Source organism: Leopardus geoffroyi, chromosome D2 (assembly GCF_018350155.1).
Source record: "Leopardus geoffroyi isolate Oge1 chromosome D2, O.geoffroyi_Oge1_pat1.0, whole genome shotgun sequence".
Classification (NCBI taxonomy): domain Eukaryota; kingdom Metazoa; phylum Chordata; class Mammalia; order Carnivora; family Felidae; genus Leopardus; species Leopardus geoffroyi.
In genome coordinates, this window is record NC_059334.1 from 14010989 (window position 1) to 14153616 (window position 142628).

Sequence of the window (142628 nt, forward strand, 5' to 3'; positions counted from 1 at the left end):
ATGATTTCAGGGTCGTGAAATAGAGCCCCATGTCAGGCTCTGTGCTGACTGTGGGATTTTCTCTCTCCCTCTCTCCCTCCCCTCACTCTCGCATAAACTTAAAAAAAAAATTTAAAGAGGGTTTATTACCGAGAAACCTAAAGGCAATTACTTGAAAGAGGTTTAGTGAGAACTTGTGGAAACTGACAAATCCTTGATGAATTTCTCTGACTCTACCTCCATGGGGCCTTCTGGACTCCTCTCTCTGCTTCCAGGAGCCTCCTTTACGTCCTCTGAAGATTGGCTTTTCTGCTCTCCCCTGATCATCCCCAAAGACAGTTTCTTCCATGTCACCATGACCTTCCAGCTTGGATCCTCCAGCTGGGCAGGGATCTCCTTGACCCAGCTTGGATAGGATGCCCATCGCTGGCCCATGACCCTGGTAAGGAGTGAGGTATCCCTCAAGGACCTGAAAAAGGCTGATTTCCTAAGAGTGAGGTAGAGTTGGGAGAACACTAGTGGCCTCACTGGTGCCCCCAGGAAGGCTCACGCAGGTCAGAGCCTGTCTGACCCCAGACCAACATTCAGTGGATGACCAGACGGGTTGGGTGAACTCAGACACAACTGCCAATGAATGTAAGGGGTGTTCCAAAGGTGAGTGCGATCACAAGCAAGGAAGGGGGTGATAGCCTTGTTCGATCCCTCCCTGGCCGGGTGCCATCCAAAGGGGTACAGTTGACAGATTTTAAGAATAATCCAGGGACGCCTGGGTGGCTCAGTCGGTTAAGCATCCAACTTCGGCTCAGGTCATGATCTCATGGTTCCTGAGTTCAAGCCCCACATCGGGGTCTGAGCTGACAGCTCAGAGCCTGGAGCCTGCTTCGGATTCTGTGTCTCCCTCTCTCTCTGCCCCTCCCTTCTTGCGCTCTCTCTCTGTCTCTCTCTCTCTCTGTCCCCTCCCTCTCTTAAAAATAAATAAACATTAAAAAATAAAAAAGAATAATCCTGAGTCAACTCAGAGCACAGCCAGGAAATGTGACGGTGTTGGTAAATGGCTCTAAAATTCTGTCACAGAAGAAATGACCGGAGGGACTTGGTACGTGTAGCCTGGGAGAAGGAAGATTTAAGAGAGATGCATTTCTTTTGTCCAAATATTTGAAGGGCTGGCTTCAGATTTGAAAGTATTCTGTCTGTGTATGTTTGCAGAGGTCCAGAACTAGTACCGATGGGTAAAAATTAAAAGGAGGTGGACTTTGGCTTAAAATGAGGGTCAACATTCTTCCCAATAGAGTTTTCTAGAAATAGGCTGTCCTGTCATGCTCTAGAAGAGATGGGATGATCACCTGTAAGAAAAACTGTAGAAGAGCTCCTAATGGGAATTAAGAGACGTGTAAAATTTACTCCAGTTCTGGAATTCTTTGACCCTGCTGCAGCCACATCCAGTTGGCTGGAATCATCGCTGTCACAGGAGCGAAGGCCACCATGTGTGGTCAATTGGATGGGAGGTATCAGCCAATGCCAAGTGGCCGCAACCCTGGGGAACGGCAGGTTGCCCTGCTCTCCCTTTGGATCCTTTCTATTCTGGGCCTTCTCAGATCTGTTTGCGACAAGCCTCCTCCCGCTGAGATGCTCTGAGGCATTCATGCCTCCCGACCACCCGCGGGGTCACCATCTGCAGGAGTGGCCAGGGGGGGATGGGGGGTGTGCCGTTTGCCCATGGAGTGCCCAAGATACGAAATCGACATCGAGGGGAGTGCTTCCGACGTGGCTCGTTTGCTTGTAGAGATCGGAAGCCCGTTCGGAGCAGCAGGTTTTAGAAAGAATAAGGGAAAAGTGTAAAGGGATGCATTTCAAGGATACAAATCAGTATGGCAGCCAACCAAGAAAAGCCGAGCACCAGGACTCAGGGAAGGCAGAGCTTCAAGACAGTGGGACCACCACAGCAAGAGGTGCCCCCGTCTACACTAGCACACGGCCGATGGTCCGACCGTGCCACAGCTCTGCTCCTAGGGGCTTGAGGAAATGGACCCAGTCATCCAACACAGAGATAACCGGGGCCCCGAGCAACCCAGCACACTGTGCACTCAACCCGTCCCTCCTAAGGTGGAGTTCATACTTCTTTGGTTTAATCTCTCTCCTCTTCCTATGTGGTGCCTTTCTCTGCATATCTACGAAGTAATATTACTCCCCGTGGATTCCACCATCCCCAAATACTAGGTCAATGTGCCTGCTAGGCCAGGTGCCCTTCCGTATACAATCCCAGAGAGTTGGGGCAAGGAGATTGACTATCTGGCCTCGATCACTCCTTCTAATTAACTCATTCGTTAGTACATTTAACAAATAATTATCAAGGGCTTAATTATCAGAATAGCTCTCTGCGAGAAGCAAACAGGTATCATCTATGGTTTATATCCTCAGGCGGCTTGTACTCTATCTGGGAAAGCAAGACATCCGCCCTTAAGCAAATAAATACAATTTCAGGTAATTCCTATGATCCAGAACTGGGTGGGTCGAACCAGCCTTGTGCTAAAAGAAATGGTGTCCAACTAATTCAGCACGGCATGCCAGCTAAGTGAAACCCTGTGTCTTCATTCAGCACCGACAGAATCACCGTCTTTCTGCAGCACTTACCTGTAGAAACTCTGAAGTCTTCTGCAACTTATTGCACTGAGTCCGAATCATCAACTTGCAGAATAAAGATCGAGCTCCAGAAGAGAGAGTGTGCAATCTGGGTAACAGCAAGGACAGCCTCTTCTCAAGTTCTCCATGCTGCCTGCTGTTTCTAGGGAACGATCTTACCATCCTCGTCTAGAACAGGACTCAATGTGAGATTGTCGAAGATCGCCATCGGCCACAGGACACGGAAGCTTCAAGACTGAACTTCGCCTAGACCCTCAGAACTATAGAAAAAGGAAGCTCCTAGGTGGAATATTTTTTTTAAGTTTATTTATTTATTGAGAGAGAGAGAGTGAACGCACATGTATGAGTCAGGGAGAGGCAGAGAGAATCTCAAGTACTGTCAGCAAAGGGCCCGAGGAGGGGCTCGAACTCACAAACTATGAGATCGTGTAGGTGGAATATTTTTAAATAAAAAAGTTACAGGTACATTTTTGTTGTTTCCATTGTTTTTTTTTTTTTATTTGTGTTTTTAGAAATGGGATTGCAAAAGACACTTGTCTTGGCCCCTTGGAACAGAACTCTTGTGTCCGCACTCTTGCTTCCCATCCCCTTTTCCCCTGGTCTTGCTTGGCTGGCCAGCCAGCTCAACCACCATGCCTGGCCTCTGCCTTCTGCAAAGTGGCCACTTGCTAAGTGGCATCCTCCCCCCCCTACCCTCAGCTCATAGTCAGCAAGCACTGGTTGAGGCTTGCTCTGAGCAGGGCTGAGGCTGAATGTCGTGGGGTATCCAAAAATAATAGCAACTCTACCCTCCAGGAGCTTGAGGGGGAGAAATATGACATACAGAACAGCTTTAACACAAGGCAAACTCATGCTGGAATTTGGATTGAAATTACACGAAACGTATTGACTTGAGAATTGATATCTTTCAAAGGAGAAAAAAGTAGGAGATCTAGATAAAAATGTGGCTGTTAGATATGAAGATACAATTCATACTAAAGGAAACCCAAATCCAAGGTAACAGTCACACGAGAAATAAAAGAAATAGCAATGAAGACAATAACGAGATCCCACATTTCATCCATCAGATTGGGAGAAAATACGAAATTGAATAATGCCAATTATTGTTGAAAGTTGAATAAATAGGAACTTTCTCTCTCTCTCTTTTTTTAAGATTTTATTTATTTTTTTTTTAATTTTTTTTTCAACGTTTATTTATTTTTGGGACAGAGAGAGACAGAGCATGAACGGGGGAGGGGCAGAGAGAGAGGGAGACACAGAATCGGAAACAGGCTCCAGGCTCTGAGCCATCAGCCCAGAGCCCGACGCGGGGCTCGAACCCACGGACCGCGAGATCGTGACCTGGCTGAAGTCGGACGCTTAACCGACTGCGCCACCCAGGCGCCCCTTTTAAGATTTTATTTTTAAGCAATCTCTACACCCAACGTGGGGCTCGAACTCACAGCCCTGAGATCAAGCGTTGCATGCTTCACTGAATTAGCCAGCCAGACGTCTCGAGATATAGAAACTTTCATGAAATGGGTGCAGACAATCCCGGGAAGAGTCCGGCAGCATTTATTGAGTCCCGTAACTGGGCAAATAACCCAGATAAATTCTGATTATAATAGAATGTGTTCAAGGATATTTGTCCCAGTGTTATTTGTGGTAGTGATGAGTGGAGGCTATACAAGTTTCTAGCACAAGGAGGGTTGATATGGGCATTTGATGTGGCAATCAGAATAATAAAATGGGTGCACACTCAGCCTCGTTGGAGCTTAATAAGGTAGTACTGATTAACGACAGTAAGAAGCAAATTGGGATATATAGTGTAGTGTCATTTACATACATTCAAAACATGTTTACAAAATGACCACATCCCCAGCAGCCACAGAAGTGCCCAATACAAGGTAGGTTTTCCATAAGTTATTATTGTGTTGTCATTATTAAATATATCTACTAGGTAGCACTATACATTTTTCAATGGTACAAACAAAATGAGATCTATAATGACATTTATGTAAATTAAGGATACGTGAGCATAAACACAAAAAATCGCGTATTTTTAAGGGCATACACAAATCTAAAAACATATTTCAGGGCATGATTCTTGTGGATGTAGTCATTCAATATTAGAATGAAAGTCCCTGGAGTGAAACAAAATTAATTCATAAATCTCTGTTGTACCCAAGGTCAAATACCCTCAACAACACCCACTATGTTCTAGTTTTATATTCACCAAGCAGCATTCTGAAGTCTGAGAGTTTCTCAGATACCTGGTTGACAGAAAAGGCAGAAGGAGGGCTTTCCCAAAAGCAACTATGTGAATATTCCATTTATTAGAAAGCATCTGAGCAGCTCTGAGCAACATAAATTCATATATTGGCATCAGTCTCTTGTGATCCGAGTTATGCAGATCAGTATCCCAAAGCTTAGATGTTTCCTGGTTCCTCTGTCTCCCTAAAGCAATGGTTAAATATAGATTTCGGTTTGATTTTGTGTGTTTATTTGGAAAGAATACTTCATAGGTAGTTCTGGGTACTTCTCAGTGCTCCACATCGGGGGCACATCATATCGGCTGGAGGCATGGGGAGTGAAATGACACGATGTTTGGGATTCGGGGTAAAATATTTCAGCAAAGGAAATATAAATGTAGTGCTACAGAATCTTGATTGAATCTGTTGAGGCTTGTTGGTAGGTATGCGGGGGACTCATAGTATCCTATGTGTGTATGTGAAATTTTTAGAGACAGAAAGAGAGAGAGAGAGAGAGAGAGAGAGGAGTCCTCTTGCCTAATAAAATTGGCAATCTCCCACCTTCTGACTCCTCTTTTCCTATCCAGGCAGTTGCAATATTAGCTCACGCTTACCATTTTGGTGTTCACATTCCCTTCAATTCTTAACCCCAGAGATGGCTCTTACTTTCTTGGAAGTCAGATGATGACTAAAAGGATGTTCTAGGTTTTCAGCACTGCTAGGTATTTTGTAGCAGGAGACAGTTCAGATAATGTAATCTGCACCCCCCCCCACCTCTTTTTTTGAAATGGAAGTTTTTATTTGTGCTTTCAAAATAGCTTTAGTGGTTTTTCTAATATACAGCGAGACAGTCTATACAGTGGCTATCTTCTTATCAAATATCTTACAGATACATACTATAAATGAATGATAGTAACCCCTGTCCTAGAAAAAAAAAAAATCCAAGTACATGTCCTCCCTTAATAATCTTTATATAAACAGGCTAACACAGTGATTTTTTTTTTTTGGCATTACCTAGTATTTTGTTTTAATTTTACCTCAAGAGCAGTGAGTGTAAAGCACTTAGCTGAGTAAGGTCCTAAGACTGCATCATCTTCACCTGCATTGAGTCTAAAAGGTTACAAAGTATGATATCATTTTATCCTCAGCACAGCCATACAGCACAGCAGGTATTGCCATCATATATTTACAGATGGAAAGACCGAAGCCCACAGAGACAAGGGAAAGCAGCAAGACTCACCCACTAAATGCCAGGGCCAGGATTGGGGTCCTCAGTCTTCTACCACCCCACAGCATTTGTCCTCCAAAAAGCCAAGCTGTCTTCTCACAGTGATTATTAGTGTATTTATTTGTAGAGTCTAAAGCGGCTAAAAGAAAAAAAATAAAAGGATACCAATAACTTCAAAACCCAAAAAGTAGAGTGGACCCTCCTGTTGTAGACCAAAATAATGAAAATAAAAGTCAGAGTGGTTGGTGAGAAGAATAAATCTGAAGGGAAAACATCATCTTCTCCAGGTTTAGGGTGACTGTGAGCTATCTATAGCCTCTCCTATGTGTTTAGGAAAATATGCTATAAATAACACACATCTTCTTCAGACAAGGGTGCTCCTGTGCAGCTGACTGGCTGGTCTTTGCCTGCTCTGTCATTTTCATCCAAACACATAAATCTGGGGTTGGGTAGATATTCATGGCTGGGTCAAAAAGACAGTTTTGGTATGAACTATTTATACTTAATTGGCCTCTGTGCTTGTCTGTGTAGTTTTGCCAAGCATTTTAATAGTTTCATTGAGTAATCTTTATTCTTTTCTGGGAAAAAAGCAATACAGGGTGGTGATGGGAGGAGCACAGGGCATGAAATGCCTCTGTCTTCCCTAAGACTTTGGACCCCCTTCCCATACTAGATGCAGAAAGAAGCCTTGACCTCTGACTTGCAAATAGTTGGGGCTATTTTCCTGGTAGTTCACCACTGTTATCCTTCACCTTTGGACTGTGATTTAAATTCCAGTTTGGTCCCTGCTTGGTGGATAATGAAAGCATTAGATTGGAGGGAAATTGTTAATTCCTGGTAGACAACAGGGTGAACATGGAGGCAACGTAGCTTCATTTGCAAACTGAGTTTTAAGTAGCTCATTTATTTGAATAATTCTTAGCCAGTACCTTCAAAGATCTTTATGTTTATCATTAGGAAGTAAAATATAAGCTGTTCTCAAAGAAGTGAGTACAGGGGCACCCGGGTGGCTCAGTCGGATAAGCAGCTGACTCTTGATTTGGGCTCAGGTCATGATCTCACAGTTGGTGACTTTGAGGCCCGCGTCGGGCTCTGTGCTGTCGGCCTTGGGATTCTCTCTCTCTCCCTCCCTCTCTGCCCCTCCCACATCTCTCTCTCTCTCTCTCAAAATAAATAAGCAAATAAAACTTAAAGAAAAGAAAGTACAGGAAAATATGAAGAAAAAAATTAAAAGCCACCCACATGTCTACTGTTATTAAATATATTCCCTTGCTGCTTTTTCTATGGGTTTTTATTTCTCCTCAAAACTTGGGTTTTATTATATATAAATATAATAAAATTTATATGAAAATAAGTTTTACAGTTATAAAATAAATATAAAATTATATGTAATTTTTAGTACTTGCTTTTTGTGTTATACAGCAGGCATGTCCCCATTATTGCCATTCTCAGGGAACAGAAATCTTAAAAATCTTCACGCTATTCCAAAGTAAAGATGTGTCATAATTTACTGGACAAGACCCTTACTGTTCAACTTCTCATTTATTTTTGTATGTTAATAAAGTCACCATGTACATTTTACACTTGTGTCTTTGTCGACGGGTTGGATTACATCTTTACTACAATTTCCTAGAAGAGAAGTCTAGAGCAGGAGAGGCACAATTTTGAGGTTCTCGGTACGTATTTGATTTTTTTTTTTTTTTCCAGAAACAGGTTACTGAGTTCCACTTCCACAGGTGGTGGACCAGAGGGCTTGGTTCGCTGGACCCTCCCATTCACTGGTTCAATCCTCGCCTCTGCAGGAGGAGAAGAGGGGCCCCGAGCTCCATAGGCTCCAGGTCACGAGCCCACCCACTCATAGCAGGGTAGAGGTGGGTCAGCGCTCTGCCTGTTTCCACAGGAGCATTGGGGGTGGGGGGGGATGGGGGGGCGCCTGGAGAACTCTAAGTGTTCTGGAAAGATCCTCCCCAGTCCCTTCCTCACCAACCAGCCCTGCTGACCACAGGACCAACCACTCTCTTTTTTTTTAAGTTTATTCATTTTTGAGAGTGTGCATGCGAGCAGGGGCAGGGCAGAGAGGGAGAGAAAGAGAATCCCAAGCAGGCTCCATGCTGCCAGCGCAGATCCTGACTCAGGGCTCGAACTCACAAACCGTGAGATCATGACCTGAGCTGAAGTCGGACACTCAACCTACGGAGCTCCCCAGGCGCCCCCCAGGACCACTCTCATCCTGAACTCAGTTTCAGGAGGTGAAAGAGGGTATGTTCTTCTTATTTCATCCAGCTCTCCCTCTCCTTCTAGGTGGAAATTCCTCTCCATTTCTGCCTGATCGTTTTGTGTGTCAAGATGAAGACAGCTACCAAAGCCCCCCAGATGAGTCCCCCTCCAGCAAAGCTTGGAAAGAGCAGAGGAAGGACAAGGAATTGCTGTCCCGGCGTCCCTCTTGCTTCTGTCCAGCATGTTTATCCACCCCCTTCACCAGGCTCTGGAAACTTCTCCAGGTAAGAGGTCCGGGTAAGAGGCCTCTCATTCTGCTGAGGAGGAGGAGGCTGAAAGAGAGAAAACGAAACAAAACAAAACAAAACCCCACAAAGCTTCATCTCCTTCCACGACAGGAAGTTCAAGGTGAAGAAGGGAGAACAGACAGGGAGAGAACATGTAACGACATAATGAACGTGGGACAGAGTCGCCCTTACACATAACTCTTCCAAGGCTGCCGTCCAAACGGCAGGAAGTCAAGGGCAGCACTTCTGATCCCTAGATCTTTCTCTGGCACTCTCGTTCACAGCAAGTCGGTGTGTTATTCAAGGGCCTCGCTCCATACCAACCGCTTTAGGAATCAGATTTCTGGGATCCTTTAATTAAAGTATCGAGACACGGGGTTAAGATGCACGACTTAGCAGAAATGTGGACTGCGCCCAGCACAGCCGGTGGTCTGTTTGGAACTAGTGAAGGCACAGGAGGGTCCTGTCCTGGCTTGCGGGCGTGGGGCTCCGGCTCTAACGTCCGGTTGGGGGCTTGGGGGACGGTGTCCGCTGAGCTGGAGAGCCTGAGTGGGAGCTCTGGGCCGAGCTCCTGGAGACTGAGCCCCACTGCCCTTGAGAAGTGTCTGTATGTGGATGCCTATGGAAATACCCCAGGCGCCCAGGGAGCAAGAGGGGGGCTGCCCGGCCTCAGTCACGCAGTCCACCTGCCAGTTACTCGGCTTGTGTGTTCTCAGCCTCTGGATGGATGAGCTTTCCCAGGGCCCTCGCGGCTCCCAGGATTTACCCTGCACACTTTTATTTCTCTGAATCTGCTAGGCCATCCTCAGGGCTCCTATGGCTTGGATCGTATCGGTGACCCGGGAACTAAAAGCCCTAAGGTATCTTTTTAAAAGAGAACTATAGATTTGTATTTATATATTTTTATAACACGCTGATATCTAAGCATGAATGTGAACCTACCTCCTATTGAAAGGCTGCCTGGCGGTGGAGAACCCACCGCACCCATATTCGGGGACCATCCCGCTCCCATGCATATCAAGTCCAGGCTCCCGTGATCTGTGGATAGTAACGAGTCGCCTAAATAGCAATGATCCAGATTTCACAGGCTCTGACCACCAACCACCCCCGCCCCCCCACAGACACACACACACCAACACACAGAAGACAGGATTTTCATCCCCTGTGCCACCCTCCAAGAATATCTGTGGGTCCCGAGAGGTGTCTCACGGGTGCTCGCCACAGCCCTGCCATTGTTCTGCTGACGCCCCACCAACTCCACTGATGGTCCGGGTCTGTGCCCCCCACCCCCAAGAGAACATCCAAGTCGTCCCTGAGTGCCCTGACCCCCACATTAGTGGAGGAAACAGCCCTCTCCTGCTGTGTGATTCCTCCTCCCTCAAAGCAGAACCCCTTCCCCCACCCCCCCGGACCCCATGCATCAACTCCTACAGCCCAGCCTGAAGACCTTCTCGCCTGGAGACTGAACGCAGATTTTCAATGCGGAGCTACGGACAGTTCCGGAGACAAATACCGCTGTGGCTTTCCCTTTCAGCTTCTCCCCCAGCTACCTGCCTTCCTCCCCCTTCGGCTGAAGCTCCCCGCCCCCCAATTCATGCCGCCCAAAGCCATGAGTCTGCCTGTCAGGTCTGGATCCTAGCTCATGTCCAGGTTAGGACCCAGGTGACATTCTTCCCTTCGGGCTAGTCAACAAAAAGTAGATCCAAAATTGAGTTGAGGAGCAGGAATACTCTCGGCAGCGTCTCCCTTCCTTGAATTTTGGGACAGCTCCTTCTTCAGAGCTAAGTATTCAGGGACTATCACTGGGCTGTCTCTTTAGTCCTGTTAAGTATGTGCGTGTCAACGAATCCAGAATATTGCATGGATACTCTGTGAAAATAAGCAGCAAAGAGGAGTCCATTCTGTTCTTCCAGTGACCAAGAGTCAGATGAGATCTTATTAAATGTAATCAGCCAGATGTGTCATGGAAAATGTTTTTAAATTATGAAAGAGTTCTGTGGGCTGTCGGATTGGCCCATGCCCTTGGCAAGGGGAGGGGCCCCTCTCTAGACATGGCCCCAGGTTTCCTGGAGAGAGCCTGACCTCTGGCCTCTGGTCTTGGCCCTCCCCTCATACCACCTGAGTGGTCCTGGGCAATTCATGTCGCTTTTCTGAGCTTCTGTTTTCTCCCCCAGGAACCGAAAACCCTTGCTGGATTAGTGTAAGAATTGGAGATTTAATAGGCACTCAGTAAATGGGAGCCCTTGGAGCTATTCTTTAGTCTGGGAATATTTTGGGAAGAAGAACGAGACGAGCCATATGCTTATCAACAGCTCCACATCTGTCTTTGAAATATGACTCTCCCTGCTTCTCACACACATATGTCTGCACACACGTGCGTGGACACGGACACACACACGTGTGGGAAAGAGCATGGATTCCGGCCCCGGGCTTCCAGGATTTGAGTCCTGGGACCGTATACCTTTTTCTCCTGTGACTTTGGTCACTTAATTGATGAGTTCGTCTCCCTCGTCTGTTACATGAAGGCTGTTGTAGTAGGCATGAAGATGAAATGAGCTAATATATTTAAACCATTAGAGCAATCGCCAGCACAGAACAATGCCCAGCGCATAAAAGAGCACACAGGCTATTATTATTATTACTGTTATTATTCATTATTCCCCTGGCAGGGGAGGGGGTCGAGGGGGGACCCTGACAGTGAGAAACCTGAATTTCAATTCTCATTTTCACCACTGACCTCTGTTCTGTAACCTCCTATACACTTTTTTTTTTTTTTCATTTACACATCTGCTTTTCTTTCCAGAAGAGCTGGTTCAAGTGAGTCCGTTGGGCTCACCTCTTCTAGCCACAAAACAAACCATTTCCCAGAGAGATGATATGCAAACAGCACAGAAAGAGTCTCCTGGCTTCAGGTGGCCCCGTGGAAAGAGAGGACCCCCTCGGTCCCGGAGACCTGTCTATCAGCACAGTTAGCGAAGGAAGGGGGTCACTGCCTGGAGGGTGAACATCACCTCGGTCGACTCTGACGCCTTGGCAGAGTGTCCCCCATGAGGAGACCAAGGAAGGCTGCTTGACCAACGAAGACCAGCTGTCACCGCAGCAAGGGTGGCTCTGACTGACCTTCTGTCCACCCAGTCTGTCAGCAATCCATTAGCAGTCCCGTAAGTGACCCCGGTCCTATTGAATCTCCACTTAACGGGGCTCTTGGGAGGATATGTGGATCAAGAATGACGGCTGCCCAGGCCAACTGGAAGGGCGAGAACTGTCATGGCAGCCAGGCAGCATGGTCGCTGAGTCACAAAATGGTGTGGAGGATGAGCCCCATGGGCACACAGGAGAAGATGCTGGGGCAAAGGAAGGGGCCATGTGGGGGTGAGAGGAAGAAAGACTGGTGGGCTAGGCCTCCCCTTACCTTTGGCTCGTCCTCGGAAGACCAGTCAAAGAAAGTAGGAAGAGAAGTCAGTTTCATTTGACTTCCCTAAAGCAAGCATTCCTCAGAAAAGAGAACAGTGAGCCTAGTTGGGGTGCACAAACTATCTGATGTCCGTCCAGAGAGGTGTCTGTTAATGGGTGTAAAATGGAAAGATGAATCAATGGGACTGATTAATATTTATGAAGAGCCGGACGCGACGGAGTGAAAAAGACCCGTATATTGGACAAGAAGGGAAAGGGGGGGATGTCTTCGGGTAAGGTTTCTGTTTTGATCACTGAGTAAGCTTATAGAGCAGGAATGTAGGATAGAAAAATAAAATCTGTATCTAGAAGTTATTAGCATTGTGCACAAAAGTTCTGTTGGTTCCTACTTTTTAAAAAAAATTTTTTTACATTTATTTATTTTTGAGAGACAGAGAGACAGAGCACAAGTGGGGAGGGGCAGAGAGAGAAGGAGACAGAATCCGAAGCAGGCTCCAGGCTCCGAGCTGTCAGTACAGAGCCCGACGCAGGGCTCAAACCCACAAACGGCGAGATCATAACCTTAGCCGAAGTTGGACGCTCAACCAACTGAGCCACCCAGGCGCCCCTGTTGGTTCCTACTTTTTGTGTGCCATGCCATCTGAAAAATCACTGTGATTTTGTAGAGGAAGCTGGGATGGAAAAGGCACTCTGAAGGGTAAGCGAGTTTCTTGTGAAAAGAAGCCAAGCTACTAAAACTACAGTTAAGAAATGTAAAAAGTTACCGATTTTACTCCTTCGGATGAAAAGAAATTTATAAGCAGGAGAGAAATTATGGATAGAGGCAAGTTCTGACTACAGTAGTTCAGAGACAGGAACTCTAATTACCCAGAGCAAGAGGCGACTGCTTCGGGAAATTTCTGAAAGGTTAAATAGGAAAGCTGAGGGTCAAAAGCATACCGTGATGAGAATAAATGCAGAAGACTGTTTGCAAGGAGCTACATTGCATAATCATCAAAGGAAGGACAAAGACAGAGAAGGAAACCTGAAGCCCCAAATAAATAACAGAACACAGACCATAAAAGACGCTGAATATAGGGGCGCCTGGGTGGCTCCGTCCGTTAAGCGCCCAACTCTTGGTTTCGGCTCAGGACATGATCTCAGGGTTTGTGAGTTTGAGCCCCACATCGGGTTCTGCCTGCTTGGGATTCTGTCTCCCTCTCTCTCTGCCCCTACCCTGCTTGTGCTCGCGCTCTCTCTCTCTCTCTCTCTCAAAATAAATATTAAACAAACTTAAAAAAAAAAAAAGACGCTGAATATAGCACACAGTTACTCAGAAGGTGCGGAAAGATAAGTCAGAAGCCAAAACTCAGTTACCATTATCATGCAAAGGAACAACATCACTCGTGGTAAAAACCAATGACTTAGCATGTGACCAATACTGCGTTTCTTAAGTACTGCAGAGAAAAGGCTGATAATCACCCTCTATCAACCCCTACAAGTAGGAGACCTAGAAATGGTTACTGACCATTGTTATCTCTCAAGGAGTTGAAGCAAACTGACCTTACTCATTGGAGTTCGTTAGCACTCGCCAACACAGATTACAAAATATAGGGAGGAATTCTCCTCGGGACATTAAGCAATATTTGCAAATGTGTGCAGGTAAGTGTTGACTACCTGATCACTCTGACCAGGAAATGGTTCTCAGCAACGGTGTGATCTCTTTTTCCAAGTGGAAAACATGAATATTATTGTCACCAGCTCATCGCGGGGAGGCACGGCGGAAGGGACCAGCGAAGACTGCAGCTCTTACGAGAAGAAATGGAAATCCAACTGACAACAAATCTTCGTTGAGCACTACACTGTGCTAGGCACATGAGAACTAATACCTCCATGGCTGATAAAGCCTTTCAGAAGTAAGTCTTCAGTTAATTTGCCCGTTTTTGGTGACGATGGTATTGGTAACTCTCTGCGTCAATGAGAAAAAATGAGGTTTGAAGAGGTTAATTGAACTGGGGATCTCCTGATTTCTAGTTTTATGTCCTTCCTGTGTACTTTCTACATTTAGATGTTGGCATCATTACTCCTTGGCTGAGTTACTCCAAGAACCTCTGCATTCTCAATCGTTAAAATGGAAATACGAATGCCTACCACATACGGTTGTTGTAAGGATTCGGTGTGTAAAAAAAGCAAGACATGGTGCCGGGCACATAGCAGGTCCTCAGCCAATGTTGGTGTCCCTCCCTTTCCTTCACTGACGTCCAACTGTCCACCACGGATAGCACCGCCAGGCGAGAATAACACGGAGCGATGTCCCAATGCGAAACGAGGGGACTGGCCAGCCAGGGCTCTGGGGTCAGGCATGGGAGTCCTCTTGGGCTGGAGGGGTGTTGTGTGAGGCCTGGGAGACATAGGGACTTGGACAGAGCTTAGCGGAGGAATGAGATTTGCATGGGTGGAGAGATGGGCAAAAGTTGAGCCAGTAGAGAGAACAAAGGCACCAAAGCAGGTGAACACAGCAGCTGTGTGCGCAGGACCCCAGTTGCTAACCAGTTTGCTAGGCAGCAGGCTAATAGTGAGGTGTGGAAGAAGGGCCAGGGGGTAGCTGAGGCTCTCCTGTGAGAAATTTCCATGCTCGAGGGTTTCAACTTGATCCTCCAAGCGAAGGGGAGCCAGTGACGTTTTGTCAATTTGGAGCTCATCTATTAAGATAAATCTGGGGCCAGTGTGTAGAATAGACTGTCAGGGAAGAGGTCGAAAAACAGAGAAATTTTATATTTTATACACACACGCACACGCAGTCTTTTTCATTATAATATATATGTATATATACATATATATATATATGTATATATATAATCTACTAATTCCATTTTGAATGGCTTGGACATTAATTTTGCTCTTGTAATCGATTATAGAGGCTTAAAATGGCTGTGTTTTTTGCTTTTGTGACGTATTATGGTCATATCTAGAATTCATTTGCTGTTAAATCCAGAATAAAACTCTCAACTACATTCTTGTTCCTACGGTAAAGCATAATCTACTTTCAGGCTTTCCCTTTGCCATAAACTCTCCAGGAACGAAACTCGATAAAAAAGCAGAGACTCATTGCATACGATGGTAATGAAATCTCTGCTTGACAAGTAAAAGAGTGGGACTGTAGGGACAGGTCATTGGAGAGAAAGAGAAACAGGCTTTAATATGTCAGCAAAGCGTACGGAAGTGGGACACCCGCCATCTGTTTTGGGGGTACGGGATGATGATATCTGTTTGAGACAAACCAAAATCCCATCAGTAGCCAAATGACGGGATGAATTGTGCTTTCAGAATGCAGGCTGGAAGGCCAAGACCAAGGTGTCAGCAACTTGATTTCTCCCAGGGCCCCACTCCTTAGCTTGTGGGGGACCTTTCTCTCTCCATGTCCTCGCGTGGCCTTTCTTCCTTCATGTCTCTTCCTCCTTCAATAGAGACACCAGTCCTATAGGATTAAGGTCCACCTTTATGACCTTTCGAAACTATAATTACCTCCTTAAGGACCCCCATCTCCAAGTCACATGCTGGTTATGGTGGGGGGTGCGGGCCAGGACCGCAACATATGAATGGGGGGGGGTGTGGAGGAGGGGACACAATTTGGCCCATAACAGGCCTTCCAAGGAGTTAGGGCTGTGGCTAGGCTATCCACCCAGATGGAGATACAAAGGAGGCACAGCAAGGATCTGTTAGCTGTGGGGCCCAGTGCAGGGGGGGGGGGGGGACCCAGGAGCCCGACACCCAGCACTGACTGGGCTCCCGCAGGTGTGACCGGCGTTCCTCCGAATCCCGGCTGCCAGCCTGGAGATGTTTTTAAGTGTCCCCAGTTTCTGGAAAGGGAACTGAGCGTTCCCTGCGCCCCGGGTTCCCTGTTGCCGAAAAAGCACGGGATGGAAAAACCCGCCTGGGCTGAGGACCGAGCGAGGGCGAGCGGGCTCTTGGGGCTCCGAGCCGATTTAGGTTGCGGTGGGTGGCTGTGGTGATGGGGCCTCTCCTTGGTGATCGGTATGACCTGGAGGTTGGCGTCGTTAAGGAGAGGTTTTTGTGATGACTTCAGAAAATTACTGTAAATAGGACGGTATTTCGCTGTTTGTAATTTTATGCAGCCCGTTAGATCACGGTCAGATGAAAACCTTGACATTTGGGGCAGGAAGCATGTGGCAAGTGGGGGCGGGTGGACTGCAGGCGGGGCTGCTGCCCCCTGAGAAAGTCATGCAAGGGTCTTACGGAAGGGAGACACGCAGAAGGGATCTTTCGAAATCGATGCTGGTGACTTCCTCTTCCCGACCAAGTTCTCTACTCCTTAAACTCCGTCCTGCTGGACGATGGAGGCAGGAACAGAGACATTGGGGGATGGGAGGGTGGACTCTTTAGGACACGTGGGAGACAGGCGTGCGGTGGCGGCAGTGTTCTGATTAGATCAGGCCAGCGGAACACGCTGTCCTTGCTCTGCGGCCCTTGGCCCTGGATGTCAGACGAACACAAAGCCTTGACACGTCTACAGCCAGGCTGCGCTGTTTGGGCAAAGCTCTAAGTGTTTTTCTGGATGGCTCAGGAAAAGGCAGAGAGTTTTTCTGGGTTGCTCTTACACTTGGCCCAAAAAAGCAGTCACCCAACACTGAACTGCAAAAAAATGCAGACCTCTTGGTACCTCTTCTAAAAAAGAGCTTTGAGGGGCGCCTGGGTGGCGCAGTCGGTTAAGCGTCCGACTTCAGCCAGGTCACGATCTCGCGGTCCGTGAGTTCCAGCCCCGCGTCGGGCTCTGGGCTGATGGCTCAGAGCCTGGAGCCTGTTTCCGATTCTGTGTCTCCCTCTCTCTCTGCCCCTCCCCCGTTCATGCTCTGTCTCTCTCTGTCCCAAAAATAAATAAACGTTGAAAAAAAAAAGAGCTTTGAAATGCATGCATATCTGTGCAACAAAATCCCACTGAAGATCTGTCCTGCATTGAAAAAGGGAGTATTGGAGCAGCAGCTAAGGGAATGGGCTTTCGGGTCAGGAGACCTAGGGTTAAATCCAGGCTCCGACACATTCTCGCCGAGTGACCTTGAACAATGAGATACCCTCCCTGGGCATTAGGATAGCACCTACCTCCTGGTAGTGTCGTGAGAAACACTCAAGCCACGGCTGGGGACAGTGACAGGCACGTGGGACAAAGAGAGCTCGTGGTCGTAATTACTGAACAAAGGCTCCTTTGGACATTTCACCAGGGGTTAAGGGAGAGAGGAGACAGGGCGGGGGAGGGAGAGAGAGCGCGGCTCCGTATACCTACCTACTCGGCTGCATCTACCTACCTAATCATGGTACCCAGCAGGGGAAGGGCTAAGTCGTTCTTAGGAAACATCACTGTAAACGCTATAAGATATTAAACCTCTCTTCCGAGGGCTTAGTTAACAGACCACACATTTATTTCCTCTCCGAGTAGAATATGTTACATTTCCCTTTCTCTGACACTCTAGGGTCTTGAAAAATCCAGGAAACACCTTTACACGCCTTGGCCCAGATTTGCCTTCCTGTCCTCTTCATCTTGACAACTGTCCCCGGCCGGGAGTAACTGACCTGCCGGCCCCAGCCCCTCCGGGTGAGAACTGCCATCGCCCGAAATCTTCCCTCTGCCCAGCAGGTGCCTCAAAGCTTCTGGGAGTTTAGACCTTAGAGCAAAGCAGTGAAGGGAAGCCTCTTTCTCCCAAGAGACAACCAGTGAAGGGAGCCTTTGCATGTAAATATATATATAAATACAAACCTTCGCAGCAACCAGGATAAATGTAACGTGCAGAAAAATACACACACCAGGATGTTAAGTGCAGCGGGATGCAGGATTGTAAACATGGTTATGATTACAGTAATGCGAAAACCAAATAAAAACCGACAATGCATCGGCAGAAAAATTTCCAGAGTGTTAGCCGTGGTGGTGGTCTTTGGGAGGTCGGGGGGCAGGGGTAGTTTTCTCCTTCTCCTTCTCCTCCTCCTCCTCCTCCTCCTCCTCCTCCTCCTTCTCCTTCTATAACAAAAAGAATAAATACGTCTATTCTAATGCCCCTTTCACCTGAGGCTCCATGCGTCACCCATGGCCAGGCGACCCACCATCCGGAGAGCTGTGGAGGGGCCTGTCCCTCTCTGTCATATTTCACTCGCCCCTTTTCAGTTCCGGCCTCTGTCTCCTCTCTAGCCACGTTCGGTCACATTCTGGCGGATGTTCTTTCCTCTTCGGATCTTCCTGCATTTCCCATTCTCCTCCTCCTTTGCCCTGTGTGGCTACCTCCTACGTTCTCACGCATCCTCCCTGCCACTCCCTTCGTTCTGGGTCCTTCCTCCAGGCCACCGTCTCTCCCCTGCCCTCGGGATAAAGTTCCAGCTCCTTCTGGTGCCAAGCGCTTCCTTGCTTGCCCTTCCCCACCTGAGCAACCTGTGAAGATGTCTGCCACAGCACTTAGCACATTTTACTGAAATTATCTGTTTCTTAGCCATCATATCCCCCAAACGGGAAAGGTCTCTAAGGGAAAAGACCATGTCTTAGTCATGGTGGAGCCACCAATGCCAACCACAGTCCATGGCACATGATAGGTTCTCAATAAATACTGACTCTCCTCCCAAAGCTTTTCCATGGCTGACCTCTGAACGCAGTCCAAACCCTTAGCCTGAGGAACATCCATAGGCTGATTGGAACCTACTTTGCTGTTTTATTTTCCACAGCCCCCCACCCCCACCCCCGCTCCTGCCCAGCCCCAAGACCCCCAGCACTGCCATGCTGAATATCCACTTCCTCCCAAGCCTACCTTGGCCACAGTCTATCCACTCTTTTTCTCATAGATGTGCCTCTCACTTCCCTAATTAGACTTACGTAAACCCCAAGCCATGGTCCGCAGGAGATTGGATCCCCCATGGCGTCATGTACATAGGAACCTCTTGATGAGAGCTGTTGACTGGCTGCTGTTGGTCACTGGCTGGTGGGGAGGTCACTGGGCTGGGTGTGTCTGTTTTGGTTCCTGAGCTGTGGGTCCCTTTCTCACACAGTGTGCGCCTTGAGGGAGGGCCCTCGGACCTAAAAGGGAAAGGTTAGGTCACTCCAACCCTCCCCCGACTGCCCTGCCTCTGCTTCCTTATTTCCTGCCACAGGACAGCAGAGAGGCCCTGTCAACGACCGGCTGAACCACCAGGACCGGTAGGCGAAGGACCCCACACCCCGCAGCTAGCATCCTGGCTGGTCCCCAGAACCACCCAGCACTCCAGAGTTTGCTGAATCTGTAGGTAAACTCTTCTTGTGCAGGGGCGAAGCATTAAGAAAAAGAAAAGCAGGTTTGTTTTCTTTTTGCTTACCAACTTCCAATAGCTCCCCTCTGAATGCTGTCCAGGGCAGTAGACTGGCATTCGAGAACTTACAGGTTTTGTATCCATATCTGTCTTTCATCAACCAGACACGATCCAAAGCCACCCAGCCTGCACCGTTCACTCACTTAGCAAGAACCGGAAGGATTTTCACACACTGAATACGTAGGTGAATTAATTAACCCAGTTGGGATTGTTGTGTATGTGACCTCACGTGTTCTTTAACAAAAGATGTCGGCATCCAGGAGTGGCTCTACCTCGTCCTGGTTTGCATCACAGGGGCTCTGGCCTGAGCCAAGACGGAAGAATGTAGAGCGCAGACCTCCTCAGCCCTGCGAGAACACGGGGCGACGTCACCGCCTCACCCCTTCTTGGTGTTTCTTCTCCCTCCATGGGTGTGACGTCAACAGGGGACCTCTGGCCTTGAAGAAGGGACTTGCCCTGTGGAAGAGGGGTTCGCTGAGGACTACTCAAAAAGGCATCCCCCTTTCCCCCCACCCCCAGTGAATTGAGGGGAGCCAGGCTTGCATGGCTCGGGGGACCAGGAAGCACTGAAGCGAATAAGGGGATGAGACCCTTAGGGGCAGCACGGAGGGCAGTGGGTTCTCAGTTCTGGTTCTCCAACCTGGACCTTCAGTTGTCCCCCATTGTATGCAGATCAGGGCGGGCTCCTCACCCACCACCGCAGGGCCTTCAGGTGTTCAAAACTGGGGCATGGCCTCTGCTTAACTAGAAAGAGGCCTGGGCTGGTGACTCACGCGAACTCACCTGAGAATGTGAGCTCTTTGGTCCCGGCCCAGATGGCCTGTCTCCCACGTACTGAGCCTTCTCCTTATGTCTGTCGAGACAGCCTCAAAGCCAAGGGACCCAAGAGAGCAAACTTGATTTTTTTTTTTTTTAAGTTTATTTATTTATTTTGAGAGAGACAGAGACAGCTCGAGCGGGGGAGGAGCAAAGAGAGAGGGAGACAGAGAATCCCAAGCAGGCTCCGCCCTGTCAGGGCTGTGGGCACAGAGCCCCATGCGGGGCTCGAACCCATGAAACTGTGAGATCACGACCTGAGCTGAAACCAAGAGTCCGACGTGTAATTGACTGAGCCCCCCAGGCGCCCCAGGGCAAACTAGAGTTTTAAAACCTGGACAGTGGTGAGCATGAGCCTCCTTGGGACGCGGTCTTCCTCCCTCGCTGGCTTCTCTCACCTCCAACCACCAATTTTTACCCTCTTGAACTGTTGAGGCTGTTTGTGACCTCCTGGGAGCAGCTTGTCCTCTGAACTTCTGCATTTGGAGCTGAGTAACAGCAAATCAACGGACTAGAAGGATCAGGTACCTAGTCTCACCGCCCCGGCCAGAGACAGATATAAGAGCAGAAATGCACTCCCTGGGATTTCATTCATCAGAGACACCTCGTCTGAGGACAGCACCGACTGTCAGCTAACCCTCCTCTCCCTATTCCTCAAGATCGCCAGTGTGGTATTTGGGCTCCTGGAGAAAGGAGAAATGTTTTCAACTTAGAGTTAATCTCCCTGGTTTCCTTCCAGACTGCTGCAGCCTGTCCGTTTTTAATGGGAAAGAAGTCCTGGTGGGTGTCAGAAGCCCTCTGTGCCGTCCAGATGCTCACGTAAAGACGGCCGCCATGATGGGGGCGTTTCACCCATTGGTCAAGTGCCAACAGTATACAGCGCAGGACAGAGATTATATGGATTGCCCAGCGAACAGGCTGACCATTGACGTGCCCTACGTGTCCCTGTGGGCACCCCCCACTCAAGTTGATATTTTAAAAGAAAATAAACACACCCAGACAACCATCTCCCATGCCTCTCCCCCTTCCCTTCCCTCTGATAATGGAAGAAACCCCTTACCAAGTTGTTGGCTGTTGGCCAAAGGCCACAGATCCTAGCCCTCCACCCAGGGGCTGGGCTCACCCTTGAGACTGGGTCAACTGGAGATCCCAGTTGTCACCGGACCTCTCTTCACTTCTCAGCGACGCCTGTCACTGGATCCAGCTACATCCTGGCTCCCAAGTGGTTCTAGCTAGATTAGACCCAGTCTGAAGACAATTTGAGACTCTTGCCCAACAGCCTTTGGGAATCCTGAGCTTTTCCACTGGGAAAAGGGAGCTGCAGAAACCTGCCTCCCCCTGGGGCTCTGCCCAGCACCCAGCATCCTGCAGGGTTGCCTGGGCCCCTCCCAGCCCCGGTCTAACCCCAAGTGAGCTGGCATTGGCTGGTCGGTCTGGTCTCACCCGGAATCCTTGTTTGCCTTGGCCTCTGTCAAGGAGGCAGGGAGCCCGAGGAACCAGAGGGTTAAGCAACAGCTTCCCAAGGGCGAATTCCTGCCTGGCGTATCTGATTCCCGAGCCAAGCCTGGGTAGTTCTGTTTCTGCTGATTCCCCATCATGCTGCACACTGCGTGCTGGTTCTCTTCTCTTGCCCGGATGCCCCCTCCCAGGAGAAGGAGCTCGGTCTGACTGCCACGGCCCAGATGTAGATCTTGCATGGGTAGGCTCCTGCCAACTGAATTCTCAGAATATGGTAGGGGCTATCCCTGGGGCCGTTCTGGAGTTCTGTTAGCCCTTCCTCCAAGCCCAGCTTAATCGACAAGGCCACGTGTTATTTACGATACCCCAAATAGGCAAGTGCTTGATATCAGGGTAGTTTAAATGTCAGAGGGGCAGGGCCTGGCATAACTCGGGAGGCTGGGACCTCCAAGGAGCAGATAAGAGCCTTCGTTGTCACTATGATGGCTTTGCCCAGTGTCGCCCATCATTCTTCAGACCCTACCTCCCTCGAGTGTTACGGGGTTGTATCTGATTATTTTTGCACATGCTTAGAAATGTATGAAAGACAGAGTTTCTCGGCCCTTCTCTAGAGCAAAGCTAATAGCACAGGCTGCAGCAAGCAGCCATTCTACCCCCATGAGCTGGGAGGTGGTAAGCTAAGGAAAGCCTGCTCCTATCCTCATTTTCACATGAGATTCTAGAACCTTCCGGGGACCACCCCTCTTAGTAAACCTATCTCAGCATAATTGTTAACACCCCCTCTTGCTCTCAAAAGCGCCAGCTGGACGATGGGTTCTATAGTCATCCCACGTACCGAGGACGTCGCGTTCCTTCTAGCCCTGGTAAGGCTGGCGGAGCTGAGGGTGAGAAAGGGAAGTGACTCGTCCAGGCTCACGCGGTGAGTCAGCAGCTGAACAATTTCAGAGAATCCAGGAGCTTTGACTAAGGTGCCACTCACCGCTGACCCCGCCCTGCGAAGGGAGTCGAAGGGACAGAAATTGGTTGAAACCGCACACCAGGGCCAAGAGGTGAGTAAAAACGGTGAGGAGACCAGCAGCAGAAAACATCCAGAAGACAAAAGGAATCCCTCAAGATATGTTGGTTGCGAAGAGAATGCCCACATGCCCATGCAGCTAACCAGCTTTAGAAGACACCCAGGCGGTGGGTGCAAAATAATACCGTGCAATGAGCCGACCCAGCATAGTGGGGGCCCAGTAGCTGCCGGATGATGGGTGAACGGATGAGTTACAAGCCGCCCCAGGGAGAAGGGAAGCACGAAGGAGTCATTGCAGACAATCTGGCGAGACGGCAGGGAGGGAGCAGGACGCTCCCTGCTGCTGGCAGGTGGCACAGGGCCGTCCTGGCCAGTGTGTGCTCCGGAGGACCCCGGGGTTACCTGCAACCCTACCGCGGGGGGCTGCTTAGCGAGGTGAGCGTTAAGCCAGCTTCTGGAAGAGGAAGTGACCAGGCGAAAGAGGCAGGACAGTGCTTGGCTGGAACCCAGCGTGAATGAGGGATGTGTGGGGACAGTGGGCAGACGGGCCTGCCTGGGGCAGAAGCGCTGGTGGGGAGTGGGGGGGGGGGAGTGCGGGGGGGGGCGGGGGAGGGAATTCAACAGAGATGGAAGAAAAGAAACAAAGAATGTCTGCCCAGCATCCTCATTTTTTTGGTTTTCTGGGAAAATGGTGAAACTCTTTCTTGCAAGCAGCGATTATAGAGGGTAGGAGTAGGAGTGAAGCCACAGGGATTTTTTTTTTTTTTTTTTCAGGACCGAAAAAATGTTTTCCCCAAACTAAACAAAGTTAGATTGAGAAATTCAACATGGTACCTTAGGGACCGGGTAGCTCATTGCTACCCCGAGGCCCGCCTTCCCACAGGCGCCTGCTTCAGGCTCTAATGGCCGTCTGGGGAGGAGAAGGGGACGCTCAAACTTTTCAAGATCCAGACACTTAGGGTTGTCTTTCGGCAGAGTCGTTTTTGTCCCCTCCTGGAATGGCACTTGAGCCCTCCGTGGTAGCACCTTTAACAGGCCCTCAGCGGCACAGGTGAGTGTGCGCCCCGCCCCCCCTTACCTGCCCTGTGACCAGCCTTTTCCTCAAAGACACCTGGGAGCCTGTGACTTCAGTGTGGTCCTCCCCATTCAGTGCCCTCAGGGCTGGTGGCTGCCGTGTTCCCTAAAAGGTGATTTCCCTCTAGATGGGGATTAGCGTCATTAAAGAAACAAAGGCATCCTCTAATTACAAGACTAAACTCTGCCTTCAAAGGGGGCTGGGGGGGAGAGTGGTGCTGGGCCCTGGGTGGCCTTGCCCAAACCAGTGTTTCCGTGATTTGATTCACTGAAACCATTCATTTGTAGAACTGCCTGTTTTTTAGTTTTTTATTTTTTTAAGCGCTGATTTCTTCCGCAGTTTTCTTTGCTTTGCTTTTCTTTTTAATGTTTATTTATTTTTGAGGCAGAGAGAGACAGAGCATGAGCAGGGGAGGGGCAGAGAGAGAGGGAGACACAGAATCCGAAGCAGGTGCTCCAGGCTCCGAGCTGTCAGCACAGAGCCCGACGCGGGGCTCGAACTCACGAACCGCGAGATCATGACCTGAGCCGAAGGGGGACGCTCAACCGACTGAGCCACCCAGGCGCCCCTGTTTATTTATTTTTAACAAAAACGTAGGACCATTCAACCTTCTTTAGCAAATTGCAGTGGGTTTTTTTTTTTTTAAGTTTATTTATTTTGAAAGAGAGAGCAGCATGGACAGGAGAGGGGCAGAGAGAGAGAGAGAATCCTGCTCAGCACGTGGATCCCCCCCACCCCACGCAGGGCTCCATCTCATGAACCAAGAGAGTATGACCTGACCTGAAATCAAGAGTCGGACGCGGAGCCAACGGAGCCACCCAGGCGCCCCCAAGTTATAGTGAGTTTCGAGTGAATAAAAAAGTCAGTGGCCCCCCATCTCCCCCCCACCCCGCCCCCCCATCAGAAACAATGTATCTGGTGATGGGAAACAGCACCCCCTCCCTCCGACTTAGGGGGAAAAAAAAACCCCTACAACGACTCCGTAAATTCTTGCTCTCAGCCATCTGATTTTTGTTAACTGCTAGATCTAAATCTAGTCAGGTCTTGTGCCTGCAAACCCCTTTAATTAGCATGATATCTTAAATTGTTTTTCAATTGAGGTAGCAGCCCTTCTGGTTCTTATCTGGGAAGCTGGAGGCCCTGAGGCCACCTGCGGGGACCCACAGGGGTGAGATTTTCTCTGGGGGCTCTCCCCTCTCCCTTCTCGCCCAGGCCCCTGCTGTGGCCTGAGCAGGGAAGCCTCGGATAGAAATCTGGGCCTTGTGCTGGGGAGGCCTCAGTGGGCCCAGCCTCCGCTGGAGAGAGGAGGGGGACAGGGATGTTTTGAGGGGCTTCCGCTCCTGCTCTGGGGCCTCTGAGTTGCCTTAGGGTATGGGAAAACCCAGATCCTGCTTCTTCTGAAGTGCGGAGTGGGGACTGTCCCATCCTCAATGGGGGGGCGGGGGAGACGGGGCTTCTCTGTCTCACACAAGGACCAGGGGCACACCTGCAGTGTGGGAAGGAGGTGCCTGTCCCGAGCTCCCCAGGCAGCTGGCTTGGATCCCGGACCTTGGCAGTCACTGGTGCCAATGTCCATGTCAGTGACCCAGCAGCTGTCTCTGTCTAGGTAGGTGAGGGCCCCATCCCAGCGCCAACCTCACTTTTTTCCAAGTAGCCCAAGATCAGCCAATTGGAAAGACATCTTCAGCTCAATCCCAGGCTCTGAAATATCAATGGAGGGCCAAAGTGAAGATCTCACCAGAGGCTTCCCCCTACCCTGCCCCACCAAGTCAAATGGGTTAATGCCACAGGGGCGGAGGGCCTTGCACCTTCTTAAAGTCGGGGCCGTGTCCACATAAAGTCCTACAGTTGTTCACCTGCACGGAGACAAATGATTTATTTCACATTCCATTTTGCGCGTTGCTAGCTTTTCCCCAACAGGGTCCATCCAGAACGCTCCGTGAAAGCAACTCACCGTGGCTCAGCCTAGCGCGCTGACCCAAAACAGGGTCAACGATGTTCTCCGCAAGGCCCGGGGTGGGGGGCTGGGGGAACAGGGTGGGGTGGCTCAGCTCAGTCCCCAAGGTGGGGCGCGCATCTCCCTCCAGTGAGAAGGCCGACAGGAGGACCACTGCCGGGCTTCTCAATTTTCTCTCCTCTCCCAACGCTACAAGTCACATCTGCTTTAAATCTAGGTCACCGTCACCATCTGCGCAGAGGGGTCGGTGGGGGTGGGTGGGTTAGGTAAGAGGTAGCAAGAGTCCCTGGAAAGGGGTGCGAAGAGAAATTCTTCCGCAAATGGTGTAGGAACCGTTCGGAAATGGTTGGCCATTTGGAAAAAGAAGTTAAGCTTACCTTACTCTTTGGTCCCAATACATTTCTTGTAGGTAAAACTCAAAGATAACATTTGAAATCCTAAGATTTCCCAATCACGGGAGCATTTGTTGATCATGTCTGCACCGCAAGTCCCTTCTGGCGAGGAAGTCACAGATGTAAAAACCATAAATTCCATACCACCAGAACATATCTACTTTTGTATGACAAAGGCACCTTTAAAAACAGGGAAAAGATTTGCAACCTATACTAGAAACACGGCGCTAATCTCCTTAAATCACAAAGATCTAGTACAGGGGCTCCTGGGTGGCTCAGTCAGTTGAGTGTCAGACTTTGGCTCAGTCAGTTGAGTGTCAGACTTTGGCTCAGGTCATGATCCCACGGTTCGTGGGTTGGAGCCCCGCGTCAGGCTCTGTGCTGACAGCTCAGATTCCCATTCTGTGTCTTCCTCTCTCTCTGCCCTTCTCCCACCCGTGCTCTCTCTCTCTCTCTCCGAAATAAATAAACGTTAAAAATTAAAAACAAAACCAAAAAGCAAAACAAAGCACTCGTACAAATCAATAGACAAAACGCAGAATAACCCAATACAAAAATTGGGCAAAGAATCTAAATTGAGCCGTTTATAAGAAAAGTAATACGAATGTCCAACAAGCACTTTCACTTGAAATTGAAGACACACACCCAGGCGGTAACTGGATGTCGCTTGTCGTCTGACTGGCAAAGAAGGTAAAGTCTGTAATAATTACTGCCTGTGACGATATGTGGAGAAACAGGTGTTTGCAAACACTGCAATGAGGACCGTCAACTTGAGGTCATTTGCCAATATTAAGAGTCTTCTAAGAGCAATTTAGCAACATCAATCATAATTTTCAATGTACGTAACTTTTGATCCTGGAATTCCGTTGCCTGAATTTAGCCCACGACTACAGTGGCAAAATCGTACCATGACACGTCATGTTCGGAATGTCAAAAACGCTGGGATCCACTGAGACTGGTTAGCAAATAGAACTCTCTAGGGCACCTGAGTGGTTCTGTTGGTTGAGCGTTCAATTCTTGATTTCAGCTCGGGTCGTGATCTCCCGTTCGTGGGATCGTGAAACCTGCTTGGGATTCTCTCTCCTTCTGCCCCTCCCCTGCTCGTGCGCTCACAAATAGAATAGAATAGAATAGAATAGAATAGAATAGAATAGAACAGAATAAGAAAATAGAACCCTGTGAAGCAGTTTCTAGAAAAAGGTTCAAAGTTTACTGGTGGATCTTGATTCAGGGGATCATTGATTTGTTGTAGTTGTTGTTGTTGTTGTTTTTAATAAGCAGAGAATGAAAGTCAAGCTCTGGACAACATATTAGCAATATCTGGCAATGTTCCCCCCCTTTTATTTACTGTTTATTTCTTTATTTATTTTTTTGTATTTTACTTTTGAGAGAGAGATAGAAGACGAGTGGGGGAGGGGGAGAGAGAGGGAAACAGAATTCCAAACAAGCTCCGTACTCAATTATCTGACAGTTTTTAAATGGTGTGCCTCATTAGCAAAACCTTTGGAGCACATTCCCCAACGTATTTGTTGATTTATTTATAAATATTTATGAGCACACATAAACAGTTTCAAAAGTAGCATAAAATGAGTAGATTAAAACAGAAATCTAAGCTCTAATATTTTTTCTGCCTTCCCCTCTCCCGCATTGTTTTTGAGATGCTGTTAGCTGTGTGGACTTGTTCCACAGGAGAGAGAAGAGGAGTGTATCCCTGTGGCGATTTAAAAACGTGGATACAGGGGCGCCCGGGTGGCTCAGTTGGTTAATCGTCCAACTTCGGTTCAGGTCATGACCTCGTGGTTCATGGGTTCGAGGCCCGCATTGGGCTGCGTGCTGACCGCTCAGAGCCTGGAGCCTCCTTCCGATTCTGTGTCTCCCTCTCTCTCTGCCCCTCCCCTGCTCACGCTCTGTCCCTCTCTCTCTCTCTCTCTCTCTCTCTCAAAAAGAAATAAGCAATAACATTTTTTTTTACAAATGTGTATACACATTCTTTGACACACCTTCCGCCCAAAGGTGAGGACTATATGCCTCGTCCCCTTGGAACCAGGCAGAGGTTTGTGATTGTTCTGACCAACATGCTTTGGCAGAAATGACATGTGATTCCAACTCCACGTTATGAAATGTGACACTTGTTCCTGAAGCCTTCGGCCGCTAAGTGAGCAGTCAGGCTGCCCTGAGATCACCGTGCTATGAGGACGCCCAAGCTAGCATGGGAGGGAGGGAGTTGCCGTCCCGTCCCCGGTGGCCCTGGCCTTTGTCCGGCTGCGACTGCAAAGCCTTACAAAGCCGACCACACAGCCCAGCCCTTCCCACCTTCCTGACCCTCAGAAACCATGCGAGGGAGATAAGAAAATGCTGGTGCTGCTTTAAACCTCTGCATTTTGGAGTAACTGCCACACAGCCATAAGTAACCGGAAGAATCGTGACCCTAACTTTTCACACGTGGCTGTACGTACGTGTGTGCTGTGCGTGCACGCACTCTCTACAAAATTGTGGATATTCCATCGTGCATGCACACTTGCCGTATTCTGCATAATTGTGAAGGGGTAGAGAAGAAACCACTGGGAGTGATCATTTTGGGGGTGGTGGGCTGGGAGGCAGGGAGGTCATCTCTGCCAGAGGGTCACCGGCCATGTTCTACCATCGTTTGCATGCTGTATCATTTTTCCCCCCTGGAATCTTTCAAAAACGTTACCTGGCTTTGGAGCAGACATATTCGCCTGTCCAAAGTCTGTGCACGTGAGGATTCTGCACGGTACCAACTCTGACTGGACAACAGCAGCTACATGCTTAACACGATCCGAGGCTGACCCTAGTCATTGATTGTGAAGACTCTGAGGTCGGTCCACATTCTGGCTCCACCGTTTCCTGTCCTCTCTGAGCCTCGGTTTCCTCTTCTGTAAAGTGCAAATAATCCCAGCACCTGCCATATTCACCACCCGCTGCTGCATAACAAATTACCCCGGAACGTGGCCGCTTACGACGATAATCGTTTATTATCTTATAATTCCCGGGGGTTATGAATCCAGGCACGACTTAGCTGGGGACTTCTGGCTCCAGGGAACTCATGAGGTCCCATCTGAAGGTCTGAGGAGGGGAGGCCCCTCTTCCATGTCAGTGCATGTGGTTGTTGGCCCCATACTATTTCTCGCAGGCTGTTGGGTCTCAGCTCCTCCCTGGCTACCGGCTGGGGGCGAGGGGGGAGGGTCTCCCTCAGTTCTTGGCCACATAGGCCTCCCTGCAGGGCAGCTCCCGGCATGGCAGCCGGAGAGCCCGAGATAGAAGCCAATCTTTTTATAGCCTAATCTTGCAAGTGACATCCCATTACTGCTACTGCGCTGTCCTTTAGAATGGAGTCTATAAATCCAGCCCACCCTCAAGGGGAGGGGGTTACATGAGGAAGCGAATGTCAGGCGGTGGGGATCATCAGGGGACATCACAGCACCCATGAGGTGGTCGGGAGGATTAGACGAATTAAGGTCTGAAACACATAGCCCGGTGTTTGAGACAGCATTTGCTCAGCAAATGGGAGTTCTAACTCATGTTAGAGATTCCCGTCTCGGTCTAACATTAAATGCCCGAGCGCCCTTTCTGCCACAAATTTATGGTGAGAGTTCAGCGAAGCCCTTTCGCCAACAACATATGAACTCATCCCTGCTGACGTTTTCCTGGAACTCCAAGAGAAGGAGTCCCTTAGAAGCAGGATCTGACCCTTTCATGACTCTGGGCCCCTCACTAAAGCTCATCATGTAGTCAACCTTTGCGTAGGTATTTAGCACCTACAAGGAGACGGAGACTCAGGGAGGAACGAGGCCAAGCCGGCAGACGTAGTTACTGCCTTCACACAGCATACAGGTTACGGAGGGGGTCTGGACAGAGAAACGGCAGCTTCGGCCATTCTTGGGGACTCTTAGCCCTGCTAATGGGGGAGGTGTGCACCTAAATGATTGCTGAGGGTAAATGGGAGGGCTTTGAATTACTTTTTATGTTTGATTTCTGGAGCATTTAATTTGTTTTTTATTAAAACACATTTACTCTTTTTATATTTATGAAATTCACTGATGCTGGGCCTGCCCTCACTCGGGGCCGAGACAGGGTGGTAAACTTCTTGCCAACCTCATGGGATTGGCTTCACCATGTAGAGGACACCGTGGTTCCCTGGGAAACTCAGCCCCAGTTGAAGGGGGACAGAGCTAGGATTTCCACGAGTATGGTCATCCTTCAGGGCATTTAACTATTCTTTGTAAGAGTATCTATATCATCTCAAAAGTACGTATTCACGTAGTCAGCCGCTACTTCATGAAAAAATAAGCAATTGCTACCCTTTTTTTTAAGGTGTATTTGTTTATTTTGAGAGGGCGGGGGAGGGGCAAAGAGAGGAAGAGAGGGAATCCCAAGCAGGGCTCGAACTCACGAACCACGAGATCATGCCCTGAGCCGAAATCAATGGAGCCACCCGGGTGCCCCAGCAATCACTACGCTTGAGGACTCACTGTGGCCTATGAGTTACAGACAAAGCAAAGGAACAGGAACCCACGAGCAATTTATTATGTCTTCATAGAGACCAGAGGCGCCCGCAGAGGAGAGCCCAACACGAGCCGGGGCTGGTCTTCGGCCAAAATCCAGATGTGTCTGGGCACAACAATCAATCTGTGAAAAGAGTGAAAGGCCAAGGTGTCATTCTGGATGACTCTGGCTGTAATTAACAGAACACCTGACAGAGTGGCCAAAACCAAACGATGCCTATCATCCTGCATAACAAGAAGTTTGGGGGCCAAGTGGATCAAGGATTAGTTAATTTAGAGGTTGGTATCGAGGACCCGGGTTCTCCCCATCTTTCTGCTTCTCCATCCTCAGCATTGTCGGCTTTTGTCTTCAGCCTTGCCTCCTCATGCTTGTAAGACGGCTGCCCCAGCTACTGACTTCATGAGCCTTTCGCAACTGTGTGGGGAGGCGAACAAACTAGCCACTGGCACCTGTTAGAAGCCACGTGGTGGCTCTCAGGAGCTGCGTGACAGGCTACATTGGATACGCCCGATCTTCGCAGAAGAGAGAATCCGTAGGTGAAAGAATGGGAATGAAGCAATGAATCATCTTATCTACCTTGCACTGTATAAATTAAGTTTATGCGCTCACTTTAAGTAAAAATGGGTCTTTGGGTACTTTGGGGATCCTCATAATACTACATTTCAAAGAGTGTGTTCCCTCAGTTCATGGTTCTCCACCAAATGTCCTGTCAAGAACATGCATCGGGCTCTAAGAAGACCATCATCGTGGGCTTGAATCAATTATGGGGGTAATAGCAAGAATCCAAAAACATTCAATTACAAGCAGAGAAAAGGGGCAAAAGAATGTAACTACAAAGTGCAAAAGGTCTCAAAACATTTTAGACCTTTGCTTCGGACTCGTGAATCCCCTTTCTGTGTGGGCCAACAAAAAAGAAAAAAAAAGAAAGAAAAGAAAAGAAAATTACTTACATGAGGCATGTCTTCTAGAGTGAGCTGACCCAGAGTCTTTATGAGACGAGATGAGAGCTAATTCATAATGACATATACAGGGAACAAACCTTGCGATGAAGGCAACGTGTTATCTTACCTAAACCGTATGGTATTAAAATTTATTCATTCGATCAGCAAGTATTTTTTTTAGCACCTACTCTATGACAAGCATTGTTTTAGGCTCAGGTTTTGTCTTGGTGGCCCAAGTTTCCCCTTCTGATATTTACACTCAATAAACACTTATCAAAAACACTACTGGACCGCAGAGCTATAACCTGAAATCAGCCATACCTTCCTGGAAAATACTGACAAAACTTCAGTTGGCAAGATCAAGAACTCAGAAAATGGGGAGTTTAGAGCACAAAAAATGAAAATGGTATTGTGTGTGAGTATTCACACCCATAAATGTGCACCCATAAAACAAAAATTCCGGAAGACCACAATTTTGAAAGAGGCTCTGTCTATATTAAAGATCTTCTCGCCTTAATCTGCATCAGGCGTTCGGTACCGATCTGTGGTGTCACGATTTCCGGAGGCATATTCTTCAGCAAATGTTATGTTACATAAACTCTGTGTTCTTTTTTGTTTGTAAAGCAGTCCTTACCGGCTTAAAAGGCAGTATCTTCTTGCGCTCACATCCTCCCTTGTTTTATTTGTGTCAATCTCAACAAAATCTTGTGTAACTGTAGTAGTCAGCTCAACTATGTAACAAGCAATCCCCAAACCACAGGAGTTTATAGCCGTAATATATTTCCACTTCATGACACATGTAAATTATGGGTCGGCTGTGGCTCTGCCCGTGTTTTTTCTGATTCCAGGATGCAGGGGGAAGGAGCAGTGCTTCTCTGGAGCATGCTATTCTCCTAGAAGGGGGCATAAGAGTGGGAGACCAAGCTGAACCACAGAATCACATTTAAAGTTTCTGCTCCTACTGGTATGTATCGTGGCTACTCACGTGTCATTCAAAGTAACTCACGTGATCGAGCCGGACAACGAGGTGGGGAAGCATTCTCGATCTATAAGGTCGAGACGTGGGTAGGGATGTATAATCCTTTTAAAGGAGAAGGAATAGGGGTACCTGGCTGGCTCAGTTGGTGGAGCACGTGCCTTGTGATTTGGGGGTTGTGAGTTCGAGCCCCACACTGGGTGTAGAGCTTCCTTAAAAATATAAAAAATCTTTGAGAAAAAAAAAAAACGAAAGGAGCAGGAGCAAATAATTGTGAACAATGCTCTAATCCACCACAGTAATCACCTGGCTATGCCCCAAAATACTGAGGAACTCAAAAGCGCATTTTTTTCTTGGCCTTCCTTTCCGTCCATTCACGGAAGGAGAGAACGGAGACACCTCTCCAAACCTGGCACACCTAACCCAGGGGAAAGGAAAGTCATCCTATTAAGGGGACTGAACTAAGCCCAGCATTTGATAAAGGGTCATGTACTTTTGGGTTTCAATTAACTAATACAAAACCACATTGTCACAACACCAGGTTTGCCAAAGGATTGCTGCGGTTTATTCAGCATGACGCTGGCAACGTCACCGGTTTGCTTTCAGTCTCTTGGGATTCAAAACCAAAAGAAAGGAAAAGAAATGGCTGGTGCTCACGCTAACGCTTGCGTAATGCTTCCGAATCTGCTTAGGCTGCGCCTTCCACTGCTGTGATGGTAGCTGCAGAAATGATGAACTCGGCTAAGACAGACATGCTCCACTTGGAGACTCTGAATTAGAATCAGGAGCGGCAGGATAATATTTGCCCCTATGTGCAGAGTAAAATTATAGGGCTACACGTGATTAATCACTGCAGGGACCTAAGTCATTGCTGGTGTCAATTTATGCCATTTGGACAACAGGAGACGCTGGGACCTCATGCCTGCCAGCCTGCCTTTTAATATTTTTCACCACCTGCTCCATGCCCAACACCATGAGATATTTCACATTTACATATATACACACCTATTATGTCTACGTATCACTGATGTTTTCACCGTAACCAGGATTTACTTGTAGTCATAAAAGATGGCTTACCTTAGATTTCTTGCCATAAAGCTCTTTTCCTTTATATGACTTCATACTTTCTACACTTGGCTTAAAGGACACATTTTATGATGAGAAAGCTAAAACGAAGTCTTTCTAAACACCTGCCAAAAATGCAATTAACTAACAAGATGACTACTTCACTCCTCAATCTGTGGCCTAGTGAGATGGTGGATGAATGGATGGGTGATAGACAGATTGGTCAATCAATAGAGAGAGGATAGACAGATGAACAGTTTGCCACACCCTCACTCTTGGTGTAAGAAGAGGAAGGGAGGAAACCAAGGTAAAACAGTCGTTTCTCATTGTCTTACTACCCACTTCAAATGGGAGAGACTTGTCCGACAGTCTAGAAAAAACAAGAGCTTCTCAACGTTGCCATTCCAATGACCACTTTGAACATTATCTCTTCTTAAAGAGCTTGTTTTGACATTTTGTGACAATGGCTAGCATATTATGAAGACCAGTCTTTAGTACTTTGTTATGGCGGCCCTTGCAAGCCAATACAGTAGATATTTTTAAAACTCAACTTTGGTTCAGTTTGTCGGGAAACAACAACAACAACAACAACAACAACATTACCGATACTTATCATCATAAGGGGAGGCAGCCCAGTATAGTGGTTCTCTGCTTGCCCTGGTGTGGGCCTGGGTTCAACTTCTCACTCCATCCCTTAACTAGAGATGTGGCCTTGGACAAATCACTTAATCTCTTTGGGCCTCGGATTACATAAATATACACAGGGGTGATGGTACATTACCCTTCTCTCACAAAGGCATTATGGGTATTAAGTGAATTCGTGCTTTAAAGCCCTTCGCAGAGCGTTTCACACATTGTGACCGATACGTAAATATGAAATAACGAGAGGGGAAAGTATGATGAAATCCAGGTTACGGAATCTTTCTAAATGCTAACACATTAACAAAATTCTAACTCTGGAGTACTCTTGTTTCACACAGGGAATACCTGTTCGAGGCATTCAGAGTTTTAACCTGTGTGTCGAGTCTGGGTTTATGTTAGGACAAGTGTCTACGACCAACGAACGTGGGTCCGACAATGACAATGGTAACCTCCATGCACCTCGACAGCAGTGACTGTGAGCCACGTCTGATGAGGATTTTAACATTTGCCAGAGATTCGACGATTGCTGGCTTTCCCCCCAACATTTGGGGGTGATGATAACATGAAGGAGAAAGTCCAACACATGTGCTGAAAATGTTCGCAGGTGCTGTTTGCACATGACTTGCGGCAGAACTGGGGTAAACACTCCTTGATTTCTACTGGTAAAACTTTAACCCAAGATAAACTTGCTGACTGCAAAGTGTCCCACATGACTGTTCGGTGCATGATAACTAATATAAACAGTGCGTGGGGAGCAGAGGCCTCCCAGGCTCCAGGGACCACTGTGTGGACCTTTCTGGAAGGCCAGCCCCGCCCACAGTCTGCTCCGCATTCCTCAGCCTCCTGAGTTGCTTCTGGAAGACCACGTGTGGGAGACACTAGAAGACATGGCACAGAGTTGTAAATCAGGAACATCACACAGTGAATGTTGACCGTGTGTGGTGACTCACTACCCCCAACCCACTGACTTCCAATACCCAGGGTGGTTTCTGCCAGGAAATCCCGAGGGCCTGCTGATTGCCTGTGGTACATTTTCCTTCCTTTTTTACTTTTTAAATTTTTGGTAATGTTTTTATTTATTTTTGAAAGAGCGTGAGACAGAGCATGAGCAGGGGAGGGGCAGAGAGAGAGGGAGACATAGAATTTGAAGCAGGCTCCAGGGTCTGAGCTGTCAGCACAGAGCCCGATGCAGGGCTTGAACGCACACACTGTGAGATCATGACCCGAGCCGAAGTCAGACGCTTAACTGGCTGAGCCACCCGGGTGCCCCTACATTTTCGACTAATAGAATCTTAAACAGAAATGGCCAGTCATAGAAAATGCGTCTTATAAAGCATTTGGGGAAAGAGGGAAATGGCTTCAAAAGGAGATAGCCCCTGAGATAGATTTCTGAGGATATTATTTCTCTGCGATCAAACAGTGCCTCTGATACATCGAGAGTATTTTTACGAGTGTAAAAATCACTAAAGGAGACTTGAACTAGTTTCCTCTCGTGTCAATTCAATCCACAGAGCCATTAAAATTTTCAAAACTTCAAGGCACTGAATAAATAGATTATCTGAACGGAAGCTTCTGAATAACCCATAACCAATCTCATATAACTGGGAGTGGGTAGGCCCACAATACTTTATATATTTTTTATTTACACAGAACTGAACATTGTATAAGCTTACTTATCCAGAAAATAGCTTAGGATCAAGGGATTTTTTTTAATGTTTATTTATTTGGGGGGGGGGAGGGGCACAGACAGAGGGAGACACAGAATCTGAAACAGGCTCCAGGCTTTGAGCTGTCAGCACAGAGTGGGACACAGAGCCCAAACCCACGAACCATGAGATCATGACCGGAGCTGAAGTCGGATGCTCAACCTACAGAGCCACCCAGGTGCCCCTAGGATCAAGGAAGTTTTAAAAATTAAAACAAAATGGGGCGCCTGGGTGGCTCCGTTGATTTAGCATCTGACTTCAGCTCAGGTCACGATCTTGCGGTTTGTGAGTTCGAGCCCCGCGTCGGGCCCTGGGCTGATGGCTCAGAGCCTGGAGCCTGCTTCCGATTCTGTGCCTCCCTCTCTCTCTGTGCCCTTCCCCCCCACTCGCACTTTGTCTCCCTCTCAAAAATAAATAAACATTAAAAAAAATTTTTTTTTAATTAAAACAAAACTTGAGAAATACTTTTCTTATACACTTACTTCTCTCATAGAGAAATAGCCCTTAGGCCCCGACTCAGGAAACGGTTAATGTTTAGTGTACTGCCTTCACCAGTGTGATTTTCTCACTTTCATCCCTACGGCACTCAGAAATACGAAATTAGGAGTAGAGAGACATTGCTATAGACATACACGCTGACGAGAAGTAACTACTGACATCCCGCAGAAGGGGAAAATAGAAGAACATGGAAAGCAGACACGACAATTCTAAAAGGCACAGTGATGTCGGTCCTCTTGGTGCGCAGGCCAATGTCCTATCTATCCCGATTGCCTCAGCACATCCTTTTGTCATACAATAGCATTAGAATAGGTTCTCACTGGGATGACGTTGAGACCAAGAAAAGAAAAAAAAGGTGTTAAATATAAGCTTCCCACATTCTCACAAAGCAGTAGAGATTGAATTACATTTTTAGAAAGATTTCCACCCAAAAACATCTTGTTTCCTCTCTCTTTCCTTTTAAAATTATTTTATTTTATTTTATTTTATGTATCTTATCTTATTTATCTTATTTTAGTTCGTTACTTTCTGGTTCTTTGAAACACAAGCCCTCGATTGCCTAGAACGGCTACTCGCCCAAAGACGGCTGGGCTTTTACGGTGGTTGTGTACCATGTGCCATATATCCAGCTGTGATTATTACAGATCATGTGACCGGTGTTAGTTCATATCCTTTATGGGTCATCTCGCAGTTTTCCCGTGTTTTACTGAAGCACCATGAAAGGTCTTGTTTCTTGCAAGAAGAAATGAGGGGTGGTGGGGAGCGGGGAATGCACGGAGGGGCTTGTAAGGAGAGGGTGTGTCAGAAAAGAACATCACACTGTCAGGGCAGGTGGGAGGCAGAAAGAGGTTTCCTTTTTGGGAAGGAGCAGAATTCCACTGCCCCGTATATTTTTACTTTAGCTCAGCTCACAGTCAGAAACAGCTCACAGTCACCAGAGGCCCTTTCAAATGATGAAGAACTGAAAGAAAAATCCAGGTGACCCCCCCCCCACCCCACCCCCATGATAGGCGTATCTTCCCAAGGAAAGAAAGCGCAAGCGCAGCTGTTTGGAAGGCAAGCCTTGTCAGTTACAGCCTTCCTTTCCTCCCACGCACCATGCCTGCGCGCGTGCGCATCTTGTGTCGGGCACACTGCCACGTGGGGACGGTGTAATGACTCTAATAGCTACCTGTACCGAGGACTTCCTATCAGCCAGGCACTGGGTCAAAGGGCAACACTAATTATCACTTGACCCTGTTTGGAAACTTAAGCAAGTTTCCTGAAAGACACAGAGCTTGCGCACAAATGACGTGGGATTTGAAACGAGGGTGCTTATTAACCCCTAGGCTATGGTGTCTCCTATTGAGGTCTAGAAGTGCAACCCTGTAAAGAACCCTCATTTTCCCCAAGGGACAGGGAAGGGTTGAGGAAAAACAGCCCCTTTGACTATAAAGACCCGGAACAGCGGTAGACCCTTCTCTACACAGAATGATACTGCGGGGTGCGCTGGTGCTGACACACGGCCTCTCTGGGTGACTCACGTGGATCCCCAACGTCAGGGGTTGGGAAAGGCTGTGGCCCCTGTGAGAGGAAGGCATATCTGGGGGTCGGGCAGAGGGGTTTTTGCAGCAGAAAACTGGCTGCTTACATGCTTCCGTGTTCACCGGGGGGCTCTCTGGGAACTGTCATTTTAAGGGAATGTACATGAATATCCCATAACTTTAAAAATTAATAGTTCTGGTATTAAAAGCCATACGGGCTCGTTGTAGAAAAATCTTAAAATACTTTTTAAAATTACTTAAAATACTTTAAAGAGCCCAAACCATCACCTTCAATCACAAATGCTGCCACTTAGAGATAATTAGTTAAAATGTTGGTGTTTTTCCCAATACTTTTCTGTTTACATGGACATATATACATATTTAAAATTATGATTATATGGAATTTATGATGGCATATCTGCCTTTTTTGAGTGCTACAGATTGGGCATTTTCCTTTATGAACAAGTATCTTTGAAAATAGGATTTTAATTTACACAGCATCCCATCACGTGGATGGGCTATAATGTATTTAACTATTTTTGTACATCGAGCTTGTCTTTAACTTTTCCTATATTACAAATAATGCTCCAATAAATATACGTATTCAAAATCATTCTACACACTTCTGATATTTTCTTAGGACAAATATATAGAGGCAAAATCAACAGGGCAAGGGATATAAACACATTTAACAGCTCTTGTTAAATATTTCTTAACATATTTTTCAATATTTTTCTTAAAACACATAAGGACTAAGATCTAAAGAAAGTTATGGAGAGAAATGACAGGTTTGGGTGGTTTTTTTCCTCTTCATTTCATTTTTTTTTTCCTATTGCCTTGTTTCCTTTGGCCCAGGCCAGTCTGAGTATTTGTCATCTTTAGAGTTCAGAATTCATACCGCTTTTCATGTTTTTCCCTTGTGTCTTGGGAGCGCCCATCCTAGAGATTCCTCTATTATCGATGGTCTGTGTTGCCTTGCCCACATCTGGGGACCCCTGACCTATGGTTCAAGGGCACTCTGATGGACCCTGTATAGAACCAGGATTTCTCCGTAGGGAGTTGATTTCAAGGTTAGAACACACACTAAAATCAAAGGCTTATTGTCTCTCAAAAGGCAAATAAAATATACAAGAAATGTTTATTCTGTTGAAGTCAAAATCCTCTGTTAATAGCTTCTTGACTCTGTATTTCTACATGCTATTTCCAGCATTTTAGCCGATTTCAGGAATATCAAGGAACATGGTTGGCTGCAGAAGACGTTGCTGACTCCTCAAAACTCAACAATGGTCATTTTTGAATATGGTGTGCGGTTTGTGCAATGAAGTTAGGGGTAGTGCAACTTTTTCTTTTACATAATAAAAAAATTAACTTTGCTGTTTATGTTTATTTTTTTATTTTTATTTTTTTTGAATTTTTTTAACGTTTATTTTTGAGACAGAGAGAGACAGAGCATGAACGGGGGAGGGGCAGAGAGAGAGGGAGACACAGAATCAGAAGCAGGCTCCAGGCTCTGAGCCATCAGCCCAGAGCCCGACGCGGGGCTCGAACTCACGGACCGTGAGATCGTGACCTGAGCTGAAGTCGGACGCTTAACCGACTGAGCCACCCAGGCGCCCCTGTTTATTTTTTTAAAGTAGTAGTTTTTCATTGTTGTTTTTTAACCTATATTTATTTTTGAGAGAGAGACAGACAGAGTACAAGTAGGAAAGGAACAGAGAGAGAGGGAGACACAGAATCTGAAGCAGGCTCCACTCTCCGAGCTATCAGCACAGAGCCTGATGTGGGGCTGAAACTCAGAAACTGCAAGTTCATGACCATAATTTTTCTTTTTTAAAAATGTTTTATTTATTTTTGAGTGAGCACAAGCAGGAGGGGGGCAGAGAGAGATGGACAGAGGATCCACTGACAGCAGAGAGCCCGATGTGGGGCTTGAACTCACAAACCATGAGATCATGACCCGAGCTAAAGTCGGATGCTCAACCAACTGGGCCACCCAGGCACCCCAATAAATATATTTTCTTAAGAGCTCCTCTTGATACTTCTCATGCCCTACTTCTCCCCACTTTACTCTTCTTAAACTTTGTCTTCTATATCATACCAAACGTGTCTTGAAAAACTTAAGCCAAATAATTGAATATTATGTACCAATAGAGTCACCAAAGATATTCTCATATTTCAGGAACTTAGGATATATACACATCCCTGCTGATAGAATCATAGATTCCAAGAAAAAAAAAATGGACTTAGCTGGGATCTCAGGATATTAGCCATAACTTACTCATTTGAGTAAAGAAATCACAGCCTGGGAAACTGAAAAGGCTGGATATTGAATCTTTGGGTTTGTCATTTAATCAAGGATATGGAATGGGAAAAATAATAGTCAGAGTAGCTGACTTCTTTATAGCCTTTTACAGTTTATGAAATACACTCATATTCAACCTTAAAAGGTACCTCAATTCCGGGCTTTCAGCAAATGAAACCCCCACATTCCCCTCCATTCCCCTCCAGGAGACTCATGTGGCTGATTTTTCGTCTGGTATTTATTTCATTTATTGGTTGTTGCTGGTGATAGTATCCTCCACCTAGAGCCTCAAAAGGCATTTGAGATGAATTCATGCACAAAACACAGGCTATCATTTTAGGTAGAGTGATCTCAGATGGAGAGTAACCCACCTTGCCCTAAAAGTTGAGGAACTGTGGCCACATCTGGGAGCAGAATCACAGGATCAGTGGGATTTTTCAGATTTTTTTAACAAAGGGGTTACTGGTAACATCCGCCACTTAGAGCACCAGACACCAAATTGGATCTCCAAGGAACCCAAGGTTGTGTCTTTCAAGGACTGAGAGAGTGGGCTTTGCCCATGAAGGCATCAGATGTGATTTAAAGTATAAATCAGATTATATATATTATATATCAAATTATGTATAAAAATATAAAATATGAATTTAAAATAAACTATAAAAAACCGATTTCTCTGCCAGTTATATTTTACAGAAGACGATGACAGATACTTCTGTGATGTCATAAAGGAATGCTAATCACTCAGCTGGAAAACACCGTCTCATGAATTCATTCAGATTTTCTACATGCATTGAGCACTTCTGGTTTTCAGGCACAGAGGAGGGATGCAGAGGAGAACAAGGCGTGCCTCCTGCCCTCACAGTGCTCCCAGTCTGATGGCGGGGACATGTGCACGGCCACATCTAGAGAAGCGATCTCGAGCCCCGGGAAAGCTGTGCCTCTCCTGTAAGAAGGTGGCATAGTTCATGGTGACCATCTGGGACAGCTGGGACACCTTTTCCTCCATGAAGTGGGTTTTCCAGTATCATGCGTTTACTCTTCCGCAGGGTGTATGCGTGTCCTACGGCTGCTGTAACAAATTACCACACCCCGGGGGGCTTAGCACAACAGACATTTTTTTCTCATGGTCCTGGAGGCCAGAAGTTCAAAATCAAAGTGTCAGCAAAGCTATGCTCTCTCTGAAGGCTCTGGGGCGTATCTGTCCCATGACCTTCTCTTATCTCCAGGTGTTGTGGGTGCTCCTGGGCATTTCCTTGGCTCGTAGACACATTCTCCAATCTCCATCTGGGCTGTCACCTGGTGTCCTTTCCCGTGTCTCTCCTCCTCTTCTGGTCGGGCCCACAGTCACGTTGAATTAGACCCACCCTAACCCTGCATCATCTTATCTTCACTTGATTACATCTGCCGAGACCCGATTTCCAAATAAGGCCACATTCCCAGTGACCCTGACCCTAGTGACCCTCAAGGTCACCTCCCAGGGTTTTAGGACTTCAACAAATCTCTTGGAGGGACGAAATGCAGCCCATCACACAGGGATCTGAGACGTCTGTGCCCTTTTCTCAGCAGAGACAGTAAAACGCACCAGCTCTCCCCCTTTGGATGGCAGGCTGCAGCCCCATGGGGCTGTGCTCAATGACAAACCTGAAAAGCCCGGGTTCCTCGAGCTCCAGAGTGGGTCACAGATGGTTAAAATAATGCGGGGTGTGTTTTCGGGGGCAAGAGGACGGAACAGGCTAAATAAAGTAGACCTTCAAATAAGTGACATTTCGTGGGTCCCTGTCTCTTTCATCTTTCTGTGTCGATAGCACATTATCCTTCATCCTTGCGTCTTTTTCTCCTTGTTCCAGTGAAGCAGCAGCGAGAGGCCAAGTGCCGAGCTCCCGCGGTAAATTAGGTGCCCTTCGGCACCCCCGTTCATCTGGACAGTTCGCCGTTCATCCTCTGCCCTGATAGCTCCTGTTTGGCTCTTTTCGATGGCGTCTGAACGCGCTACCTGTGCAAACTTTTATTTAGGCAGCAGACGGCACATCCGCTTTCTCTTTCAACCCCTTGCGTTGGTAGTGTTTTCCCCCAGGGAATACACAGTTGTAAAGCATCCAGTTCGGCCTGGAGCACTGTTCCCACTGGCATCAGTTGGAGGGCTGGCAAATAGTCATCCCGACTGGCAGAACCCAAGAGGGGAGATCTTCTGTTGACCTGGACGATGCTCTGCTTGCCGGGAGATCATAAATGGAAAATTGTGATGGACCCAGCCCCTTCACAGAGGACGTGATAAGAAAAACACCGCATTCTGGGGCGCCTGGGTGACTCAGTCGTTTAAGGGTCCCACTTTGGCTCAGGTCCTGATCTTGCCATTGGTGGGTCCGAGCCCTGCGTCGGGCTCTGTGCCGACAGCATGGAGCCTGCTGTGGATCCTCTGTCTCCCTCTTTCTCTCTGCCCCCCCCCCCCTCGTGCTTTCTCTCTCTCTCTCTCTCTCTCTCTCTCTCTCTCTCTCAAAAATAAACATTAAAAGCAGTAACAACAACAAAACAACACTGCATTCTGCAGGAGGGGGTGGTGGGGAGGGGGGCAAAAGGCAGTGGTCTGCAGAAGAGGTTTTCCTGTGGCTGGTCACCCGTTGTGGAGAGACAGGAAGATTCCTGCTGCGGAGTATAGGAAAAATGATTGTCTTTTCTTGCCATCAGAAATTGTCACTAAGCTTCCACAGCAAGTGGCACTTTGTTGGGTGTCATGAGAACACATTCATCTTAGTCCCTACTACCTAATATGAATTGCAAGGAAAGACAAGTGTATTAAGAGCATTCAGGCAAACCAACAAGTGTATTTGAAAATCTTCAGGTGGTGTGCAAGCAAAAGGAAAATGCATATAAGAGGAGTGTATGCATTCTCTGGTAAATGAATACAAGTTCTAAGAGGTCCTTCTGCAGAGGAAGGACTCCATCTTGTAACTGGAGACAGTTTCATGAAGGAATTTTATTTTATTTTTTTAAACTTTTTTTTTTAATGTTTATTTTTGAGAGAAAGAGAGAGACAGAGTGCAAGCAGGGGAGGGGCAGAGAGCGGGGGAGACACAGGATCCAAAGCAGGCTCCAGGCTCTGAGCTGTCAGCACAGAGCCTGACGTGGGGCTCGAACCCACAGACTGTGAGATCATCACCTGACCCGAAGTCGGATGCCCAACCAACCGAGCCACCCAGGCGCCCCTCGTGAAGGAATTTTTAAAAATCTTTATATATCCTAATTAATTAGTAACAAATCAAGGGTCGAGACTCGCATTTGCAAGTGACAGAAATACAACTCAAATAAAAGGCGATGTATTTGTTCACGCACACAGAAAAAATCAGGAGTAGACTTTCAGGGAGGGCTGGTTCCAGCCCGTCAAACATTATCTTCAGGAACATGTTCCCAGGCTTCAGCTTTGCCTTCTCTCTCTAGACTTCGTCCTCAAGCAGGTATTCCCTCCTTGTTGACAGGATGTTCCACAGAAGCTCTGGGCGAACTTTCCATCAGTTTAACCCCTCAAGAAGAAGGTTCTTTCCCAGGACTTCCGGGATACCTCCTGGGGCTGACATCCTTGGCTCTGATAGGCTCAGCTTGTAGCACGTGCTCATTCCTAAACCAATCAGCATGGTTCAAATTCTCATTGGCCAGACTTGGACCGCACACCCACGCGCGGGGCTGAGGGTGACCGTGAGCCCTGCCACGTCTACGGAGACTGGGGGTCAGGGAGAAGTAATAGCTCCCTAAAGAAAACTGGGGTCCTAGTATCGCAAGAAGTTGAGCAGGAAAAAGCATCAGATACCCATGACGCTACAGAAAAAAACGTCAATTGTTGTGAGATTCTGACCAAGAACTACAAAATCAACCCCAGCTTTTTCAAGTGAGTCTAAAAGAGGTCAAACTTCCAGCTTCCTTCAACAGAATTTCTGATTACTCTGCCGCCAGTAAGCAAGTCAGCAATAAATTCGTTGTTTCTCTTACAAATCAAGCTCGTCTAGGAACATTTCCTGTTAATCCCTATTTTAGAGTATTGCAGAAATTCCCGAATTCTTTTGTCAGGAATAAAGGTGACAGACAGACGTAGATAAAAACAAAATAAAGCAAAAAGTTATAGTGACTTTTTCTGTTTTCACATGATAGCTTCAGCAGGAAAGTCTATTTGGCCGAGTTTTTTTTGAGCAGAGAGCCAATAGGCAACTTAAAAAAAAAAAAAAAAAAAAAGAAGAAGAAGGCTTTAAAAAAAATGAAGAAGAAAAAAGCCATCACTATTTATAATAAGGATGATGTTACCAAGAAAGAGAAGATGAACGCTGGGAGACAGGGAACAGTTTCTGTTGGGGTGTTATAGGAGGCAAGTGACAGTTTCTGCCACATAGAAACCAGTTGCACTGGAGGTCTAGGAAGCACATATATACCATCTTCCAGTAATGAGACGGCATGATCTAGAGCCCAGAGATGACACGGTTGTACCACAGATTTTGTTTTGCAATAACGCTTCGCCAGGAGTCTCCCCGGGAGTGTTCAGCCCCCCAAAACGTTCTTGGAACAAACTTACTGCATTATAATTAAGCAATTTAACTTTATTATTTTATTTTCTTAACGTTGCGGAGGGCTTTTGAATGGTCTAGATGTACTCCATAATCTGATGCTAAGGCTTGACAGAAACTCAACCAGATTAGGGTACACAGAGAACAACAGAGAAACGGGAATAATGACTTAACATTATTGCAGGAATCCTTGCACGTGGGATTACCCAACTCTAGAATTTCTGGTTGTGAACTTTTATGTGCAATGTGTTCATTTGGAGATGCCACTTTTGCGTTCCCAGTTTCTGTTTCCATTGTACGTCTATTAATTTGTTGTTGTTGTTTTTCATCTTGAGTTTTGTTTAACTGACCAAATATACTACTTTGCAAGAGAGCAAGGTACTGGTTGGGTGGGTCCACATGTGAGCTTGAGGCTTACAATTATTTATATAAATATCCCCCCAAATAACCAGTATGTGGTAGATGTTTACAATAAGATTCTAGAAAGATTCAGTGGGTCTTCTATGAGTGCAGAGCCTTTGAAAGATAGAATAGCAGGCCATAAAAAATATGAAGGGAGAGGGGCGCCTGGCTGGCTCAGTTTGTAAAGCGTGCAACTCTTGATTTCAGGGCTGTGAGTTCCAGCCCTACGCTGGGTCTGGAGATTACTTTAAAAAAAAAAAAAACAATATATATATATATATATATATATATACACACCTATATATATATATATATATATATATACACACACCTATATATATATATATACTTTAAAATATATATATATATAAATATATATATAATAAAAAAATAAATATATATATATAAATATAAATATAAAAAATACATATAAAGTATATATATATATATACACTGTGTGTATATGTGTGTATATATATATATATATATACACAGTGTATATATATATATATATATAAACATATACACACAGTGTGTGTGTGTGTATATATATATATATATATATATATATATATATATAGTAAACATTTGAAATACAGGGGTTATTGCCAAAAATCAATGGGCCAGCACCACTAGCTCGGCCCTGGGCTTGATGTCAGGTGTAGCTGGGTGATAGAAGGTAGATTGTCTATCAAGATTATTGCTTTCACAAAGCTCAGACAAAGAGCACACATGACATTGTCAAGGAATTCCACACCACACGCATAACTAAGCGCTAAATTCTGGGACACTACACAAGTACCCTGGGGGTTCAGAGGAAAGAGACCAATGATCATGGGTGGACCCAGGACCACACAAATGGGGAGCGGACCTGATCTTTGAAAGCTGTATAGGATTGCAATAGGTAGTAGGGGAACATTTAAGGACAGAGTAGTCCCCCAAAACTACCGAATGAATGAATGAATGAATGAACGAATGGTAGAACATGAACAAAAAACAAAGACCGCAGATCCGGTTCATGGAAGAGTGAAGGGAGTCCTTCACTGTCACCTTTGGTGGGTGTTAACGTGCAGAGGTATGTTGGTCAGCACAGAGAGGGGTCCATATGAGCAAGGCCTTAAAAACTGGTAATGAGTTTGGGTTGAAGTAGTGGAATTAAGGAGCAGAGGGGAAAGATGATAAAAACAGTGCTAAGGTCAAGTCAGGGATGGTCAGGAATCGTGTTGTAGGAGGAAGCAGGAGCCCACAGAAGTCTGCCAGAGTCTGATGCTTGGCAAGTCAGGCAGGGCTGGGGGATGGGTAGCAAGACTCAGGTAGGGACAGCAGGGAACACGGGACCTACCCTATGGCCCAGCCAGATCTTCAGATAAGGAAGTGAGAGAGGAGTTGAGCTGAAGGTTGACTCATAATGACTACAAAATTAGTAGTAATTCGAAGAGAGCAAAGAGAGGGCCGAAGAGCAGGGGAAGGTGAGCTGAGTTATGTGTTTGTTGGTTTTGAGCCAGCGATGAGATACACAAGTGGAAATACCCCATGGGCAGTTAGAAGTTCAAAGTTAGAATCCGACACAAGGGTAGAGAGGGACAGAGATTTGGAAGTCATTATTAGGGAGACAATGAACAAAACAATACGATAGATGAGGCCTCTGAGGGATCAAAACAAATAGAAAGAAACTAGAATACCGACGACCAAGTCTAAGGCAACGTATAAATTAAAAATATGAAAATATTCCAGGAATGCTTAGTATGAACACGTGAACCTAAAAAAGGTCAGTTGTCCTTACTAGGGCTGCATTAGGACTTTTGCGGTCCCTGGAAATGCTGCGGGCCCCTTCCTCCATTAAAAACGATGTCCTACAACTGCACTGGTATAAAGACAAATATAACGTAGACTGAATTAATGTATATTCGCTATTGTTATCCTATTTTCTCCCTTCTGATTTTAAAAGAAATTTAAATGAAAACATTTTCACGGGTCCCTAAAAGTATGGGTCTTGCTATGCCTAATGGTGTGAATAATCCAAAATCATGGGTAATTAAAAAAAAAACAACAACAACTCATCTACAGTTGACTTCAGAGAGAGAGAGAGAGAGACCGAGTGTGTGTGTGTAAGGGGACGTCTGCCTCTTTTTTTTTTTTTTTAATATTATAAGTTAATATTTTAAGTAACTTTGATCCTCACAGGTATAACCTTTGTTCAGTTGAAGTGGCCCTGAATTGAGATGTGTGGCAGAAGGGATTCGGGGTGAGACTGAACCAACAGTTATTATTCTTTACTGTGTAGAAGACAGGAATTTTACTTTTATTTATTTATTTTTATTTCTAAGATTTTATTGTTACATAATCACTACACCTAACACAGGGTTTGAACCCACAACCCTGAGATCAAGAATCACATATTCCCCCGACTGAGCCAGCCAGGTGCCTCAGGAATTTGATTTTTAAAATGCATATTCTTGGGGCGCCTGGATGGCTCAGTCGGTTAAGCCTCTGACTTCGGCTCAGGTCACGATCTCGCGGTTTATGGGTTCGAGCCCCGCGTCAGACTCTGTACTGACAGCTCAGAGTCTGGAGCCTGCTTCAGATTCTGTGTCTCGCTCTCTCTCTGCCCCTCCCCTGCTCTCACTCTGTCTCTCTCTATCTCTCAGAAAGTAAAAAAAAAAAAAAAAAAGTTTTAAGTTTAAAAAAAGTTTTTTTTTTTTAATGCATATTCTTGGGTTCTACCTCTCAGAGAATAGCATTCCCTTGTTAAAATGCATCTTATACAGCCCAAGAAGGGGTTGTTTTCAGAATAACTGTGCGTGGTTTTGATGTTTTAGGGGCTTAATTCCTACATCTGTTTCCTGAATAAAGGGGAATTAACAATGGACCCCCACAAAAATTGGAAACCTGGAACAGATGGTATTTAGCCAGGAAGAATTTCGGGTCTCAAATGAAGAACCGGATGGACGTTGAGTCAGACGACCTTACAGGGTTTAGGTTTACTTCATTGAGCGGAGATTCTAGGAAGGGCAGGAAGGGCCCAAATACCCAGAAAACAATAGGGGACGGAGACTGAAGACGGACCTTCAACACTGAAGTTCAGGGCAGCGCCACAGACATTCACTGAGCACCTACTGTGTGCCGAGTCCCAAAACCTTTTAGCCTGGAGTAAAGCAGGGGGAGGTAGAACACATACACAGGAACTTCTGGAGTTCTTAACCTTCTTTGCGTTCAGGAGGCACGGGATATTACTTTAAGAGCCACAGTGAGGAAAAGAATTCAAGAAGTGATCGCAGAAGTGGCAGATGACTCAGAAGGGATTAGAGAGATAAGAGTCTCTTGGAGATGGTCAAAATGAGGTCATTGGCAGCTTTGGTGATAATCCTTCTATCAACCTCTGCGGTAAGTACGTTTTTTATCCCCATTTCACAGATAAGGAGATTGAGGTACAGAAAGGTTAAGGGCCTCGCCTAGGCTCACACAGCTGGTCAAAGTGGAAGAACTGGAATAGAAACCCTGGCTCTCTGCCTCCAGGCCCCGCGTTCTTAACCGCTGGGTCACTTACCCAAACTGACCCACTCTGGATGTAGTAAATCTCGCCTTTACAGCTGACCTTTGAACAATGTGGGTTTGAACTGCGAGTGTCCGCTTACATGCGGATTGTTTTCCAGTAGACACAGGGCAGTGCTGTAAGTGTATTTTCTCTTATGATTTTCTTAGTAACGTTTTCTTTTCTCTGGTTTGCTCTATTGTAAGAAGATAGTATAGAACACCCAAAACATACAAAATGCATGTGAATGGACACGTGCATGTCAACGGTAAGACTTCTGGCCAACAGCGGGCTATCAGTAGTTACGTTTTCAGGGAGTCAAAAGTTGTGTGTGGATTTTAGACTTCGAGGAGGGGGGGGTCGGCGCCCCTCACCCCTGCATTGTTTAAGGGTCAGCTGTATCTCAACCTGCAGAGGAAGTGAAGCGCAGAAAAAGGGATTTGCCTGTGTTTACACAGCAATGTGACAGCAGAGACAGGAGTGGTGCCCTGTCCTGGAGCCTGAGTTACCCTCCCAGGATGGAAACCTCAGAGTGAATGCCGACAGGGATTTGGAGCTTCAAGGGGAAGCTGGGCCTCTGTTAAAAAGAACAAACATTTAGCTAGCCCCCAGTCCATAATCTATCTCTGCATTTCTGGTGCCCTCCAGAGAGAAAAGCTTTACTTGAGAAGAAGGGGCTTTGTTTTCTCTCTCTGAACATCTAGAAAATTCTAGGGCTTCAACACCATTTCCCCATTAGGCCCACATAGTCTTAGGTACACATTCTCCATCCCCCTTGACCAGATGGATGGAAAGCTTACCCTGAACCTGACATTATTAAAGTATTTTAGTAGTATATAATAATTACATAACAATATAGTAACATATATGCACCTACGTGCGCCCAGACACACATCTTGGTTTTTGCTCTGAGTTCTTAAGAGGGTAAATACAATCTAAGCATAAAGGGCTATAATTTGCTTCTTCTTCTATCAAAAGTTAATGACATTGCTTTATCAGTAGAGAGCGTGTGTAACGGACCCACTGGCCTTTCTCTTTCCAGTAATGGAATCCGAACATGCCTTGGAAATGTGTCTACATGGACAATGGGGAAACTGGAAGGACAATTGTCATAATGATTGGGTAATGAAGTTAGGCCCCGATTTTTGTGACTACAGTAATTGCTGCCTCTACTGTTGCCACGCTTAAGGAAAATGGCGGCAGAATGGCCATTAGAGAAGTTGAAAGGGAGACAGTATCATCTGTTGAGGAAAAGTAGTGTCAGCCATGACTATATTACGGATGCCATAGCTGAGGACAGAAAGAAGTGTGTCTGCCTGCCTGTTCCAGTACATTCTGCGTGTATCTTTAAAAAGTATATGGTGGTTATGTTTTTAAAAACCTAATAGTACTCAAGTATTCTAGAGGAACTTACTATTTTTTTTATAGCCCTGTGGTAAATTATGAACTTTATGAAGTGTTTTTTTCTATAATTCTGAATAATCAACTCCATTTTATGTGTTTTCTAAGGGATGCGGCATCCCATGTAGAGTGTTGTTAAAGCTCAGTAACAGATACAAATGGGTATTAGTACTAAGAGAGGATTAGTATGGAGAATTAACGTGGAAAAATGAAAAATTCCTTTCCAGTATCTTGGAAATGACATCGGGCAGGGAGGGACTGATATAAAACCTCAAGGCCGTGCCGTTGTCTGGAGAAGCCATCTTGGCATGGCGTCCTGTCCTGAGACTCCGACTGCCCAGTTTTGCTCCTTGAGCAGTCTATGCTCTGAGTTCATGTGGGGTTAGGAAGGGAATTTACCGTAGTCATTTTCCCTCCCGACCTATTATAAAACCAACGGACTGCAGTGATTTGCAAACTTTGTTTTCTTTCAGGACAACACAGCGAGTGGCCATCTCAAGTGCTCCATTGGGGCGGGGGCTGGGGGAGCAGGCCCAGCGTCCTGGCCTTGGAGGTAGGAGGGGGTGCGACGCTGCTCTTGTGCGGGCACCATCCCAAGGGGCGCCTGAGGATGCAGCACTGGCTGGGAGCCAGGTAAATTGGAGGCAGTCCTAGAAGTAAGAACATCCATCATGCTTAGTAAGATCTTAGGTTGTAACGGCTGCCTTGAGCCTCCAGACATTTTTTATAAAGCTCTCGGTCATGAAGCACTCTTTCCGTCTCTGTTGCCATATGTTTTTCCAGCTGGACCTCCACCAGTCTTCCGCTCTCCAGAAAGTTCTCATTCATTCAGCCCAAGGGTATCTCATCGGCTTTTCTGAGGACCTGCTGGAAATTTCAGCAGGAGTCTTGGCCACATGGAAAATCCAGCTCCCTGAGCCTGGAGATGAAGGTCTCAGACTGGGATGCTGCGCTTTTCTTATTCAGTTTAAAAGTGGAGAAATGTAAATGTACATGTTTAAATATGTGAAACTGCATAAGGGAAAAAAAAAAAAAACTTATTAGCATGCATTTGCTGTGATTCAGACTTCCTCACCAAATCCAGCAGCAGGGAAATTCAAGAACGGGTTTTTGTCCACAGACTGGGATCCGCCCACTTACTTAACTCTGAGGAGCCAGTGGCCTCGAACCTCGTTTCCCATCGTTCATCTTCTATTCACCTGGGGCACCCGGGATGTTTTAGCTTTTCCAGATGCTGTTTTTCAGATTAGTTGACACAGTGGTTGGAGTCAACTCTGTGACACACTTTGGAGTCCTTGCTTAGGGGCCAAGACTTAACGCTTTCAAATTCTAGCCAACTCTCTGTGATTCAGACGTGGTTCCTGCCCTGTTGGTCATTTTTCCTTTGGGTGAATTTAGAAACCAGTTCTTCATCCTCAAAAGCCTAGCTGAGAAGGAAGTTGTTCACACCTTTTCTGTGGCAAACTCTCCTTGGAAAATCCTCATGAGGAATTGGGCTGTCCCTATAAAGCTTTGGCTTGATTGACGTATTTGTATTTGATTTACAATCAAAGCGGAGTCCACCGCCAGATTTTAATCGTGCCCCTATTACTTACGCGGTAAGTCATTGACTACACCCTTCCCCCTTCCTCCCAACTCCTGACTCATTGCCCCTCTCCACACTGCTGGTTTTCCCGTGGTCCTCCCACCCCCACCCCGTTTGCTGCTGCGTATGGCCAAATCTGTTCTCGTCACCTTCACACTATGAAATCTGAGGGGGAAAAAATAATGCCTGTGATGATCTGAACTATCCTTGGAGCAATTCAAATTAGCAGTATAAAATCCAAAATTTTGACAGGTATTCGTTTGGGTGGACCAATTAGATTCCAGGATAGCTGTATTTTTAAAAGTAGGCAACAGAAAGCAAGATTATGGGCAAATCACACCAATTTTCACTTTCTTTCTAGTTTGTTGGCTTCACTAAACGCTTAAGCGAGAACATAATTTCAATATTTCTAAACTGATGGTGTAACTGCTCTGAACGTTGGCGGTATACCTCCCAACAGTCACGATAATACAAGCGGCATATATGTGGTAGGTTACCCATTAAACGAGTGTGACAGATCGTATTTCTGGTTAATTGTTAGTTCCTTATGACCTTGGACTTTGCCTGTGTGTTTAATAACACCATCTGCTGTATAGGGTAGCAATACGACCTTTTTTACATGAGGATTACTGTTCTTACTTCGTAAACAGCGCTCAATCGGAGGTGATGACACTCTACCATAGAATTATTTAAATTATACTACCTATGGAAAGCCTGAAGAAAGAAAGTGATTTTCTTCCCTAGGCCGGCTTTATTGGTTCCACCTAAAATATCGTAATTTATATACCATAATAAAAGCATAAAAATGATTTACAGGTTGTATTCTTGGTCTGTAAGACGAAGTGTTTTAAGAGACCTCTGACTGTTGGGCCTGTCCTGTTTGGCTTTTTCCAGACTAGTTTCTCATCGTGTATAAATCTCTGGGAAATTTCCCAATAAAGCAGACAATTAAAAAATAACTCCCACAAAGTGAAATGAGATGAGACTTTTTTTTTTGTTTTGTTTTTAATCACCACTCAAGATTGCACCTCTACGTCTCTCTTTTGGGGCATATTGAGAATCCTGCTGGTGTTCGAGAAATATGAAAACATTTACTGACAGGTCTCGTGTAATAAGGCGAATGTTGACGGGGTTTTAAGTGGGCTACGTTTGTTTGAGACCCACAGATAGATGCGCCTGTGAAATGAATCCGTGGGGGCTGGTGAGGCAGGGAGGAGGATTTCCTTTTAATTTCACCAGGTTCGTGCTGTATAGTGTGCTAAGGCAGTGCAATTCTCCGACCGGCGGATCCTAACTTCCTAAAAACAGGGGCTCTATGGAGTGGGAGAACCGGTTTGCACCTAACTGATACCTCCTGCATGGGGGAAAGCGGCACCTTTCTGAGTCAGGAGAAAGAAACTCCATTCACCAGCTCATTCGTTTATTTGTCCCCCTAACCCGTTCCCAGCCTTGATGCCAAAAGGAGCCGAGGTGAATGGAAATGGCTACTTAATCTTACTAGCGAAATGACAGCTCCTTAAAGGTGGAAACTTTTTGGCCGCAACTGTGATTTTTCATTCTGTAACATGGTGACACTATTAAGTAGAAAGGAGCACTGGAAAATAAAGCATTCTAGGTCAGGGGTACACAATTTCGAACTAACTTTTGTTATGGACTGTGACAAGGCTCATAGAATTGACCATTGTACATCCAGTGCTCACACACGCCTAACTTCGTGCTAAAATGCGGACACTTCACAGAATATGGGTTATCGTTTGTTTTGTTTGTTTTGTTTTAATTACTGGGAACCGGAAAGGTTGGCCTGAACACCCACCGCACGAAAATAATCAAGAGGTCGTCTACCAACAGAAAACAACTTCAAAAGTCTGGAATGTTGAATTCTGAGCCTAAACCACTTGTCAGCATCCCAAAAAGGCATGTCCTGACATGTTTTCAGTAAAAGAGGGCTTCAACATTCCAGGCTTTTAAAAGAATGTCTCCTGTTACAGCTAAAAGGGGCCGTTTATCTTTTTCCACACTCTGAATTCATGGAATCTGGAGGTCTCGTTTGGGACGCTCATTTTAAAATACGTCGAGTAATTTCTACATGAGAAATAAAGAATATGGCTCCTTTTTATTTTTGTTTGTTTGTTTGTTTTGAGAAAGAGAGCAAACAAGCCAGGGAGGGGCAGAGAGAGAGAGAGGGAGAGAGAAATTCCAAGCAGGGTCTGCACTGTCAGTGCACAGCCCGATGTGGGTCTCAAACTCACGAACCATGAGATCATGGCCTGAGCCGAAACTAAGAGTTGGACACTCAACCAACGGAGCCACCCAGGCACCCCAAGAATATGGCTCCTTTTTGGTTGTAGAAAAGTAGTTGACATGAAACTTTTACATATAAGTGCTTCCCACCAACACCATCTTTGAAATACATAGAATTTAAGAAACTTCATTAGGTTTTTTCATAATCAGACCCAAATAGGTGAAAACCATATGGAAGGTTATGAGTAGTTAACGATAGTTTGACGTTAGTGAACAAATTTCAAAATATCAGGATTCCTAGAACTTAAGTCTTCTAACATCCTTTATAAATTCAGTATATAGCCAGCAAAGAAGCCACATAGCTATTAAGCAGGGGAATCATGGGTGAGAATACAAAAAAACCTCAAAACAAGTTTCCACATCCTGCTGATCTATTCAGCCAAATGCCTGTCAGTGTATGGAACAGTTTTTTGTTTTTCTCAACTGAGGTCCTCTCGAGTAATCTAAAGGGTCTGTCAATAGTATATTGAATCTTTGCCCATTTTATATGAAGTATATACACAATCTTTGCCCAAATATGTATATAACCTTTGCTGTTTTATACATTTATATACACAATAAGGTGGTCTCTTGTGGAGAGAAATATTTTCCGTTAAGTCTCGAGAGACTTTAATTGGGCACATTAACGCTGATACAGATGCTTTTGCCCTGGCTAACTTAAACTAAGTACAGACCATGGCTTAGCCACTCCTGGCCTGGGATCTGAGCCCAAACCAAGCAGGCATAATGTTCTCAGATGATGTGATGATCTGGGAGCCACTTAACCTAGCAACTTTATTTGGATGGCACAATGCCCCAAAATAATGGGCAGACACTCACTGGTCATTTTTCTGCGTTGTTTTGTGATGGCACGCGTGTCAGAAGATGTTGGGCTTGGGTTTGTCCAAATCTCCCGTAGTCCCATTAAATCATCCACCATACGAAGGGTCGGAGTAGAAATGGTGGCAAGGTCAGCGCCTCCTCTCCCACCAGAGAAAAACCCAGGCCCGGGGGTATCCAAGTGACCTGCATCAGGTGACCTGCCAGGTGGATGAGGGGAACCCCATGGTTCCTCAGCTATTTCCCGTGCCGGCGTTTACATGTATGTAAAAAAAGAACCTGGGAAGAAAACAGAAATAAGAGGTAGCCCACCAGTGGGCTAAAGAAAGAACTGCAGTTTGGGAAACCTGAATGCTGGCCGTTGAAAACAGCAGCACCTTTTCCTCGAAGGCCAAGGCTTCATGGTCTTGGGCCCCCCACTTGACCAAACTCGTAAAGTGAATCGACACGGATGTGTCAGTCATGGTGACGGATAACGAATTGATCTGTTAATGCAGACGTAGGTGGGTGGGTAGGTAGGTAGGACGTAGCATAACAGCAGTCTGAAAAATGTTTAAAATCTCGCTGTCTCTGAAATGCTGAGAGATAACAGCCCCTAGGAAGTTCACGTGCGTGTCGTTCCCAGGCATGTTTCGGACCAGTTTCCTCACTCAGGAATTTGCTTGAAGGGCTGAGAAGGCTTGCCAACGAGTCCATCAGAGTTCATCTGTTTTTGCATTTTAGCCGTCTGTGACAAGCTTTTTAGTAAACACACTATATTTAGGCCGTCACATAGGAACTCTCTGTCTCTATTTCTGTCCACCAGTGGTCTTTTGTTAGGGCACACACTCAGGGGGTCTGGTCCCCTGAGCTTCTTCCCTGTATCCGCTCAGTTCTGAGTGTGAATCTTAATGGTCTCAGGTTTTGCACTCCCCTTGGCAAAGAGGTATCGCCATGTGGGTGCAGGGGCGGAAGTGTTAATGCATACACACATTTACTCTAATTAATAAATTACAGTCCTCGACGAGTCTTTTTTCTTCCTCTCTTCCTTCTGCAGGGAGCTCTCGGTGTCTCCTTTGTACGTAAAACTGATCACACACACACACACACACACACACACACACACACGGGAGAAATAGTTTTGCTGTTATTTAGCTCTTTGGGTACCAATGGAATATCACCTATACACATAAAATAATTGTTTTAAATAACACTACTTTTTGTGTGTTTTGTTTTCTGTTCTATCTGTTGTGGAGAAGCTGTTGGGTTGGCCCTTAGTTCTTCTTCCAGAGGAATTGTTCTATACATAGGTGTAATTCAGTGTGTTCTGTGGAGGGGGTACGTTTGAGATCTTTCTAAATGGCCATCTTGGACTGGAACTCCTTCTTTTTATTTGTTTGCTTGTTTCTAAACACGTTAGGCTAGAGCGAGTAAACCACTAGGACAGATTATTGCAACCTCATTGGTAAAGGCCAAATTTTCCTGCTGATTGGCATTCTTTTATAAAATACATTTCCACCTTATCAAGAGAAAGTCAGTCTAGTTCATATTGGCTGACTTCTTTTTTCCTAAGGGTTTTTAAAAAAATGATTATTTATTTGTTGTTTAATTTTGAGAGAGAGAAAGATAACATGAGCAGGGGAAGGGGCAGAGAAAGAAAGAGAGGGAGAGAGAATCCCAAACAGGCTCCACACTGACAGTGCGGGGCTCGATCCCATGAACTTCGAGATCATGACCGAGCTGAAATCAAGAGTTGGATGCTCAACTGACTGAGCCACCCAGGTGCCCCTGGCTAACCTCGTTTTCATAAGAAATACAAACAATGACACTGAGGGCTTATTTAAATAAGTTATGATCATTTTGATTCCTCTAGCTCGTTCATAATCATGAAATTCTAGGAAATATCTGACCTCATGTTTTTTTCTTTTCAGTGCCCCATAGCCCATTGTATTTGTCTGAGTGCAAAGTAGTCAGGATTGGAATCCTACAATAGGAATTACATGATTTCATGAGATTTTCCTTTGCTTTGTAAGGAAACAGGTCATAAAGAGTTGGAAGTACAGTATTCCAGTTTGGTGACTGCCCAAATCATATCCTCACCCAACTAAATTCCAAAATGGAAGTGTTTATTTTTTTAATATTTATTTATTTAAAACATTTTTTTTAAATGTTTACTCTTGAGAGAGAGAGAAGGATAACACGTGTGGGGGAGGAGCAGAGAGAGGGAGACACAGAATCCGAAGCAGGCTCCAGGCTCTGAGCCATCAGCACAGAGCCTGATGCGGGGCTCGAACCCACGAACCCACAAACTGCAAGATCAAGACCTGAGCCGAAGTCGGACGCTTAACCAACTGAGCCTCCCAGGCGCCCCTTTTTAACGTTTGTTTATTTATTTTGAGAGAGAGGGCAGGGTGGAGAGAGAGAGAGAGCACACACGTGGGGAAGGCACAGAGAGAGAGGGAGAACGAGAATCCCAAGCAGGTTGCACACTGTCACTGCAGAGCCCTGCTGGGCACCGTCTCATGAACCGTGAGATCACGACTTGAGTGGAAATCAAGAATAAGACACTTAACCGACTGAGCCAGCAGGCACCCCTGGGATGGAAGTCTTTTATCCTACCGCCAACATCAATTTTTATCTGAAGTTTGTAAAGACCAGCACAAAATAGTTTGCCATTTAAGGAGTCCCCTACCAGGCACAGTGTGGTGGCAACTGTCTCTCATCTCTATCATCTCCCTCTATCTGTTGTGACTGTTTGCTTTTCTTTGGATGGCACGTCTTGTGAACTGCAAGTACTTTTTTCCTATAAACATAGAGATTGGCAAATCTTAACATTCTTTTTGTCAACACTCACAAACGTTAACACTCTTTTGCTAGGTTTCTACACTGTGCTTGCATGATTTTTTAACATTCAAAATGCAAACAGAATCTTCTAGACTATACCATTAGACAATAGGACTCATATCTGGATTTCAGTTCTGATGCTTAACTTTAAAGTTACTGTAGGCAAATCACTTAATCTTTCAATACCTTAGGTTTTCGTTTCTGAAGAAGGATGACAAGATCATAGAATTTATGCTTGAAACAATCTTTTTTGAATGTCCATATGAAAGGCATAATAAATACTAGGCGATCATATTATTCTTAACCTTTTAGAATTGTAACATCTTCCATTTTTGCGGTCCCCTGACTACCTAAAGTGTACTCAGGAGAGTTACATTTTAAAGAAGTAAGCTAATGAAAGAAAATTTACCACCTTAATATTTTCAAACATTATCCTCGAAGTATATTCACTATTTTGTCAGCATCTTCCTAGTGCTGTCTTTTAAAGGATTTTGGTGAGTGTCTCGAATATCCGTTAAACCCGCATTCAGACATTTTTCCAGAAAAGTACATTTCATCATGCTCTTTCCAAAAAGTCAATAGGAGGGTTCTGGCATCCAATGGCTGTTGAATTCCCTCCAGTTCTCCTACAAATTTCCTTGCAGACTGAGAGAGTGTGTGACCTCAATCTCTCCTTTGTCTGTATTTTTCACTTAGCTCTTTAAATTCTGACACAGGAAGTACTTAGCCTCCATCCAAGACCCCAATTTTTACTCTAAATGGGGACCCGTACCTGTGTTTACACACAGGCTGGTGACTAACAGCTGCTGATTCTTAGACCCTCCACAGACAGTTTACCTCCTCCACATGCAAAAGTCTCTTTAATATCTGAATGCTTTCTGTGCACAGGGGAGGTAGGCTACGGGGAGAGGTCAAACAGAGGGAAAGTATTTCTAAAAAAGTAGATTTGCAATTGAAAAACCAGCAGCACTGTCTCCTAAAACGCTATTACTTAGAAAAAAGGCTCTCCTGTTACAGAAGGTTCCTGTATGTCATGACTCTCTGTATGTAGTAGGCACAGACGTATTCCCATAAACAAGTATGTTCAAATGCCTACGTATAATTTTTTTAAAGTAGATCAGCCCTGAATAGCACATGTGCCCTTTCAGTCTGAACGGTGGTTTTGCATAAGGAGCTGAGGATGTTATCCACAAAAAATCCACATGACACGCGGCTGCATTTTTTTTTTTTTTTCTCCTTCAAATATGCCAGGGTCAGAGTTTAAGAAGCTCTAGTATGGTTGCAACATCACGCTATTAATAGAAACTGCACTCTAAAGAATGAAGGCTGTGATTCCACATGTGGATATAGGGTGAAGTGCATGAACTCAGCAGTCTCTAGGAATATCACCTCTTGGGCAGTGCTCCCTCCCCGTGCAACCCTCCCCCAGCTGTGTGTCCTCAGGCCAGAGTGCCCTCAGGGTCTTTTCTGGAAGGAACTTTTTTTTTTTTTTTTTTTTTACACTGCCCTGTGGGGTGTCAGTACAGGGCCCTGCTGTGTTAACAAGAGCATCACCTCAACTGGGGTAAGCTCCGGGGACCAGATTCAGATTTTAGATGTTTAATGCCCACATGGCGGAAGCCCATGGAAATCTCTGTGCGGGGAGGTCAGATTTGTTCTACCCGCTGAGCCATTGCTTAGAACTGCTCCCTCTGGCTTACCTTCCGATCGCTTCCCTTATCCCTGCTCTTTTTGGATGGTATCCTACAGAACGGCTTTCCTTTTGCTCCTAGACTGTGATTTTTATTTAAAAAAGAAAAAAAAAAAAGGGCCTTAGAAATTAGAGCTGGAAAGGACCGTTGCCTCATCTAATCTCGGCAGAAGTGTTCCCCGTGGAATATTTCCTTTAGTTCTTAAGACAAATGGCAGCATTTCGGCGATCTGGTGAAAAGCCAGCCTCAACCCACGGCCCCACCAACACCTGGTGCGGCGTCCACCTATGAACGAGTAGGAGGGCCCTGCAGCCAACCTGGTAACCTTGACTCTGAAAGGCAAAGATTATCATAATGCTCTTCTGAGAGGACCAGCAGCCTTAAGCAAGAGGGCAGAGTCTACGTGACTAAAACATACCAACTTCCTCTTTCATAAGTCATCACATGATGAACTACAATTACAATTCCTGCCTTGTCTCTGCGAATTGCAGACGCATTGCCTCACCCTAGAAACCCTGCTTCTGTGTGTGGAGGAGGCGGCCGTAGCTGCTGCGGCAGCCGATTTGGATGGGATCCAACTCCAGTCTGGGCCGGCAGGGAGGGCGGTGGGTGGAGGACAAAAACAAAGCTATGTTTACTTAGCATAGATCGATAAAGCTGCTTCAGAGCTACATGAAAGGCCAGGCAGCATGAAAGACTTTTGATACAATATAAGGAATTGCTGCTCTGGATCCAGGGCCAGCCTTAACCCCCTTGATCCCGGCTCCTTTTATGGCAAAGAGAGACCAGAAGTAAACCAGCCTCTCCATGCTCCGGCAGGCATTTCGTTAGGGAAGTTACAACAACTCTGTTTCAACATTCAACTCACAGTGTAATATAAAAAGGAAATGCCCTTCGTTTGGAGAACACAAGCTCTGCTCTACAAAAATCCTTACTTTGTACCTCTCAAGGCAGCATTTGTATTTCAGGATTTCTATTTTGGGACGGAACGGCAGGCTTTCCCTTGAGGTTATTACAGTACCAGCTTGCAGGTAAATGAGTATAATTAGGCCATGGCTCTAACACAGAGTTGTTTTCTTTTAATGTTTCAGTCACTGCCTAGTGGGGCCATCTCTTGGGGGTGTTCAGATGGCCAGTCTCTCTGCAGCACAAAGACTGGAAGTGTTCCACATCAAAGTCACGCGCTACAATCAGCGGCACAGGGACTGCATGGAGAGTGACCAGAGGGACACGTCCTCAAAGAGGTTCGAGACAGCAGGTACTAGGGGTGACGAAGCCCACTGGCACCAGCTGCTCCCGGGAAGGATCTGGGCAGGCCCTATTCTCCCGGCTAGAAGAGGGTGAGGCAGGATTGCAATTGCAAGCAAGATCCGGGAACAGATGGGGAGACCTTTATGGCAAGCACACCTTCTCTGGAAATCCCCAAGAGGAGACGTGCAGGGTTGGCCTGTAAAAACACTTAGATCTGGCATTACGCTTTCTGTGCCACTTTCGAACAGGTTTTTTCATGTGCTTTAAGCAGCTCCCTCCACCGTTTCTCCAAGGGTGTTTTTCCTCTTCCTTGTGGTTAATCCTTTGAAGCAACCTGGCATTTTCAATAGCAACAACTAGAGAGAAACGTCAGCAGGATTTTTTCTCTCTCCACCTACCAATCCAGTTGTAGGAAAGATAATATAATTAGTACCCTGTTCTTCCCACACTTAACCAGCCCATTCCAGTCACACGCAGAGATGTGGGCCTGTTTTCCAACAAAAGAAGCTCCAAGGGCCGCCCTTCCAGAGTTGAAGTGTCTAGGTCCCAACTGAGGGTGACTAAGCCCGCGTCTATTAGTCAGTAAGACTAACGACCAGCCAAAAGTGATTTACCCGTAACACACACCAGCTCCTCCTCCCGATACAAGTGTGAAACTCAAGTGCTCACTTCAGTCTGGGCAGAGGCTGTGGCCGCCAACAGTGGCGGGGCGGGCAGGCTCTGCGGCCGCACCCGGCTTTCGCGCGAGGCGGGTATGCACCCGGCCAGGGACTGCCCTGGCCTGGGCCGCGCCGTGGGTCCCGCCCCACTACGGCGCCGGGGACTTCCGCCTACGGCCTGGACCCGCGCGACAGCCGCCTGCGGGACCCGCGAGCCGGCCGGCTGGCCAGCCACCCCCACGGCCGGCGCAGACCCCGGCGCCCGCGTCCCGCGCCACCTCCAGTCCAAGTTTGGGCCCGGGGGCGGGGCCTAGAGGCCCACAGTCGCCGGAGGGGGCGGAGCCTGCGCGGTGACGCGGCCGCGCTGGCCGTAGACCCCGGATCCCTGGAATGTGCATTCGTTCAATGAGGCCGCCAGTGCCAGCGGCGCCGAGTCACGTCCGCCCGGAGCGTGCGCACTCGGCGGCAGCGGCGCACGCGGGCCCGCGGCTCTGCGCCCACGTCACGCGCCCGCCGCGCGGTCCTACATAAGGCGGCCGGGTCCGCCAGCGCCGCCGCGAGGTCCCTTGCTCGGCAGGTTGAGCCCGGGCTAGGAAGGAAGGGAGGACGGGGGAGAGAGGAAGCCTCGATATTTGCGAGGGGTTCGGCGCTCCCGCTTCCCTCCGGAAGGGCTCCGCCAAACGGCGAGTGGACGCGGTCCCAGGCTTAGGAACAGACTCTTAGTAAAACTTAAGGGGACTGGCGGCGCCTGTGTCCTTCAAAGACAAATGCGAGTGTGAAAGCACTTGGTGGAGTTCAAATGGGACTCCTTAACAACAACAACAACAACAACAAAAACCTGTGAACCACGTTAGATTTAAAGTCCCCATCCTCAAGAGAGTGACAGCACCAAGTCACAAAGTGGCCTTGCTTTTAAAAACACGAGTCTTGGCATGATTTGGCCTCAAGCTTCTGGAGGGGAGGAATCCTGGCTGAGTAGTGGAGGCAGCCGAGCGGGTGGAGGGAAGCAAACCGCGCCAGCATCGCCTTCACTTCGGGGACACCGGTCGCGGCGCGGGCGGGCGGCGCTGCCCCGCGGGCGGGCGCCGAGGAGCCGGCTCGCCCGGCAGCGCTCGTTCTCTCACCGCGCGGGGGGAGGGGGAGGGCGCGAGCGCGGGGGAGGGCGGGTGCGCGCGCGAGGGGAGGGGGCCCGCGCAGGCGCCGTGCGAGGCTGTCGAAGAATCAAGTCTGTAGAAGTGGAGCGGTCGCGGCGGCAGCAGCAGCAGCGACGGCGGCGGCGGAGCTGAGGCGGGCAGGGCGCTGACGCGGGCGCTGGAAAGCGGCGACGCCAGGAGCTGTGAGAGAGCAGCGGAGCGACCCGGGGCCCGCGCCGCGCCCGTGCTCCACGCCGCCCGGCTGCCGCCGCCGCCCCGGCGCGGCATGCCCCGCCGCTCGGGCTGAGCCTGCCCCGGCGGCCGCCCCCCGCCCCCCGCCCCCCCCGGCCTCCCCGCCCCCCGCCCCGCACTCCGCGCCGGCCGCCGCCGCGACCTGCTGCGCTCCCCCGCGCCCGCGCGGCCCGTCTTCGCTCCGGTCTGGAGGCCGGCCGCGGCCCCGGCCGAGCTCCCGCCGCCGCCTCCGCCGCGCCCGCCGCGCCGCCCCGCCGCCCCGCCGCCCGCCCGCGCCGGCCGGGGGGACGTGCTGCCGCGGCTGCAGCCCCTCGCCCCGCGCCCGCCGCCCCTCGTGCCCCGGGGGCGCTGCGCGGGCGCCGAGCCTTCGCGGGCTTTGCCGCCGCCGCCGCCGCCTCTGCGGCCGCCGCCGCCGCTGGTGGGGGAGACGCGGGGTTGGGGGGGGAGGAGGGCGCGCGTGGTGCCGGCGGGGAGCGGCGGCGCCCCCTCCTCCTCCTCCTCCTCCTCCTCCTCCTCCAGCGCCGCGGGCTCCTCGGACATGGCCGCGGCGGTGGCGGTGGCGGCCGCGTCCCGGCGGCAGTCGTGCTACCTGTGTGACCTGCCTCGCATGCCCTGGGCCATGATCTGGGACTTCACCGAGCCCGTGTGCCGCGGCTGCGTCAACTACGAGGGCGCCGACCGCGTCGAGTTCGTCATCGAGACGGCGCGGCAGCTCAAGCGGGCGCACGGCTGCTTCCCGGAGGGCCGCTCCCCGCCCGGCGCCGCGGCCCCCTCCGCCGCCAAGCCGCCGCCGCTCTCGGCCAAGGACATCCTCCTGCAGCAGCAGCAGCAGCAGCAGCAGCAGCAGCTGGGCCACGGCGGCCCCGAGGCCACCCCGCGCGGCCCGCAGGCCCTGGAGCGCTACCCCCTGGCGGCCGCCGCCGAGCGGCCCCCGCGCCTCGGCTCCGATTTTGGCGGCAGCCGCCCGGCCGCGGGCCTGGCCCAGCCGCCGACGCCGCAGCCGCCGCCCGTGAACGGCATCCTGGTGCCCAACGGCTTCTCCAAGCTGGAGGAGCCCCCGGAGCTGAACCGCCAGAGCCCGAACCCGCGGCGCGGCCACGCCGTGCCGCCCACCCTGGTGCCGCTCATGAACGGCTCGGCCACGCCGCTGCCCGCCGCGCTCGGCCTCAGCGGCCGCGCCGCCGCCTCGCTGGCCGCCGTGTCCGGGGCCGCGGCCGCCGGCCTGGGCTCGGCGCAGCCTGCCGAACTGAGCTCCCACAAGCGGCCGGCGTCCGTATCGAGCAGCGCGGCCGCGGAGCACGAGCAGCGCGAGGCGGCCGCCAAGGAGAAGCAGCCGCCGCCGCCCTCGCATCGCGGCGCGGCCGACAGCCTGGCCGCGGCGGCCGGGCCCACCGAGCTGGGCGCCGAGGGCGCGGGCAAAGGCCGCGGGCCCGGAGAGCAGGACTGGGTCAACAGGCCCAAGACCGTGCGAGACACGCTGCTGGCGCTGCACCAGCACGGCCACTCGGGGCCCTTCGAGAGCAAGTTTAAGAAGGAGCCGGCCCTGACTGCAGGCAGGTTGTTGGGTTTCGAGGCCAACGGGGCCAACGGGTCTAAAGCAGGTAGGGGCGGCTGTGGAGTGAGGGGCTCTAGGGGAGAGAGGGGCACGCAGAGCAGAGGAGGGGGTGCTGTTTTCCATTCGCCGTTCTACCCCGGCCCAGAAACAACAAACACCCAACTTCCTGATCTGCCTGAGGCGGAACCAGTGCTTAGTGGCAACGTGTTCATGTGCTGAAGCAGCATAACAGAGATGAGTCAGACTGGGCTGATAGGCACTGACACAGGGTTTTCCTTTCCCAGCACATTCTTGGATGGGAGCATGAGGGCACCAGTCACCTTTTAACCTGTTGGGGGACGTTGGCGATCGAATGCGCGGTTTAACCTGGGGACGTGCGTGCACGTGTAGAAACAGGCTCCTCGGTGCATGCTGTGTTCTGTGGCTTTTTACAATACCGCCTCGGAGCCCCACGGGTCTAAGTGTCCTAACTTGCACGTGCACTTGAAACTCCTGTGAGATTTTATAGACCAGCTCTGAGAGAACGGACGTTCTTTAGGGAGTCTTGTTTCGTGTTAGGAAGAGAGAGATCCTTTTCAGCACACATCCACTTACTTCCTTTTTTTCCTTTTCTTTTTTTTCTCTCCCCCAGTGGCAAGAACAGCGAGGAAAAGAAAGCCTTCTCCAGAACCAGAAGGTGAAGTCGGGCCCCCTAAGATCAATGGAGAGGCACAACCGTGGCTGTCCACACCCACAGAAGGGCTCAAGATCCCCATTACTCCTACATCCTCTTTTGTGTCTCCGCCGCCACCCACTGCCTCACCTCATTCCAACCGGACCACACCGCCTGAAGCGGCTCAGAACGGCCAGTCCCCCATGGCAGCCCTGATCTTAGTGGCAGACAATGCAGGCGGCAGTCACGCCTCGAAAGACGCCAACCAGGTTCACTCCACTACCAGAAGGAATAGCAGCAGTCCACCCTCTCCGTCGTCTATGAACCAAAGAAGGCTAGGCCCCAGAGAGGTGGGGGGCCAGGGGGCAGGCAGCACTGGAGGACTGGAGCCAGTGCACCCTGCCAGCCTCCCAGACTCTTCTCTGGCAGCCAGTGCCCCCCTGTGCTGCACCCTCTGCCACGAGCGGCTGGAGGACACCCACTTTGTGCAGTGCCCGTCTGTCCCTTCGCACAAGTTCTGCTTCCCTTGCTCCAGACAAAGCATCAAACAGCAGGGAGCTAGCGGAGAGGTCTATTGTCCCAGCGGGGAAAAATGCCCTCTGGTGGGCTCCAATGTCCCCTGGGCCTTTATGCAAGGGGAAATTGCGACCATCCTGGCTGGAGATGTGAAAGTGAAAAAAGAGAGAGACTCGTGACTTTCCGGTTTCAGAAAAACCCAATGATTACCCTTAACTAAAACTGCTTGAATTGTATATATATATATCTCCATATATATATATATATATATATATATATACACACATATATGTATATATATATACACACACACACATATATATATACATATGTATATATATATGTATATATATATATATCCAAGACAAGGGAAATGTAGACTTCATAAACATGGCTGTATAATTTTGATTTTTTTTTTGAATACATTGTGTTTCTATTTTTTTTTTTTTTTGACGACAAAAGGTATGTACTTCTAAAGGCATTTTCTTCTTTTGTTAATGTTATTAGCATATCTTTGTGCTTTATTATCCTGGTGACAGTTACCGTTCAATGTAGGCTGTGACTTGCGCTGCTTTTTTAGAGCACTTGGCAAATCCGAACTGCTTCTAGCTGTATTTGTATGCACTTATTTTAAAAAGAAAAAAAAAAAGCCAAATACATTTTCTGACATTGTAAGATTGCCTTACTGTCTGTTATTCCTTACTGCTGGCTCCTCTCTCAGGCTGGAGGCCAGTTGGTGGAGAAGGAAAGGAAATGAGTGAAGTGGGCGGCATGCCAGTGGGAAATATCACCAAGTTTCCCCCAAAACGTTGTCCTCTCAGAGTAGTAGGAAAATAGATTGCGAATCTTCCTCTATTTCGTTCTTAAAAGTTCAGTTGTTGGGATATTAATGACTGCCTGGGAGTTGCTGCTGAGAGATTTTCAGGACTCGTGTGGTTTTGGGGGGGAGGGGGATTTTTTTTTTTTTTTTTTTTTAAAGGCAAAGTTGACCACTGTTCACTGCCCACGTGATCAGTTGTAAGCTTCCAATGCTGCATGCTAGCCGGTTACATAATACACGATTCAGTGACTGAGGGCGGTGACCGCGGATGGCGCGGCGCACAAGATGGCACTGCCATCTTTGAACAGAGCCTGGCTCTGCAGCGCCACTCATATTTTGAAACCCCCCACCCCCCCCCCCCCCCCCCCCAGAGCTCTGTTTGTTGTTGGTGTCGTCGTTCCTTTGAAAAGAGTCTCGAGGGAAGTTACGGTTCAGGTGAACTTGGAGATTGCGGGATTGGTTTCGTTTCTGTTTTGTGTTTGGTTTTTGTTTTGTTTTTGGTTTTGGGTTTTTGTTGTTTTATCATTTACCTGTAGTGCTATTGCTGTTGGTACTCTCACCTACACCCTGTTTCTAGCGAGTGCTAAATACAGTATGGTACAATGACAGGAACAGCACATAGTGCTGCCAGGACTGCCCATGGGCATATCAGTGACAGCCCAAATGGGGGTGGAGGAAACCTGTAATTTCCTTCTTACGTGTGTTTGACATACCAAGTGAATAATACTGTTCTTCTGGAAAAAAAAAAAATTTTTTTTTTTGATAAACTAGTGACAATTAAAGTAAGGGTTTTAATAATAGACAGGCCCCACCTCTCAAACTATTCTTAGAAACCTTTTGTAAACTAGTTTCTTTTGATCACTATTTTGCATCAGTAAACTGATTTTTTTTTTAAACCAATAAATCATCTGTTATTAGAAATAGTTGGCTCACAGTGATACTGGTTTTTCTTTTGTGCTGTTACGATTTAACATTGACAGGAACACTATTCGAAATCCTTTTATGTTCAGGTGTTTGTAACTTGGCCCTATAATTAGGCTGAATCATGGCTTCAAGGTCTACTACAACTTATGTGTATCGTTTACAACCTAGCTTCTATTTTAATTTGAAGATAGAGATTGTTACCCTCTTTAGATTCTTTTTTAGTTATGTTTTTGTCTTTCTTTTTTAAATTGCTCAAATATTTTTTAACGGTCGAGTTATATTAACACTTGAAAATCAGATACTGCACCAAATACAGTATTTTTTTTTTTTTTTTGGTAGTGTTTTTAACGAGTGCACCTATTATTAATGCTGTGCAAATTCATGTTACCGGTCATTGTTATATTACAAACAGACTTGCATGATTAACCAGTTTGTTGTTACACTTTTTTTTTTTTTTTTAATTGGAGCATCAATGACTCAGATCAGACTGGTTTCTCTTATGTAAATGCATACATGCAGAAACACAGAGTCCATTTTACATGCCCATAAAGACATTTGTAAAGAATTCAACTATTATGGTTTGTTGTATAAATGTATATCTAAGCACTTTATTATAAACTGGAATTTGACCTCATAGATTTTACAAGTTGATCAGTCATTTGACCTGATTCGTGGTAGCTATCTGTATGTTTTGCAATCTTAATACAGATAAGCTTTCCAAAAAGATTATTAATAAAGAACCATCCTGCTGTTTTGAGTAAGTCTTTCCAGCTGTGGAGAAGACAGCCTATGGATTCTCTGTGCTGGTGTTTAAGGAGGGGGAGAGTACGGACAGCTTGAAAGGGCTGTGTTTGAGATTACTCCTATTAAAAACTAAGACCTGGAGGAGTCTGGCCCTTGGGTGGCCTTTGTGGAAGGCTTGCAGCTGTAAACTGTTGATTGGGGTTCTTTTTCTGGCGTTCTCTTCTCTTAAGTTAAAAAGTTTAACATTGGGACATGGGTTTGATCTTTTGTTGTACCTGATGACAGTGCAGAGAGTCTCCACAGCTGGATAAAAATGTCAGAAAGCTACTTACTGTACATGGGCAGTATCCGATTTCAAATCCTAAATATTTCAGCTGTGCTTTTAATACTCAAAATATTAGGGGATGGGGTGTTGAAGCTTTCCCGTTTTTGCTTTACCGATTTATAGAATATAACAGATGTACTGTCTTTCATGTGGCCTCACATTAAAAGTTATGAGAACGTACACATGGTTTACAACTTTTACTATATACCTTCCCTTGGCCACCAAGTATTTTTAAAGTGTGCCACCTTTTAACCTTTACTTTTTTTTAAGTTGAAGGTGATCCCTTTTTCTATATATGATGAAACTCATGTCAACTGAAGTGAGTGTAATCTCCTATCAACATTATTATATTTTAAAATCACGCTATGGAAATATCACCTGCATTCTGTCATTTGTCAGATTTACAGTACCTTTTTTTTTCTTTAACTTTTAGCATTAAATAAAAATAAAATTGGGAGCACTGAAAATTTTCTGAGGCCTTTTTTAATGTTTTAAAGTTAGCTTAGAATGGCTATTATTGTAATCACTAATGGCAACGCAACCAAAGGACGTGTGGGTTTGGGGTTGGGGTTTGACTGGAAGAACAGGAGGTAAAAGACACAGAACAAAAAGCCAACTGATGGTAGGGGGAAAAAAAAAAAAAAAGTGCTAGGGACCGGGGAAAGGGCAACTGGATAGGGGAAACCGATGAAGAGAAGAGCGGAACAAAGTACAGCCAGAAAGTACTTGTTTATTTTCAACTTGTAGTAGAGCCAGCCCCTCTACAACAGGAGACTGGCAGGAGATCCTGTCCACACCTCAAAGGCTATCGAGACCAGGAGCTACTCTCTGGAAAGCATCAGAAGAAAACAGCCATGTTGGGCCACGTGAAATGCACCGAAGACAAAAGGGGGAAAATAGTAGCCTGCCTTTTGGAAAGCATTGGAATAAAATGAGAGCGAAAAGCCAGGGGGATTACTGATGTCTTGAAACCTGAATTTATAAATAGAGATAAAAGGTGGGAAGCACCGGGAACCATTTGCAGACTACTGTCTACTCGCACATAGTAAGAGATGTTTGCAGCTTTTACTCGTTTTATTGATCACTGGCTTGGCAGACTTCTATGAAAGGAAGTTGTGAAGCTTACATAGAGTTTGGGGATAGCATACACATAGACTGATTTACTACGTGTTTTAAATTAAACAGCCACAGTTAATGTGTAACTGAATATTTTTCGGTTGGGGTGGTCCCGTAACTTGGACCCATGGCTGTATGTGTTTCAATAATTTCTTTTTATTAGTAGGCTGTTTAAGGCAGTTTTCAAGAAACCGTATTCTTAATAAGTTAATTACAGCTCATGATACGCAACACGATGTTTCATTTAGGGATCAGGTTAAAAGAAATGTTAAACCGTTGACTTTAACGTCAGAATGTTAAATTTTATTTTTAGTAAAATTTAAGAGACTGCAGCTTGCAGAAGTCATTTTTAAAATTTCAAAAGCTCCTCTCAAAGTAAACTTTAATGATTGCATTCAGTTTCCAGTTAAGAAGACCAAACGAGCCAGACTCTTGATGTGGCAGATGTCTTTGTTTATTCCCCAAAGGAGGGAAAAAGTTAAAGGGAAAATACAGAGAACTCCCTTGAATTCCTAGACTTAAGTCCCTTGTTACTCAAAGTTGTTTTGCATATGATTTATAGATGGTTTTATTTGGTTTAGTGAAGAGTAAAATGTTTCTCTTCCTGATTCCAAAGGGTATGCGTGGAATCATTCAGAAAAATGTTCAGTTGTGTGTAGGCCACTAGAAGTCCTGAGTCACCCTCATTTGCTTGCCTTTTCTTCAGAGGGAACAGTGTGAGAAGACACGCCTTTCCTCTGTCACAGACCAAGGTCAGAGGCACCAATGAATGGAATACATATTTACCTACTTCATCATCTGGGGCTCTAGAAATGAGAGGCGGGGTGGGGATGCTATTTAACTCCTCCTGTGCCACTGGTTAGGCCTCTGGCAGCAATAGTATTGATTACAATCAAATAAAAATTATGGTGTGACTTCGCAGATTATTAATTATCTAGATCCTTTGTTGCTGTTTCTCTTGACAGCCTGCATTTTCCTCCAGTTATGAACCCCTGACAGGAATTTAAAAGGCACAAAACTATACAAAAAGCCAATTTGTAAATTACTTAGGAGGTCGGAGGATGGAAAGTGACGGATTTATGGATTATCTGTGGATTTCTCTATTAATCCCCAGATAAATCCATTATTAGGGATATCCACCCTATCCCTATTTACCATTAACTAATTTGTACCTAATTTAACAGTGAACTTTGTTTTAACCCATCAGTCTGTTAACCTGCTGTTTCCCTGTGTTAATACAACTTCACATGCTTGATTTAAAACAGCTTTCCTTTTTTAATTTGAGGTATAATTTTTTTAATTATAGAATACGAAATCAACATCAGCATGGATCTTTATCACCGCATATTGTGTGCTTCCGTGTGGCACTAAGCCACGTAAAACAACCCATACAAGCTACAGACGAGGTATTTTAGGGCAAAAAAGTACGCCCTAGGCAAAATCATTTTTAGAATCATTTAGACATTGGGTCGTAAAGCCGTTCTTTTATTTTGAATCTGAGAAACAATCGAGCAAAATCTCCTTAATAGAACAACCCTATTAGAACGGTATAAACAGTCTTAAATATTGCTATGAAAACAATGTAGCCCTTTAAAACTAAAAGTCTTAGTGGAACGGGTCTTCAGTGCACAAAAAATTTATCACAAAGTCAGCCATGAAAATCCTCTAGGAGGTGATTTACTTTTAGGTCAGACAAGGTCTGGATAAGAGACCACAGGATTCCTAGTTTAAATTGGAAGCATCAATACACTGGTTGATCTCATCTTTTGAATGGACTTTAGAAGTTGGATTGCATAATCTAAAGAGCCTCCTCTGGCAGTTCAGTTAGATGCCCTTGATGCTGAGATAAGACATCCTATATAGAGTAGTAATGTCCCATTTGAATATTTCTCAGTTTACATTTTGGGGAAATCAAATGTGGTCTATAATCTGCAGAACCCATCACTTAACCACTTTTGCTTAGCAATTACGATTTCATTCTTAATGTCCCTACTATCCATTCATATTCAGATGCTTACAAGGAGACAGGCATCACGCACAACAAAGGAGTCACGTTTTGTTGTGTAGGTTATTCAGGCAGCAAGTTTAGCAGACCAATCCTTGGGTCACCGCATACTTCTCTGCCTTTTAGAAAATCTCTTTCCCCTGGCAGTTCAAATCGAATCTTTTGAACTGTAAATGTGGCTATTTACATTGCCAGGAAAAAATAAGTCCAGAAACATGTCCTCAGAATTAAGGGCCAAAGTTTATTTTAATGTACGGTGAGAGTTCACTAAAAGTAAACCTTTATTGTACGATTTTAAAATATTAACCACACTCGTAACTTCAGTTCTGCAGAGAACTGAAACGTAGGAGTAGGGATGGTCTGGGGCCGAAGACATCAGCATTTTGTGACACACAGCCTTGGCTTTGGGCCTTCCATGTTCTCCAAAGCCTGAGAGACTACGCAGGAGCTGCAAGACAGAAAAAGGCTGTTGCATGCCTTAACCCAGGCTAAAAGGCCTCTTACCTCCGTTTTGTTATTTCTGCCTCCAAACAGCATTCCAATTAGCTCTTTTTGGTGATAAAAGGTAAAGATTTATTGTACCCCACCTACAACTGGAATCAGAATTTCACAGGAGGGTCACAGTCATTAGAGAAGTTTTCTGGAATACTATTCTCTAAATAAGCACCATGTGGGTTGTTGCTATTATTTAACACCTATTAAGTAGGCACATCATTCTAGGCTTTGAACAGCTGAAGAGTCCGGGCCCCAGCTTTCTTGGAGCTTACAGACAATTCCGCAGACAGGCAGGGGAAGGTCGGTGTGCTCGATTAAGGGCACATACTGAGCAAAGTTTAACTACTTGCTGGTTTCCTTCCGCGAGTTTGGAAAATACATGGTCTAGGGCTAAATTCTTAACCTGGAGGATTGAGTCTCGTTCTAGAACTTCTCACTGGAACCTCGGTAGGGCTGTGACACAGGAACGCAGTCCAAAGTCCAAAGTGCTGTCACACAAGAAATTCATTATGCCCAGCATGCAACCGTCATGCATGATAGGGGCCGCTGGACCTCGGTTATCTTCCTACAAATCAAGAAGCCATTTGGAAACATCGGGGCCAGGTCAAAATCGTCAAACTGTAGCCTTGTCTTTCTCCACTTTTTTTTTTTTTAATTGTTGCTCACAGTGGCGTTTTTGAAAAGGAAGAAAACAGCCGCCAGCACTGCCAAGCCCTGTTTACTGGAGGGGAAGGAAAGGGGAGGCGGCTCCCTGACTCTCCAGCAGCCTGCGTAAGGGCCTGCGCCCACGAGGGGACCTTGCTGCGGTTTCCAGCGCGGCACCCTGACTCACGCCGCGCCCGTGTTTATTTATTCTAGAACTTCTGCCGGGGCCGCACGGCCGCCGGCGCAGCGCCTTCGCCCCGCGCCCCGCTCTGCGCACGTGGAGCGGGGCGGCGGGACCCCACGCGGGCGGCGGCGCCCGGACCCGCCCCGCCGGCGCGCCAGCTGCGCGGCTATAATTAGAGAGGAGCCGCGGCCGCGCGCCTCCGCCCGCGTGCCCGCGAGGGCCGTGCGCGCGCGCGCGCGCGGGACCGCCCGCGTGCGTTCCCCGGCCTCGCGCTCTGGACCGGTTACCGCGTCGTGCACCAAATAAAGTAAAGGTCTGGCTCCTGCCGGCGAGGCGGGCGGGCGAGCGGCGTGCCAGCCGGCTCCGGGGTGTGGCGAGCCCTCGGTTGCCCAGAAAAGATGCAACGCGCGTCAGCAAGAGCCTTGGCTGCTGCCGCAAGGGTCCCTGACGCGCTGCCGGCTGTCCCGGGTGGATTTTCTAAGTTGGGGAGGGCGCATGACAAGAGCTGCCCCAGATGTCACTCCCTTTTTGGAAGTCATGAGGCTGCCTTTTTTTTTTTTTTTTTTTTTAAACGACTGTGGCTATAATAAGGCAAACGGTCCACGCTGGTGGAGTAAACTCTCATACTTAAGGGGCATCCGTCTTCGGGGAAAGCACACCGAGGCACGGGTGCGTGTCCATAAAAATGTTATTTATTAAGCGAACCTCAGGACATGCCCATATGGGTACTACAGAGTCAAATAAAGTATTGCAGCCACAGACTGCCTAAAAGGGAGTTGCCTTTTTACAGAGAGACCTTTATTAAAATTACGGCAACGGCCAAAAAGTTTTTTCTTGCGTCATAGCACCGTTGGGCGCTGGAGGTGCCCCGCAATCCATGGACTTCTAATTTCCGTTCATTGTTAGATTCAATACTCTGCAGTAACGTCTCAAAAAAAATCCAAGAAGCATGACCCCATCCTTGCACAAGATGACGCCGAAATGGCATGTAGTACCAGCCTTGGAGTGCGGGCCGAGGAACTTCACTGTGGACTGAGGGTTGTGTAATAGTTTCAGGCACGAAATCATTTTAGAAGCGTGGGATGAATTCCTACAGAACCGTCCCCTCCTTCTGTATTTTATCGAAGAACTCGCAAGGCTTCTCAGGTTGCAGCTCGATTCCTACGAAGCTATTTTTGCTCTTTGCCCGAGCCCATTGGTCTTGACACAGCATCGCTAGAGTCACCCGCTCCGCTCCTGGACAAAAGACCTTTGAGAGCGAATTCTGCAGAGAGAGTCTCTCTGAAAACACACCTCAGAATTGTCCAATTCTGTCCCAGACACACGACAACACTGGAACAGAGGTCAGGACGTCTCCAGGTGTTCCTGGGCTTTGGGTGATCATTTCAGGTAATTCCATTCATTTTTGTGTTTCTATGTGCCATTATTATTATTATTATTATTATTATTAATGACCATGTGCTTACCTTAGTGGGGGCAAAGGAATCAAACTGGACTGTCTCAATGACAGCTTTTTGGTTTTTCCTCCATCGGCCAGACATAAGAAAGCACTGGCTGTGATACCCATTAGGTACTTGGGCGCCATGAATGTGTACCACTAAAAATATAGATGCTTGGTTATTATATTAAAGAGGAAATAGCAAATGGCCTTGAAACACTGGAGAGAAGGGGCTCCCCCTGCTGTCATCATAGAAGCTGCATTGTCTCTCTGGCTAGAGTAGCAAGGACATCGCAGTGTAAAGCATAGTAGCCGACCATTCGTGAAGTTCTCATCACCTTGGGGGATGTATAGTTCTATTGGAAATAAAAAAAAAAAAACAACACAGACCACGAATGAAGGCAATGAATACTTTGCTTAAAAGTTTTCTATGCTCACATTCATTTACTGAAGGGCCAGCGTCCCTATAAACCACTGAAATGGCCAACCCAAGTCCACGGATGGCTTTAAAGGCAAGGGTGGTATTTGCCACCTGGTGGCAGGTGGGGTTGGGGTGAGCCTGTGTTTGAGCATATTGTGCTTTTTAAAAAAAAAAATAATCGATAAAAGTGACGTATGACGAAAAATAAAAGAACACCACTAAATTTTGACCTTGGTAAAAATGTTGAATTTGTAAAAAAACTCGTTTCCTTTTCCTGTAAATCACACTCCTCTGCACGTGGGTCTTTACATCTGTAAGTAAGCCTTCAGAGCTCATGAACACCACGGATTTGTAGCCCTGGGAAGAACTCGATGGCAAACATTCCCTGAGTGAAGTGTCAGCCGTGACCAGACCGAGCCGGAGGTCATTCATCTGTTTGCTGAGAGGTTGAGGACTTGGATGGAATTAGTCGGGTCGAAGGTCTTCGCGGATGAGGTCAATCGCAAGCAGTTAGGAAGGAGAGGAGAGGGGTGCCTGGGTGGCTCAGTTGGTTAAGCCGTGGACTTCGGCTCAGGTCATGATCTCACGGTTTGTGAGTTCCAGCCCCGCCTCAGGCTCGCTGCTTTCAGCACAGAGCCTGCTTTGGATCCTCTGTCCCCCTCTCTCTCTGTCCCTCGCCCACTCGTGTTCTATCTCTCAAAAATAAATAAACATTAAAAAAAAAAAAAAAAGAAGGAAAGGAGATGGCCTGTGCAAGCTCTGAGGGATTGGAGAGGAAAAATCACCGGAGGAGAACCCACGTCTACGTGGGTGTGGTCATGTATTGATTCATTTATTGGTTTGCTTATCCCTTCCCTCCACTCATGGTAAGGAAGGCAGGCTCTTGAGCTTTGGCTACAGCTCCACCTCTCTAACCATAGCGTTTAACCCTCTGACCTCAGTTTAATTATCTGTGAAATGGGTTAAGGCTATACCTACGTCGTGGCATTGTTGTTGAGGGGATTGAATGACAGGGTTATATAACATGCATAGTCGGTGCATATTAAGTCCTTGTTAAATTTGGGTACATCACCCTGCGGTGCTGGGCTCTGGGTCAGAGTTAGATAGTTGTTAAAAAACAAAAAACAAAAAAAACACCAGTGTCTTCAGGGTCACCTGAGTGGCTCAGTCCGTTAAGCATCCAACTTTGGTTCAGGTCATGATCTCACTGTTGGTGAGTTCGAGCCCCGCGTCGGGCTCTGTGCTGACCGCTCGGAGCCTGGAGCCTGTTTTGGATTCTGTGTCTCCCTCTCTCTCTGCCCCTCCCCCGTTCATGCTGTGTCTGCCTGTCTGTCTGTCTCTCTCTCTGTCAAAAATAAACATTAAAAAAATGTCATCGTGAATCTGGTCACCTCTCTCCACCTGATGGAAACCATCACCATCTCTTGTCTGAAGCACTGCAGAAGCTTCTTACCTGTTCTTCCAGCTCCTGCCCGCCCGTCTTCTCTGCAGTTTGTTCTCAGTTCAGCAGCCAGAATAAACCTCAAAGATACTGGCCTGATCTTGTTTCTTCTTCATTCAAAGCCCTACGATAGTTTTCTATCTCCTTTAGAGTCAGATGTGAAGTCTTCCGCTGGCCTGCGAGGCCGTGCTACCTCTCAGACCTGGCTCGGACCCTTGCCGGCTCCGTTTTAGCCACACTGACATCCGCACTCTTTCCTGACCTTGCCGAAGAGGCTCCTGCCTCAGGACCTTCGCGTTTGCTCTCCTCTGTTCGGAAAGGTCTTCTGAGATGTACGCACAGCTCGTTCCTTCACTCCCTTCAGGTCTCAGCCCCAGTGTTCCTGTTGCTGTTGTAAACATTGCCACAAATTTCGTGCCTTAAAACAACACAAACTAACTGTCTTAGGGTTCTGGATGTCAGGAGGGTAAATTTAAGATGTTCACGGGGCTGGTTCCTTCTGGAGGCTTCTGGGCAGAACCCGTTTCCTTGCCCCTTTCATCTCCTAGAGGCCGCCCACATTCCTCGGCTTGTGACCCCTCCCTGCCACCACTCTGAACCCTCGCTTCTGTCCTCACGTTGCCTCCTGCCTCCCTCTTCTAAAGACTCTTATAATTGGGGCGCCTGGGTGGCTCAGTCGCTTAAGCAGCGGGCTCTCGGTTTCAGCTCGGGTCATGATCTCATGGTTGCTGGGTTTGAACCCCACGTTGGACTCTGTACTGACAGTGTGGAGCCTGCTTAGGATTCTCTCTCTGCCGCTTCCCCACTTGCACGCACATGTACTCTTTCTCTCTCTGCCTCAAAATAAGTAAACTTAAAAAAAAAACCCGTATAATTACACTGGGCTCAGCTGAGTAGTTCAGGATACCCGGCTTATCTCAAAATGCTTAACTTAATCAAATCTGCAAAGTCTCTTTACCAAGCAACATCCCGTATACACAGGCTCAGGGTGTTAGGATGTGGACATCTTGGGGAGGGGTCATTACTCAGCCTACTGCATACTCTCTATAAAATAACCGTCCCAACTTACCCCCATTCTAGAATCCTGTCCCTGTTTCATTCTTCCCCTTAGCACTGTTCCCCATCAGACATTGTTTGTGTCTGTTGGTTTATAACTTTCTGGCTCCCCCGCGCCCCGACCCCTGCATGCCTTAGAGTGTAAAGCCTACGAGACAGGGCAAAGCACCCCCCTGTGGCACAATAGTGGGGGGCGTGGGCATGTTCTCAGTAAATATTTGTTAAAGGGCTAAATTAAGTCTCTGATCTTAATGAGGGGAGTGTGGTGCAAAATAGTGAACGGTAAGAAAAGAGTCATGGGTCACCTGGGGTGCATGGGGCTCAGTTAAGCGTCTGACTTTTGCTCAGGTCATGATCTCGCAGTTCACAGGTTTGAGCCCCGCATCAGGCTCTGTGCTGACAGCTCAGAGCCTGGAGTCTGCTTCGGATTCTGTGTCTCCCTCTCTCTCTGCCCCTCGACAGCTCATGCTCTCTCTCTCTCTCAAAAATAAATAAACACTAAAAAAAAAGTTTTTTTTTTTTTTAAAGAAAAAAGTCATAAAAATGTATTTGGAAGATTTCGTGGAAACACGATCATTGGACTGCAGAGAGAGAACATCAGGAGGGCTGCACGGAGGAGGAAACTGAAGGGGGCCAGTGGCAGGGCAGGGCTTGGGAGAAGGAACAGAGCTCAGCCAGGTGGGATGGATCTGGGGATCCTACAGGAACTGTTTAGCCAGGCAGGAGGAGGGTCCATGCGGACAGATGCGGGTTAGAAAAAGCAGGAAGAAAAGGTCAGGGGCATATGCTAAGGAACCACATCAGAGGTGATGTAACCTGAGATGCTTTCTGCAGGGGTAGGAGGTAGGGGGCGGGGTTCAGGTAAAGCAGGAAGAAGCAGGCAGGAAGCGCATTCTCCTTGGGGGTGGGCGGTAACAGCCTCTCCCAGGGGGCCCCCCAGAATGGTGAGAATGTGTTCTGATGGCTGACCCCCAAGAGTTCAGCCTGCTCTGAACTTCCACCTTCTCCTGGCACAGGAGGAGAGGGGAGGGCGGCAGGGGTGGGGTGGGGGGATGTAGCAGCTTGGCTCACCTAACGGCTCCCCGGGGAGGGGAGGGGGGCCCTTCCAGGCTGGTTGGAGCTGTTGTTTTATGGAAAGATTTGGCCAAGAACAGTGTGAAGTGGTCACAGTCACGACTGCCTTGGCTCCACCAGCCTGGCTGTGCCCTTGGATAAGTTCTTGGGTGTCTCTAAACCTCAGCCCCCTCGTCTGTAGAGTGGGGATAAGAATAGTGCCTACTTCTTAAGTTTATTGTGAGGGCTAAGTGAAGCGATACATTAAGTCTCCTCGGGGCAGTTATACCAAAAACCCAGAGTCTAGTTCTTTATCCCCACACAGGAAGCACCCGAGGCCGGGGTGACCAACCATCTTCTCTCCCCTCACCCAACCCCTAGAGATCTCTCCACTCAGGTCTGCCCCCCCCCCCCCACCCTCCGGGGCCCTCTGTGGACAGATCTCTCTGATAGGCCTTCTGGGAATGCATATTTAAATTGCAGCCCTCCCCCTCCAGAGTCCTCTGGCAGGGAATCTCCCCCACCACTTCCAGTGGGAATGGATTTCCAGCCCTTCGTCCCTTCTCTAGCCTGAAAACTCCCCCCTTCACACTTGGGTTGTGAGTCTGCATGGCTCTCCCCTGTCCAGCCTCATCTCGGGGATCTCTGGCCCATCCTTGGCCCTGGTGGAGAGGACAAAGGAAGGCCACCAGGTTCTGGGAGCCAGAGAGAGGCCGGGGTGGAGAAGCCTGAGGCTGCTTCAGTCCTGGTTCTGTCTCTCTCTAGCAGCAAGGGCCAAGGTCAGTTTTTTCATTTTTTATTTTATTTTTTTAAGGTTTATTTACTTTTGAGAGAGAGAAAAGACAGAGTGCGAGTGGGGGAAGGCCAGAGAGAGAGAGGGGAGACACAGAATCCGAAGCAGGCTCCAGGCTCTGGGCTGTCAGCACAGAGCCTGATGCGAAGCTCGAACTCACAAACCTCGAGATCGTGACCTGAACCGAAGTCAGACGCTTAACTGACTGAGCCACCCGGGCACCTCGTGTTCTAGATTAACCAAATGTACATATCACTCACCCTACCACAGGTAAGGAGGGAATGTTTAATACCTATAGTATTAGGTATAGAACCAAGAACTTGAAAAGGTGCTGTAAGCTCTAAGGTCATGTAAAAATACTGACTTTTACTACTTAACCTGGGATTTCTCTACCGATAGAAACTTTACCCTACCTGAAGTGAGGGACTTACTTCCCCTCACACATAATTTACAAAAATACCAAGACAACTTTGCTCTGATCATCTGTAAAGTATTGATCCAATAGTGTTCCCCCAAATCCCCAGCTCATCCTGAGGACACAGCTCTTTCTGGGAGGCGGTTCTCATGGTTATGATGCAGTTACAAACCACTGGGTCACATTTCTGCGTGGCCTTGCAGAAATGTTATGCTCAGGTTGGCCATGGGCTCCACGGTGGGGGGCGGGGGGTCAAAGTCACCAGGAGAAACTGCAGACTCCGTCCCCACAATGCTGGGAGAACTCAGGGTTAGGCTGCCCTGGGCACCAGTCCCCGTAGGAAGGCCACAAGAGACCAAGAAGTCTGAAAACAGATAGCTAAAGAGGCTTAGTCTTTGGGCACACCTGACAAGAGACTGGAGGTACCCTCGCTACTAAACTGCGTAATGTGTGCTAAAGGGGGTGTGTAAAACTAAGTGTGTCTTATTTCAGTGTGTGCTAAAGATTTCATGTGGGATTGCTAATGTGGGAGCTACCGCCTGTCTGTTTCGTTTTTGCTGAGTCACAATACATGTATTTCTAAGCGACTGTGGAGGCTTTGGGAAGACGTGGTCACTCTACGGGGCAGGAAGGGGCAAAGGGAGCTGCACAGAGGAGGAGACACTGAAACTCCTCGGCCCTGGGCTCCTTCGTCATCCCACCACGAAGGCACACGTCTACCCCAGGCCTCAGGCCAATCCAGGCATGACGAAGGACTTCTGAGTGCCTCTGGGTCCCAGGATCACCTTGTACCACTCGCTGAGTTCCCATGTGACTGCCTGAGTGTCCGTCCTCGCCCTATCCTAGAACCACTGCCCCTGGGGAAGGCTTCTAGAAGTTTCCGTGGCTCCTCAGTTACAGCTCTCAGCTCCCCCCTCAAGCTATAGTCTCGAACTATAAAGGGAACTCATTGGCTCTTGGACCTGAAGAATCCACAGGCAGGTCAGCTTTGAGTTTGACTCACTTCGGGTTTGAGCCCGTGTCTAAGGGCACGTGAAGTACTGCAGCCCATGGGACTGGTGACCCGTGGGGCTGAGCGGTCTCCACCTGCAGGGTCACAGGCAGCAGCCCTAATCCCTGGAGAGGACAGCTGCCTGGAAGGAGGGGTGCTCCCGCCCTGATGTCAGACTTAGCCCCGCATGGAGGGGCAGGGTGGTGGCTGGTAGGCAGGTAGATGTGTGCGCCTCAAGACTTCTTTGTTCCTGATCGGTCTTCCTCTTTGCCACCGAGGGAGTGATCCCCAGCACTGAACTCATGGTGGCCAGCTCTACACCTGTTAGGACACGGGCCGAGCTTTGGGGTGCCACGGGGAGCCACTGGAAGCCGAGGAGAGTGACTCACCCTCTGTTGACAGAGATGGCGTGGCCGGGACAGAGAATGCAGGAGGAAGGTGACTGGAAGACATGTTGGGACAGCCCAAGCGAGGGGGCTGTCTCTGAGATTTTGATCTGTAATTTGTTTTTATATGTTAAAAAAAAAAAAAATACCCGAAGTGGCGGGACTGGTATCTTCACAAGCTATAAAATGCCTCTCTCGTGCTCCCCCTGTCTGTCTGTGCCACTTCCCTCCCCACCAGGCTGCCATTGTCGTTACCGGCAAGGGCGTGTCACCTAGCATGCAAGGGGAGGCCACCGCTGCACCCTTGCTGAGAAGTCCACGGATCCTTCCCGCACCGTGCTGTCCTCGCACGGGTGCTCCAGGAGCGCGCCAGCTTGGCCGCGTGCACTTGGCACTCCCATCCGTCACCGGGCGACGAGAATCTTCCACGTGCCGATGGCGGGCTGCAGGAACCAGCAGACCACTAGTCGGACCTGAGCCTTCAGGAGAAAAACTTAGCAGAGTTGTGCCTGGGTATCCTTCTGAGCTAGGGAGAGACACGCTAGGGGCAAAATGCTGCTGGAATTAAACAAGGGCGCTGCTGGATAACCTGGCACAGAATTCTAAGTTGTGCAGGAAAAAAAAAAAAATTCCGCTGAACGCTCACCCAGTGCTGTGTGATTTACAAAGCCTTTTGCTTCTGTCAGGCCTTTGAAACAAAAGCATCAGAGAAATCGCGCCTTGCTGAAAGTTATTCGATGAAGCCTCCATTTAAATCCAGACCTTCTAACCCTAAATCCTATCTATCTTCTTTTTATCACTGGTTTACAGCATTTACGGGTAACGCTTTTGGGGACCCTGGCAGCATGGGCAATATTAGTTAAGCTGTGCCACAGAATGGATTCTACAAATCCCACCAAACCCTTTGCTTACCCACTGGTTTATTCTCATTCTTCATGCTTAGTTTGCTAATGTAGGAGTCACATGTCCCTGTTGTCTTTATTCTCCTGGTTTAATCAGGAAAACGAGCCAGAGGAGCCGAAATGATTAGCTTGGAATCATTAGAAGAGGAAAGAATTTATATTCACAGTGACTGTATTTCTAGTCCATTGATTAGGCAATTTTGCTTTTATGAATCAATCGGGGTGATTGCTATGCTGAATAAAATACGGAATTGCTATCACAAAGAAAACATAAATTATTAGCTTTAAAATGCACACCGTCTATGCAGGGAGCTACACAGTGTATGGAATGTTTCTCATTTCCTCTTCCAGATTTCTACCTGGGTTTTCCCAAGGGGGACTCCTGTAGGCTCTTTGGCTCTGTTGTGGCACGTGACGGGATGATCCAACAATGCAGTGTCCCGGCGTGTGACGTTACTATTTAGCTTCCACTAACAGCCCCTTGTAGGTGCGGGGTGGTGTTCCAAGTCAACACAGAGCGCTTTAATATCAATATCAATAACCACGCATATCTTGACTCTGCAGCTTACAATCCAGAAGGCAAGGTGATTTTTAGAAATCCATACAATCACCTTTGGAGACTCTAAGAACTAATGCCCGAACCATCTCATCTCCTATTAACCGGTTAATTTTTTTTTTCCTAGGATATACAGAGGTCATTTCCTAAATTGCACATTTCCCACTGATTAATCTCAGTGGATTGCCTCTTACTATAGCAAATATGATAATGTCCAACAATTATAATTCATAATTATGGAACTTTATTTCATAAGAGGGTGTTTTAAAAGCCAGATAATCACTTTTAAGGAGACACTAGAAAATTGAATAGGGCAGAATAGAGGTGGAAGGAGGAGGAGAAAACAGAATAAAAATAGCAGTGGATGAAGCGCTTTAAGACTAAAACCTCGCAAGGCTGGTGTTCCACGCGTTAAGAACAAAGAAGGAGGCATTTGGCTTTAGTACCGTGGGATTTTATCGATTCTGGACGCCAGAAGTTTCTTTGTTTGTTTGGTTGGTTTTTTTTTTTTTTTTTTTAAGTTTATTTTGAGAGAGAGAGAGAGAGGAAGAGAGAGTGTGTGTGTGAGCGAGCAGGGGGTGGGCAGAGAGAGGGAGAGAGAGAGAATCCCGACCCCCAAGCAGGCTCTGTGCTGTCAATAAGGAGCCCGATTCAGGGCTTGATCTCACAAACTGTGAGATCGTGACCTGAGCTGAGATGGAGAGTCGGATGCTCAACCGACTGAGCCACCCAGGCGCCTCTGGATACCAGAAGTTTCATGATTTAATTCATTTGACACACATTTATTGTATGCATCCTATACATTGAGGCACTAAGGAGTGTAGATTGTTATAATTTTTTTAAGATCTGGCCATCTCGCAGCCTACAGAAAATGGACTGGCCCACGAGACAGACAGTTGATGAGCATGGAGGAAAAGGGAAAAGAGAAGGAGAAAGAAAAAGCAGAAATGAACGTTTAAGGAGCAGCAGCAGCCAGTGCAAACAAAATCCCGCTGCAAGACCTTTTTCCCCCAAATAAAACTGTCAACTGTTTCTTAATTAACACTTTCCTAATTTTTCTCAGCGAGCACTGGGTTCTGTAAGTTATAAGTACCTCCCAAGGCACAGTGAGGAACACAAGATAAATACGATTCAGACCCTATTCTCAAAGAACTTAGACTCTATTTGGAAATTTCGAGCAGTGCACATTGAATCATGGATCCGCTCTAAGACAGCATTCAAGCAGGTACAGGAGACCTGATCCACACTCTGGGGGTGCAGTTCAAAGAAGGTGGTAGGCCCAGCAGGGGTGGAAGGGACAAGGAAGGGTTCCCACAGAAGACGGACACCAGAGAGGCCTGAGAGGCGGCGCAGCAGAGGGGAGGCAAGAAGACACAGGCAGAGCAGAAATGAGCATCGTGTGTCTTGGGATCAAGAAGAAAAATCTGTGCCTTCTGTAACCGCAGGATCGTTACGAGGGGGTCACGGGGAATGCTGTTTGAGTAAACGGGGGAAGCTGGGACCTCCAAGCTTTCAGAAACTCAAGCACAGGGAGGTCGGGAGGCTGGCCGCGGGTGAGGAAGCCGGCCACGGCCCAGATACTGGTGGAGAATGGAAAAACCACTTTGCTGACAGGCCTTTACGCCACTCCCTTCCACGGAACTGGTCCAGGATGGCCGCAGAGGAGCTCACGGAAGGGAATTTCAAAGAGGTTGTTGATAAGGCTTGGAGACGGAGCTGATTTCGGGCAGGGGCAGAAGAGGGTGTGGAGGATGACTCCAAACCTGCGAATATGCCTCATTTCCGCCAACTGGAGCGGGACTCGGGCTTGGGAGAAGATGACAAATGCCTAGATCAGAAGACTAAGAACGACTCCAAACGCAGCTGGGGTAGCCTCAGGGCGAGGATCAGAGCTGTCCGGTCCTCCCCAGCCCCCAGGGTTAGGCAAGGATGGCAGGAGGTGTGCGAAAGCTGCGGGGGTGCCCGGTAGGGCTGGGCACGGGAGGGGGCGGGGGAGGGGGGAGAAGGGGGGCGGGGCACGGAGTTCTGGGCGCTGGGGAGACTCACTCCGTCACTTCCCCCCCCCCCACCCCCCCACGGAGAGCAGTGTATGCATCTGTGCTGCAGAGCACTGCTCCTTGGCTCTCGTGGCCTCTGTGGCCTCATTCAGGGAGCACGACCTGCTCACACGTGCACGCCAGGCACCGTGCGGGGTCCAGGAGCTCATGGGGGATGGGGGGGCTCTCAGTCTCCCGGGGAAGGCAGGGATAAGCAGATGTGGGGATCCGAAAATACGAGCCGTCACTCCGAGGAAAGCATCCGAAGCAGCCTCCTCGGGTATTTCCTGGGGGTGCTGTGTTGAATTGGCATTGAAGGGGGCAAAGACTTCAGAGCACTGACCGTCCTTCAGCAATTCTTGGCAGGAGCAGAGGGTGGCATGATTTAGGGTGAGAAGTTTGTGTCTCAAAGTTCAGCATGTAAGAGTCTAGGGCTGTCGTCACAGCAGCTCGAGGAAGTTAACCAGGGTAGCCCCTGGGAGGCTAAGACAGACGAGGGTAGTCCCCAGTTTAGGCGCTGGGATGCGTTCCCACATCCCCAGTGGATGCCCGAACCCCACGGATGGTACCCAGCCCCATCTATGCTATGTTTTTTCCTACCCCATACATCCCTATGATAAACACATACTTCCTTTATAAATTAGGCACAGTAAGAGCTGAACAGCAATAACTAATAATAAAATCGAATAACTATAAGCCTATACTGTAATAAAAGTTACGTGAATGTGATCTCATTCTCAAAATATCTTATTGTACTTCCTGCGAGGATGTGAGATGATAGAATGCCTAGGAGCTGAGATGAAGTGAGGCAAGTGAGGTGGGCTTGTGACCTGGGATGTGTCAGGGGGCTCATTTTCTTCCCAACTGATTGACGGCAGGTAATGAGCCGGGAAAAGTGAAAACACAGGACTGTATAGCACATGCTCTTTGAGCCGGAAGCTGAGTCTTCAGGTTCCATGGTGTAGCGGTTAGCACATCTGCCTTACACGCAGAAGATCCTGGGTTCGATTCCCAGTGGAACCACAAGCTTGTCTTAGTTTCCATTTAAAGCTGGAGGATGAAAACGGGCGCGTTTTCATCTGTGCCAATCAGGATCTTTTTAAATTCGATTTCATGGGTATGTGCAAATGTCCTGAAGTGCAGATTTTCTTTTCATCAACTTTACGGCACAGAGACCCGGCTGAAATCTCAGCTCGAAGGTCCCCAGCTCCGGGCCCAGATGTTCCTGATCTCTGTCCAGCAAGGATGACAGGCACTCACAGCATGGAGGGGAGCCCCCCGTCCAGGGCCAGCCCTGGGGGCCGTATGGCACTATGACCTCTTCTCCCTGAGGTTCCTCTGACTTCACCCCTGAGATATCCTGAGTCCTAGATGCACTGCTGTGCCTAGAATGTGAGGTACGGAGAGAGGAAGACGTTCGGCCGAGTCAGGAATAGCCTGGGTTTTGACATCGGAGAGTCTGGATTCCAATTCTGCCTCCACAGTGCCGTTAGCCATGTGGTCTTGGACACGCTCTTTGCCGTGGTTCTGTCCCCGTGTGTCGACTAGGCATAAGCAAAGCACCGGCATCACGAGGAGTTTGTGCACGCTGGACGAGATGATTATGGAAAGCGCTTAGCACTGGCTCCTGCCTACTGCCAAGTAGGCACTCAACGGGCAGCCCTCGGTCTCGGAGTGTGGCTCCCCTCCCCGTGTTCTGCGTGAGCTAGGACCCAACAGCTCTGCCTGTACCCTTCTTCCCTTCTCTCCGGCGACACAGCTCCAACACCGGCTACCAGAATACGAACCCTCGTTAACAGGTGGCATCACCTCTGAGGTACCTCCGCAGTGCGGCCTGAACCCCACTCTGCCCCCCACCGTGTTGTTCTCCCGCTAATGTTCTGGTTAATCCAACCGCTTGAGCAGAAGTGTCGCCTCCCGCGCTGTCCCACATACTACCCACCGGAAGATGGGGAGGCGGGATCACGGCAGCCCAGAGGTCTATCTTGCCCAACAAGTCCTGTAGGAGAGCCCAGAAAAGAAAGAGGCTCTTTGCCACAGGAGATTTATTATTACTATTACTATTCTTTTGCCGACAGGCTCAGAATTTAAATATAGGATGCTGAATGGCCAGAACCTCGGCCCAGCCCTGAGCGCCTCCGGGCATGTTCCTGAACCAAGAATTCGAGTTTCTGCCCAGTGGGCTCGCCGTCTGAACTTTCTATTTCTAAAATCGCAATTCTTGGTAGCCAGCACACATTCTGAGCCACAAAATTCTGAGAATTGTTGCACTCGTCAGCTGCTAAGTCACATGTCCCTCAGCCTGGTCCCTTCTCCTATCATAACAGGACTTGTGTTAGAGTCTATGAATTTCCCTGTCACATGAAAATTGGCATCCCTTATAATACCATAATCGCCCAGAAATCCACCGTCAGGCCTGTCATAATTAATCCATTTTCAGGATCCCTCAGGGTCTCCGAATACAATGACTGGTGGCAAATTAATAGATCCTTTGGATCGTCTCCTTTCGCTTCAGCAAAGAACTGACCCCGTGATGGAAATTTAGTTTAATTAGGACAATCGCTCATATTTAAAGAGTGCCTCACAGCAAAGAAGCCCCCAGATTCCATCTCTTAAGCTTCGAAGCCGCACCTCACGTGACTTTGAGCCAACTTTCAGGGAACAGGTACGTTCGTCCCCATTTGCTGCCCGTTGACAAGCAAGAAGATATTCACAAAGCTTGGGATTCCCGCTTCGGTGTTGACTTTTGTCACTTCAGCTTATGTGTATGAACTGTCGGTGGCACAAAAATATATATGGAATGGTTTTGTTGTTTTGTTTTTTTGTTTTTTTGTTTTTTTTTTTTTTGAGTACCTACTTCATGAATAGGGTATCCTGTGTACATGGTGAGGCTGTAAATAGACTTCAGTAGTGGAGCGCTGGAGTGGACAAATATAGAATGTAGCCTGTGGTCAGCAATGCCACACACACTCCCCCAGAGAGCCCCATGCTGGTATGTTAGCTGGTCTGTCTGGAAGCTTTTTTTTTTTTTTTTTTAGGTTTAGTTGCATGATAGTACAAAGAGCCTTGTGTTATGGTCTCAACACTACTATTTATACCCCATGACCCATTAAGCACTGATTCCTTGGTTGGGGTTCTCCCAACAGCTCGAGAAAAGAAACAGGGAAAAAAATAGCCTGACTGGAAAAAAAAAAAAAAAAAAGGAGTTCTCATTTACAATCCTTGAGTCAAGAATTTGGTAACATGACCCCGGCCAAAGCCTTCGGAGGCCTCGTATCAGATGTTGTTATTTTTGGGTGGCTTGAAAACACGCCTGGTTGAGGCGTGGGCACCCGCGTGGCTGTCGCAGGAAGCAGGAGCCAGAGTGGGCCCGGGGCTCTGTCCCCGAGAAAGTCCCCCCGGGCGGGCCCGGGGACAGCCAGCTGCCGGGCTGGCCCCGGGGCCTCACAAGAGGAATCGGCAGCTTGGCCGGAGGAGAACTTCACCTTCCCTCAGTCAGCCTCCCTCCCCTGCAGAGGGGTGTCAGACCTCAACATTCCTCTCTTGGTCTCCCAAAGGCAACTGGACACTCTTTGCCCGCCCCCCCCCCCCAGCACCTTAGGCACTGAACCTCCGTGGAGTCTGACGCACCCCTCCCCCCGCCTTCCCCCAGGGGACTTCATTTTCTTTCAACAGGGCATTTCCCCTGAAAAGTGAATTGCCTCCCCTGTTTGGGAAGAATGCCCGCTGGAGATATTTTTACGCTCTGTCTGCAGCGGGTGAAAGGGAAGCCGGCTGAAGTGATTCCCCGGTAGTGCGCTCCCCGAGCCCCACCGTGCTGTGCCAGCGTCCGAACGGACACGCTGCCCACGTTCGGGAACGCGGCTCGCTTGGCCTGTCCCGCCGCACCTCCCTTCCAGCCCGTCGTGACCAGCACACGCGTCTGCTTGCACACACCCTTGTGCACCCGTGCACGTGCACACGCATGCACGTGCACACATGCGCGCGGGCGCGCGCGCGCGCGCACACACACACACACACACACACACACACACACACCTACCTGGCTCAGAGGCCAGATAGATGGTTAGCTGCTGTGTTGTGGCCTTCTAGTACATATTTGGAAATTATTCCAGGGGAGCATGAAGGGGACGTGTGGGCCCCTCTTCCGTGAAAATAACTAAGAAAGATCTCAAATAAACTGTCCCGAGCGCACTCTGGAGCCGGAGACAGGAAGCCGAAACTCTCTGCTTGCATAATTCACGTGCCCTCAGAGTTACCATAGTTGAAAAGGTCTTTAAAATATTTAGACCCGATTCCTCTTCCTACGAAAATCGATGCTTGGCGGCCTATGAATCCTGTAAAGTAGGAGACTGTCCATTCTTTTCTTTTAATTTTTTTAAATGTTTATTTATTTTTGAGAGACAGAGAGACAGAGTGCAAGTGGGAGAGAGGCAGAGAGAGAGGGAGACGCAGAATCCGAAGCAGGTTCTAGGGTCTGAGCTGTCAGCACAGAGCCTGATGAGGGGCTTGAACTCACGAACTGTGAGATCATGACCTGAGCCGAAGTCGGAAGCTTAGCCGACTGAGCCGCCCAGGCGCCCCAGGGTCCATTCTTGGCACAAGTGTTAGTGCCTCCAAGATGGCTTCTGACTGATCTGGCCCCACAGGCCTGTGTGCACCCACCGGCCCTCCTTATGGAAATTCAACTTGTCCTTTCTTGTAGCTCAAATCCCACCTTCTCTGTACAACTTTCCACCGGGCCCCACGGTAAAGATGGGTGTCGTCCCATCTCTGAACGTTCCGTATTTGAGCTGGGCCTGGCTGGTTGAGGAGGGGTTAGCGGATCAACGAGATGGCTAGAGGATGCAATGGTGACGAGCCAAGGGCGGTGTCACACAATCCAGAGAGGCGGAAAGGTTGTGGGAAAGAAAACGTGGGGAGAGCTGGGTTGGAGAAATAACAAACCTGAATGTCAGGTGTTGTCAGCCACGTGAAGGGGGTTGGCTTTAATTGAAAGACAACAGGAAGCCGTGGTTTTAAGTCGAAGCGTGAGTGGATGTTGCTTGCGTCCAAGGGGTATAACTAACGTGGCAGCCCAGAAGTGTTTGTGGGTGCATAAATGAATATCGGATAACTGTTGTGGAGGGCTCAGAGAACCCCTGTGACAGTGTTAGTTCATGTTACATCTTCCCATTGGGAAGTTGTTGTGGTCTGAATGTCTGTGTCCTCCCCACATTCACATGTTGAGGCCCTAACCCTCAGCGTGATGCTATTTGGAGGTGGGGCCTTTGGAAGGAATTAGGTTCAGATGAGGCCATGAGGGTGAGGCCCCAAGGGTGGGATTAGTGTCCTCATAAGAAGAGCAAGTGAATGAGCCCAGAGCTCGCTCGAGTTCTCTCTCGCTCCCCAAGCCATAGGAAGGCACACTGAGAAGGCGGCCATCTGCAAGCCAGGAACTGGGCCCCTCCCCAAAACCGAATCTGCCGGCACCTTGACCTTTGACTCTTGGCCTCCAGAACCATGAAAAATAAGTGTCTGTTGTTTAGGCACACTGCAGTATTTTGTTATAGCAGCCTGAGACAACTAATACATAAGCCATCCGAAATGCATTAATATAAATAAAAGTTATTTTGGGGGGGCACTTGGGCGACTTAGTTGGTTAAGTCTCCCAACTCTTCATCTCAGCTCAGGTCTTGATCTCCGTGTCCTAAGTTCGAGCCCCGAGTTGAGCTCTGCGCCGGGCGCGAAGGCTACTTAAAACAAAAAAAAGTTACTTTTCTATCAAGAACTCAGTTCCTCATCAAAATACGCATAGTATGCGTGGACGCAGACCTGAAGACCTGTGTGTTGCTTTTTCTCAAAAAGACCGATCTCTCTCATCTCTCTGATAGATAGATTGGGCTCGTCAGCAGCCTCCCAAAACTCAGCAGAGGCATGAATCTACTGTCTCTGGTGCGGAACAGTCAAACATTTTTTAGTCCGTCCCAGACAAGATATTATGGGGTTTAAGATGAATTCATGTGAATTTAATCCACGACAATTTTCGGCCAGTAATGTGCTTTTCAGCCTTCATGCTGCCAAGTGTAGGCTTTGTGGGGTTTTGGCTTAGCATTGCTTGGGCTCACGAGTGCAGTGCGGGATGACGAATTGCCATATTCCTCTGGAGAACGGTGTAGTTTGTCTTTATAGTGGTGCTAGGTGTATGGCAATGGTATGTCAACACAATTTTATTTCTCAGCCCCAGATATTTTCTCTCCCCTACCAGGTTGTCCAGTTTTCTTAGGAACTTTTTCTTAGACTTGGCTCCTCCAGCGGATTCTTGATGGTCTGGTTATAGTTTGGAGAGTACAGCTCTCAGATCCAAGAGATTGGTACCTTATAAATTGTTTCTTCAAAGACTTTAGGAAGAAGAAACTCACTGTTTTCATTCCCTAGAACCAATGTACTTGAATTCTTTCTGCACCTGCCACAAAAATATGGAGTATGTTGTACGAAATACGTTGTCGGTATATGTAATTTCCTAAGAAGGAAGACTTATAAATCTGTGCCTCTCTCGCCTAATAACTTGCAATGCCAAGGGTTGGTTTCCACCCAATGCAATCGAAAGTCAGAGCACAGTGGGGCGCCTGGGTGGCGCAGTCGGTTAAACGTCCGACTTCAGCCAGGTCACGATCTCGTGGTCCGTGAGTTCGAGCCCCGCGTCAGGCTCTGGGCTGATGGCTCAGAGCCTGGAGCCTGTTTCCGATTCTGTGTCTCCCTCTCTCTCTGCCCCTCCCCCGTTCATGCTCTGTCTCTCTCTGTCCCAAAAATAAATAAAACGTTGAAAAAAAAATTTAAAAAAAAAAAAAAAAAAAAAGAAAGTCAGAGCACAGAAAGGAAGGAAAGATCACAGGCATTCATTATGATGCCTGTCTGATGAGGAATGCCTAGGACGGTGTCTGGGGATTCTGGAAACTCAGGTGAGACTACATGCCTTAGCCTCTAACTCTGAATTTGGATACTTCTGCCGTGGCCAGTAAGGTCTGGAGCCACCCAAGGTGTGTGCGTAGCCTTGCACAAAACTCCAGAAGCTTTTTTATTCCTGAAGCACCCTTTCTGACACCTGTGTATTGTCTCACGTTTAATTTTTTTTAGGTAGAGAGAAGGTTGGCCTGAGCAAAAACAAAACTTCCCTCTTTAAAACCAAACAAAAAAAAATACACACACGCAAACAAACCAAACAAACAACCTAAAGGAAAAATGCAAGTCTCTGCTATCCCTAAGAACTCTTCTTGTCGGCAGCATTAGAGAGGAGAGGTGGAGGTCACTGGATTTCCTGCCCCTCATGTCCCTGGCTTGGTCCAGTGCTGTCGAAGTCCTTTCTCTTCTGAGTGGCTGTCTGCAAGTTCGGGGGGCAAAGCACAGGAAGGGATTCGGTTTTCTAAGCCTGAAAGAAAGGCACATCTGGGTCAGATGCAGCTATGAGGAAGGCATCCCTTTAAATGTGTTTGCTCAGGCCCACCTTCCAGCTCTCTCGATCCCCAACCCCTCCTCTACAGAAGCTCATGTCCATTTCCTCCCCTCCACTCCCCGTCTGCCTGTCCCCTCCACAAAGCCTCCCAGAGTGCTCTCCACCCCCACAGGCAATCACCATCCTCATGACTGAGCCCGTACGTCCTGCGACAGTCACGTGTGCTTCGGGGTGATGTTTGTAAAATCAGCTAAAATGGTTCTTGAAAGCTAAAGACCACCGTCAACTCTTCACCTCATTCATAAAATCCTGGGCTGGCCTTCATAGAGCTCTGCTGGTTGGTGCTTCTCAACCCTCTGGGTGCCTGTCAGTCACCCGGGGCACCTGTTATATTCCGGGTTCTGAGTCAGTAGGTCTGTGGCACTGGGTGAGAGTTCTTGATGTTAAAACCCAGGTCAGGCACAGGTGAAGCAGATGTGTAACGGAGGCTCGTGGTGGCTCCACTTAAAGAGAGTTTCGAGGCTCCGGGGTGGCTCAGTTGGTTAAGTGTCCGACTTCAGCTCAGGTCACGATCCCATGGCTCCTGAGTTCGAGCCCTGCGTCCGGCTCTGTGCTGACAGTGCGCGTCCTTCTTCGGCTCCTCTGTCTCCCTCTCTCTCTGCCCCTCCCCTGCGTGCTCTCTCTCAAAGATAAATAAACGCGAAAGGAAGAAATAGAGTTTCACCCCAGCTTCTTCTGAGGGCTTCTTCCCGGCTATTCATTGACGTTTTTATGTCCCTCGAGGCTCGCTTCCAATCTGGCACACCCCTACGAGAATGCCAGAATCCTCTCAAAGGCCGGAGAGCGATGACGTACCCAGCGGCACTGGCCACTGCAGAGAGGAGGCGTTCTGATCACGAGCTGCTTTTATCTGGAGCTCACTGACCAAGCGGTTCCACGTCCCTGGGGAGCATTTGATGGACAGCGCTGCCTTTAGAAAGTGATAGAACTTTTCTGTTGGCAGAATTTGTATTAAAACCTCAAGACGCTCGGTTCTTTTCATCCCCGCTCCTCCTAATTTAGAAGACAAAGCCTAAAGTGCTTGATCTGTAAAATGCATCTTGCCAACGGCAGGCAGACTTAAGGAGAGCCTCCTCGGCCAGGTAGCTTTCATCTTAAGGGATGTACAGAGCCAGGGAGCCAGGCCTGACATGCACATGATTAGGTAGTAGCATAAATCATACGAAATTGGGCCCCAATCCATCATTCTTACTTTCAGAAAAAAAAAAAAAAAAAAAAAAACAACTTTCTAAATAAATAACGTGTTTTCAGTCTGAAACTAACATGATCCCAAACCATTTTAAAAATAGAATAAAAGAAAAGGAAAAAGAAAAAACTCGCTCCAGTACATTAATAACCACTGTTAAATGCAACAATTATCAGCATTTCGTTGTAATATTCTTTTTGCTTTTCCTGTGTCTGTTTTCATGTGTAGACTAATTTTTCCATAATTCTGACATACGATATGTGTCATTTTATATGCTTCTTTTTTTCACTCACTGTTTTATCTGTCGTAAGTATTCTCCATGTGATTATAGCCTTTATCACCATCATTTCCATGTACTGCAAATTACTCCATTGAATGGTTATACCAACGTTTGTTAATTCAGTTATTAATGCGGCTAAACGTATTAGGCATTTAAGCTGTTTCGAAAGCTTTACAAATACAGTTGGGGCAAAAATGTAATTTATCAAGTGTCTGCATACAGAATACAGTGTGTTTCAATATTTTAATGAGCTTGAAGTCCATAACAGATGTATTGATCCAGATTACATGTGTATGTGTGTGTATATATATATATATATATATACATACATATATATATATATATATATATATATATATATACTTACTTATTTTTGAGAGAGACAGAGACAGAGTGTGAGCTGGGGAAGGGGCAGAGAGAGGGAGACACAGAATCTGAAACAGGCTCCAGGCTCTGAGCTGTCAACACAGAGCCTGACACTGGGCTCGAACTCACAAGCCCTGAGATCATGACCTGAGCTGAAGTTGGATGCTTAACCAACTGAGCCACCCAGGTGCCCCGATCCAGATAATGTTTTAAAAAATGTATTTATGAGAGAGAGAGAGAGAGAGAGAGAGAGGATCCCAAGCAAGCAGGCTGGGCACTGTCATCACAGAGCCTGACTCGGGGCTTGAACTCACAAACCGGGGGATTGTGCCCTGAGCAGAAATCAGGAGTTGGACGCTTAACCAGCTGAACCACCCAGGTGCCCCAGATACAGATAATTTTAAAGAGGTATATAACAGGTGACGCAATTAAAGCATTTATCAAGGATCTCGAGGAAGCCAACAGGGAACAGACATGGCCTGTCAGCCTCTGCCACGGAGAGGGCGTGGGAAGGGGAGAAGAGGCAGGGATGGTTGCAGAGAGATTTGGAGTCCCAGGGGCCAGGGTGAGTGACCACCACTCACCTGGACGTCACCCCATGCCCATGGGTCAGTGACTTCCCTCCTTGCGTCCCAGCCTCCCCATCTTTTTTTTTTTTTTTTTTTTTTTTTTTTTTTTGAGAGAGAGCAAGAGAGCGAGTGAGCATGAGCAGAAGAGGAGCAGAGAGACAGGAAGACGCAGAATCTGAAGAAGGCTCCAGGCTCTGAGCTGTCAGCACAGGGCCTGACGCCGGGCTCGAACTCAGGAACCATGAGATCATGACCTGAGCCGAAGTCAGACGCTTAACTGACTGAGCCACCCAGGTACCACCCCAGCACCCCCTTCAGAATGGTGCCTACCTCAAATGACTGTGGCAAGGATGAAGGGAATCCACAAAGTGCTTAGTAGGATACATGTCCTGGTGCGCATACTCAACGAGGTCAGAAAACACCATTGGGGCAGCGATCACGGGCATCGGGAGCTGCCTCCTCCTGCCGTTCACCAGGTCTGCTGCTCTGGTGCCACATGTCTAGTTATTTAAAAGCCGTAAACGAGGCCAATAAGCCATTTAAAAAATATTTTATCCTCCCACCTTGATATGCCTTCATGACACAAAATAGAAGACTCTTTATAGAGAGGCGCCTGGGTATCTCATTGGGTTCAGTGTCCGACTCTTGATTTCGACTCAGGTCATGCGTGATCTCACGGCTCGTGAGATCGAGCCCTGCGCTCAGCTTTGCGCTGACAGCACGGAGCCTGCTTGGGATTCTCTCTCTCCCTCTCTCTCTGCCCCTCTCCCGCTCTCTCGCTCTCTCTCTCACTCTCAAAATGAATAAATAAACTTTAAAAAAGGGAACATATTTATAGAGCTATGGTTTTTCTATGACTAAAAAGTAGCAAAATATGGAAGGAGGAGGAATATGATCCTTTGTAAGCCTGTCTGGGATGTTGTTTGGCAAGCGTTGGTTGGATGGCTAAAGAATAAAGACATAAATTTATAATTTTTTAAATGTTTATTTATTTTTGAGAGAGACAGAGACAGAGTGTGAGCAGGGGAGGGGCAGAGAGAGAGGGAGACACAGAATCCAAAGCAGGTTCCAGGCTCCGAGCTGTCAGCACAGAGCCTGACGCGGGGCTCGAACTCACAGACTGTGAGATTATGACCTGAGCCAAAGTTGGATGCTTAACCGACTAAGCCACCCAGATGCCCCAAGACATAAATTTATAAATTATTATATATTTATTTAATAAAATTCATCTTCTTACCTTCATTTCAGTAAAATCATTAATTATATTCTTATAATCAAGAGTTTCACAATCTGTGTTCCAGTGATAGCAACAATCTAACAGATTAAAAATAAATGTAATTATATTAAAATATACAAAATTGTAATATATTTTAATCAACATGTAGATTAGCATCAATGTGAGAAGCTAAAAATTTAATTATTTTAGATATGTTTTCACAAAACTAATTTTTATTCCAAAATATTCAAAATTATCCATTGTAACTGAAATGCAAATACAAATTACTTAGTGAATATGAAAAGTTAAAATAAAATTATTTAAGTAGATCTGAAGGTTTTTAGAAGATTTTTTTTAGTATATAATTACATCCCAGTGTGTATTTTTATAAAAATAAAACTATTTGCAATTCTAGTAAAATTTGTTTAGCTGCTAATGTCGAGAACTGCTTTTACACAGGTGCACCCGGGTGGCTCAGTCGGTTAAGCGTCTGACTCTCGGTTTCGGCTCAGGCCATGATCTCAAGGTTCGCGAGTTCGACCCCCACGTTGGGCTCTTTGCTGACAGGGGAGCCTGCTTGGGATCCTCTCTCCCTCTGTCTCTACCCCTCCCCCGCTTGCACTCTTTCATGCTCTCTCAAAATAAATAAATAAACTTTAAAAAAAAAAAGAACTGCTTTTATACATCACATATATCTATCTAGGACTATATTTGTGTATGTAAGTAATGAAATATGAATTATGTGGTATTGCAAAATGTATGTGCAATTGTCGGGTATCCTGTGTGTAATTTTTTAGCACCCCAGGGACCCTGGGTTGGAATGTGAAGAGAAGAAAATGGAATTTCAGCTCTACTGGGAAATAGTTATTGATCACGCAAGAATTTATTACATCTTTGCTATAGGAGGGGAGAATTAACAAGGAAAAGATTTTGTGTTTCCTCTTCTCCCGGCATTTCTGCTGCTTGAATTCTCTCTATGCTTTGGAGTCATGAGTCATGGTCATTTCCAACGTCAGTAGTAGTGCAAACACACCTTCTTGGCACTCGGTACTCGGATGCAGGGCCTTTTACTTCAAGGCCAGAGATGCAGGAGGTGTCCCTGGGGCCTGAGCGGTATTGGTCACAAGAGTGGATCTTTAGGATTATCGGTTGTCATGCCTGCATTGAAGCAAAAATGGGCCTTGAGTCATGCTTGCACACACGTACGTGTGTGTGTGTGTGTGTGTGTGTGTGTGTGTGTGTATGTCCAGGATCAGAGACTCTCTTGTAAAGGCAACTCTCCAATAAAGAAACACAGGACATCGTGCACAGATATTTCTTGGGATAGATTTTCCACAGTGTGCAAATCCTTCTTATAAATACCATTAACCACAGTCGTTCCCTCACTGACTTTGAATCTCTTCTAGAGTCCCGTGCCCACCCTGCATGGCTTGACGTTTAAAACACTGTGTCCTGTGTCCGTTTTGACAATTTATTAGAAAAGGTAGAGGAGAGAAGCTCCCTCCTTTCTCACCACCAGGACCCATTCCAGAATTTGACAGCCCCCGGAATCAGAGCAGCCCGTTGGCGGGAAGGCCCCAAGACCTAGAGCTGCCGAGCAAACGTCCGGAGGAGGAAGGATAGTCAGCAGGTCCAGATGCAGCTCTGAGCCACCACTGTGTTCATTAAGAAACTCTTCGAATCTTGCCCCTTTTTTTCATGATCTCTGAAGCTCTGAAGACTTACCTTCCTCCCAGAAGCTTCCAGGCATTTGTCAGGGGAACAAGACTCCTAGGAATTTAGGGGAAGTGTGTTTGGATATGAGGCCACTGTTCTGACAGCCTGGGCTGGGAGAAACTGTTGGTGCCGTCTGCGGAGCCGGGGCTCGGAGCCCTGGAGCAACATCGGACATCAACCTGAACTGGCCCGCAGAGGGGATCGGAGCCCACACATCCAGGCCCCGAGTCCCACGCCACAGGCCAGGAGGAGCGGCCCGGTGTCCAGTCGTCTAGAAAAAGGCAAAAGGTAGCGCACGAGGCTTTGAATTCAATCAATTCTTCCGTCAAATAAGTCACATTTCTCCTAAAAATCATTTATACCTTTACCCCTGGCTTATCTTAGATCTCTAGCCTACGCTGTTTGAATACCATCATTTCAAAATGGCAGGTTTTTCTTCTCATTCGGTTCAAGCAGTGACCTCATTTCCCTCCGCGCTACCTTAGCTTTCAAATCATCCTTCTCCCGAGGTATGTTTAAGGGCAGCGTCTCAATACACTGCGTGTTGCTTTATGTGTGATATAACTAAATAATTATATCCTATAACGTTGATACAGATGGCTTTCAGGAATATAAAGACTGACGGAAAGGCAGGGAGAAGGGGAAGAGAATCAATCTACGTTTCCCCTGGGAGATGGTAAGTCATTTCAGTGAATCTCTCTTGAGAGCCCACTGTGTGTCTGCCACTGTCCTAACGCTCGGATCGGTTGTATATCTTCTCCCGAGTTGCTCGTAATCTTGGAGGGAAGAGAAACCACGTATACAAACGACTGTGAATTAAGGGAGACCGAGCTGAAGTTATGAGAGAAAGATAGTTCAAACCGTCGGCAGCTCTCTGTATGGATCAGGAAGTTTCATGATGGGTGTCTGAACAAAGGCGTAGGAGTAACGTCACAGGGGCCAGGAAATGTCGGCTGCCTCGGGAACTCAGCCGTGTCGGATAGGGTTCGAGATGCCGGGCTGACATGCGTGGCTTCCTTTGGTGGGCAGTGGGGAGCACAAAGGTGGTTAAGCAGGGAGGAGTCTGATGAGAGCTTCCTTTAGGAAGAAAAATCTGGCAGCAAAGTAGACAACAGATTCAAGTAAGAAGAAGCAGGAGATTGAGAGGCCTGTCGGAATGTGTGATGGGGTCTTGACATGGAAGAAATGAGGGTCTGAGCTAAGAGGGAAGACAGGACACTGGCCAAAGACTTCTGGATCTACCGGTAGGGATACACGCCCATCTTCAAGGCCGAATGATACTCCTACACCCGCCCACGTCTGTTTCTGTTATGCTTTATGCGCATCAGTCGCAGGTGTGGACTATGTCGAGAACCTGACCAGTGTGACTTACGTCCCAGGTTGGGACCCTCCAGGCATTGTCAGGGTTAAAAGAAGTGTCACAGGAAGAACACAGCTCTGTTGTTGGCTGTGGGTGTAGGTGAATCCCACGAACACAGTAACGAACACCAGAAAATTCTAGCGAGCCGCAAGGAAAAAAGAAATGAGCCAATAGGCACACAGCGGTGCCAAAGGCCAGGTGGGCAGGAAAACCGAAACGCTGGGATGGGTTTGAGACCACAGCCTGCATGAGACCTCCCTTTGTCATCAGGACCTGAAGCCTTGCTCAGCGACGTTTGATTAACTTCTGCGTTAGGCGGGATTCCTGGGAATCTGGGTCTGAGGCTGCAAGGTGCACATAGGGCATTTATCAGGGAATGCTCTCGGGACTAACGCCCGCTGGGGGGTGGAGGAAGCCGAAGGGGGGACAGGGAGGGGTGTGGAAATGTGAAGTAGTTGCAATAGCTCTGGAGTCAGGATGGTCCTTAGGCTGGGCCTGTATCCCCCATCCATTACTCGGTGGCCGCCGCTGCTCCCCAGAAGGGTGGAGGGGGACCTTGGTGACTCCCATCGGGCAGGGGTGGTTTCTGGAGGGAGTCTCAGCTGTGAGCCCTCGGCAGCCAACGCTTCCAGCAGCGGGGGGAATAAGAGCCTCCATCCTGGAGGAGAGATCTCAGAGGCAGGCCACGGCATCTCCAGCATCATCCGCTTTCTGGGGATTTGCCTCGTTTGTTGGGAGACTCTTGGGGTGCAGGCCGGCCGAGGGAACGCTGTCACCTAGAGCTCTGGGCTCGTCCAAGCCGACACATGGTGCAAAGCCAGCAGCTGAGGGACACAGAATGGCAAGGCCAGAGCCTCCGAGAGGGCCCAGCCACGTGACCTTGGGCACACGACTTCATCTCTTTGTCCCTCAGTTTCTCCATTTGTCCAATAGGGACAAAATTAGTACTTACCTCATGAGTTCTTGCAAGACTGAGACAGTGCACGCGAAGCGCGTCGCACTGGCCCATCATATGCAAGGATCTGTGGACAGTGGCTGGTAGAACGTTCATTGCTGCTAATCATTTCGCAAACTTGGAGAAAGGCCTGAGACGAATGTTGAGAGCCCAAGTCCTCATCCAAGAGGTCTAAGAGTTAGGGAAGTCGGATCCATCCCGGAAGCGAGAGGTAGGTTTGCGCAAGGCGGGGAGTCCCGACAGATACCCAGCCCGGGACTATTGGCCCTTGACTTTTACATGTTTGTTGTCAACTGGGTGCAACTTGGCGGAGACAGCCCTACCGACAAGACAAGAGTGAAACCACATATTTCTGGTGAAAAAGTTGCTGCCTTCTTCCTTCTGCCCTATTCCTTTAGTTAGGTTTAATGGCAAGCTTAGCCTTCCCACTGAGTTTTCTTCTCCCTTGAACTTGAAATCCTGGCTTTGCCACCTGTCACCTGTACGGCCTTGTGAAAGTCACAGAACCTCTCTGAACTTCAGTGTCCTTGTCCTTAAAATGAGACGGATAATACTCGATCTCCCTTGGTGGTTGTGAGATTCGAATGAGATATTTGGAAGCAGTTCGCAAATGGTAAAACACAACGTAGATGTCACGGTTATTGGGGGTGTTCTGCTGACTGCTTTTTCTTCTCTTTTCTCTCTCTCTCTCTCTCTCTCTCTGGATACGGTGCTCATGACCAATAGAGAGGCTGGGGAGGACAGCCACAGGTTAATGAACGCAAAAGAGTCAAAAGCCCCTGGTGAAACTGATCTGACAAGAGCTTTCTTCTCTGAGCAAGGACGATGCTACCTTTTGTCCCTTCATATACGAAGGGCCTTTTTTGTGCCAGAGCCTGTCCGAGGCCCTTAAGGTCTAGAGAGAGAAGACCTCCATTATCTCAAGGTATTCATGTCATCTGCTTTGTCATGTGTGTTAGATTATTTTTCCATTGGTAGCAAAAGATTTGCACACGTTCACCCGCGCTCTATCTCCTGGCCCCTAAACCATCTAGCTAAAGCCCTCATGGGAACAGTAAGACCCTCCCAGGTCTGTGACATCCTTAATCCTTGCCACACTCAATGTGGCAGCAACGTTTGATGGAACACCTCACTTCACGTGCAGTGCTACCCACACCAACGCATGTTTAACTTAACTCAATTGGAGTGGAGAGTGGGGTCTTTGACGAACAGAAATTTCAAGGCTTAATGAATTTTAATTCATCGAGCTTTCTTTTAGGAGTAATGCTTTTTGTTGTTGTTGTTGTTGTTGTTGATCTAGTTTTCAAAAACCTCTCCCTACTCCATGGTCTTGGAGGTTTGTTTTTGTTTTTGTTTTGTTTTGACATTTGGACCGGAAATGTGACTTGAATTAGCTTCTATGGCTGTGTGCAGGGGGGGGGGATCTAATGTCTTTTTTTCTCCAAAGGTGTATTTTTTTTTTTTTTTTTTTTTTTTAAGTAGAGGACACTTCCAAGATGGTAGGAAATGTGAATGTGTTGTAAGAAAGAAACAAACAGAACTGGGGAGAGATTCCAGGCAGTTCAGAAGAATAGGCCAGTCTCCAGGGTTTATTAAGATCCAAGGGGTAATCATGGGGGCTAATCCCTATCCTCAAGGAGCTCACTGTCTCAGTGTGACCACGTGATTATGACAGGTTTTCATAGGGGCGCCTGGGTGGCGCAGTCGGTTGGGCGTCCGACTTCAGCCAGGTCACGATCTCGCGGTCCGTGAGTTCGAGCCCCGCGTCGGGCTCTGGGCTGATGGCTCAGAGCCTGGAGCCTGTTTCCGATTCTGTGTCTCCCTCTCTCTCTGCCCCTCCCCCGTTCATGCTCTGTCTCTCTCTGTCCCAAGAATGAATAAACGTTGAAAAAAAATTAAAAAAAAAAAAATGACAGGTTTTCCTATATGGCCGGGAACCCCTCACCTTCATTAAAACTTTCACAGTTAACAAAGGATTCCTATATGTGCTTCTTCACAATGTATTCCTGACCACGTCTGTACCTGTAACTGGGATTCACAGAAGCTCAGGGACTCGCCCAAGGTAACACAGCTAGCGAGCACAGGGCCGGACGTAAAATCTGGGATGTTTTCTCAGCCTGGTGTTTTTTCAGCCACGCCGTCTCTCAGCTTGATCTCCACTTTCCAGTGGCTTTTATTATACAATGAAATCTGCTAAATCTGTTTCTGTCTCTCCATCTATCAGCCCTATTTGTCCTATTTGTCCAGCCACCAGTTTATCTGTCCGCGTATCTACCCATTGTCTATGCGTTCATCTGGAATGCAGTCAGCTGCCTATCCGCCTACCTATCTGGGAAGGTCGGGCGGGTGATGGCAGAGTACTGGGAGAGTGGGGGGAGGGGGCACCTGAATTCAGCCAGATCCCAAGCTCACCCCCAGCCAGTTGCCTAACATCATGCCAGTCACCTCGTGCGTTTGCAAATCAGTTTCCACGTCTGTAAAATGAGGTGTTTGGACTAAATGCTTTTTAAAATGTGGCCCCTTTCTAACTTGATTTTTCCGACTATTGTCTCTAATACTATTTTCTTTACTGATAAATAATTTACTTCACCTCTGTGCACCTTTTGTCTACAGCTTACCCTCATGCCCCTTCCCTGCTTCTTTGATTGCAAGCAATAAATACACAGCTCATAGTCACGCAGGCATGAGGCTGTTGGTTCACACAGTTCAAGTACCGGGTTGATCACAGAGTTGAAAGAAGTAATGGGTAGAAGCAGGGTCTCTGAACTGGAACTGGGGATTCTAAGTAGCCGTCCACATTTTATTCTGATTATCTGTTCCTGTTTATCCGTAGGTCCTACTCTTTTAAAGGAGGGCCTTTATCCACACTCTGGGAAATATGGCCCCTGTCAGCCCCCGATAAGCAGATCCGGCAGAAAAATTCTCATGTTGTATATACCATAATTGAAGGGGGAGGGTCTGACTGTCCTCTACCAGGGTTTTTGGTTGGGGGACAGGATGATGGTAGCCAAGGGCCCTTTAACCCATAACTCTAATGGAACTTTGTGGAATAGAAGAACATCTCTTCCCCCCCCCCAAAAAAAAATATATTGAACAGGCCCCCAAAATGTCCTTTACACGCGCTGATCCAATAATAAGGTATGGGTGGGCCAAAAACCAACTTGGAAAAGTTAAGGCCGAATAATGGTTAGGATCATGGGCCCTGGAAACAGTTCTCCTGGATGAATTCGAGGAAATTCACATTGACAAGCCAACGTGACCAAATTATATATCCTCTTTAGGAGAATAACATTACCTATGGCAACAAGTTATTGTGAGGGCCAAGGACAAAAATGAGGCTGTCTGTTACTACTGCCACAACTGCCCGTTTGAAGAGTGTCATAAATAATAGATTCTGAACTAAAATGATGCCTGCTGATGCCTGACCTAGAACTCCTCCCACCGTCCGTGATTTGGAAGGTAGCAGATGAAGCAAGACGGAAATGGAATGAGCAACATTGTGACGCTGGCATTTCTGGATCCTTGTCACAGGCCGGTGGCCAGCGTCCCCTCTTTATTTGGCCTCTTATTGCCCCGTGTCACAGAAGAGGGAACTGAGGCATAGAGTGATGAACGTCCGGCTGGGTCACACAGCCAGCTGGTGGTGGAGGCTCCGTTAGGGGCGTTGCTGATGGACGGACAGAAGCGTAAGCGGGGTTTCCTAGAGTCTCTGGCCAGACGGGACGAGCTTCGACGTCGTCTCTCTTCACTGTGCTTTGCCTCGTGTGCTGTTGGGCTCGCTGTGGGCGCCCTGTCTTTTCAGAGAACACGCGGACGGATGTCGACCGCGGCAGCTGATGGAGAAGAAAACAGCAAAAAGGTACGACTCAGACGCCAACACTTGTGGGCGAATTTACAGTTGTAGGGAAGAGAAACTTCCCAGGTAAATAACATTGTTACTGTGAATTAAATGCCTGGCTTTTATGCAACCTTGGGATTGATTTCTGCTACGAAGGAACAGCGAACGTAAACCTACTTCCGACTCGGTCCTTCTTAGTTTTTACCATCCAGGGATTTCAAAATCAGAAAGGCGTGTTAGGTCATCCACAGACCTGTCGCTCTTTGTTATTCAACCCTGCAGTCTGGCGGTCCGCTCCGAATTTCTGCAGGATGCCTCATCCTGTACCTGCCGCAGAGCCGTGACTCAGCCCTACTGAATAACTCCCTTTTCCCCCGTATGACATGTCAACTTCGTTTCATTGCTATGGCATGTTTCTTGCCCTGTGGCTGATAAACAAGGCAACCCAGGCAGGAAACCAAAGCAAATTCCCTACTTCTGATTCAAAGCGGGAGGTCTGCCAGCATAGACCTGGAAGAAACGCTCCCTTACCTTGCCCAGTCCCCTGAGGAAGCTGGTTTTCTCTTCCTTAGCCTCCATCCCTCCTCTCGTTCCTGGCCCCCCCCCCCCCCCCCCCCCCCCCGTCTCCCCAGGAGAGGATCACAAAACCCTGGAGCTCTTTTTACTTGAAAAATAAATCCAGGAGCAAGACCTTTTACGTTACGTTTATCAAAAGGGAGGATGTTCGTCTCATGACTCCTTTAAAATGAAGCATTTGTGTCTGAGAGGTTTGAAGTGACTGGTGTCTGTAGGACCGGGATCCACGCTAGGATTCTCTGACTACGTCACAGCCGGGTGGCCACGCGAAAGTCTGGGCTCAGAGAGATAGCACGGTGTCATGGGTGCAAAAAAGAAAGGCTTTGGGGTTTCCGAGCTTCGCTTTTGTTATCTAAAAATGGGGATTAAAAAACTTTCTTTTTGGGGCGCCTGGGTGGCCCTGTCGGTTGGACTTCTGACGGCTCAGGTCATGATCTCACGGTTCGTGGGTTCGAGCCCCGCGTCGGGCTCTGTGCTGACAGCTCGGAGCCTGGAGCCTGCTTCGGATTCTGTTTCTCCCTCTCTCTGTCTGCCCCTCCCCTGCTCACACTCTGTCTTCTGTGTGTGTCTCTCTCTCTCAAAATAAATAAACACTAAAAAAAAAAAACTTTCTTTGGGGTATTGTTGGTAAGAATGAAATGAGAGTACACATCAACCACATGTGAAGTTATATCCCAGATCGGCGTGATGGTAACTTTTCTCATGGACATGCTGTGTCGCGTTCACCGTGATACTGGTTTCTGCCTTAATTGTTTCAAATGACAAAACAGAGCTAATTATAGTTGCCACTAAATCATGTTTTAAAAAGATTGAACTAGTGAAAGTACAAATTCATAGAACTTTTCCAGAGGCAATTTAGTATTATCTATCAAATAAATATATATGTGTATATGTGTATATGTATATATTTTAATAGAATTTTACTCTAGGAATTTGTTAGGAGAGTAGGCAGATGTCATTCATAAGTATGGTAATCATGACATGGTTGACAATATGAAAATTTACAAACAACCTATAAATTCTACATAGGAGACTGGTTAGGTAAATTATTATACATCTCTACAGAGGAATACCGTCTAGGTAGCCATTAAAATCATTTATTCTTACGGGAAATATTCATTTGTGTATCATTAAGTGAAAATTGCAAAGAGTAAACTGGGGTACACTGTTATTGTTAATAAATAAGAAAAGGACGTATATACAACGGAAAGAAAAAAAAAAAAAAGGAGGGTTCATACCGAAACATTAATCATACTTTTCTTTGGCTGGAATCCAAGTGATTTTTGTTGTCTTCCTTTGTGTTTTCTGTATTTTACAAATTTCTTGTACCCCATATACTTTATCTCTTTAATTAGAAAAAAACCATGATTTTAAAATATGGCCACTGAACTCATCACGTTTTCAAATGAGCGTTAAGTTTAATTAAGTTTAAAATGCTTCAGAGAGGGGGCACCTGGGTGGCTTAGTCGGTTGGGCTTCTGACCTCGGCTCAGGTCATGATCTCACAGTTCATGGGTTCGAGCCCCGTATCGGGCTCTGTGCTGACAGCTCAGAGCCTGGAGCCTGCTTCCGATTCTGTGTCTCCTCCTCTCTGTCCTTCCCATGCTCTGTCTCTCTCTGTCTCTCAATAGTAAGTAAATGTTAACACAATTTTTTTTTAAGGCTTCAGAGAGACTTTGAAAGAACTTATAAATGTGTACATAGAAACAAAGCTGAGAAGAAACACCTCAAAATGTGCACAACATGACTTCTGTGTGGTGGTTTAGGCAGTCATTTTATTATTGATCTTCTATTTTGCTGAATTTTCAAAATTTCTACAGTCTACATGTATTACTTTTATGAACAGGGAAAATGCTATCAGAGTATCTGAAAAATGGGATAATTATTATTTACTAAGAGTAATATTTTCTCAGTGCCTTCTGTGATTTCTGGTTGATTTGAGCTTTTTTTTTTTTTTTTTCCTCCTTTACTGAATTTAGTTTATCTTGCAAGTAAATAAACCGACTCAGAGGCAGCCCGTTTGTCAGTTTCAAGATGTCTAATTTGAAAAAAAATCTAATTTCTTTTCTTCTTAAAATCTCTCATTCATATATCAGGGAGACTTTAATTTGTAGCATCAAGTTATTCAAAGCCCAAGTCCTAAGCTGCTGGAGGGAAGACAGTTCCCAAGCACGGCCAGCTGAATCTGAGGAAAGCCTGAAAATCTTCCGGGCGAGTCTGGCCTCACAGGATTGTCAGCCTGATTTTAGATCAAAGGGGCTCAGATAAACGCATTAACTTTCGACTACTTCTCCTCCAAGCCTCAGATCCCCTGGACGCTTGCCCATTTGGGCTGAGACCTGTAGGCGGCTGTTTTTGGAGCAAGGGTGTCTTGAGGTCGCAGCTAACGCACAGATTTCCATGTCTGGTAAAACAACCAGCATGTGTTTACCAACATGAATGGTATTTTTCAAGGTCAACGCTGGGTTCCTAGCAAATGGAAAAAATAATTGGTATGCAGGATAGAAAAAAAGCCAAGAAAGTTGTAGGCCTATTGTTAAAGCCCTCTGTACAGCACACAATTTTAGGGAGGCCTCTCGCGGGCCAGTCTGCATGTGCACTCCACCCTCTCGCCCACAGATTGGATCTCACCCTGGACATATACAGGGGAACGAAGTTGGGACATGATTACGTTTTTCCCCATCTTTTGCCCTCTTCTTAAAGGGTCACGGTCATTTTGGTATTGGATAAGAGCTCTTATTGACAAGTACGAACAAGGCTGACATGTGCTTAAATACCATCGCAGGTAAGAAAAGGAAAAACGACAAAACTAGCAACGTATTTCTTTCCTGCATCCGTGCGCAGGCCCCACTTAACCCCGCTTTCAGAGACGCCCTTATGGGATGCAAACCTAACTACTGTTCCCCCTTCAAACCTGCTTCTCTCTGGGACAGGACCTGAGCTCCTTGGTGTAGCATTTGGGGGTCTTAGCATATCTCTTTTTAGCCACCTCTACCCCTCGCACTTCAAACCCAAACTTCCTGTCATGTCCTGGACCCCAGGAGGGTAGGTCCATAAATGGCAGGACCCAGAACACGGTGAAACAGCAGGCCCTTGTTCACAACAAAAATTCAAGGATAAGATTAAAAATTTCAAGGGGCGCCTGGGTGGCTCAGTCGGTTAAGCGTCCAACTTCGGCTCAGGTCCTGATCTCGCCGTTTGTGAGTTTGAGCCCCAAGTCGGGCTCTGTGCTGACAGCTCAGAGCCTGGAGCCTGCTTCGAATTCTGTGTCTCCCCCTCTCTCTCCCCTTCCCCTGCTCGTGCTCTCTCTGTCTCTGTCTCTTTCAAAAATAAATAAACATTTAAAAAAAAAAAAAATGAAGAATTTCAAAATGGCGGCCACAGAGCATTAAGCCCCAAGTACAAGGCCCGTGTGACTTTTTGGGTCAAATGCCCATGAAGTCACCCTAACCTGCGGCACGTTTTCACCTCAGTTTCCTCGCTCCTATGGTGTGTGGCCTGGAGTGTCCTATCTATTGTCTGCTTCCATCATCTTCCCTCCTCCTTATTCTTTAAGATTCACTTGGCTTGGGTATCTGTGCCAAAGAGTCTCCCAAACTTCCCTCCCACAACCCCGCACCCACAAGTTGGGGTGGGTATTCCTCTTGGGAGCACCTTTTAGACCAGTGATTCCCAAAGGCTGAGCCGGCAACCACCTACTGTATATGTACCTGGGGCGGTTGTGAACATGGATCTGAATCTCAGGGAGAGGAGCTTAGGCATCTGCCCTTTGAGAGTTCCAGAATGGATATGCACGCACACTGAAGCTTGAGAACGAATGCCCCTTGCCCAGTGTCCTTGCCAAGCCTGTGCTCAGTTCCCTTGTTTCCTTAACATCTGGCCCTACGTACACGTGGTTCCTTGTTTGCTGGACGGAGCTAACTGTTCCCATTTCAGGTCTGTCTTCTTTCCTCTCGTGCTTCTCACTGGCTCCCGGGTCCTCAGAGCCTCTCCTCCTTTCCCTCCAGAGTTAATGCAGCTCCACGTGGCCTCTCTGGCTGGCCCCGGGCCCCAGGAGTGACCCGTGGGGTTGGCACTTTCTAGACGGAGCTGCCAGGTGGTAACGTGGTAAGTGCCCGGCCTCCATGATTGCGAACCCCCAAGGGAGACCCTAAGTGTTTGCTTCTTGAGGACCTCCAGCTGGAGGAGAGAGAGAGAGAGAGAGAGGGATGACCCTCTCTCCACAGAGGTGCGCATGTGAGAGCATCTCATTTTCTCTGTGGTCAGGGGCCCTCGTGTGAGACCTCAGGCGGTCTGCAGGCCGAGGAGACTACAGATGGCACCACCAGGCCCCAAATGGCCGGCGTGTTGAGAGGCAGCAGTGAGCTTGTCTGTGGACGGGTTTTCTCCGGTCCCAGCCCAGATGTTGGGAGCGCTGATCACAGAGGAGCTGTGCACAAGGCCTGACAGAGCTCCCGTCCCTGTGCCTCAAGCCTGAGCTTGCAGAGGAGGGCCCAGACACTGGAGAGATGTGGATGACAGACCACCCCAGCCCTGAGACTCAACACAAGGCACTGGATGTTTCTTTTGCAGGAAGGGGGAAGCAATGCCTGGGGGTGGTGCGTGAGCAAAGGAAACAACGGCCTGAGGTGGCCTCCCCGCTGGACTGGGGGCACGAGCTGTCCGTGTGTCCCCCATGCTGGGCTCACCTCAGCTCGGCCCAGAGGTCTCGGCCGGCCACACTCTCAAGACCACCCCGGGGCCTCCGAGATCCGTGAGCCCCACAATGAGCAAGCCAGCTCCAGGCCTTGGGTCTCCCCGTCGCCCTCCCTCGAGGCATCTGGGGCACGATGACACCAGCTTCCCTCGGCCCTGTTTTGAGGCCTGTCTACCAGGAGCTGGAAGACCGCCTCAGGAAAACTTGGCCCTCTCTCTCCTGTTTTGATTAGCGTTTTTGCTTTGTTTAACAAATATCTCGCGGCTGTTGTTTCAAAAATTAGTTTTTTCTCGTTCGGGGCATCGTCAAATCTGGATCCCGTGCCAGCCAAACTAGGCAAAAATTTCTAGGCCTCCAGGAAGCTGTTCCAGAGAGGGGAGCCCTGTGGTTCCCACAGCGTGAAGGAGGACAGGTCACCCCACGGACCATTAAGCAATTGTCTGGGAGCCAGTTGTCTGCTGGTCTGTGAATAGTTGCCTGAGCAAGCAGATGTCTCGCGGATCATGAGGTAATTGGGGCCACGATACCCAGTGCTTCAGCCGCACGATGTCTCCGTCTCCCCTTGAAATTTTCCTTAATCGTCATCATCATCCTCACTCGCTGTACGAGCTTAAAGGTACTGAGTGCTTAGTATGTGCAAGGCCCGGTCTTCAGCTTCTCCTTAACGAGTCTCATCGTTTCCCATCATACCCCTGAAGTGTCGCAGTTATAACCCCTTTTACAGATGGAGTGATTGAGCCTCCGAGGTGCAAGTGTCCTGTCCGAGGTCGGACGGATATCAGGATTCAAACATCCCACGTGTCCTAGCCATAGTGAGCCTCTGCGGATACGATTCTCTCCAAGTGCAACCTGGTCCGAGGACCGCTTCCGCTTTGTAGCCTCCCGTTAGCAGGCGGCGCTCGCAGTTCTCTGCAGCACCTGCCACATGCATTTATATTTCTGTCTACCTGTGGTATAATAATAAAAAAAAAATGTATATTTTGCCTTTGTCCCTGGTTCCTGGCACAGAGTTCTCAAAACCCTTGGGATTTCCTGAGTGATAGGAATGTTATTTATTTATTTATTTTTCTGTTTATTTATATTTTTGAGAGAGAGAGGGGCAGAGAATGAGTGGGGGAGGAGCAGAGAGAGAGGGGGACACAGGATCCAAAACAGGCTCCAGGCTCTGAGCTGTCAGCGCAGAGCCCGATGCGGGGCTCAAACTCACAAGCTGTGAGAGCATGACCTGAGCCAAAGGTGGACACTTAACTGACTGAGCCACCCAGGCGCCCCAGGAATGTTATTTATAAAGGTCCCTTTGACCATACCTGAGCTTATGCTAATGAGGTGACTCCTGAGGGCTCCCAGAGGAACCAAACACGTGATTACAGGGTAGGAACTGTCAGTCCCACCCCACCTCATCCTCGATCTCCAGAGAGGGGGGAGGGACTGGGGATTGAGTTCAATCACCAACGGCCAATGCCATTAATCATTAATCAGCGATGCCTACTTATTGAAGCCTCCATTATAAAATCTAAAGGACAAGGACAGAGGAGCCTCTGAGTCGGCAAACACACTCATGTGCCAGGAGGGTGGTGCGCCCCAACTCCACGGAGAAAGAGGCTCCTGCGCTGGGGACCTTTCCACATCTTGCCCTATGTACTGCTTCACCTGGCTGTTCGTTTTTACCCTGTGTGATAAACTGTATTCTAAGTAGAGTGCTTTTCTTTTTTGTTTTTTGGGGGGCTTTTTTGTGATGTTTGTTTATATATGACAGAGAGAGCACGAGTGGGGAAGGGACAGAGAGAGGGAGGGAGAGAGAGAGAGAGAGAGAGAGAGAGAGAATCCCAAGCAGGCTCGGTGCTGTCAGTGCGGAGCCCAAAGCTGGGCTTGAACTCATGAACCGTGAGATTGTGATCTGAGCCCAAGTCGGATGCTTAACGACTGAGCCACCCAGGCACCCCAGTGCTTTTCTGGTTCTGTGAGTCCTTCCAGTGAATTGCTGAGCCTGAGGGCAGGTGGCAGGAAGCACTGACCTTGTAGTCAGCCGGCGGAGGTACACATAGCCCCGGGACCCCGCGAACAGCCAGTGTCCGATATGGGGGCAGGATCGTGGGGTCAGTTGGTGTCGGAATTGGTTTGAGCTGTGGGTCACCCAGCTTGTGCCAGAGGATTGGAGAGTGGCTGGTGTGGAAGAGCTACCCCAACCCCCCACCGGCCAGTGAGACTTGTAGGTCTGGGGAGGGGCTCGTGTCGCTGGTTAAACAACACGGCGGGGGCGGGGAGGGGGGCTGCAATGCGTTGCCTGATCAGCGTGGCTCACTCCTCCACCTGCAACTTCAGACTCTCAACCCCCAGCGGGAGCTTCCGGAACCTCTCTTCACCTTCAGGTGTTGAGACAGATATTCACTGGGTTGGTTACAGCGAGCCCGACCTTCAAGTGACGGGGAGTAGTAAGTTTCAGCGCCAGGGTCACACTGATACTTGGTGACAGAGCAAGGACCGGGCTTCCCAGGCTCATGACTGACACACCTCTACCTCACCATGTTTCAGCTTTCCAAAGTATCCTTCCTGATCCAATACCACAATTCTCTGGGGCCAAAATGCAAAATGAAGTCACCGTGAAGCTGCCGTTGACTCACTACGGGCCCCTGGTTTCCAGGTCGGTGTCACTTCCACTCCAAAATAGTCCAAACTGGACTATTTTCCATCAGGGGGTGTGAATGGCCCTTAGGTCTCAGCTTCCTCCCCTCCCCCACCAGATGTTGTGAATCATAGGCCTATGAATCTCAAGGCCTCCGTCCAAGAAAGACGCAGGAGCTAAAGGCAGGTGGGGAGGGGGAAGATCCCGGAAAGTCCCCACTACTGTCAGCAGCTTCCATGGCAGGGAGGATTCACCGGGCTGGCTGGGTCCGGAGCTTAGAGGCCAACTGAGAATCTGTCATCAGCTCCCTCTTGTTCCAGAAACGGCTTCTTCAAAGGGGTCTGCAGCGGCGGTGGGGAGGCCTGCTCAGAGTCTCTGGGATTGTTGGAAGGTGGAAGGAGGAGAGGAAGGTGGGGAGGACGCCTGGAGCCCTGCCACCCGAGTGAGGCCGGTGACAGGAAGAATCTATCAATCTTGTGTGCAGAGCCAAATATGGTGCTGGGGCTCAATAGGTAATAAACAATGGTCACATTGCGGGCTCGACAAGGAGAGACATTACAGATGAGAGCCAGGGGCAGCCTGACGTCACTGTGTGCGGCCGAGCCGGCTGGCTCACCCTGGGCTGCAGAAATTCCATATTTGTCCTTTTTGAGCCCACACGTGCTTTCTTCTCCATGTGCTCAGAGCAGGAAGGGGAAACTGAGGCCCGTGTGTCGCTTGGGAGAGGTATCCCCGGGGGTGTGGTAGGAATGGAGCCTGTCTTATATCATGACTTGCTTTTGGCAGTCTTGTCCACATGCAGCCAGGCTCTTAGTGGCAACGGCAAGAGATCCATGAGTGGAAATCACCAGAACTGGCACTTCAAAAAATTTATTATTATTGTTTTTAATGTTTGTCTATTTTTGAGAGACAGAGACAGAGCACACGTGGGGAAGGAACAAAGAGAGAGGGAGTCGCAGAATCCCAAGCAGGCCCCAGGCTCCCAGCTGTCAGCACAGAGCCCGACACGGGGCTCGAACCCACGGACCACGAGATCATGACCCTAGCCGAAGTCGGCGCTTAACCGACTGAGCCACCCGGGCATCCTGAACTGGTACGTTTGTTAATGAAAATGGTTTAAGCAGACATTAAAGTGTGAGTTTTAGATACTCTAGGACCGGTTTGTTGGGGGGTGGGGGGGGGGGGACACGCGGACACCTAAGGCTGGCCGCTTCTCAGAGCGCCGAAGACAGTCTAGCTGGAGACCAGCTCTCACACGTACAGATCTGAGAGCAGGGCACGGTGTTTTCCCATCCAGGCCAAACAGTTGGCGCGCATAAGGGCAGTGGGGCCAGGAAACACCCACGCTCTCTTCCTGCACATCACGAATAAGGTGGCACATATTCCTTTCCCTGTGCCTGTCTGTATTCAGGTTTTCTTAACAATGAGATTTCTCTGGAGCGCGTGTCCTATATAACCGCGGAGACGAGTAGCTGACGAGGGAGGTAGTGTCGACTCGCACAGGATTCTGAGCCAGAAAGTCCTGGCTCTGTGTCTTAGAACCCCAGCCGTGCCCATCACCAGCTGTGAGACCTTAGGGTGTTCACCTCACTCCCCATAAAAATGGGGCGATCTCTTCCTCTCTGCAGGGTTTTCGGGAGAGGCAGAAAGAGCCCTCCAAAAGGGCCGAGCGTGGTAGGTTCTCAGGAAATGGAATGAATTCGGGTTCTCCTAAACCGAAATCATAAACTACCTGTAGGTTGTCATTGGCTAGAAACCCTCCTCACTCCTGCTTAGAGCTCTGGAGAACAGGCTGTGGCTTTAAAAATGCAGATGCCTTCTGCAGAAGAGGAAAGGCTGTGCGAGGAAAGCCAAAGGGCACCGTGTCCTACCTGGCACGACTCTGTCTGCACCCTGATGCCTGCCTTGTTGGTCCCAGAATGCTAAGCAGGGACCCGGACGAGGGCTTCTGTGGTTGTGGGCCCAACCGTAAGGCCATAATACATCACCATTCTTTCCCCAATGGTCATCCCCAGGGAAAATGCACGTAAGCCTCAGAAAGCCTTCAAGGGGGTCAGCAGCACAAGGTGTGGGAACGGGAGGTGGGGGTGGGGAAGATACAGTTCCCGGGCTGCCCGGAAGCGACGGGCTCTCTGGAGTGTGGTGCTGATGGCAATATGGCCGCCACACTTGGCGCCGGAAGCGATGGTCGCCATATGCATTTTATGCCGTCATGTTGATTAGACCCGCTCCTGTTTGCTCTCTGCAAATACTGCCTGAATGGAAAATTAGGAGAGCCACGTGCATTTGCTTCATATTGTCCAGGATGGAAAACTCCGGCCCTTTGTGCCAGAAGGAAAATATCTGAGAGGCTATTGGTCTAAGTTTGTTTGTTTTTTTAATGTTTATTTATTTACTTTTGAGAGAGAGAGCGCGCACAAGTGGGGGAGGGACAGAGAGACAGAGAGGGAGACACAAAATCCAAAGCACGCTCCAGGCTCTGAGCTGTCAGCACAGAGCCCAACACGGGGCTTGACTTACAAACCGTGAGATCAGGATCTGAGTGGAAGTCAGACACTTAACCGACTGAGCCCCCTGGGCGCCCCAATGGGGTCTGAGCTTTCAATGTCACGGAGAGAGAATGCGCCAGAGCGGCATGAACGCTGATGGACCAAAATGGTGAGGAAAATGGGGTGAAAATGGGAAATAAATTAAGATGCCTGAGAGGCAAGCCATCACTAACACCAGAGAAGGATTAAACCCCAAATACTACTTATGAGTTTTATGTGTAAGTTGGCAATTCATATTAGTCCCACAGAGAAGCTACATTAAGAATAGTGGATTAAATAAATAAAGAAAGAATAATGGCAGACTGTGGCGATTGTCATTTGTCACCCATAGTGCTCCACGTTTCCACTCGGTGGCAACAGAACCAGTGATCTAAATATTAGCAAGTGGAACACACAATAAACATTTAGTTATATATTATTATCCCTGTAAAGTCATTACCACAGAAATAAAAACTGTTTTTTATTTTAACTATTAATATTCATCAAATGTTAATGAAAATACCTAACAAATAATTATGAAAAACACATGGTTTAAGTAATAAAGATGAAAGAGATGATAATCGTTGTGAATATTTAATCGGCAAAATAAAGAACATACCATTAATAAGACTTAATTATGTCATTAAATATTTAACTTTACTTTCACTACTAAATTTTGTTTGCACTTGGCATATTTCAAATGCAAAAAGCTTTTCAATAAGATTTGTGCTTTCAGCAACATCAAATGCCAGCACGTCTAAGTTTGACTTACTGTCTTCATCAAATTGGTCAAACATCATTTTATTTATCATTAAGTGAAATGAACGACGCTCTTGGCGTTTACTACAAGTTATGCTTTATACAAAAGAGGGGTTTAATAATCGATTCTAGGTTACAGCCACAAAAACAGTGTTTTCTAGGGGTGAGGAAAAATAATTGCTTTTCTTTTAGTTTTTTTGTTTGTTTGTTTTTGTTTTTTTTTGTTTGTTTGGTTTTTTTGTTTTTTGGAGTGTCACACTACTTTGTGCATTCCCTACCGTTTGCATAGACAAATGCAGATCTGATTCTGCCTTGGCTTGCTAGAGAATGGATCCTACAGCAGCCACCAATAGACCCACGCATTTCCTCGGAACTGGTCCCTTAGAACTCCTGTTTCCCGAAACACGCTTACAAGTAACAGAGAGTATGATAGGTTTCTGGTGCCGCTGAAGGCACTGGGAACTCCCGCCCTCCCCCTGGCATGAAGTGACAGCCTCCTCTCCGTCGCCCAGTGCAGGGCTTGGCCTTATCGCTCAGTGGGCACAGCCAGACCACGCGCACAGCATAGGGACACAGCCGGCCCTGCTCGTCACGGCCAACTACGTGCATCTCTTCACATTCTGTGTTCAGCGGCATCACACTGGTGGCTGGAAATCAGCCGTGAAACGTTTACACCAAAGAAATGGGCAAATGCTACCCTGGGCTCCACCGCGCCCCCCACCCTAGAGGGCCCGTTAAACGTTTACTAGCGCATCCCTGCGCGCACATGCAGGGACCTGGACGTGATGCCCGGCCGTCTCCTCCTGTGCCCTTTCCCTATCTGGGCCTCTGATGACCCGAAGCTCAAACACTGTGTGATCGCCAGCAGGGCGGGGCACCAGGCACCCGCCTCAGGCAGCTCTCACTGTGCGGTGTGGCCTTTCTCCCCCGGCCTCTGAGTCTCCTGACCAACTTTTCTTCCTGGTCAGGCAGCTGAGGCAGGGGCGTAAACGGCCTTGGCAGGCTTTTCCTTCGCTGACTAGAACATAAAGAGCTCTTTGTTGGGAGAGGAAGGCCAATCCTTTCATGGAAGTCTCTAGCTATGTTTGCTGCTCAGTCAGTACCTCAAGTTGGGCCCTGAGGGCCAAGCAGGAAGCTGGACGAGAGGCAAGGGACCCACTGTCCCAGTTGGCCCAGGACTGAGGGCCTTACTGATACTAAAACTAAGGGTAGTTCCAGACGACCCTAGCTGGTTGGTCACCCTCAGGGCGTCTCCCATCATTTCTCTCTCTCTGAGGCTGGACGCCGGGTGACATCAGGAGGCCCAGATCTTTGGAAAGGCCCCTTCCTCCTCTGATGGCTGCCGGCAAGAACAGGAGAAAGCAGGGAAGAAAGCAGAATTCCTGAGGGGAGATGCAGTGTTTCCATCCTGGGGCATAAATGAAGGTCGTGAGCTCAATCCGTCACCCATTAAGGACCCCAGTTACCTAATCTCCAGGGCGTGAGCCTCAGGTGCTGGGAGAGGCCTGCAGGGAGGCTGGTCTGGCCTCCCGCCTCCTGACTGTCAGGCCTGTGCAGGCCCATTGATATTCCAGGGCGGTCGGCAGCCTCAGAGTTTCCCAGCCCCCACAGACATGCTCTTCTGACTTTCCTTTCCAACTTGGCTGTCGGTACCTGACTGGCACACCGGTCCGGCCCTTGGGGGCAGCAGCCTGGCACGTCGGCCTGTCGATACTAGACAAACAGGCCCATCCTGACCCCCGCGGTGGCCTTCAGGGACGTGCTGGCCCTTTTCAGAGGAAACATTGGTGTCTGTGCAAAACTTCCAACTTTGAAAGAATGAATGGTGACCAGAATAGTAATGGGGCGAGTCGCCCGGACTCCTCGTGCTCAAACTTGTCTTAGAGTCGAGCCGTTTTTGATCGTCTCCCCGTTTTCCCATCTCTGCGGTGAGGTGGGCAGTCAGGCGGGCCCCAGGGCTGCTGGGCTGGGGGTGGTGTTGGGTGGTTCCCCTTACTCCTGAGGGGCTCTGTCCACATAGGGGGTGCTCGTGCAGAGGCTGGAATCTGTCTTGTTAGCCAGCGAGAAGCTGATTAACTGTCCCTAGAGATTCAGAGGCTGGGACGGGTGACTTTAGTCACCGCCTAAGGCCCGGCCACTCATCGGTTTTGCCTCCCTCCACCTGCCTGCCATTTGCCAGCCCTCTAAGGGTCTACTCAGGGACCACCCCTCCGAAGTCTCAGCAGCTCAGTCACAGGCTCCCTCTCCAGGCTCACCTGGCACTCAGTGCTTAAGTCTTTCATGGCCCTTGCTCATATCAACACTATTTTTTGTCCTCCTCGAGGACTTCTGGGCAGAAGGGAGCTTTTCGTATCATCTCTGCATTGATAACAGCGCCTTATACTCAGTAAATGCTCGATAAATGCCCACCGAGGGTTTTGAATGCTTGCAGGACTCCCTTTGAATCACAGCTCAAGGGATTACCTCTTCCGGGAAGCTTTTTTGGGTTAATCCAGGGTACCTTCACCTTTAAGTATGATCCCGACCCTCCCTTATGTTGGGAAGTAGTGAATATGGTGTAATTAGTCCTGATAGCTAATGTGAGTTAAGCACTCACAACATGCTAGGCGCTGTGGGAAGCACTTCACGTGCCTTTCTTTCCTTAAGTGACAACACCCCACTGAATTAAGTTCCGCTAACATGGTCCCCATTATCCAGATGATAAAGCGGAGGCACCGAGAGGTTAAGAAACTTACGTAAGTTGACTTATCTGGGAAGTGCTGAGGTCAGGATTGAACCCATCTCGTCTGGCTTTCGACTGGCTCGCTCACGATGTCCTACTCTCTCTGAGTTTTATATTTGGTTGCATATTGAATGAATGGTTGAAATCCCCAGGGTGGCATTTCTGTGATGAAACGTGCCTGCACAGTCCAACCGGCAGCCCCTTTTCCCGTGGGGCTGCTGAGCCCCTGAAATGTGGCGAGAGTGTGCCCAAGAAAATAAAACGTTTACGTTTTAACTAATGTCAGTTTCAATAGCCTCATGTGACTAGTCGCTACTGAATTGGACAGCACAGCACGGAAGCTGAAGGATGTATTTTGACTATCTTTTCTAAGTCTCTTACCGTGTAGTCCACGGCCATCCAAGAAGAACTTGGAATGGCTAGTCTTCGTGTCTTTCAGTGCTGGGAAAACACCCAGCTATTACTTGCGCTGAATTCGTGGAATAAGTCGATGTCCATCCTTACAGTGTTTTTTTTCTACCTCCAGTGGTTTCCCGCACGCGAAGACATGCACAGTTCTAGTTTCTTCATTCACAGAGGCCTGGAGAAGAATAGACGGTCCAGGGCGGACTGGTAAACTAGCGCGGAGACCAGGGACAGGAAGTGAGCTACCCTAACAACACCCACTACGTGCTGGGTCTTGCGTTGGGCATTATCTTATTTACTCCGAAAAGCGATTGGGCGGCCTCACTAATTCCCATTGTATGGTTGGGGAAAACTCAGAAAGTCACACTCAGGAAGTGACAGAGACGTGGCTTGAGCTGAGTCTGTGTGATTTCACTGGCCCATCAACTTTCATCTTAATCACAGAATGTTCACCGTTCAACGGCAAAGAGGAATATTCAAGACTGACCACCTGTTCAAAGTGTGTGTGTGTTTATTGTTCCAATAGTGATACAAGGCAAGTGGTTAGAATTTAGCGTCCTAGCAAAATGGACCTCTTTTGTATTCTTACCTCTCTGTATTCCTCATAGGATAGAAAATTCTAGAGCTGCAATGTCCAATACAGTAGGCAGTAGCCACTGTGGCTAGTGGGCCCTCGAAACGTGGCTCATTGAGATGTGTTACAAGTATAAAACACACACCAGATTTCAAAGATTTGGTATGGAAAAAAAAAAAGAATATAAAATACCTCACTGATGATTTCTATATGGATCATACTGAAATGATTGCATTTTAGATATATTGAGGGTATAGAGCAATTGATGTTCTTTCTTTTTACTTTTTTAAATATGGCTCCTAGGAAAATCTAAGCGGCCTCTGAGGTTCACATTATATTTACATCGGAGAGCGCCAGTGTCTAGAGGAGTGTATTTGCGAATTCTGGATAAAAGGTAAGCGGCTTGTTAAAATTCTCCTCAGCCTCAGAAAACGCTTTCGTGCCACTAACACCGGCCCCGAAAGGAAGCAAAGTTGGGAGGCTCAGTCGCGGCGTGGGCCCGTGCAGCCCTCCTGGCCCCCCGCGGGCCGCGCTGGGGGCTCCGTCATGCTCGTGCCCTTAAACTGCGCCATCATCTCTTCTCTTGAGCAAAGTGCTTCGTCATTCCTCTCTGGGAGGCAGGTAGGTGATGAAACCACGGCACAGAGAAATGACCTGATCTCTCCAAGGTCGTTATGGAAGGCCGTGGCCAAACCCCACGGAGCAGAGTTTACCGGCCCGAAATGCTTTTCCGGTGGGTGATCTTAACTGCAGGGGAGCAGGTTCAATGCCCGGGCTTACGGGGGTGGGGGAAGGGATCACAGTGTCTGCGAGTGCCTGACCCCACCCGTCCTGCGTAGTATTCACCGCTCCCTGGGCTCAATGACTTCCATTCTCCTAACGGAGATGGAAACTGCCCTCGTATCCCTCTTTGACGATTTAAAAGTGTTGTACGCCTTTTCCTCTTTCCTCTTTCTATCCAGCCCTCGCCCTTCCCCTTGCCGCTTTTCACGTTTCCATAGTAACCACCTCTATTGTATCCGTGACTGGGAAGAGAAATCTTGCAGATGTTAGTAGAGATCCAACACCTTCCAGCAGCTATTTTGATTCACAGTCTCCTTATCTCTCGGCGCTGATTTTCTTGTCCTTTCTTCTCCCTACAGCTGCTCGCTTCCCCCCCAAGTACCTGCAAGCCCTTTAGCGTGGCTCCCTCTGTCCTCCACGAGCCTGGGTGAGCTCGGGGCAGGCCAGCATCTCTGGGGCTCATTAGAAACCTTAATTCTTCAGGTGGCTCTGACACAACATGCTAGACGCAGAAGCTCCAGGGGGGTGGAATCAAAGGCCGGAGGGCAGTGGGGTAGGATCTCCAGACGCCCTTAGGCGAGCCCCCTTACCTGAAGGCCCGCAGAACACAGGGAGGGCCTTCCTCGGCCATCCTTCCCACCTACCACAGCCTGCTCTTTTTTCCAGCTCCCGCTCGCCTCCACCCCAGCCTCGTGGAAAGCTCGGGACCACACCCGCGCCTCTGAATGTCTTCATTCTGTGCATTTCCCGCAGAGGGATCAGCCACCTTTCCTTGCTGGTTCAGAGGACAGGGCAGACATGGGAACACGCACACGCACACGCTCTCATCAGGGCTTTGAAGACCCACGACACCTGAATCCCCCACCTCCCCTCTCAGGGCCAGGCTCAGCTGGCCATCTGGAAAGGCCATCAGAATGAGGCTTTATCGTTCCCCTCCCGAAACTGTTTGAAGAGTTCATAGCCTGCAATCCCTCCTTGGAACCGGGCATTATTCTCTTGATTACACAAGCCTGACAGCCTGATCATAATAAACATGTAACTGAAGAGAACCTATTCCTTTCCAGCGGCATTATTTATTCACCTAAAGCAAAGGCTGAGCTATATTTAGCATATGATGTCAGTGGGTTGTTTGGATTCTTGGAAATTGGCAGGAAGCCACCTCTCACATGATATATGAAATCACTGATAAATGCTTCTTTTCACCAAAAGAAAAACAGCTTAATAAATGCGGTCCTTTTCTGCTTTCATCTTCTCCCTCCCTCCCTCCCTCTCCTCCACCGTCCTCCCTCCCCGCCGGCCCCTCCCCCTCCCCCTCCTCCCGCCCCTTCCACGTCTGGGATTTGTCTTTCTGTGGCACAGCTCAGCAGAGCCTGTGAAGTGGAAATGAGTTGCTCAGTATCACAGATCAAAATGAGGCTGTTGGGATGCTCGGGATGGTTTTTTCCTCTCCTAGAGCCTGGAAGGCGGCCAAAGCGCGAGTGAATCAGACACACACGCACAAAAAGGCAAATCTATACAGCAGTGGCTTTATGGGGCCCAGTATTTATGGTGCAGCACTCGCTCTGGGTTGCTATTTTGCAGGCGAAGATGGGAAATAGATAGTGATTCAGGATTGCCATTAAGTGTGGAAACAGCCCCTGTACAGATTGTGTGTAATAAACCAAGTACGGAGAGAAGCCGTAAGAAGCCCGGGATTTGCCACACTGGATCAGCCTTGAGGCCCATCAAGTTCAAGCTCCTGATTTGTGTGCTGGCTAATCCCTGGCGCTTGGAACAAATCTTGCTGCCTTCCCTCTGTCTTCCCCGCCATGCGCTGGGTCCATTATACAAGGCTGTCGGAGGGCTTGGGCGGGCCTGTGTGTTTGGAGTTAAATTAATTCTTGCCCTCCTGTGGAGATCAGTTTATATGGCCCGAAGCGGAAGATTTAATTGCCCTTCTCTTAGCTCCTGTAAAAAGCAGCGTCATTACTGATCTCGTGGATTCACCCAGGCCCTTTCATAAGCAGCTGTCGCGTTTAACTCAGTGACCCCCAGCAGGGGCCTGGTGGGTAGTTTCCCTGGCCATGGGGAATGGGGAAGGCACGGCCCCCAATGGCGGTGGTTCATTTACGTCTGTCCTCAGTGCCGTCCCGCGGCACCCCCCCCCCCCCCGGTCCTGGCATCGGAAGACATCCTGAAGACCAGAGGTGCGCTTGTTTTCAGCCCCTTATTATTTGGGGTGTCTTCATCAGGTGCCTTCTAACATCCGCTCTGTCAAGCAGTCCTGCCTGTAACCGCGGGCGTGTGAGTGACTCGGAGAGTTTCAAAGATGCCACCGTGACACTGGCTGCTGCTGGCCTTTCTTCCGCACCCGCCCCTGGGCTGAGCCGGCTCCCACAACTCTTCAATCTTCAGCCTCAGTCGGAGAGGAGAACCGAAAGGGAGGAGGAGGAGGAAGTGAGAGCAAACCAAAGCTGTGTTCCTCCTGTACCTGCCTCGGTTCTTAGTGGGGGTGCGGGATAGATGGACGGGGACAATAGGCAGATTAACCGGGACAGAGGGGGGATGCACCCTTGCGTCAATTACTCAGTCAGCGAGAAATCCCACCAAATGAACTCTGGTTGCAGGTCAAAGCTGTTCTCCGATTCCACGGTCAAATTAGCCCTCGCTTGGGACTCTATAATAGGGACTGCAGGTGAGTGGGGAGTCTTTGTTTCAGCTGGGATTATTTGTTTCCTTCTCAAAATGAGGGGTGTTGGACCCTGATGACCTGTTAGCTCCCTTCCAGGCTCTGAAATTCTCAGGTTCTGTAATTGTGTGATTCTGTGACTTTATGAGTCACCCAGGGGGATTTAACTCTTTCCTGGGAGGTCACCGCCCTCCTCTCCCCGCAGGTGAGGTGAATGAGCTCTCAGACACAGATGCTTCAGGAACGCGCCCTGAGGAACAGAGACAGGAACGGGAACAGGGCGCCGAGGCTGCTGTGGGTCCTGAGCGAGCAGGTAAATACGCTTCCTCTGGACGCACATTTGCTCTCACTTGGGGACATGGCTCTCTGGAGGGCCAGATCGTGTTTATATGAGGATGATGATTGCTGTTTTCTGCAAGGAACGATTCTTGCAGAAGCGGACTGCCTCTCTGTCAGCCCTCGATCTCACATAGAGTGGTACCGTGGCATCTAGCAGGGCATCACGTGACGGGGCCAAATAACCTACTTGCCCATCCCTGGAGGCTGGCCCACGGTTCCCCTAGGGCTGGGCTGCAGTCACTGTCTGTTTTATCACATGACCTTGGGTGAGGTGTGGAAAGACCAGATGCAGGTGAAGACAGAGAGAGACTGAGAAATTTTAAAGATTTTATTATAGTCACGGTTCCCTTGAGAGAGCACGGGACACCATGCAGGGTCTCCTGGGTAAGCACCGGGGGCGGTCAGGGAGCAGAAGGAGGGGGCATGTGTGGTTTCCATGGGAGGGAACGGGCGAGGCAGGACAAAGTCACGCTTAGGATCGGCTAGTGTTTGAAACTGGCCTCCCTGGGAAATCTGTGTTCACTGGGACTGTTAGAGTTTATAGTTTAAAGCTATCTGAGGACTCCAAATGTTTATGGGTATATTAGGGTTCTTCAAAGAAACAGAACCAACAGTGTGTGTGTGTGTGTGTGTGTGTGTGTGTGTGAGAGAGAGAGAGAGAGAGAGAGAGAGAGATTTTAGGTAATTAGCACAATTATGGTGATTATGGAGGCTGGCAAGTCCAAAGTCTGCTGAGTAGGCTGGCCGGCTGGAGACCCCGGGAAGAGTCAATACCACAGTTCAAGTCCAGAGACAGTCTGCCGGCAAAATTCCCTCTTGCGTGGGGATGGGTGTGTGGGGGGGGTGGGGGTGGGGTGGGGGGGTCAGGCTTTTGTTCAATTCTGGCCTTCAACTGATTAGATGAGGCCCACCCACATTCTAGAGGACATTGGATCAGAGTCCAATGATTTAAATGTTAATTTCATCCAGCTACACCCTCACAGACACGTCCAGAATAATGTTTGACTACATGTCTGGGAACCGTGGCTCAGCCAAGTGGACCCTCAGACTCGAACTTGGCATTGGGAGAGTCACAGTTTTGCCTACGGGTCGCTAATAGACCTCCTCCCCCAACCCCAGGCGGCTGTCAAAACATGCGCTTTACAGAAATTACAAGTTTGGTTACTAGACGGTCATTGTCTCCATTAAGGGGTAGCTCTCACGTGGCAGGATCTCCAAGGTCTCCTCACCTCTCAGTGCCTTCGCACAGGCAACTCACAGCTACCCCAGGAAAACGCGCGGCTTGCAAAGCACATTCCCTCCCACTATCTCCTTGCGTCTCAAGACAGCCAGTGAGGGCAGCAGTCCCACCCTCCTCTCAGGAACCAGAGAATGTGAGTGGAGAGGTAAGACACCTTGACCCACTCAGGTCCCACAACCTGCAAGTGGAGAAAGCCAGCTGTGACACTCATCTTCCGGTTCCAAATGACGGGGGCTGGCTTTTCGGGAGCCATCGTCACGTGCCGGGCATCCCCCTCGATGCTCACACGCGTCCGTTTGCCCGACTTTCTGAACGACCCCGTGGGGGTGGCTTCACCCTTTATGCGCGGGGAAGCTGAGGCCTTCCCACCGCGTCGCGCGGCGGGGCAGGGGTGGGGGCTGGGTGTGAGGCCAGGCTGGAGTCCACGATCTTCGCCACCTCCCCCGCATCCAGGGGTAACACACCCTCTCCGCCCGACACACTGCTGCTGCCTGGTCACACCCCGCACCCATCGCTGGAGCCCAGGAGTAATCGCCCGGTCCGGCCGTGTCACTAAAGGCCATGAGAAGGTTGCATGACGTTTTGGAAACCCCACAAGGTGGAGTGAGGTCCCGAGATGAGGCCGGGGCTCTGGAAAGCAAGTGTCACTTCCCTCAACCTCACAGCCGGGGGTTGGTCCCAGGTGCCCCAGCTTATCGGGAGGGCCCCAGGGCCTTGCTTCCCTCCGAAGCGTTCGTTTGGTCTCACGTCTTTTGCCATGTCCCCACATGACGTGCTGGGCCCTGACTGCCGTCGCCATGATAGGCCAAATGTGGGAGACACATGCATTCGATAAACCTTTACCAAGTGCCAGGCACTGTGCCGAGAGCCAAAGCTGAGAGATGACGAAGGGGGCAGATCGGTCAAGCAGACTGCGTCAACCGGATGGCAGGGCCGCCAGGCCACCTGTCCTGTCAGGCCTCCGGAAAGTACTCCGGACCCACAGGCGGAGGCCTCACCAGCTCTGCCCAAGGGATGCCGGCCGCCCTGTGGGAAGGGGCAGGTTGACCTGGAGCCGAAACGCCAAGTCCACGGATGGAAGAATGAGGGAAGGGCAGCCAGGCCAAGGGATCAGCCTGTGCAAAGGCACAGAGGCGCCGAGAGCATTCGGTTCCACACAGCTGGAGTCTACAGCATGTGAGGCGTGGCCAAGAAGGCCCAAAAGTCCGGCTGGATAGACCGTCAATAGCCTGATGTCCCGCCGAGAACAAGCTTGGATTCGTCCGCTGAGAGATACGCTGGCTGATCACGGCTCAAACCCTCCAGTACCGCTGAATCTTTGTCAGCGGTGTGTGAAAGTCTCCGATAGACTCCAGGCGGTTATTGAGTCTTGGTTTGTGCTCAGCCCTAGGCAGGAGCTTCGGGGCACGCAGAGAGGGTTAGGTATGAGTTCCTGACCTCAGAGAGCTTACAATCCAGTTGAGGAGCAAGATTAAGGACATGAACCATTTCGAAGCCATCCCAGGAAAAATCAGCAGGTGTCAGGCAGTGTGGCCTCTTGAGTAAGCGTGGCGAGAGGTGGCGAAGGATGGGACGGTTTATGACGCGGGAGAAGTCACCGCTTCCTGCCGCTGACCCGGGAACGACCACGTCCCCTGACCTCCCCACGAGCCCCTGTCCTTGTCCCCGGCGGATGCCTCACGCACAGCCTCGCCAGCTGTCATTGGCCTGGACGCCACTTTCCCCTTCCCTCCCGTACCTCCCAGCTCACGCCTGTCCGAGCTGAGCACGCTTGTCTCGGACCCTCCTATGTTTGCGGTTTGCCTACAGCCACCCAACTCCTCCGCGGAACGTGGGCCTGGGGGAGAAAGACGTTCTAATGGATTCTTGAATGATGGAGGTGTCCGATATGAGGCTCCACGTCCTAGGCGGCTCTCTCTTTCTGCCAGAACCCATTTCTTATGGGCTCCTCCGAAGGCACTCGTTTGTGGCTGGTGGAGAGCTCCTTGGGGTGCCTGCTTGTGTGTCTCAGGGCTCTTGCTTCAGAGGCAGGCAGTCGTCTCGGTGCGGGCCCGCGGCAAACGCGTCACCTGCACGCGTGGCCCGTCTTCTCCCCTGCAGCGCGAAGCGGGGATGATTGAAACGCGACGTTTTCAACCCCAAAGCAAATTACGGCGAGGAATCAGTGTGAAATTACTCTCTTCTGCCCAGAGTTCCTTTTTCAAAGTCAGGCAGCAGCACCCGGGATGAAAGTTGGCCTGTCAGACAAGCCCATTCAAGCTTGCAATTCCTCTGTCATTTGCCCGACAGGCTTGTGATAAAGAGCAAGGATAAAAAAAAAAAAAAAAAATCTGCCAAAAATAGTGCCACCGAGAACCCTACACCAGGGCAGGCTCAGGAGCCAAGGCCGCCCCGGCGCGGGCCTCTCGGATGGGACAGCGGCGGCGTGGACTTGTTCTGACAGCGATGTCGTGTGACCTCGGATTTCGGCACCGGAGCCGTGGAGAGGAAGCGGGGCACGAAGCCGCATCTGTGAATCAATCCCTGAAGAAAGGAAAGGGAGAACAAAGTTTACATTGAAAATCTTGACTTTCCAAACAACGTGTCGAGACAGCCCCGCAGCGGACAGGTTTGCTGCAGGCCTGGGATGCGCCCTGGGCTGCTGCAGGCCCGGAGATTCATCTAGAAAGAATACAAGGAGGCTCGTTCTCCCTGGTGCCCAGGGCACTCCCCTTTGTGCTCTTTTGGGGGCCTTCGATTCCACTGGGTGGGGGGGGGGTGCCTTGGGGGCCCGAAAGAGGGCGCGTCCCCTCTGCGGCCGGGAGCGCGATGGGCCCAGGAGAGCATGGAGGAAGATCTGTCACCTGCGAAACTGTCAAAGAGGCCACTGCAACCTGGTGGCAAATGCTCCGGATTACAGGGGACGAGCAGATCCTGTTCCGGCCCTGTTGGCAGCTCTCAGGGGGAGGTGGGCAGGCTGACTTCCAGGGCTCGACGCCTGCTCCCAAGGCCGAGGCCGAGGCCTCCAGCTGCCCCCACCTGCCAGGTGACCGTGAGGCTTCTCGCCTCCGAAGCTAAGAGGTCACGCCTGTACCCAGATTCGGATTTTGCTGATTTATCTCACCTCCTGGGGCTGCGTGCTTCCTCTGACGGCCCCTCACCTCCCCGAGGTGAGGCATCGTTTGCTCCAGTCTATCGATGGGACCATTGAGTCTCAGGAAGGTTAGCTGCTGTGGCCCAGTTCACACTGCCAGGAAGTGGTTGATCCCAGAGTCAAATCCAGGTCTTTGGGATCGAAGTCCGGTGACTTCCACACGAGGAATTCTCCCAGCCTGCCTCAGAGGCGGCGGCCCGTGTGCAAACGGGGAGGGTCACGTGGTCCCTCTGGGTGGTGATTTCACCGTCGTGGGGTTGAGCTTCATGTTGGGGTCTATGCTGAGTGTGGAGCCTGCTTGGGATTCTCTCTCTTTCTCTCTGCCCCTCTCCTGCTCTCTCTCTCAAATAAATAAAAATAAATAAAGGCCAAAAGAGCTGTGACGATTCCAATATGGTAGCCATTTTGCAGCCAAGTCCTTACAGGGGCCACAGCTTCAGAACGGTCTACGGTTCGATAGGCCCCACCGTCTGTGATAGTCAATGTCACCGCTGCCACCGCGGTCCTCGTTACTGCCAGATTTTACATGTGCACGGTGCTTCCGATCGCTGGCCACCTGGAGAGTTCACCCGGGCCGGGCTGTGCCCACTCCTGCCGACTGTCTTCTGTGTCACTCACAGCCTCCTGCAGGCAGAGACTTCCCTGGGGAGGTTTCCCCGGGGGACCCTTTTCTTCGGCATCCTTGAACAGCTGTCACCCTGTCCCAGTTGTTTTTCAAGAAAGGAGGTCCCCAGGGTTTCGCCGAGGCACACTCAAACTTGACCCCACCATGTCGGTTGATTCACTCCCACCCCCTCTGGGGGAAGGGGCGCCAAGGCCTGGGTGCCCGCGGCCGATGCTGGCAGCCTTTCAGCCTTTTGCAGCTCATCTATCACCTGTTGTTTCCGACCCGGAATACGAGTTCGGCCATGCGGGGATCGCAGTGGTTCCCGCAAAGGGAACCTTCTCTAGCGGACCCCAGGACCTCTGGGCAGACCGGCTTCGCGCCCCAGGGCGGTCAGCAGAGCAGTGAGAGCAGGGCACGTAGGTAATGCGGGACAGAGGGTGGGTGAGGGAGGCCGTCATTCAGCACGCGATTCTGAACTGGGCATCTGCCAAGAGCTTCTCGGTCATTTCCGTTAGCCATGACTTCTAAACATCCTTGGGACGTGGGCAGGAACTGTTGCCTCCGTCTGGGAATAAGGAAATGGAGAGAGAAATGTCTCCAGGGACACATCCACAGGGTGAGAAGAGGTCAGAGCCCTTCGTAATGACCACCGTCTTTCAGCCCTGGCCCTGCGTGCATCTAGCAAGTTCACGGGGGAGGGCGATCCTGGAGCGTGGCTTCCATCCAGGAATCGTCTGAAACACTAACTTGCCACGGGCCGGGTTGAGGTCTGGGTGACTGTCACATGGCACGTAAGGGGCAGGCTCAGAGGGGTAAGGGATCGGCAGTGAATCACAGAGTGACTGGCACCTTCTCAGCACGGAAAAAGGAGGCTCTTACTCCCCAGCCACGCCTAGGGCCAGCTCTGAAGCAAGATATATTTTTAAACCCAAGCCTCGTAGAGAAAATGTTCCCTAGCATGTCCCCATAGCCTACTAATGGGGCAACTGTTGGCAACCAATGCCATCAGCCCGTGCTAAGGGCTGTGTTCTCAATTTTTGGTTCTATTCTTGTCCCCTGGCATACGATAGGGCTTGTGTCCCAGGAGACTGCAGGCCACTGACGAGAAAGAAGGTTTCAGTAGGTTCTCGCCTGCTCTCAATTTCAAGGCTCTCTGATTTCGTTCAGACGTCAGTCAGGCCTGTGCGCCTGTGCTCATTTACTGAGTTGGAAACTTCTTTTTTTCTTCCTCTTCTACTTCTTCTTCACATAGATGCCATGGAAACTGCCCGATGCTTCCCAGAGGCTGGGGTACCCCCCTGTTTTGCCTCAGGGCGGCGAAGGGCTGAAGTCTGAGAAGGTCGGCTGCCCCTCCGATGCCTGGGCAGGTAGCCACTGTGGTCCTCCCTGGTTTCCCAGCGGCTCTGAGTACTGAGAGAACCACCGCAGGTGACTGGCTTCCCTCCTTTGCAAACGCAAAGAATCATTCCAGGGTCAGTTTTGTTTCTTCTCGCTCTGATCAGGGTCTGTTGCTTAGCCGGAGGAAAGAAAGACACCTTCCGGTCCTCATTAGAGTGGCTCTGGTCTAGTTTATTCAGGGTATCCTGCTAAACCCTGCTGGTGTGCCCCTGTGTGTTATTAGTGTTGCTGTAGTCGGGTCGTTGTTTTAAGGAAGCCCGTTTCTGAGCGGGGCGGGAGGAGACGCCCTTTGTCTGCCTCTCGGCCCTGTGGTCCTGGCCCTCGCCAAGGGAACCGATCTCGCGCTGCTGTGTTTATTTGAGTTATGTAATATAAACAGCTCCAAGGAGATGAGCTGCTCAACGTTTGTGTTTAGACTCAGGCTTCACTTGTCCTCTGCAGAGCTCATCACTTGGGTGGTTTCCTCTCGCCTGCTCTGTGTGGCTGCCGGAGAACAAAACAGCCTGCCCTTGACCCTTCCCCAGGACCGGCCCTTTCCTCCCCTGACCCAGCAATGAGAGCAAGGCGCTGCTGATGCGTGTCCTCAAAGGCTCTTCACAGGCCGAGGGCAGGGGCGGGGGGCCGTCCAAACAGAGCGGAGACCATTGGTGTAGGTACTGACTTTCTCTGTGGCTTCTTCACGGATACGGGGTTCCCCCATGCCAGGAGTACCCCTAGAATATTTAAAACCTAATTCCACTTAGCATATGGATTCACACTCAAGTTTTCAGCAACACCCCCGATGTGTAAAACGTGTGAGGACAGCCAGGAGGAAAGTTCAAAAGGTATTGTAGACGCCCGTTCCACGTTATTTTACGGTACACATCCACTTAAATATTTTCAAAGCATTTCGTTGCTCATTAGACCAAGTTCATGGCGTATCCCCCCGATGACTCCACACTAAGGAAAACATCTTCTCGTTGAGTTTGTGCATCTTCTCGTTGAGTTTGGCTTGGCACTGTGGTCCTCAAGGCCCAGTTGGATTGTGATACGTTTTTAGGAACGGTTTTCTCGAAACAGCTCTCCAAGGGTCGAGTCACTTAGTTCTTTATTTATACAGTTGTCTTAATGCAGATCACAGATATTTTCGGAATCGTTACTGGCTCTCCAGTTTCATATGGCAAGATGCCATCTCTGTCTCTAATCACCCCTGATGCTCATGCTTGCCATTTACCGGGGTCACCAACCTCCTCGGGGTGCGAAGAATGTTTGCTCTTGTCGTGTCTTCAGACCTGTGAGTTTGGGGAGGCAGGATTAGCAAAACAGAAGGCCTAGAGGTTTGAGCAACAGGGGATGTGGCAGCCACACTTTTCTTCCCACGGTGTTCCCAGAAAATTATGAGAGGAAGGAGGGAAGGAAGGAGGGAAGGAAGGAAGGAAGGAAGGAAGGGGGAAGGACGGAAGAAAAGGAGGAAGGAAGGGAGGAGGGAAGGAAGGAGACGGGAGGGAGGGTAGGGAGGAGGGAAGGAAGCAGGAGAGGAAGGAAGGGAGGAAGGAAGGAGGGGAGGAGGGAAGGAAGGAAGGAAGGGGGAAGAAGGAGAGAGGGAAGGAGAAAGAAGGAATTTATAGCAATGAGAGGAGGGGAAAATGGAATTGGAGCTTTTTGTGTTCAATACTCGGAGGTCTACCAGCTGAAGCCCAGCCAGGACCTCTGACAAAGCCACGCAGCATCCCCATGTGCCTTCGAGCCCTTCAGGACTTCCGTGCATCGTTCCGGCAATCCTGTCTAATTTGTGAAGTCCCAGCTCTTACCCTCCCGTCTCCCTCTACATTCCTCTCCTTCAAGGTCAAATCCCAGCGCACCTCAACTTTGCCGTGTTTTCCGGGGCGGTGGCGAGAGCCCCTCCCCGGGGAAAGGGCGATGGGGGGGGGGGGGTTGCCGGGGACGGCGTGGCGAGCGGCGGGGCTGGAAGAAATCTGCTGGGGCCTTGACTTTCTCACACATGTTTCAGATGTGCAGGGTGTGATTGTAAACAGCGTCTTCTGCGCTGCCAAAGCTGGCCTCCCCGCCCGAGCCCTGTTCCCAACACCCCAGGGGTTCCAGTAATAGGGCGTAAAGCAAACAAAGAAAAACAGTAATCTGGTGTTCCAATTGCATTTTTTGTTTTTAGAGAATGGTAATGATAGGTTATTTGATTACCCTGGGTTTGGCTCTGCTCGCTCTGTATTAAGCACATCTGGTATTTGGTAACAATATAAGTAGCTGGAGATTTTTGGCTCTTGAAAATAAGCTTATCCAACGTTGCCATGCAGTTTGGACACCCGTCAGAGAGGCCGGCCAAACTTGTGGAGATACAAGACTTTTTCTGTAGGCTGGGCAGCTGGCCAGGACGGCTAAAAAATGTGAATTGGCTAAGCACGGCTGCCACGCAAACACTTCTGGAAATTTCTGTGCTCGGGCCTGCCAAATGCATTATGCACAACATGAATTACAAGAGTTTCTAGCTCTCCCAGCAGTTGTGTTTTGAATTTAATTCTCCTGCGCGCTTTATGAAACATACACACACAACCAAAATGAGAAAAACACCGCAAAAATCCACTACTAGGTTTTTTGGGTTTTTTTTTTTTTTTTTTTTTTTTTTTTTGTCTCTTTCCATTTGCATTGCCAAGCGTGCAACTTTTCCTGAATTAGGAGAAATGGCCTCAAACTTTGGTTTCAATTACATTAACTCTAACACGTGGGAGGGAAATGTGCTTCCTGGAAATTCTAGAAAGGAAGGATGTCTCGCATCATGGAGACAGCCTAATTTCTAAGTAGGAAAAACAATAAAGCGCAACCAAAGGGCTCAGAAGGAGAAAAACACACAGAGCCTGCAGTGCTCACGGCCGGTGATTGGGACTGGGGCCTTGACGAAGGGCCGTAGTCCGAACGGAGCTGTCAGCAGAATGTGTCTCTCCTGTGCCCGAGACGGCATCCTTGCACAAAGGTCCCTGGTTCGGCCCCGCCGGCCGGCCGAACTATCAAGCTCACGAGGAAATTTCGAGGTGGAGGACGGGCCCCGGGGGACACGCCACAGCCGGTCAAAGGGAAAGCGGGCAGGAGAGAAGCAGCCAAGCCTTCCAGACGGATCCTGGTTCTGCCCAGGCTTCCCTCGCCTTGCAGGGCTGAGAAACGTTTGCATCATCTATTTTGTGATTCCAAATTGAGACTTGCCTCTTTCTGGTGATTCAGATGAGCTGGATTGCTCAGACTCTCTGCCCAGGATTGTAAAAGGGCCTGGAGCTCTCGACTTCTATTCTGGAAATGACATTATTCATAGGACGCATATAATTCAATGCGAAATAATCACACCAGCACATGGAGAAGACAGGACGTCGTACGGCGAAATCCTTCCGATTCCTACCAAGTGTAATGCTTTCTTGATATACGGCCTTTCTCGCGACAACTTAGATAATCGTGTCAATATTAGTAAGCTGAAACTCTGAAGAGTTCTAACTGAGGGCTAATGCTCCCAACTGCGTCATCTGTCAAGCCACTACACTAGTCTGTGCCTCCGTTTCCCTCTCTGTGTTTGCTTGGCCCTACCGTTCTCCCAGGGTGTGGGAAAGGTCTTGAGTTTGAGCATCAGGTCCTGGCTGGGACCCTTGTAACTCTGTGACCTCCTCCCGGTGGCAAGTCTCAGCATAGTGTCCTCACTTGTAAAACGGGGACGGGGCATCCTTCCTCCCTGACACGGTCACGAGGAACCCAAGGTAGTAATGACAGTGCACCTGTTTTGCGACCTGTAAAGCGGCATACAAACGTGGGTTGTTATTGGTACCTTTCCAATTGGTACCTAATTATAGAACTTTGATCACTTAGATTCCTGTGAATGTGATAGAGAGCGTGTGAGGCAAAGCAGTCCATGCACGTGCGTAATGTGATCTGGGAATTTATTGGGACTGGGTGGCAAGGAGGGGAGACCGTTGCTTTCTGCATATGATGTAGGTTGACCTCTGTCAGTATGACTCTTAATTAAAGTATGTCACCTGCCTCCCCCTCCCTCTTTCTCTCCGCGCCCCCTGCCCCCCCTCCCCCCCCCCCCAGCTTCCTCCCTTCCTCTCTCTATTCCTTTTTTCACAAATCCATTGGCAGCAATCACGGTTAATGTGCCATTTGACTATGTCGACCTTGGATGGAAGGTGAGCTTGCCCGAGCTAATTAAATTTCCTTTCCCGTAGTGAACTGTATCCCAGAACTATCGTTCACACTAAGCAGTGAAACAGGTTTGGGCATGTGAAAAAACAAAAAAAAATAAAAAGCTGGGGCCCCAAGAAAGTACTCTTGGCCTCATTTCCATTTGGCCCACATTGTCCTGTTCTTGGCTTAAATTGGGATCCCAGGACACATTTTCTCAGTTTCCTTTTCTCATGTTCCTGGATCTTTGTTGTAGAATTGTAGGAAACACAGAGTCAGGGGAGTCAGCCAAAAAGGATTTCTCCCCTTCCCGGGAAGGTCTCGGGTCCTGTCTCAGACACTACAGTGTGGGCGGCCCCCTCTCCACACGATTATTGTTTTCTTCGCCGTGGCCAGAAGTGGGGGGCTTTGAATTCACCTTGGTCAAAGGGGCTTTTTCTGTTCTCAGTTTTAAGGAGCCCCCCCCCACCCCCACCCCCGACTCCCCGCGAAGCACAGCGCCCACCAGTGAGCCAGCCTGGTCCCGCTTTGACCTCCGGGATCCGGGGCTTCTGAGGACAGATCTAGAGCTCGTGAACTGGGGTAAGTGTGGCTCAGCGGAAGCATGAACAAAAAGGAGACAGAAGGCCACTGTTGGGCACAGCAGAGGGAGAGAACGGGGCCCGGGGGCGGGGTGACAGGGGCGGAGGAGGGCATGACTGGAAAGAAGGCCAGGCCGCCGCCACTGCCATCCCAGGCGAGGACGGTGACAATAGGCCAACAGCTCACACACGGCACAAGGGCTGCCTCTGCCGGCCCAGCACTCCCTGTTGTAACCAGCTGGCACTGGTGTTTGTGGGGTCACGGGACCAACGTGGAATTTTCTGGAATAAGAGGCAGATTGGGAAGCATTCCCCAGACATTGCAATATCCAACCAGCCCCTCCTGCCGTTTACCTTTCAGGCTGACCGCTGTGAATAATAATCACGAATATTGACTGTGCACCCTCCCTCCCCTGGCTCGCCACTGTGAATTATTGTAGTCTCACGGTCGCGCGGCACAGTTTTGCTATGATGCAGGCACTGTCGTTATCCCTGGTTTTCAATGGGAAGAACCAAAGCTTGGGTGGTGGGTTAAGTGACCTGGCCACGTTTACACAGCTCGTAGCAAATGCCTGGGCTTCTCTTTGGCGTCCCGTTTATGGTTACCACACGGCCACCGCCCGAGGCTTTGGACAACCGACCTCTCACCCCCATCCTGTGTCGTTAATATTATTTTTGTATTATTATTTGTATTATTTGTATATTTGTATTATTAATATTATTTGTGTATTGTAATTTGTATTTTTGTATTTGACGGCAAAACCTCCTTCCCGTGGGAGGGGGTGCGTGCAGACGTGCATATTCTCCGTTCCTTCTACCGGTGAGCTCCGTTGGTGCTACCTGGTTTCCTCGGTTTTGTCTTCTCAGTGGTTGCACCAACTCTGGGCAGGTGGACCCATCTCCACCCGGCCAGGTTACTGTCGCAGCCCTCGCTGCATTCTGCTCACCAGCCCTCGTGACAGCAGGAAAACCCCACGCTTTTACGAAAAAAGCTCGTATTCGAAAGGATCGCTAAGTTTTCTGGTCCACCCCACTGATGACCGTGTCATAGCCAGACCATTTCATCTGACATTTTTAAAGTGAAGACGATGGGTGCCTGGGTGGCTCGCTCGGTTAGGTGTCCAACTCCCGAGTTCGGCTCAAGCCATGATCTCGCGGTTCGTGCGTTTGAGCCCCACGTCAGGCTCTGTGCTGACAGCGCAGAGCCTGCTTGGGACTCTCTGTCTCCTCCTTCTCGGCCCCTCCCTGACTTGTGCCCTCTCCCTCCCTCAAAAAATAAACTTAAAAAAAAAAAGTGAAGATGAGTTTCCACTTTTGTATATTCAATATTTGCCGAGTACGTACTAGGTGCTTACTGAGTTCCTGCTAGCACGGGTACTGTTTGGGGCACTGTCTCCAAGAGTCTGCATGCTTAGGATGGACGTATTCTCGAAATCCTAGTGTTCCGGGGAAAGCATTTCTTGTGATTTTCCCACAGAACCCACTCTTCCTCTCCAAGGTGACCCCTCTGAGCCGTGAGAGAAATTAAAAATGCCTTCATGGAATAATCATCCCATGATTCTCAATGTGATTGCTAACGTTACCACTAGGACCTTTCCGCAAGTCGCCGGGTTGAGCACCTGTGTGTATGAGACCGGGAGAGAATGAGAATGAGACCGGGAAAATACTGCCGTCACTATTGTTCCTAAATGACAAGATTGGTTTTATCACCGTGGTGTAATTATTAGTGTTACATATCACCTTTACCTCTTATTTATGTAATAGTTCAGAAGCTCAAAAAAAAATTCTTGGTTTCTTGGCAAATCTTGGATTCGACGGACATTTGTTAAATTGGGTCGAGCACTAGCTTCTCAGATCCTAAGTGTATTTGTTTTTACTGCCGCGTAAAGTTGCCGTGAGCTCAGCAGCTCGAAGTGACACACGTTTATTATGTCTCATCTTCTACCGGTTAGCTGGGTCTTCTGCACAGGGTCTCACAAGACCGTAGTCAGTGTGTCCACTGGAGCTGGGGTCTCCTCTGGGCACAGGGTCCTTTCTCTCCCAAGTTCATAGGGCAGAATTCATTTCCTCCCAAGCGTCTCCTGGTAGGTTTGCTTCTTCCAGGCCAGCAAGTGCGAGAGAGGATCTGATGCTTTGTCTCTGGCCCTCTAGATTTTCTTTTAAAGGGCCCATCTGATTAGGCCAGACCCACCCAAGATAATCTCTCCTGTGAGTCACCCAAAGACACCTGATTAGAGACCTTAATTACATCTGCAAAATCCCTTCACCTTCGCCACTCCCATCATGAAACACAGGGATGAGTGATACCCTTCCACCTTTGCTGCATTCTATGGTTAGAAGGCAAATCAAGGCCCTGTTCGCACTCAAGGGGAGAAGGTTACATATTACCAGGGTGAGGGACACTGGGGATCGTTTTAGAATCTGTGGATAGCAAGGTTGTCTGCGTGCTTTTTCATCGACTTCTACTTAGCGGAGCAACAGGCATACAACGTAAAAATAATTGACGGGTCCTGAGAATGTAGCGATTGGAAATAAATTCATGTTTTTGAAGACGCACTCCACGGCACGCTCTGAAAAAGGTCACTTTCTCCCCCCAGCAGGTCTTAACAGGGGAGGGTGGAGGGAAGCGTGGGTAGGTGACGGTTCAGAAAGCACACGAGCTAAAAGAAACACGAGCCGGAAAAATCTAGGTTCCCGTTCTAGTTGCTCCTCCGAAAGCTGTGTGAGCTTCCCCTATCTGGGGAGCAGGGTGGGAGGGAAATAGTAGCTGCCTTCCCTTGCAGGTCTGCTGAACAGGCAAAAAGAGACCAACAAACCTTTGTGGGGACAAAGGTCTTAACTGTCCTGACACAGACTGTCGGGAAGCTGGTGGATCACACTGTGCTTGTGTCTCGAAAGGCGGGTGCGTGACCACATCACCAGCAGCCGTTTTTGTTTTTGTTTTACTTTTTTAGAGGTATTTATTTATTTTGAGAAAGAGAGAGAGCGGGAGAGAGAGCGCACATCAGCAGGGCCCGGGGGGGGGAGGGCAGAGACAGGGAGAGAGCGAGAGCATCCCAAGCACACAGCCCAACACGGGGCTCCGACTCACAAACTGAGGTCACGACCGGGGCCGAAATCAAAAGTCGGATGCTTGACCGACTGAGCCACCCACCCAGGCGCCCCTGTTTTCGTTTTTGTTTTTGGCGATAACCAGTGAGGCGTTCTTGAAAGGCACCCACGTCTCTCCCATAAACTGGGGAATGCGTTCTCTGTGCACACGTTAGGGGAGAGAAGAGCCCCTTACACACTCCCTCCAAAGTTGTACCTTAAACTTGAGGTCCAGAACCTCTGATGCAGCCTCTACAGCTGGCTTGCACGGTCCCCTGCATGTCTCTACAAGGCACACAAAGGAAGTGAGATAGGGAGGAGTGTGGGGCCATTCTCGGTCACGTGAGAATTGCTTCTCAGTTAGCCAGATCCGTGCAGCTGCACAAAACAAACACACATACCGTCCAGGCTGGGGAGACCGCCTGCAGAGCGAGCTTCCCTCCTGCAAGGAAACAGTCGTCTGATAATGTGTTAAGATCAGATTAATGTAGGAAGTAAACATGTAATAAATAATGATAGTGTAATAATAGTGTCTGTTGAAAATATGAGACCCGGAGTATGGATTTCTTAGGCTAATTTTGCCCTTATTTAAAAGAAACTGACAGACGTGCTTTATAAAATGGAAGGTAATTTAACAAGGAGAGAACGGAAGAACACCAACTCATTTTCCTTGTTTAACCGTTGCCTTATTCTTTTGGCTTAGAAAGGACAAGTGAGTTTTTGCTTTCTTTTCTTTCTTTCTTTCTTTCTTTCTTTTTAAAAAAAAATTTTTTTTTAACGTTTATTTATTTTTGAGACAGAGAGAGACAGAGCATGAACATGGGAGGGTCAGAGAGAGGGAGACACAGAATCTGAAACAGGCTCCAGGCTCTGAGCTGTCAGCACAGAGCCCGACACGGGGCTCGAACTCACGGACCGTGAGATCGTGACCTGAGCCGAAGTCGGCTGCTTAACCGACTGAGCCACTCAGGCGCCCCTCTTTCTTTCTTTCTTTCTTTCTTTCTTTCTTTCTTTCTTTCTTTCTTTCATTCTTTCTTAGTTTATTTATTTATTTTGAGAGAGAGAGAGAGAGAGAGAGAGAGAGAGCATGAGCGGAGGAGTGGCAGAGAGAGGGGGAGAGAGAATCCCAAGCAGGCTCCCCACCATCAGCACAGAGCCCGACATGGGGCTCGGTCTCACGAACAACGAGATCATGACCTGAGCTGAAATCAAGAGTCAGACATTTAACCAATTGAGCACTCCAAGTTTTTGTTTTCTTAGAGAACTGATATTTAAATTTCATGCTCCACATCTCCCACCCTGTCCTCAGTTTCTCCACGCCATCCTTTACAGATACGAGGCCATGCCTGGGTTCAAAATTCTCCGGGAAGCCACAGGACTTCACCCTCGATGCAGGAAAGAAAACAGGCGTTTTTAATGATCTGGAAGCCAGGTCAGTTTCTGATTTGCACACCTCAGAGCTTTCAGTTAATGGAAAGGCCCCAGCAGCGTTATCGCAGTGTGTTGTTGCTGGCTCATCAGAAAGACCAGTCCTGTGATGAAGGAACCTGGGCCGTTATTTCTGTCGTATTCCTGTATCACCTGAAACATGCATTCTAGCACATGAAGCCATCTGAGCAAGCCACCTAGCTTTTGAGTCACACACCTAAGATATTTTCGTATCTGAGATGCGTAAAGCACAACTACACGTGACTCAGAGACATAGGCAAACAGTGGCCCCGTAAGAAACAGGAAGGGAAACGTCTTCTAATAACCGCCTGGTCTGGACTATGGACTTTGTTGGGATTTTCAAATGAGGGGATCTTGTTGGTTTTGAAAGCCATGTTGACAAACTGATACCGTATTTTTAGCATGCCTTGAATGGAAAACATGCAAGATATGTGAACAATATATTTCCAAATATGACACATATTTATAAAACACAGCAAACGCATGACAGATTGAGTAGGATATGTGGAAAAAAATAACAGCTGCGGTACACCCTATTTCTTAGCAAATTCACACACAACAAATGACATTCATGTCCCATGGTTTGCAAAATGTATTTTTTAAGCATTTTAGGAAAGGAGGTAGGGAATGAAAATAAAAGTTTGCAAACGAAAAAAAAAAACAGAAGGTGGATGTAAATTTAAGTGACATGTCATGTAATTATCATGCATAAAACTAGTTCTGGATAGGTTACCCCCTATCCCCCAGCATGCTGCCCTTTGATGGAAATGATACTAAATGAGGCGTTAGAAGTGATTTGCATTTTCAGGTGGGCTCAAATGTCATGTATAAGGGAAGGCATTTGGAAAATTTCAGTATAAAACAACCAAGAAGCGTGCCAAAGGTGTTAAGATTTACTTGGATGGAGGAGAATTGGTGCCGATCATAGTTTGGGTTCTGAACTGAGACACATCTGACCAGAGACACTTGGGCTTGGATAAAAGGCCATAGGGATCCATGGTCTGTTCTAAAGCAGGGACTTAGCACGAGAAGCAGTGTTTTTAGGGGGATAGTGTCAGCGCCTGTGAGCACAAAGCAACCTCTGAGGACAGTGGTATGAATTCCTTATATGTGTAATATAGGCATTTAGGATTTACAAAGGAGTTCTCTCATTTTCAAATGCGTAATCTTATCGGAGCTATGGAACCCCCTTGTGAGGCATGCATTCATCGCGCACAGTGTCCTCGCAAAGAAATCAAGAGTTGTGACTTTGGGGTCACACTCAGAGGAGGCACCAATCCTAACAACCAGGATGTTTGTCCCTTTAGGATGATCCCCGGGAGACATGGGGTTACGGGTATTTTTTTTTCTCTCTTCTGCTTGTTACTTCTGTGTTTGTCCAAATTTTCTGCAATGAGAAAATATGATTTTATAACTCTAAAGTGACATGAAATATTATTGCTGTAAACAAGGGACAGAATCCCCCGTTCTCATTCCTTCTAGACCATTCCCTTTGCTCCACCCCCTACCGGAAGCTGGGACCGACTTTCCTGTGCTATTCATTGCTGGCCTCTGCCCCCAGCTGGAGCTCTCCCAGAACTCAGGGCTCTGTTCGTAGGCTGAGCTGGTGTAAGTCAACTTAGAACGGGTCAGCCTGGGAGTCTAGAGAACTAAATTTGCGTCCTATTTTCTACAATGCTGGGAAGTTCCTTCATATCTGTATGCCTTAGTTTCCTGCTCTGTATCCTTTTTGCCAGATATGGAGTGTTTCAAGATTCCCAAGCAAACATTGCCTTATCAAAGAAAGGTGATGCTAAGATTACATTCTTGTGGGAGACTGCTAACGTGTTGAAAGACCGCACTTGTGTTTTCTGCTTGGCCTTGGCCTTACCGAAAGGAGACTTTGGGTAACAGAAGTAGGGGGAGGGAAAGGAAGGTGGGCATGAGAGACGGTGGAGAGGGAGGTGTACCAGTTGAACCGAGGCTGGAGTCATCAGCGGGCGTTCTGAGCTCCTCTGGCCCTTCCTGGGCGGGCGTGGCTCTAATGGGACCTCCCTCACTAACGGACGTGCCACAGAAACTCATTCAAGGAGGCCATCTGATCTAGCGTCATAGATAATAACAGACCAGACTGCTTCCTTGACCTTGGGCAAGCAACTTAGCCTCTCAATTTCCCACTTTCTCTACCTGTAAATAAATGATCTCACTGGGAGGTGAAGGATAATTGAGATCGAATTTCCAAAGGATTTTTAACTCCTTCGAATGCATCAGTTTTAAACTTTGGGGAAGGGAGGGTTCTTGGAACCCTCTGAGAATCTAATGAAAGCCAGGAGGCTTTCTCCCAAAACGACATGTACCTGGCCATCAACTTTCATATAAATTCGTACGGTTTATAGATTCCCTGAAGCTTAAACTTCCTCTAATTTAGGGGAAAAAACCCACACCTGCCTTAAAAGCAAAGTGCTATAAACATGTAAAAGATAAATAGTGTGTCATTTTCGTGTCACTGCCATCCTGTGCATTTCATTCGTGAAGCTCATGTGTTGTTATCACGACTATCCTCCTTTCACTGTTGTTAAAAATACTCTGGGGCTCCTGGGTAGCTCCGTTGGTTAAACGTCCAACTTCAGCTCAGGTCATGACTCATGGTTTGTGAGATCAAGCCCTGCATCAGGCTCTTTGCTGGCAGCGTGGAGCCTGCTTGGGATTCTCCGTCTTCCTCTCTCTCTCTGCCTGTCTCTCTCTCTCACTCTTTCAAAATAAATAACTAAACTTAAAAAAAAATACTCTACTTTCTCTATTGGTTTTCGTCCTTCCCCGACACCCACCACCAGATTATTATTATTATTATTATTATTATTATTTACATTAAGCGCCTTGGAACCAAGGATGCTTTGCTACTGGTCTTCTGTGTAAGATGACATAGGTCTCTTCCATCTAAGTATAATCTAGTAATAGATAAGAATATGTATAATTAAAGTGAGCTGCTAAAATGAGTTCTTTTTTTTTTTTTTATCACTCTTGGACAGTTAAAATTGCAATGCTTGAGAGAAAATAAAAAGTGGCCCCTCGTCATGTTATAGAGGGCACTTGACACAGGCATTCAATCTGAGATTGATTAAAATTTGCATACTTCTTATGATTTAATCTAAAATAATTGAAAAGCAGTGGTCTTGAAGAGAGAATTTTTTTTGAAGAACAATATTTGATGCATTGGTTCCAAAGGAACCAGCCCATTTATTCAATAATGAAAAAAGGCATTATTTTCACATCGCCACCTAATGTCTTCTGTTTTCGCCCGTCATTATTTAGCTCAGCTGGAAATTAGGCATCGTCTTCAGTGACGCTTAAACAAAACAAAACAAAACAAAACAAAACAAAACAAAACAAAAAAAACTTGTGTTGTGAAATAGCACTATCCTTTGTGGACAACTGGACTTCAGAAGAAAGACACTTGGCATGGGTTAACATGCTTCTTGGGTTTATACTGGACCCTCCTTTCTTTTCCTTTTCCGTTTTTGGCACAATGGATAGGTTTTTAGCACGCCAGAATCTGTGGTTTTTGCTCTCTGAGATGTATGTGTACATATATATATATATATATATATTTTTTCCTTTTTACTATCTTCTATAAAAGGAGCCCGCTATTGATTGCAGCTGACTGAGTCGCTTGAGTTGATATCTAAGCAACGCTAACCCAGATAGGGATTAGCATTACATCAGCTGTCAGGCGAGGAAGCCTGGCAGAGTGCCAGCCTGTAAAAAACGGAACGCGTTTGCGTCACTGTTCCCTTGGTGATGCTTCTTGGAGCCTTGTCAGCTGTCCCCTGAGGTTGTTTCCTTAATATGTCAACAGACATTCCTGAATCTTTCATGCTGGATAGCTCTTTTCCTCTTCCAAAAACACTTAGGTGACCAAGCAGCTGGTGCTATGATCTTTCGAAATGTATCTCTTTCATGAAATACGTGTTTGCTCTGTGTTTGCTCTATTCGGAACAGTCGAGGGGATTTAAGAAGGTTTGGACTTCTGCTTCTCCCATGTTAGAGGACCTATTTTTGAAGAAACAGGACAGCCAGCTTTAGTGCTGGGAGCTGCTTCTCTGCTTTTGTCTTCCTTCGGAAAACCCCGTATTCCCTCACCAGCTTAGCCAAACCCTCCAATTATCCTGTTACACTGTGACATCTCATAGAACAAAACAGCTGGTTGAAAAGACCCGGCTGGAATTTGCCCCCATTTATGATTTGCTCTCTGACCTTGCTCTAAGAACATCCGCGAGACAGAAAAAGGTGTGGGCAGTGACCTTGAGCGTCCCCTGCTTACCGAGAACCGCGTATAAGAAAGGTTTGTCACCCGTTGCCCACGTGAAATCCATTTCCTCATTTTCCCGACATCTTTTTTTTTTTTTTGCCATCCTGGCAACTCGATCTCTACTTCCATCTTGGAAAATTTTACACTGAAAAGTAAGTGGGTAAAGCCTCGCGCTAACATACCTTCTTTCTCTCTCTCTCTCTCTCTCTCTCTCTCTCTCTCTCTCTCTCTCTCTCTGCAAGTAAACGTAGCCCATTGAAACTGGGTTATTTCTCCCTGCTCAGTAACCCTCCAGATCATTATGCCGTGGCTATACCAGTTAATTACAGTCAATAGTTTGAGCAACTTAAATTTGGAAAGAAGTCATTCGGGTTTTGGAGGGGTAGTGTGGCGGTGTTATTAAATTCATTTAATCATAAGTGACCATGATGGAGTACGTAACTGGGGGGAAAGCCACTTTCACGGTGTGTGAGCCTCAGACTCCGCTGTCAGAGGAGCGCCTGTCATCGAGCGGGCACACATCTTGTCCTTTGGAGACACACTAAGGGCCCCGAGAATTCTGTGGCCGTGGAAGCTGTCTCTGGGCTAGGTCTCCTGGGACGGCCGCTTCCTCATTCTGCCAGCTGATGTAGCAATCGGGTTTCTGTTCCGCAAGTCCTGTGCCCCTGGTGCCCAGCCTCCCGGGAGCCCCTTGATCACCCCCCCTGCAGAAGGTCCCCATTGGCTCCCCGGGGGACAATGGGAACAGAGCTGCCCAGGAGAGGAGGGAGTTAGGACCCTTGGGTTTTAGAATGGAAGGGAATTTTTAGAGTTCGTGAAACCCAAGCCCGACATTCATTTTAAGAATGAAAAATCTGAAGTTTGCTGGTGTGGGCTAGCTGGTATCATATCTGGGAGGAGGACCCATCTCTCTGCACTGGCCTTTGTTTTTCTTAGTTTATACTTAAAAAAAATATTTGTTTATA

The 142628-nt window shown here is 48.3% G+C and overlaps 1 protein-coding gene, 5 long non-coding RNA genes and 1 other non-coding gene across 11 annotated transcripts; 5 read left to right on the plus strand and 2 right to left on the minus strand.

The window, feature by feature from the left end:
* Positions 1-7791: 7791 nt before the first annotated feature.
* LOC123577478 lies at positions 7792-10537 on the plus strand. The gene is made up of 2 exons (XR_006701865.1): positions 7792-7949; positions 8380-10537. It is a non-coding gene; the product is annotated as an uncharacterized LOC123577478 (long non-coding RNA).
* A 2783-nt stretch (positions 10538-13320) lies between these two features.
* LOC123576449 lies at positions 13321-17692 on the plus strand. Its single transcript, XR_006701402.1, has 3 exons — positions 13321-13891; positions 14044-14205; positions 17462-17692. It is a non-coding gene; the product is annotated as an uncharacterized LOC123576449 (long non-coding RNA).
* A 54-nt stretch (positions 17693-17746) lies between these two features.
* LOC123576448 lies at positions 17747-20948 on the minus strand. Of its 2 annotated transcripts, none has more exons than XR_006701401.1 (4): positions 20097-20273; positions 19586-19769; positions 18844-19044; positions 17747-18003 (listed from the first exon to the last, which is right to left on the minus strand). It is a non-coding gene; the product is annotated as an uncharacterized LOC123576448 (long non-coding RNA). The 2 variants fall into 2 exon arrangements; XR_006701400.1 differs by lacking the exon at positions 17747-18003 and adding an exon at positions 20548-20948 and having other exon boundaries at positions 18956-19044; positions 20097-20179.
* A 41989-nt stretch (positions 20949-62937) lies between these two features.
* Positions 62938-66000, plus strand: IRF2BP2 (interferon regulatory factor 2 binding protein 2). Of its 2 annotated transcripts, none has more exons than XM_045437324.1 (2): positions 62938-64203; positions 64789-66000. In XM_045437324.1, the coding sequence occupies exons 1-2, from the start codon at positions 63141-63143 to the stop codon at positions 65502-65504; spliced, it is 1779 nt and encodes a 592-aa protein (XP_045293280.1). In that variant the 5' UTR covers positions 62938-63140; the 3' UTR covers positions 65505-66000. The 2 variants fall into 2 exon arrangements, with proteins under 2 accessions (XP_045293280.1, XP_045293278.1); XM_045437322.1 differs by having other exon boundaries at positions 62940-64155.
* A 4797-nt stretch (positions 66001-70797) lies between these two features.
* Positions 70798-111900, plus strand: LOC123576451. Of its 3 annotated transcripts, XR_006701405.1 has the most exons (4): positions 70798-73972; positions 110854-110962; positions 111265-111456; positions 111854-111900. It is a non-coding gene; the product is annotated as an uncharacterized LOC123576451 (long non-coding RNA). The 3 variants fall into 3 exon arrangements; XR_006701403.1 differs by lacking the exon at positions 111854-111900 and having other exon boundaries at positions 72416-73972; positions 111265-111837; XR_006701404.1 differs by lacking the exon at positions 111265-111456 and having other exon boundaries at positions 72769-73972; positions 111854-111897.
* Positions 85022-85094, plus strand: TRNAV-UAC. The gene has a single exon. It is a non-coding gene; the product is annotated as a tRNA-Val (tRNA).
* Positions 111901-122036: 10136 nt separating the features above from the next.
* LOC123576452 lies at positions 122037-127867 on the minus strand. The gene is made up of 2 exons (XR_006701406.1): positions 126066-127867; positions 122037-125485 (listed from the first exon to the last, which is right to left on the minus strand). It is a non-coding gene; the product is annotated as an uncharacterized LOC123576452 (long non-coding RNA).
* Positions 127868-142628: the final 14761 nt, after the last annotated feature.

Excerpts from the sequence above, each read along its gene's own strand:
- IRF2BP2 (XM_045437324.1), top strand. The coding sequence starts at position 63,141 with ATGGCCGCGGCGGTGGCGGTGGCGGCCGCGTCCCGGCGGCAGTCGTGC. Across the intron at positions 64,204-64,788 it reads GGCCAACGGGTCTAAAGCAG|TGGCAAGAACAGCGAGGAAA; the intron begins GTAGGGGCGGCT and ends TCTCTCCCCCAG.